Here is a 144,179-nt window from a genome sequence, read left to right on the forward strand (position 1 = left end):
CTATTTTGGCGTTAGTTTTGATTTACCTAGGTCACGCAGCTTCTGTTCTCTTTTTGTTATATTGTCCTGCCAACCCTGAGAATAATCACTGACCCACTGAAATCTCAGACTTGGCTCAGTATGTGATTGGTGGTACTGCACATCAGAGATACAGCTCATCTCAGACACTGTTGCTTTTCAGTGATTCGTTCAGGTGCCAGAAACCAGTGAAATAGAGATTCAGTGCCTGCAGGGCCTGAAGAGGGAGGCTTTTGTTGCTTTGTTTTGTTGTTCTAAGCATTGCTGGTTTAGTGCATGGAAAGGGGTGAACTGCCAGCCACCATGCTAGTATGCAGCTCGATGGGAAGTATAGTATGTGCTCTAACTAAGCTTTCCTTTGTCATTCAATATATCATGATGTTCTTTTCAACAGAAGAAATAATACACTGTTGTTTTCAGAGTTTTTCTGTTTTTCATTCAAAAACTTTTTACACAATGATATATAACATATTAAAGTACATATTATATATACACAGATGTTACTACCCTACCTCACAATTAGTCTGATGTCTCCGTGACTTGGTTGATTTCTGCTTTCATCTATAGGCCTGGAACCACTACTGCCACCATTTGTGAAGCAGTGGTGGTTCTTCTGATTCATTTTATTGGTTAGCATATTTTAGGTTCTGACATCCCTCATGAGCACTGAAATCTTACTGCTCTTAAGCAAATTGGCAACACACCTGCATTTCATTAGACCATACCACGATAGAGCAGGTCAAACCAAACAACAAAATCTAAACAGAGATAAAGGAATAACATTATTAATCTAATGTACAAACTCTTTTACATAGCTAAATGGCCTGCAAAATGAAACGTGTAATGCAAGGCAACTAAAAAGGTTAATTTAAAAAACAAACAATGCAATACAAAAAAGAAACCCTTCTTTTGGTAGAGCCCAGTGATGCAATCAGTGACACACTGCCATTTAAGCAGGAAATGCTCGGCCGGCCCCTTCCATGCACCTGCTCTGGTTGTAACATCTGAAATGGACATACAATGGTGAGTAAAAAAGACAAATAATTTACCATGAATGTACCTTGAAACAAAATAAACATTAATAATGGTCCAGACGCGTACATAAACATTGATGTAAACTGCAGCAATAATGCTACCACACATTGTGAGCACATTGTTTTCCATCAGTTATCTAAAATGTCTCGTCTTTGTCTTGTCCCTTTTGTCCCATATTTTCTCTAATCTTTGATGACCACTTTTACAATAGCAACACATGTAAGTAATTCTGTGGCACTTATAACTAATACCCTTTGTAGTGACATTGTGTGAGTTCTCTACCAACTGTAGCTTCAAGGTCTTAAATGAACATATATCAGGAAAATCCTAATAGAACATCTGAACTTTAGTCTAATCAAGAAAGCTTCTCATTTATAATTGATGGTGGATATGAAATTTAAAAAATACCTGAATACTAACATCAAATTAAAGGTGTTTGTGTGGTCATACAGATGAAAACAAGTTATTGGATCTTTGATTAATTTTTTTTAAATTCTTCCAATACATTTGCTTATTTTTCACTGCACAGAATACATCTCACATTACATTTGCACAAAGTTCTGAAGTGGTTTTAAATTGGGCATATATGTTTTTATTTTTTTTACCTGGCATTTTTACAGGGGTGTGTATACTTTGTTGTTTTTAAAGCATATTTGCAGTGTTCACAGTGCCATAAATTGCCGACCGTTGGATGTTTCCTTATTCTTCCTAGCTTGTGTATTTCTGTTTCTGCAAAAACGTTATCAATAAATAATGTTGGCGGCATCTAAAAGTGTGACTGAAATGCTAATTAGATTTGGTTTCTGTCTCCCATGTCCCACTGTTGGTTTCTGGTCTTCCAGGGAGTTATTTTTGAGCCAAATGTGGGTCACGACTCACAAGGTGTTATTTTTAAGCATCGGTCCCTTTAGCCAGCTTCTGAGCCACAATAAATTCAACAAGGCTTGATTTGCATTTTTAAAAAGGACAGCTTGGAGGGCTGCTGTACTTCCCTGGTACTATTTCTGTCTTTTTTCTCTATAATTTCTTCTCTGATGCCAGTTATTTCAGGAACACATACACTGAGGAGATGCTATGTCTGGCTTTGGTAACATCTATTGTGATGTGATTAAGACACCTACTGCCTGAAGATGCTGTATCCTCACCGTAAAACTGTTCAAATACACAAGAGAAAGTACAGAAAGTGCTGGCGCAGCACTGTGTATAACACAGATGGACTTTAATTAGTTTCCAGGATCTATGTTACAGTCCTCAGCATCTATATTTAAGCGTTGAGAAGCTCTCCTCATATTTGTTCCGCAGTTTAACTTTGTCATTAGTGTTTGGCTCTGGTGACTGACCACATTTTGGCATGGGACTAAATTACGATACGGCTGCTGTAAGCGTGGGTGTCGCTGATGGCTTTTCTACTTGACCCCTTTTCCATTACAGAGTTTGACTGAGCTAGTATTTAATATTCTGCTACTATTTTGGGTCTTTTCTCAAATCCAATTAGGTTCCCGAATTTACTGGATTACGACACCGCCATTGGGATTTTAAAAGCCTCAGTTAAGTCTTTGCAGACTTATCATAGACATTTTAAAGTGAAAATATTCCAAACACCGACTCATTTGGGTGTAGAAAGTTGCATGTACAGTAGCTTTGCACTAAGTTGTCAGTTTGCTTACTGCTGTGATCAGATGTTAGGCAAATGTGTTTTTTATTTAAGTATTAGACTTAATAAAGTGGACTTAATATCAAACTGGGTCTGCTGCAGACATAATTATTCACATTTTGAATCAATTAATCTGTAACACTTCTTCATATTGCATCAGGTTTGGACATTCAGAACATCTATCGTAATCTTAATTTAGCTTAAAAATGTACTTGGTTCTAAAAAATCTAAAAAACATAAATGAATCAACAAATGAAAACCAAAAGAGTGCAGGATGAAGCTGAAGCATGTGGCGCCTACCCTGTAACAATTTAAGCTTGAAAATCACACCTGACTGTTCCCATTCAAGGAAAGTAAAATATTAGATACACTCCTTGTCAACATTTTGGCCTTTTGTTGATAAAATATTGTTGGAGCTAAAGTAAAACACATTATGTTTTTAGAACAAGAGCTCCAGAGCTGAACATCTGTAACAGATCCACAATCAAGTTTTGAATTTGTCTGAAGCAGGGGTATATTAAAACCTCAACTAAAATCACATTTATTTTCTCTCTCTTTGAAGTGCTCCTAGACATGTTTTGGGATCTGATTATTCTTTGCTTAGTATATGATTAGAAGTATTTTAAGGTCTACTTAATCTCGACATTGCAGTTGTATAAGTAATGGATTTGCCAATTCACAGTAAGGTTTAACACATATGGTTTTGTTTGGTGATAAAATAAATATTGACTTTGTGGTATTTACAGTTTAACATATTGAGCCTTGACATCAAAACTTAAGATTTCACTTTTACCCCAAAAAATCAGATACACTCAGTCACCTCTGGGTCGCACAAAGTTTAAGCAGACAAAACAGATGGTGTGGAAAATGGAGTGAAGGGAACAATAGGTAAAACCAACTCTTAGGTGATACCTGAGGCAGCCCTTTCTACTAACACCCTTTGTGAAGCCTCGACTATCATGGGGCACTTCAATAACCATTCACACCTTCAAACGTGTCTAAAACATCCCACATTCTAGTCAGGAAAGCAAACGACTTATAGATGACAAAAAACATCAAAATCATTCATAAGATGGGAGAGTGGGTCCCAGTTTAACTTTTTTTTTTTTTCCTGTGGTTACAAATATATTGCATTGTTCTTTTGTTTTCATTCTGAATACATAATTTGTTCTTGTTAAGCCATTGTTTAATTAACTCCAGGCAATTTTCCATTGTTTCCAAATGTTAAATCATTAACAAACAAAATATACTTTAGCAGATTTGAGAGACAACAATATCCTTTTATGTCTCAAACATCTTTTTTTGAGGGAAAAAAAATGTTTCTACCATGAATATGTCAAGTAGATGTCTAGCTGCCAATGGGCAACACTTATAGGTTTGAGTTTGAGCACTCTTGCTTTATAACCCAACTGTTTGCTCTGTCATTGTAAAATAATTAAAATGTTTTAAGGGAAAGAATAATTCAAGACTGAGGGACAATGACACACAGTTAATGGCAATGGAAAAACAAATTCATTGCAATAAGTCAGCAGCAAGAGCATCAAGGCAATTGAAGGCTGTCTGTGGGGAAGAAGATTCATCAGGTTAAAAAAATGTATATATATATATATATTGATATTTAGTTGTGTCCTTTATCATTAGAAAACATTTTACAGATGTTCATTGAAAGTAATCACTCTCTCCAATAAGCCCCCTGGATGTTTACATACACAGCAGTTATCTGCAGCAATAACTCATTATTGTTATCATCTGAACCAAATCCTTACTTTCAGTATTGTGGTAATGTTAAACTACGTGAGTTCACAGATGTGTGTGGTAGAGTGAGACTTTTAACTGCTTCCTTTCACTGTAGCTATGTTTTACACAATCACTACGGCCTGGTAATTTAAAGTACCCCGAAGACGCCAATCTTGGGAGGAAATTTAGTCCAACACATCCAAATAGCAATGTTGGTCAGAACTGGAGTAGAAATGACTAAATTTACATGGACAGCCAGAATTTTAGGTGCATCCACAACACCCTTTGTGACGCCTCAACTGTTCTCCTGGGGCACTTCGATAACCATTCACACCTCCAAACATCTGACTAAAATATCCCACTTTCTGGCCAGGAAGGTAAACATCTCACAGATGACAAAAAGACACACAAAATGATTCACAAGATGGGAGCATGGGCCCTGAGTTCCTCTGGGAGAATTCACCCTCTAGCTTATAAGGCTAAATCTTATCTTTGGTGGTAAGAACTCAAATAACCTTCCTAGTGAGAACCAGAAAGAGAACCATTTTGGATCAGTAAAACCATTGCTGGCCTCAACAGTTCTGTCTTTGAGACTGACTGTCCTATGTGGGACACCCATCATGAAAATTTCCCCCTCTGGCATTAAGTTTTTTTTTCATTATACATTTGCCATGTCACTTCCTTTTTCTGTCTGCGTTATAACAATATGCCCTCAGAATGATCTCTAATTTACACTGTGAGATCATTCATTATGTAGCACGTTTAACTATGAGGTTTGTTCACACCTGCTTGGGGTGGCAGGTTAATGCCATTTTGTATGTAAATGGTTCCTGCTTCAGGGGTTTGCAGAGGCACTCATGGAGAAAACTCTTACCACTGGGTCGTTAACATCAACATCCCTACTACATTGTGATTCAAATTTAGACTGTCAAATCTTTTAATTTCAAACATCATTGCTTTTGTACTTATAAAATCAAATTTAACTGGCTGCTTATTTTCCCTTTAATGAGTTTCAGGAGCTGTTTGACGTCACTTCTCAGGAAGTGAAAGAGGATTTATGTCACCTTTTGACACATTGTTGAGCCACACGGTGAGTAGGTGGTTATCACTTATTGCTTCACAGCAAACCTTTTGGTCGCAAATGTTGACCGAGTCCATTCCATGTGAAATTTGTGAGCTTTGGTTTTCTGTGTTTTCCATCCATAAGTCCTAGAAAGGGGCATTAATTTTCATTTTAATCTTAATCAAGTTTCAATGTGTGGATGAATAGTTGCTCGTCTTGTGCCAGTCGATTATTGGCACCTGGAATTTAGAATAGATAAAATAATCCAATCCAATCTCCATCTTTTCTGCACACTAACTAGTTTCTTGACTTCTTGATTTCATCCAAAAATAATAATGAACACATTTTTTCTGTAAAATTATTAGTAACTTAAGCATTTTGAAGAAAACCTCACCCATTTGTTGGCCTATATAATTTCAGTTTTCTACACATAATCCTACTTCTGCTACTGAAGAGACATTTTGATGAGGTCGGAATAGTCATTGCTTTTGGTAATTACACATCAATGATCTGATTGATTAATTTTCAAATGTTTAATCTCCTCCATAATTTGGCTAGGCTGACAGTGAATTCTTCCTGAAGGTGTGTTTAGTGGCACAGCTGAAAGTGATGATTATTTGTTCCAGACAAAACGGAGATGCATCACCTTGACGTCTGTGCCTTCAGATTTCTTTCCATGTACTTTGTTTTTGTCTGTTTGAGCTCATTAAACGTGGCTAGGAGACTGAGTAGTATGTCCCGAGGAGGAAGCTCGTCTTCCAAAAGCATTACTGTAACACAGTGCGTCTATCCTCTGGGTATGCTTCTCTGCCCGTCCCCACTCTTTTGTGGCCCCAAGCCAAACCATGTGTGTATATTTGATATTATTAGTAGGAAAACTGCTGTAAGATATAGAAAATGTCAGGGAAGAGAGCTATTTTTAACAGCTGGCCTTGATTCTTTTATTCCCTCCGTTTTTTTCTTTTTTTTTTTTTCTTTTTATATCTATGCATGCAGCATGCTCTTTTTCACCACTGGGAATTATACCGAGTGCTGGCTGGGTATCAGCGCCCCCTCTTTCACCTCCATGCCCTGCCCACTTCCATACTTTGAAGGCTGATAAATCACAAGGTGTCAGGCTCTTCCACCTTACATGAAAACAGAAAAGTTGGCCATTCTGAGACACACAGCGGAGCTATCATAGCTTTGCTATTTTTAGATAACTTCGTTTTTAATTTGATTCAGCCAGTGACAAATTAATCAAGTGCCTAGCCAAGTGTTTAAATAGATTCTTCCAAGCGCTATGCAAAAAATCCAATCCTGCAGTTATTGATACATACTAGTCCTCACTGACATTGTAGTGCTTATGCAGGCAGGAGAACTCCTCCTCCGTTGTGTCAGCTGAGATTTGTCAGACAAAAAAAAATGCAGATATCATTTTATGTGTGCTCTTAAGAAGTACACTCAAATGCAAATGTTTGAGTGGAAACTACATAGAGTGGAAACATCTGACCTATACCTTTTATAATTAATCACTGAGAATGAACTGGTTAATTGCAGAGAAAAAGTTTACATTTTCTCCCTCCTCTGGCTTTTCTCTTTAGATGTTTGGAAAGCATTGTTATCTACCACTTTAGAACCCATGGAGATGATAATCTCTCAGTTGCCTTGATCACATTGTTTCAGGGACATATTTTGAAAAGAGACAGACAGGAGAATAGTATGACTCTGTGATTAAATCTTTGTCTAAAAATACCAAATTTGTGAGCTGTCATTCTAGAACAAAAGAGGAATATTTTCCCTTTTCAAATGGGAATAAAAATGCAATGTTGTTCCTTTGTCCGACTGTTATTTTTGGTGCTCAATGTGGAAAGTGTAATTACAAAGTAATTGCACTGCAGACTGGGCGAGACTTGAGCGAGGCAGCAGCTCGGTTGTAACGATACATCTATTCCTTCTGATGATTTTCGGCACGGCCATTTTGGTTCATCGTGTTTTTGTACCACACAAATGGTCATGGTTAATGCCCAGTATACAAAAGGGTTGTATACAAAGAACTAAACCTACTGTCTGTAATATTCAACCATCGCTAATGCCATGGGAACCATTATTGTTACGACTGCAACCAAGCACCAGTACCGTGTCAGAAGGAGGAAGAAGGAATGTTTTATGAAGGATATACATGTGGTTTTGGAAAACCTACTGCAATTAGGAAAAACTTAGATGTGATGTGTGTCTTAAAATCAATCTGATGTAATTTGCATGCATAAAAGAATGGTGTGTGTAGCAAATGTAGTGTTGATGTTGTAGTTCAAGTCATATTTGTTAGAACTCTTGGTAAAGATGTGTAAAAAAACAACAAATAAACTGTCAATTTGATGCAAGCACAGAATTCCTCATCCTTTTCTTCTTTATTTCCAGATCTAAATCCTGCAGAAAAGGAACTGAACTAAAGCAAAATTTTGAAAAGACCAAGGGATGGCATAGACAGATGGTACAAACAGTGATGCGCCAAATTAGTGAAATGTTTTTAAGAAAGCCTAAGTACTGTTGCAATGCCGTTCTTTTTTTTTTTTTGTTTTTGTTTTTTTTTCTTTTAAAAAAGATCAAGAGGAATTGTGTCCCTGATTCTGCTTGGTAAATATTATAGCTTAAAAATGGTAATAAATGGGAATATTTACACCCAAATTAAAAGCAATTTTGCCCCTGGAAATTTCCAGTGATAGACTGTGCAACAGTAGCTAAAGATGAACTCATGCCAAGACTGCTTCTTGCAGAATGTACGAGTGTTGCAGAAAACATTACTACCATGTTACATTTGATGTCAGCGAAAGCATTAATTAAGGCTATGTTTGTATTTTGGCAGGCCTACATCAGGTTATAAAAAAACTGTACTTTGGACAGTTTTTTTTTTTTTTTTTTTTTTTTTTTGCAAGAAATGGACATTATATATGACAGTGTTTCCCAGCCCTGGTCCTGAAGGCACTCTTCCCTGCTTGTTTTCAATCTGTCCCCGCTTTGATACGCCTGATTCAGCTGATTGCTGTTCAGCAAACACCTTCAAATCAGCCATCAATTGAAAACAGCTGGGAAGGAAACTCCTAAAACACGCAGGGCAGTGTTCCTTGAGGACCAGGGTTGGGAAATACTGACATGGTGTAAAATCCAAGGTCTGTAAAATCACCCTGGGCTTTAAACGGCAGTAAATGTACTCGCTTACAGAGGCAGAGGAGAGAAAAGAGCAAACACCGGTTATGAAAGAGTGTATATGGAAAATGAGAGAGGTAGTGACAGAATGAGAAGACGTAGAGGCTGTGCGGCTGGCACTGGCCTAGCACATTCATTTTGAAAGGCCACAAATCAGTCAGCGCTATGTGAGTCATTGTGCACAACTTGAAACAGCAGCCAGTGTTCACAGTGTTGGAGAGTGATCAAATAGGACTGAGGTGCAAATGAACACACTGAAGTGAAGATGAAATGCATTTTGCTTTTAATTTACTAGTTCCTTTTTTAAAGCTTGTTTACTGCGCATTTGTGTTGCAAGTAATACATGCAGTCATGTTTATCCACCTTGAGAGTAGCTACTGACCCTGTGTGGTCCAGTCATGCATAAATGGCAACTATTCCCCAGGGACTTGTAGTGTTCAGAAAATACCTAGTTTAACTGTATGTAGAGTTGTGTACAACGAGTTTAACTGACTGACACAATTTTGTCCAGAGACAGCAGCATTAGGCCTGACGCCTCCTTTACTGATTATGGGATTCATTGAACATCGTGTAACCTACAACAAAACCCAGTATGCTCTGTTGGATCAAAATGCACATCCTGAAATGCAGGTTGAATACATTATGGGGTATTTCTTTTGTTCCCACTGTGTGTCCTTGTTAGAAATAAATTCAGAATAGATTTTTTTATTTTTTTTGTCATGTTCAGCAGCCCTGACATGCGGTACAGCACAATAATGAGGTAGGTGATATTTAGTGGGTGGCCTTCCAGACTAAAGCAAAGTGAAAGCTGCATGCTAGGTTGTAATTTGTTTCTTATAAAACCCCAGTTCAGTGTCTGACTTCATTACATCTGAGAAAGTGTCACAAGCTGTATTTCACCAGTAAAGTAACCAGCAGCTTTAAGCTCATAAAACCTCTAATCTCAAGGGTTGATGCAAGATACTGTACCGCCTCATCTCTGCTGAGCTTTGTTGCACAGGACTGCAATTTCATGGCTTTCATGCAAAGAAGCCTGCATGTTGAGCTGAAAAGTAATGCTACAAATGGATACTTGTGATGAATTGAAAGTTGACGATATATTTCCAGATTTTCTTTTTCTTTTGGTTAAGTTTTTGTAGACAACATAAAGCCTATATGTTTTATATTCCTATTTATTCGTTGGTACCGATGAGCTTTTCATTTCAGATTTTTACCCTTGTCAAAAACAATTGGATGGAACAATTTTCTATTAATGCTTTGGGAAACGCTGGCATGGAGGGTAACTAGTTTTATAACTTACAACTGTTCTTACAGAGTTAGATTTCTGAAGCTGGTATGTCTGGGGTTTCTAAGAAATCAAACACTTCAAGATGCAGTATGTTTTCATGGCTCAAAAACCCAGTGAAAGTTGAAGCTCTCAGCTGTAGCACTACTGGCAATTTATTTCTCCTAAAACTAGTGGCACTTGGATCTGGACAACCTCTGTTTGTGAACATGTTCCTTTAGTGTTTAGACAGAAAATTGGCGTTGGCTTGTAAGCTTACAAGTAGCCAGTAATTTACTTTTGCAACATAAACATCCTTAACTGAAATGTAGCATTTCAATATCCAAACTGCCATTTCTGAGATGCACTGAACCTTAATGTTATGGTAGTTTTTTGAAAACTAGGAGAAAATTGCATTGAAACAACTGTTTTTTCTATTTTGGTGGGCCACTTCTTTCTTATTTTATTTGGTTTCACAGTCTAAACATAGCTGGATCTGTTTTTTTTTTCTTTCTGCTTCTCTGCTGTCATATTTTTGACCTTGTGTGCTTCTTTTTTTTTTCAGATAATCGCTGTAATTTTCTGTCTTGAATTAACCTGGAAGTACTGTGATAGGCCTGTGCATTGTCAGACCATCTTGCTGAAAGAGGTCTTTCTTTAGCACAAGCTACAAGTTTCCCCAGAGGACTCTGGGACCTGAAGCAGCATTCGATTGTGTCTGTGTCTCCAGAGCCTTTTCATTAACTGAAGCGTGATAGTTTCCACAGCTTGTTCCACTTTGCCTGAATCAAATATTCCTCACATGCGAGGCCAGCCAAACCTCCATTATCATATTCATTACCTACTGCAAACCACACATGCAAGACTGAACTCCCCCTCTGACCGAATGTAAGCGAGCAAGACTTCCCGTTAGAAAAATAACCTCTCCTCCTTGGTTAATATTCTAACTAACTTCTTTCATCATTGTCTTGTTCAATCTGAGATGTGACTTGTGCACAGAGGGACTACCATCAGCACAGAAATAGTAGGACTTATTATTAAACTCTTCAGTTAAGAAGAAAAGAATTAAAATCAACATAGCAGTACCTCAAACGTGTAGAGAATGTATTTAATTTACTCAAAATTATTGCTCAACAGCTGTTTTTAGTGGATTGTTTCTAAAAAAAGAAAAAAATATATATATATATATGTGTGTGTGTGTATATATATATACTGCTCAAAAAAATAAAGGGAACATTTCACTTTAATTTTGTGTGTGGCTCCAAATCCAGGCCTCCATTGGTTAATAAATTTGATTTCCATTGATGATTTTTATGTGATTTTGTTGTCAGCACATTCAACTTTGTACAGAACAAAGTATTCAATGAGAATATTTTATTCATTCAGATCTAGGATGTTATTTGAGTGTTCCCTTTATTTTTTTGAGCAGTGTGTGTATATATATATATATATATATATATATATATATATATATATATATATATGTGTGTGTGTGTATATTCTTCGCACATATAACACCTAAAGAAACAAAAGTGAAAGAAAGATAAAATATATAAAATACATAAGCCGCCTCTCATATTGTGTTAAACAAAGATCTTACAAATGTACTTCTGCGCTGAAGGATCCTCCAGTTGGATTCACTCAGCACCAAAATCCAGTTTGGACAGCTAATTGAACAAAGAGATTGAATGATTGATTTGTGTGTAAATCCTTTCCCACTGATGGTCATAAAACAACCTTTCTGCATAATCGGTAGTTTTGTACTCTGAATGTTGAAAAGCCCATAGTCTACAGTGGGCAATAGAAGTGCCACAACTTTGTGGCGTTTTCTGTTTTATTCCATTTCTTAGTAGTCCTTGTCACATAAATAATTGTGCATCACTGGTCTATGTCAGTCAGTCCTCAGCCCACAGTTGCTCTGGAAAATTGCCTTTTACTTCATATTAGTCTTCAGCTAGGAGCATGGAAAAGCCAAATGCTTTTGATTTGTATTTTTCTTCATGACTTGAAGAAGTGTTCTATTTGCTCTTGAGGTTCCCTGGGATGATCTAGGGAACCTTATGAGCAAATTGAACACTGCTTTATTTTTGTTTAATGCCATGTTTATGACGGATTAAGAAAGTATGACGACTCATTCCTTTCTCATGCTGTCTAGGCTATTTATTTAAGCAAGACTGGCTTTTGAACTATTTTCTATATTCTATCCATACGTAAAAGTAGTTTTTTTTTCTTATATTCCACCTATTTACAAAGGCAGTAAAATTACACACATTTATTTTTCTGTGACAATGTTGGCAACAGTGGTAGGAGTTCGCCCTGCAATTGATAGGTTACTGGTTCAACCTGCCTCTGTTGTTGTGTCCTTGTGCACAATGACAAGACACTTCACCTGCCTCGGCTGCTGCTGCTGCTGCTGGTCAGAGGGCCCGGTGGCATTGGTGCATGGCAGCCTTGCCCCGGGGCAGTCTGACAGAACAAAAAGAATGAATACATGAAGCTACACAAAGTACTTGGAGAGAAAATAGGTGTGTCTGATTCAGTAAATGGTGTGGCTGAGCATTAATTGAGGAGGATCGGTCAGAAAAAGCTAAGCACAAGGTGAACATGGAATTCAGCTACATATGACTAACATGACTAAAGATGACAAGTGAAAAGCATCTTGGCAACATGTTGCATTGAAAACAGGAAGTACATAGAACAGTGGACAAAAGACGGACTAAGTAAATAAAAGAACAAAACAAATGCATGAAATACCCTCCATCCATTATCTTACATGATCTTCAGTGTTCAGCTGGCCAGAGGTGGGGTAGGTCACAGAGACAAACGGAACAAGCAGCCTCACATTCACAACTAAGGAGGATTTAGAGAGACCAATTAACCTGACAGTCATGTTTGTGGACTGTGGGAGGAAGCCGGAGTTCCCAGAGGGAACCCACGCATGCACAGGGGGAACATGCAAACTCCATGCAGAAAGACCTCAGGCCGAGAAATGAGCCCTGACTTTTTTTAGCAGCGAGGTAACAGTGCTACCAACTGCGCTACTGTGCAGCCCACTTGAAATACCTATATAAACCCAAAACAATTAAATTAACTCAGCCTTTCATCTCATCCGTTCAAGAACTAAAACGTGCCCATGCCAAGATGCAGTTAGCTATGAAAGATTAATCACAAAAACTGAAAATGATAAATCTATTTATTAAAGACCAATCAATAAAGCAAACTTACAAGTCTAGCTTTAATATTGAGCAACTAACCCTATAACCCAGTGTGTGTTTGAGAGTTGAAGAACATTTCAAACAGCATAATTTAATCACGATCAATTTTCATGTATTTCATGTATTTTGTGATCCAATCTCAGATTTGAGTAACAAAAGCGAGAAAACAATGACTCTATTAACATGAGCATAAATGCTGTTCTGCAGCTTCTTTTGGGTGTAAGGTCTTTCGGTGGTGAAGAAGCAGCTTTCTCTGTTTAAACCAAACAATTCTTTCTTTCATCACCAAAGAAAACATTACCTTTTAACGCACACATCTGTGGTGCCTGCATTCCTTGTTGTCCTTCACTACAAGGTGCTGTGCTGTCTTTTTGTGCTTCGGTTTCTGTTGAGTGCAGCTTTATTGCAGATAGCACCACTTAAGTAATTTGTTCCACTGTGGTCGGAATATACTCGGTTAGACACGGGGTGATTGGTAAACGTTCTCCTTGCTGTTACTCTGAAAGTGTTCATCAACAGCTCGGTCATTCCCTCCAGTGATGAATGGAGACACACTGAGGATGGATGCCTCCAGCTACACTACTGCCTGACATACAGTTTGATGCAAAGAGTCTACTGATTTACACTGGCTTTTTACCACCATACGGCTCACATTACTCATTCCCTGCGACCAAGATGGCAACCACGTTATCGAACACCACGAACAGGGGACAGTTACCGTGGTTGCTTACACTGGACAAGGAACGCGGGAGCTTCTAAATTAGGCAAATCAAGCAATCTGCACTATCCTGGCACCCCTCCTCCACTCACTTATTCTCCAATCAAGCCTTGTTTATTTGCCAAACCAAAATAGGCTCGCAAGCTTTCGGTCCTGTGTTTGCAAAGCTGAAGAGGCAAAGCGATCAATGACAAACAGGGCTTTCAATTTAGGTTTAAATTACAGGCTAATCAGATAATTAGCTTTGCTGGAAGTGGGATCCGACCCTTCCTACAAAGGGTCCTCAAATGCCCCAATAATGATTAAGGCTGTAGTTTTTATCTTGCATATGTGGCCACAGAAGTTAAGTTGCTGATGGAACAGTTGAGATCCAAAGGTGAGACCAGTAACATGCCAATCTACATTTTTACTGTAGTTGTGGTAAAAATCAGCACCACAAGCACTGAAAAACTATATAATAAACTACATTACAATCTAAATAATTAGGTGATTTCTCCTCCCTTCCTCCCCGCGCCCCAGGAGGAAAACGCCTGATGAGAGGAACGAGTTTACTAATGCCTCTTTGTTACTTTGAATAAGAATGACAAAAAATTTCATTTTCTAGATGTACAAAGCTGAAACATGTATCGGCCAAAAGACTTTCAGCTGTAAAATCACCAATAGGTATTATTACGAGCCATTATCTTGGTAAGGGAGAACCCTGACCTTAATACAAATTAAATCCCACTTAGAAATTTAAAAAAGCAAGATTTGCTCTACTTTTTGCAGATTCACAAAGAAGTACACATAAAATATGTTGGAAATTACAAAATTTAAAAAACTGTATGTGGTAAACATATACGTTTTCCAAGGCAGCGTAGATAACCGATTGACCTGCCACACTCTGAGGTTGCAAATGACACCTTGATCGTAGCAGGCTGCTGTGCATCCATGCCCTTACTGTTGTAAATGAGCTCTCATAGCTTTCTCTTACTAAAAAGATGTCGCTGATTTTTCTTTTTGGAACATTTACAGGGACAGGCGAGATGCAGCATTTTAATATATCTCCTGGTGTGGAAAATGTCAGTGTTGAGGAAGATAAATTATAATGCTAAATGCAACGATGTGGAAATTATTTTGCAATGTGATTGATCTCTTTTCCCTTGACTCGAGCACTAAAACGCTTCTCTTTTCTTTTAAAAAAAAAATGGAATTATGTGATTTGAATTAAACATCCACGAATCTTAACTGTTTCAAACAAACCACAACAAGGAAAGTGTTTGGTTTAATCAGTCATTAATTCACATGCTGCTTGATGAATTCTTGCATTAAATTAGCCTTCTTGAACTTTTATATATACCTGTTAATTGAAGTGAAGGAAAACTCTGCTTCCTGATGCTTTTCATTTGCATGCCTTGCCTTTAATTGGAGCATGGAAAATGTTTTTTTTTTATATCCTTTCCCCATCTTCTTTGTGTTCCCAAATAACCACAAATTGAGGCAGAATATCACATTTTGAACTGGTTGGGCTCTGGCAAAGGATAAAAAGTGGTATGAAATATGCTTTTCCACCATTATAGCGAGTAAACTGTGTTTTTTTTAAAGACAAACCATAAGTTAAGAATTCATGCAATCATTTCTTTTTAAAAGGTTTGTCATGAAGAAATATCATGGACAAAAGTATGAGTTTCTGCAGGCTACAGGATGACTTGAATACTTTGTGATACACAAAGCTTTGAGAGACACATAGTGCCTATCATTTCTAGAGCCTTTGGCATCTTGAGACAAATATAATCCACTCCTGAAACCAGGCTACTCGGAGGCTTTTTCCATATGTCTGTGATTTCTGCCATGGTTGTAGATTTGCCGTCCCCAGAATCCTTAGACTTTGTCTTCTCCATTGAGGGAATTGCGACCACATTAGATTGCTTAGATCCTCAAAATGTTGCTTTGACAACCAAATAATACCCACAGTCCTGATCTGCAGTTCATCAAAAAACAAAAAAAACAGAACAAACAATATATATATATATATATATATATATATATATATATATATATATATATATATATAGATCAGAGTGGGCACTACTTCCTCAGATTTGTCCATTAGCCTCCTTAGATCTAGATCCAGGCTTGAATGAGAAAGCCCCAAGCATCATAACGGTACTCCAAGCAGGATGTCTGGTAGAAGTTTCTTAAAGTTTTTTAATGAATTAGAAATACCAATTCAAAGAAATATCCATAGAACTCAGCTGTAGCTAAAATGTTATGTTACACTAAGCCACCAAGGACAGACATGCGTAAGAACACCTTAACCTGATGCACCACCTTTCCCAGCAGAACAGTAGCACATGCACATTCAAAGCATTATTGGGAGTGTTACGTTTTCATTATTCAAGCAAGAGAATCCATTTGGCTAATGGAGCCTTTTTATGTGTGTGCAGCAGATACATGCAGATGGAGAGGAGGGAGGAGACAGAGATGTGAGGAAGTTTTTACGTTTTTCTTTTTCTTATGCTTTCATTGGTTGGTTTCTAGACACCCATTGCCTTGGAGCACCAGAATAGAAATGTATTGAACACAGCAAAATGAAAAGAAAAAAAACAGCAAAGAAACTGTAGGCAAATGGCTGTCTCTCTGCACACAAATATACTAGCAAACTGCTGGAGAATAATTATTCTTATCTTTACTTTGTCTTCTCTGACCAGAGAGTTCTTTGAAAAGAGAATAAAAGAATATAGAACAAGTAATTTATTTTACTGACTTAAAAAAAGGGTGACAATTTGTTGTTGCGGCAGAGTCAGAGAGCATAGAGGGGATACGCCCTTACTGACCCACACAGGGATCAATAAGCTGACCAGCGCCGCCTTGAGATGTTCGCCATACATCTCAGCAGGCTGTCATCTCCCTCATTAAATTATAAAGGATCTGCGAGGCGTGAAACACTAACGGAACAGCATCACATTGGTTGCTAAAAATAGAGATGCCTAAACAAGAGATTTTTTTTCCTTCTCATCCACATTGTTACCAAGAATCCTTTTAACTACCCGCCTCTTTTATTCCCTCAAGTCGAGACATCTCAGCGCACTTGTGTGTTTGCAGGGTGTTGTCTGTGCTTCGACAAAAACCTTAACACATCTCTGTGATGCCATGATAAGGGAGTTACAAATGCTCAGGATAGAACAAACCGTCTCTGTGAAGTAGTTTGTCTCTGTCCAAAGGTCTGAGGTGCAACTAGTTTCTCTAATTTAGATTTCAAATCCACCTACAGTAGACAGGTCAGATATGTCATCAGCTAAAATGCAAGCGGCGTCGCGGCAGATTCTTTTTTTTTTCTTTTAAATCGTACGCAACTGCACTTTGGAGGATTACATTTTCATGCACAAAAGAGGTGGCAGAGCTCTGATACATTATTACTGTTTTCAAGTCTAGAAGAAGCAAAGGATATTTTCTTCAAACACAATGATGTACTTTCAGTTTGGCCTTAGTAATGATTTTCATTGCTTAAAACAGGCTTTTCAGTCCACTGCAAAGTAACTGTGCTGATATTGCTTTGCTCTCAGTGATGTGAAACTAATCGGTGGGGGGAAAGAGCAGTTTCCACACTGGTGACTTTTCAAGGCCCTGTGGTATAAATATCAACCATCTGTGAGGCCATCTGCATTAGGGTGCTATATCATGCACCAAGGCCAAACCACCAAATGCAGACAGGTTGCCTCCTGTGGCCCCATCTACAATGTCTGCAAGACAAGTGAACAATAATGCAGTCATTACAATCAAAAATGCATCTGGGCTTAAAGTCCTGTTATCCACTAAATAGGTAATAGAGCAAGTCTAAAAACCTCAGTGCTGTGAAGTGTTTAATCTAACTTCGGATTTGTGTAGAAAAGTGGGCTTGCACCATTCTCTGTCGACCTCGGAGATGGTTGTACTTGAAAAGTCACAAGTTTCTGTGATACTTATTGGAAAAAAGACTTGCTCAATTTTCACGGTCATGGTTAAATCCTCTCTTTCTCTCCGTTCTGATGCTTAGTTTGAACCTTAGCTAGACGTCCAAATGCAATAAGTTGCTGCCATGTAATTGGGCGAGTTGTACCTAATAAAGTGGCCAGTAGTTGGTAATGTACTGTGGCATTGCTACGTCTCGAATTACAATGCAACTGTCATGACAGGAAGAGGGAAGCATGTCTTTGAAACTCAGCCATTCGTGGTTCTTTCACAGCTGCTTTTCCCTTGTGCACTTCACTCCTCTGTTCTACAGCTCACTTCTGCGAATACCAACCTCCATGGAGGAGAGTTGCAATGAGACGGTGACCTTTTACATTCTGCAGAAAAAATACAAAGACAGTCAGGATGAAGAAAGTAAAAAGGAACAGAATGGAATTACAAACAAAATACCAAGCCACACAAGACCAATAGTATGTCACTCACTGAGCATTGCTGCTTCTTGCAACATCCAGAATTACATTATTTGTTGCACTCTCTGCCTATCATCGGCTGTTTGTGTCAATATGCATGAGTCCGTTTACTACTGTGCTACAGCCGATCAAGAGAGGAGCGACTATGCATGCATGTCAGCTTGTGAGTGATTTTTTTTTTTTTTCCCAAGCTGTCTAGTTATTGAATGAAAAGGGGAAGAGCAAGGCTGGTGTTGGAGAGTGGGCCACTTGAGGGCTGAAAGAGAGTGCGAGAAAGCAGACTAGCCACAGGCGAGTTAAAATCCTTTTGTTATTTCTGTTGATTGTTGAGACAGAGAAGAGCAGAGGATTAATTTGTCTCCGGGCCCCGAGAGCAGCCGTCGGAGCACAGCCGTACTTCTCATTTCGCTTTTTGTTTACCCAACTTGGACCACGCTGCTCTTGTAAAACATCCCACCAAAAATCCTCTCAAGAGATAAATGCAGTGTGGCAGGTTTGAAAAGATTGATTGAATAATCCCAAGATTGAGAAGCTTGTGGACAAATTTAAAAAAAGATATTAAGCAAATACGCACATGCCTTCTGGATCTAAACAGATTTTGAACCGGCTTTGATCACAGTCATGAATCATTGTAGCTTACAAAATATAAATAGAACAGGAACATGACGTTTTGAACTCGACATGTGATTCAGTTCATGTAGATTTTTACCAGCACAAAAAATATTTTTGAGAATAACGAAACACCTCGGTCACACTGTCCACATTTACTGAAAATTAATTATTCAACTTTTAGAAGCATTGTCTCGCACGCACACATGCAAACACAAATACTATGCCAATAAAACGATTATTGGTACCCCGATCAACACTTCTAAAATACATGCAACTGAAATGCCTTGTTTTCTCTTTAATCTTTATTCATTAATTAGAACTTTGAAAACAGATAATTAAAATGCATGGCTCTTCTCTCTTTTCCTGTTTTCTCCAGCTGACTTCATAGGCCTTTAATAGGATTATGATCTGGCGACTCAGATGGCCTGGGAAGGAGGCTGATTGTTTAGGTTTGGACCAAGGAATGACCTATTTACTGTTAGTATTTCCCTGATTTGTATTAAAAAAAATTCTGGAAATTCAAAGACTTCATGATGCCATGCAGTGGTGTGAAAAAGTGTCACTCCCCACCCCCTTCCTAATTTCCTATTATTTTGCATGTTTGTCATGCTGAAATGTTCTAGAACATTATTGCTATTTAAACATTAGGCAAAGACAACGCAAACAAATTCAAAATGCAGTGGTTAATTGAAGGTTTTTATTACAAAGGGAGTAAAAAATCCAAATCTACATGCCTTTTTTTTATGAAGACAGAATGACCCTGAATTTTTAACTGCAGTAAAACTTCATTTAGATTAACTCAATAAAAAAAATAGTATAAATGAAATAAAAGGTACTAACAGTAGTGGCACTGGTGATTTTGCCAAAAACAATTACATTTTCATGAATTATCACTAATAAAATGCTGATTTTTTTTTCCTGAATTATTCAGTATAAAATTATACTATTTCAATGAGAAAATCTGGAACAATACAAGGAGAGCTGTGTGCCCACTGTAGCAAAGAACCAAGTCGACTCACTGAGATTGTTTCAGCGCAGCCACCATACAGTGCTGTTGAAAACGTCATGCTGACTGGCTGCAATTCTGTGAAACCAGGTTCCAATTTTGATGAGTAGCAAAGAAAAAAAAACAAAACACTGGAAAGGTTATTTAGTTTGCACAAAGCCATATCCTCGCCCCTGGAATTTGTTTTCACCTCCATTGTTTGTTCTGAAAATTCTATTATGTTGAAAGAAAAGATGTAGATCCGAAATTAATCTATCATTGCATACTATTAATTTAGAAAATGAACTCACTGCTGGATCAAGCACACAGATTGTATGTCTGTCAATTTAAGATCTAGTAATGCCAACATGGGTTAGCCTTAACATTACATCAACATAGCTGAGATGTTCGCAAAAGACAAAGCAGATGTTTTTTTCAAAGAAGCCACTTCGTGCGACAGTCTATCGCATCACAAGAGCAAATCCTTAAAAAAATTGAATTATTTCTCATTTATCTGACTTGCTGGCATGTTGATGATTCTCAGACACGTGAAAATGACTTCTCAGTGTAGACTTTCAGTTTACTACAGTTCTATCACTAAAGTGTTTTGGTGCACAGATATTGTGGGACTAGCAGAGGCTATCGTTTGATGTTAGCTTATGCTAAATGACACATTGTCATTTAACAAGCCTAACAACAATACAGATCGCACCAGTTATGTACTTGCATTGCCGTCATCTGTAAATTTTTGAAAAAACAGTAGGGACGGAACCTCCCTTTTGTTGAAATATGTTGGCAAATCCTGTCATGTCAGTAATTTTCAAAGGACTCCTTCCTAAACTGATTTGCACAAACTACAACTTTCTTTGGCAATACCGCAGAGACATTGCAAGCAAAAGTAAAATGAAGCTCTGGTTTCTGTGACTGGGACACATGCTCTGTACTGTAGCCAACAGCAAAAGATTGTCCTTTTCCAAGAGCCAGCATAAATCCAGCAGAAAAAAAACCTTAACGTCTTGAAGTAGGTGGCCTTGAGTTGCCACGTGACAGGCTGGGCTTGGCTTGAGGTTGCTAACTAAAACATAAACATAGAGGTTTTTGAAAAAAAGATGTTCTGCGAACACCAACAGAACATTTACTTTTTACCAAGAAATATTGGGTGTTTTTTGGGGGTGGGATTTTTTTGTTTTGTTTTTGTTTTTTGCTCCTGGACTGTTTCTCGAAGCAGGAGATGCCCAAATGGAAGAACAAAAACATGCAAAAAATAAATGTTGCATAATAGCAAACCTTTAATGAATAGATTTTATGAAAACACGTTTTTTTATTTTATCATGGAGAGGTGTTTTGTTGCATCATCATGTGTCTATCCATTGCACAAATACCTGATTATAAAATAATTGTTGCCCTACCTCAATCCTGGCCAAACGGATCAGAGGCAAGGAAACCTTTGGCACATGCGTCATGCTTTGTTTGTTCTATTTCTTATTTTCTTATTTTTTTAATGATTGAGTTACAATGTGGTATGCAGGCCATTCAGTGTTATTTTGTGGTAAATGACACATCATTTAGCAAGCCAAAGCATCATTCGGCTTGCTAAATGACACATGTAATTTAACAATGGCGTGTTTGTAAAGAAGCTTTTCAGAAAGAACAAATAAGACTGTTCCAGAAGAACTCTTCTTCAAATCTCCCCCGGAATAAACACCCTTCTAAAAGTGGTTTTGGATTCTGTAATTGCAGGCTAACTTAAGCTTCTGCTGTGGTTTCTGCAATGGCTTTCCCAAAGCCCTTCGAACCTATTAAAAATGTATGAACTATGTTTAAAAGCTGGGTCTGTGCCAGAAAACTAACCAGTTTAAATTAATTCTGCCAAGATTAAACAGAGTTATGCCTAAAGATGTCTCAAGTGTGTTGATGGCTACAATATATATATATATATATATATATATATATATATATATATATAATCTCTGGTTGAGGTGTATTGTAGCTGGGGGAAATTTAAAATATAAGTGGAGTGTATACATTTAGAAAATAGCTAATCATGCCTTTATGTGTGATTTTGATCCAATCTAAAATTGTGTTCGCCAAATTCTTGTTTTTGAAATGACTGTTTGTTATATAAATAATCTAGAGTGGAGAAAAAAAAGAAGGGTCCAAATAACTACCTGAAAACCACACAATTCATAAGACATTCATGCACATGATGCTTGAATATCTGCTGAATCCAGAAAACAAAATCTATAATAAATGTCATCAAGTTGCAATCTTCTATGACATGAAATGGATGGTTTTGATCCCATGAAAATACACACATATTTACCCATATCCAGATCATATTTGGAAGGATTAATTATTTACCACAACAGTGGCCACATAAATCAACGTGTCAGTTGTAGTGGTAATTTCTCACACAGGTAAACAAATCATTCTTGCTGCGTGACTACGGCATAATTTTGTACTTGTAAATCAAACCTCGAATAGAATCAAATTATATTTATTTTCCAAGCATTTTTAATTCTTCTTTTTATTTTGCATTTTATTTACAGCGTGCATAAAACAACTACTCACACCCTCCCACAAAGCCTTTCAGTGTGTGTTGCAAGATGCTCTGGCTGCGTAAGAGAACTTCAGACTCTAGAGGTCTCCATCCTTCAGCATCCCCTCAGCAGCCACCTATTCGCCCTCTCCTCCTCTTTGGGAGCTTTGTGTAGCGCAGGAGGAGATGAGGAGAGGCTGCCCGAGGAGGAGACAGAGGGGAGCCCGAGACAAACACGTCCCACGCCAGAACCACGCAGCCGGTGGGCAACTTTGATTTCTTTTTTTGGACGCCGCGGATAGCCTGCGAATGCACATGACAATGAAGAGAAAGAGCCACGTTTCCTCTTCTTTCTCTACCCCTTCCTCTCCTTGGGAGGCTTAGGTGCGTCAGGCGTGTGCAACATACTACTACGTCCTTGGACTGAGACGCTCAATGAAGATTTATTTCTCTGAGATTTCGCTGCTCAGCTCGCTGATGGTGCCGCCTCGCCGTGCCTGCGCTTAGGTCAGCCGAATGAATCCGAAGGCGGTCTGAGCGCATTGTTTCCTGCTCCGTTGCATTTGGGATTTCCAGCCGTGATGTCTGCAATCTTGCGCTCTTTGTTTCTCGGTAAGTCACTTTGTGTTTCTTTAAGAGATCAGACATTAAGCTAATTAGACAGGAGCGCCTTCCTGTCACAATTCTCTCTAATGCAGTCTACGTGGATTGACTGAGTGCATCTTTTATTCCAATCTTTTATTGTCTAAGGCGTCATAACAGCACATCTGACTGCTTCATTTCGGAATGATGTCAGAATATATTGCCTTATAGTAGGCAATGGCACGTTACGTTTCAAAGAAGCTGCCTGTCATATTTGTTGGAAAACATGGAAAAAAAAAAAAAAGCAGAGGTCAGCTTTAATTTTCAGCGCATGTTTGTTGCTCTTTTAAGAGGATTTATTTAGATGAGGCAAATAAAAAATAAAGGGATAAAAGTTTGCTGGACCCCTCCTTTTAAGTCCTGCTCCCCAGTATTATACACCCTGCATGTACTGACACATGTTCTTCAGAGGAAGGCCTGTTGTGAGTAATAAAAACCCCATAAGGGATATTCTGAACTAATGTAAACAGATATACTTCCTACCTATTTTGCATAGTCATAGCTGTCAGGGTTGTAACTCTGCAAATGGCCAAATTATCAAATATTTAATTAAGACTTCAATTTTTTTTTATGGTAATAAACCAACCAGCTGTTATTTACATCGCATGTCAAGAAATGAAAGGAAGTGTAATGTTTCTTGTGCTGATACCAAGTTCTGCTGCGGAATGGTCCAGAGGCATTTTCAGGTTTCCAACTAAACGAGGACTTTTCGATTCCACTGTGACTCCACTGACTGGAAGTTTCTGTTGCAGTGCGAGCCAGAGTTTTAAAATGACTTCCAGTAAGTGGCGTCATACAGCACTCCTCACTGTTGCTCTAATACCTGCAGTGAAACCGAGAGGAAAAAATCCCAATTCCCCCACGCTGGGTGGAATAGTCTTTGAATAAGAGTGGCCGGCATATAAAAAAAAAGTTTAGAGCTCCTTGTGTCGTGGCTGAGGGTGAAGGGGTTCACAGCGGCAGCTTTTCACCTATTGGCTCATCCTTTGGGGTTTGACTTTAAGGTTTTGTTCTATTTGCTAAAAAAAAAAAAAATAGAGTGGAGAGGCCGTTATTGGCTTGAGCCCAACATGATTTTAGCTAAGAACTATGAAAGTTTGTTCTCTTTAGTTGCTGTTTCTGGTTGTGCCTGTGTGTTTTAGCCTTTCTCACCTTGCAAGGGCCATTTTTCCCTTCCCAGCTGCTTTGTGAGGGCCCACCTCTCCTTATGGGGCCCAAAGTCCAGGCTCCATAAGAACAAGTGTTGTTTTAGGGGTAGGGGTTAGGCTTAGGACTAAGGTATGGGTTGAGGTTAGATTTATGGCGATGGTCAGGGTACAGCTATAGAAATGAATGAAAACAAATGGAAGTCAAACTAAAGTCCCTGTGATGATAAATAGATGTATTGTTTGTTTGTGTGTGTGTTTGTGTGTACAATACCAATATATACAGCAAAGCTTTACATCCATTGTATGACCCAGGGCCAGAGTTATAAAACACTGAACAATACACATATTATGCAGACATAGATGAATGCTGACCTGGAAAAGGTTTAGATGCTCACCTGTTCTGACTCTATTTTGCACGTTGTCTGCTTTTTGTCTTTCGTAATCTAATAATAGTAAATACATAGATGTACTTTTTGTAGCAATGGCATACATATAATTAAGCCAGCTGTAGTACAGCAAAGTATTTTGCCACAAGATTTCACAGAATTATAACACCAGGATTTTTGTCGTCAGAGTAGTTTGTGTTCAGTTGCTGCCAGAAGGCCAACTGACTGCCTTGCCTGGGCTTGGGAAAAAAAAAAATCATTTCAGATGGGCCCCCACCCACAAAATTCTGTATTAGCAGAAGCTGATGTTATATTCACCATTCGATGACATGATATAGCCTGTGTTTTATTTTCTCTTTTCTCCTCCCACTTTCTCCCTGTTTTTCACTTCCCCTTGCTGCCTGATCCTTAATGTTAAATTAAATTTTTACAGAGTTCATAATTGGGAAATTTAAAAAAAATAAAATAAAAAATCAAATACAGCCATATTCAGTAGATTTGAATATTGTTGACAAGTTCATTTATTTAAGCAACTCACTTGACTAAGTGAAGGTCTTTAAGCAATATGAGTTGCTTAAAGACTGATGTTTTTAAGCCTTTCAGTTAATTACTATGATTAGAATAAAATGCAGAAATGTGGGCTAAATAAAAAAAAAATGTTTAAAACCTGCTCTAAAGGCACGTTTAATGTTAAAACAAGCATCATCAGAACGTATATTCATGTATAGTTGTTTACGGTATGAAAAATGCAGTTTCTTTTTTTTATTACTATTTTTGCTTCCTGTGCAAAACTACATCATGGAACTATTTAAAGACGAATATTATTTATCATTGAATGTCCTGTGGCAGTCAGTTGGAGGTTGCTCATACAAAGTGCCGCCTATTTCTACAAACCTTCCCCCTTGGAGCTGTAGTCCCCAGCCCAGAGCTCCCCTCCCCCATGACTCCTTCCACCAGTATAGCAATTGGCACACCTGGTGGAATTGCATGTCTGTTGAGCTGATTATACAAACTACTACACAGATCATGCTCCTATAAACAGTTGTAAATGGCATGGTCAATTGTGAATGATTCATCTTCATGAAGAGACAGGTGCCAGTTTCAAGACATCAAATGGCAAAGGCAAATTTCTTTTAGGTTATGTTTTATATTTAGCATTTTTATGATAACTAATTGTAACAGGGTTATTTGATTGTCTTTTGGGTCTATATGCCTGTAATTTACATTACATCACCTATTTAAGCTATTGCTGTGTCTGATTAAATGCATTTTAACCCATGCTTATGTAAATTTTGATTAGTAAGGCTGAGAGAAAAAAAAAATCATGACGTGCTGCAGGAAATGACTTATTATTTATAAATTTATTTTATGCATGCAACCTTAATTTTACAAAAAAATGTCCCATATATCAATAACTTTTGGACTTCTTGATTTATTAATTTGTGTCACTTTTGGCTTTCCACATAGGCTACCTGGTCCAATCATTTGAATTATGGGCTACTTCTTGTGTGACATGTTTAGATATGAGCTTTAAATTCCAAATCTTCCTTTGAGCATTTGAGGTTCTCTGTAAGTGTGCAGGTGTGGTAGTAAGGGTGTGGCACGTAATAAACATCCATCTAGAGCTAGTTACAAAACAGCCTGGGCAGTAACGTTTACCAGCCTCCAAACATTACCTGTTGGACCTATTCTAATTATAATTTCTGCCGGCAAAGGTGCAGAATACGTCTCTGACAGAAACTGCTGAGTTTGTTGGCGACATTAGAGCAGAGGACACAGAGATAAGAGAGGTACAGTTCTAGTGATGGAGTAGCTGCCTGACCCAGAGCAAAGGAACAAGGATGTGTATTTTCCCGTTTCTGCCTGTGGTATATGGAGAATTTTATACTTTAATAGATTAACTTAATAAACTCATAGTCAGAAATCTTGTCGGTGGCAAAGTCTTTTTTTCCCCCTTTGGAATGAAGAAAAAAAAAACTACTTCAAGGATAAGTAGGAAGGAAAAATAGAGTTTTATGTAATTAAAATATCAGACCTTCATTTTTCTTTACATCATGTTTATTTTGAACATTTTTTCAATTTTCCAACCATTTGAATGACAGTATTTTTGTTGTTCTGTGTAAAAAGAAAACATGACTGAGGAACAGACAGGATGATATTGATTTTTAAACACTAGCTACCTCAAGGCTAAATCATTTTTCTATTTAGTCTGTTTGGTTGTCTAGTCATTAAAACTACATAACAGAGACTATAATCCAGACTTATTACAAATGATTAGAAACTACATTTCTAATCTTTTGAACATTTACTCTGCTTGAGGAAACGAACAAGAGAACATGGGGTTATTTAAGAATATGACTCAAGTCTGCCTCTATTTTTCATAAACCCAAAATCATGTGTTGACTTGTATCAAAGTAACCTGAGTTAAAAGCCAGTATTTTCAAGTAAAGTCCCAACATTACTTATTAAATTATACCGGAGTTGCATTTTTGTAGCTAATAATAGAATTCCTGCTTTCTTAAAATAACCACACGCATGTGCCTCGAGTATTAATAGAGCTGTTGTTGCCACGGTGATGCTTTTTTCCTCCCTGTATACTTTTCAGATTGAATGTCGTCAATTTTATTTAGCTAATTACTATAATTTGCCTGATTGTTCTCCCCAACAAAATCACAAAAAGGAAATGTGTCTTCCAAAAGCTTTGCCAAATGAGAACAATGACTAAGTAAAAACAAAAACAAAAAAAAGACAAAAACGTGGTTATCACATTACAAAAAAATCAATATTGTTTAATGCTGCCTTTTCTTTATATTTAGCTTTGGCTTTGCCCATCCTGAGACATCCTTAAATTAATATCTGCTGGAGATGTAATATCCAGTGTTCACATTACAGATAAGTAGCACAATTAATTGCCACAGAGAGTTCTTCTGCTCCCTTCGGTAACTCTGCCCAGACGAAGTAAGAAGCAGAACAAGGTCAAATAAAGTAACTCCTTCTTTCTCACACAGAGCTGTGCATTTGGAGATTTGGCCAGGTAAAGACGAGTGATTGATTGCTCCGCTGGGCAGAATGAAGGAATTTTAAAGTGACTATCCGGGGCACAATAACATAGTCCGAGGTCCCAGACAGAAATGTAATTGGAAAGCGTGAGCACCTCTTATAAGAGATCGAAACCTTTACACTTGGAGTGCAATAAGGGTCTTAGCACCACTTGATGCTGATCCGTGTATGTTTGGATGCATAATTGAGTAACAGTGGGAAGATGGCCGTGCGCATAAACACGTAAGCTAGCGTTACATGTAGATAAAGAGAGCAGTGGCTCCGAACAGAAATTCTGTCCCCATTCTATATTTAGCATGTCTGGCGGGGCAGGCAGAGGATCTCTGAAATGTGAAGATGACAGGAGCCTCCTGAGCCAGAGGTTATGAAGTGACATCTTGATGTGCTTGTGCCTGAATCACACTCCCACACACACACACACACACACAGTCAGCCAAAGACTTTTGACATTCCAACGCAGAGAGTTTTCTGATATTTGACGTTTAGTTACGATGCATTCAGGCTTGCTTTTGATCTCGGTTTTGACTTACATTATTCTTCCGCATTGTCAGTTGGCATCCCCTATGTATATTCCCAGCTTTGAAAGTATTGTGCGTGGAGTATACGGCAGGAGTTTGACAGCTGTGTTGATGGTATTTGTCTTGTGCATTCACATTGTAAGAACAGACTTTCAATGTCACCTCCAAACCTCTGTAATGTTCATCTTATCAATATGGTGCACTACAATAAAGTTGTGTTCAAAATAATAGCAGTGTGTTTAAAAATGTGAGATACAGCAACATTCATTTTCATACACCAAAATGCTTTGGTGACATTTACCATTCACAACCAAATCAAAATGTTAAGAAAAAGTGAGGGGGGGAATTGAATATTGCTAAAAAAAAACATGGCTATCTGCATTTTCTTTACAAAGTCATACATTTAGTGTACAGATAAAAATGTGATTAAAGATTTTGAAGTTACATGAAGTCAACCAATAGTTCTTTCAGCCAAGTCCCATTTGACATTTCATATTTCCTCCGCAATTCTTGACTGTGATGTTGTATCTTGATGTTCCCTCATAAGTTATCGATTGCATTAAGATTTAGGGATCAGCCTGGCTGCTCCATATTATTTATGTTGTTGCTCTGGAACCACAATGCGACTGACTAAGTAATGTTTTTGGAGTCATTGTCTTGGTCAATAAGCCATTTTGCAGAGCATCTTTTAAACATCATAAGGCCACGTCCTTTTCAAGTATTTTACTGGATTCAAATTGATCCTTGATTCCTGGTATGTGATGAACAGTGCATCCCCATAACATGGTGCTTTCTCCACCAGGCTTGACATTATACCATGACTTCAGGTCAGTGTTTTGGGTTCGTCCTACGAATATCTTCAGTTCATAAATGTTATGTCTACTTAAACAGATCAGTGTGATCTTTACCACTTAAAAAACAGACAAAAAAAACCCCCGACTAGACTTTTTAGGATCTTCTTGGCAATAGCTTGTGCTTACATAACATTCTTCTAATTGTTACATTGGTAGACCTTATTTGATCTCACCCTGTAGCTGACTATTGACTGACTGCTGGCTATTCTTTGAACCATTCCAATAGTTTTTAGTTTTCTTCAAAATCTTCCTGGTTTTAGAGAGAAAGGGAAGATGTACATTAAATGGCCCAACACCGAGTATCAAACCCAGAACAACCATGCTGAGGACTATAGCCTCCTCACATTGACCCCATGCTCTTCCAATTTAGCCACCCAGCACCCCAGCCACCTTCTTTTTTTAATACACCTCTCTCATTTAATGATTCGGCAACACAGAATCAACTGCAAGCACGTTATTATTGTTGGGTTCGTTGTTTTTCTATTACTCTACAACAGCTCTGGCAAATTATTTGCCATATAAAAATCTAATTTCAAGCACATTATAGATTCACTATGCATTTAAACGTAGGATATGTTAACATCCTGACTCATATCCCGGTCTGTCTTGCATTTACACTTTAGGACATAGATTAAAACAAGAAAAGCACATATTTATCGTGCATTTCTCCACATAGTAATGTGACTTTCCTTCCACCTTTCAATGTCAATTGTTACTCATGCGGCGTATAGTGTAAACAGATTTCCATGCAGAAACGATTGTATAAGTCAAAGCAAGAAAAGTGCTCATTCCGAACGGCTCTGCAAAGGCAGAGCAACATGGAATATGAAACGTCAAACACTTGGTGACGGAGCACGCCTCTCAGATGAGTGCCAATGATTGAGCCAATGTTAAAACAAATGGCAAATTTCATTAGTAAACACCATTTTACCTGCCAAGCACTTTTCCTACTGATGCATATGGATTTTGAATTACAGCTTGTTTGCCTAAATAAGGAGCTATCCTCTTTTTTTTTTTCCCCCATTCCTGGGAGATGCGTCATCGAATGTCACGCTTTAAGACACAGGGGCTTTCTACAAATGATTGTTGCATTTTAAATTGAAAATGTTTGCAGGTACAAAAAGATATTTGTGCAGCAAGAGCTTTTATTCCTTGAAGCAGTTATCAGTGTTTTTTGTTTTACACTAAGATATTGGTTCTGCAGAAGGGATTATTGTTGATCTGTTGATTAAAAATGGCCAATCACGGAGTTCCTTCATTACAGCCAGACATTTCTCTGCATAGGCCTTTTGTCTTTTGCGTCTTGTAAAACTCAAGACACATGCCTTAACAGAGCTGCGTTTGTATGGTGCCTCTGACCTGTGGACCCCTCCCCCCTCCATCCTTCTCGAAGGAAAATCATTGCCAGATTTTTTTTTTGGAATGTATTAACAGGAACTGCTTTTTTCACTTTACTGCTAATCTTTGACAGATGTTCTGCGGAGGCTCACGTTCACATTAACTGGAGCCACATGCGCAGCCTGCTGATGACATAGCTCCACGCAAGTATGCTGCATTGTCCAACAGTGTTGGAAACAATAAAAGGCAGTTCTTGTACAATAATTATTCTTCACAATAATTTGAACATGTGATAATCAAGATTCGCATCGATTTAAAGAAGACAAGAACAGCATCTAATTCAGCAGCCTTTTTGCTGACCAACAGTTGTTGCAATGTTTTCAGAATACATTTTTATTCATAAACATCCATAGTTTAATAACTCGTTTGGTTAGATGCTCCTCTCTAACAACTTAGAAAATCCTCCAACTCTGCACTTCTCTCAAAGCAATATTTCTTTCTGTGAACTGAACCATGATGAGGCTTTTTTACGGGCCGCTATCTTTTTGATACTTCAGAAGTGCTTTAGCTGCATTTTCTGACACACAAGGTAGTAGTGATCTACTGCTCCTTCATGCATGGTGCAGAGTTTTAACCTCCAAAATGATCCACATGGAAAAATATGTTCAGGGCCTTTCATCTGGAGGCTTGATTTCAAGTGACTAAACCTAAAAATGCCTGCTGTTGCTATATTTTGGTTTCACTGTAGTTTAAATCTTTTTTCTTCTAATCCCTCTATTCACAGCGATAAAGATAAATATTTGACATTGCCGCATGCTGTCCACAATATGTGCTTCACATGATTTGAGCCGTTTACACGAGGGAAGAGTAAGGATTTACCGTTTTTTCTTTGTGCTCACTGCCTGTGTTTATTTTTAGCAGTTGTTTAGAGCTTTAATTGGACATAGACTGCAAATGCAAGAGTTTGCTGTGGAATATAATTAGATCTAAAGATGTGCTGCCAGAACAATGAAAGCAGGGAATGACCATTTTCCAGGTTTGCCACATTTATTTTTACCATCTTTTGCTTTTAATGTAGGTCAGACAAAGTAGTCAACAGTAATAGATACATCAGTTTAGTCAGAGAAAATTGATGCTTTACTTAAGAAATGATTTGGAAGCCTTAACATTTATTCTTGTCATTTTGATGAGTTTGATTATGATTTACTATATTATAAGAGAGCCACAAGAGATCAACCACAATATGATTCTAATTTATAATTGCAATTTATAACTGTTTTATAACTCATTTGACTGCACTCCATTTGAACCAGACAGACACTGAAAGTTAATCATGGTCACATTTGTATGCTTTTGTAATGAATCAGTGGATGGGAAATGTTTGTGCCCACTCTTGTATAACCATTCTAAAAGAGGGAATTAACAGCAAGCACCAATCCTGATTTTTACTTCTGGATTTAGGTCCGTCTTGATGAATTTAACTTGCAGCAACCCATCCAGCTAGTCACACTGTTCAGCTGACGTCATAAAAATATATATTTTTTCTTTTTGGATTTGGTGATCTTGTGATACTAAAACATTCTAAGAAACATCTTGGTGTTTCTTACTGTTTCTCACAAACCAAACATCCAAGTACAAGCAACGCAGTTAATAATTGCTAAATGTATAGAAGTCTTGATCCACTTTGAAATGATGGTTGCATTTTGGGAAGTCCAAAATCCATTGTGGTTTGCTCCTCACACTTCTAGTCATCAGTAGTTTAGTTAACTGTTATGAGGACACTGGTGTCCTCATGGGCCCATTGGATGACATGTAATTGTTTTATGGGTGACAGTGAAGGAGTTAATATATAAAATATTAATTAAACTTGAATTTATTTTCCACTGCTCAAAAATACTTTACACAATATGTACAATTTGGCAAACTGTTATTCTGAAAACCCTAAAAAAGGGAATCGAGGCTAAATGCTAGTGTGTGATTCCCAGCTTCATTAAAGAGTGAGAGTGTAATATGAGAAATCTTGATAATAAAATGCCATCAAAGTGAAGTGCTATCCAGTTACTGTCAGCATGCAACTTTAATTAGTAGAATGAATGCAAGCTATTACTGTGAGACCTGGATATGAACAAATGTTTCTGTTCATCTACTTAACTATCTTTGAGGGAGAAAAAAAAACAATGCACAGTGGAACCTCTGATATAAATTCAATTTGTTCTTTCTGAAGCTTCTCAAATTTATCAGTCGATCTACAATCCAACGCTCGTCTCCGGTCACAAGCTCAGAGTAGTGACTGAAAGAACAAGCTTGTGGATACAAATGACTGAAATAAGTTGAACTTGGAACAATTAGATGATAATTAGAGAATTCAAATATGCAAAGAAGTCTCTAATTGCTACAGACTCTTTAAAACATATTTGATGTGTGAAACGTTGCACAAACAAAAAAAGTCTGGGTTATTGTTAAAATCTGGCTTTGTCTCGTTCTCATTAACTTAATAGCATGTGCCATCTCATCGCATGAGCTGAATGTTTCATTAAGCCTCTGGTCATGTTGTATTACGTAAAAATAGCTTCAGTCATTGTTCCAAAACTATACATGCCAAACTTATTTTTTTCCAAAAGTAACTGTAACAAATAATAGTGCTGGCACAATTACAATTTTCCCTTTTCTAAGAAAATATTAAATGATTTGCTCCTTGTAAGCATTAGTCCTGGATTTTAATCAAGTGCTAGGATCGCTTTATGCAATTAGTGAGTAAATCAGGAAGCGAACAAAACGGAGATAAATGCTGGTGTCTGCGGCGGAGAAAGAAATAGTCTTGCGTGGACTCATCCCACTCAATGTCCATCTTAATTCTCCTCAGATATTGGCAGGACACAAAACAGAACTTAATGGTGAGCGCAAACATGATTAAAATTCAGACACCTTGCAAAAACACCATTTAAAAATGATTTGTTTATCAGGGGAGAGGTTGAGATACTATCGTCTTTGAGCCCCCAGCCCTGCTTTGGTGCTTTCAAGTGCTTTCTGCCTCAGTGAAAACCGGCAGCGCAGAGTAAAGCTGCCGTGTTTTTCTCTTCTAAGCAGAACATGCTTTTGATCAATGTTCTCTGTCTCTGAAACCAGGGATATCTCCTGTTTTCTATGCAGCTGTGCAATCCGACTGTGTCTGAAAATAAACGGCTACAATAGCAAAATTCCCGTTACTGAGACGCAGGCTGGGATAGTGCATGCATGACAGAGAGACCAAAAAAAAAAAAAAACTGCTATTATTGATTAACAATTTATAGCTAATTAGAGGCATAGTCATGACCCCATTGCGTTAAGGAAGAGGTCAAGCCTCCCACTCAGCTGCAAGCGGGTTAACATGGCTGGTTGCTTTAAACTCTAATTGAACATAAAAGATGTCTTTATTGGTAGAGAAAACATATTTTTGCCTGCTTTTTAGTGTCAAATCCTACAAGCTGCCTGTTAATAATTGATCCTTTCTTAGCCGTTGCTTAGCACTTTAATTGGTCGTTTTAGTGTACCTGTCAGACCCCTGCTTCTGCAATGCCTCATCTCACACAGTGATTATTGACTATTATGTTCAGAATTCAGCTTGGACAATCTGTTTTCTTCCTCCGAGACTGGTATCAGCGAGAAAATAAAGCTCACAGCTTGACTAGCATTGACAAAGCATGAAAAAATAATTGAAAACACAAGACATTTTTCTTCTCCTCCAACCGTTTGTTGAACAAAAAAAAAAGTACTTTTTTTCACTCCATAATTCCATCCGGAGGATTGACTAAACATGAATAAAAGCAGCCGGTGCTGCAGCAAAGCAATAGCTGGCTTGGTATTGTTGTCCTCTCCCATTTCTTCCCCATTGTTTCCCTTGCAGGAGCTGTTGGAATGAACAGGAGGAAATGTTCCTCATCGTTCTATTTAGTCGCCTGCTGCTCCTTTCAATTTGAAGCAGTCTATTAGCTCAGCAAGCAGACCACTCCATTAGGTGTTTTGAACCCTCACACTCCTTTGTCTCACTCCATTTCCTCGTTTGCTCACCAGGCTTTCCTAAACCAGTTGAGGCTTTAATCAACATAGGCTCCTCTCGTCCCTCGAACAATCATCCTTTGTCATTCTTGGTTATCGCAGAGCAGTCAGGAAAGACCTCCAAATGGATGGTGTGTACAATGAAGGGAATTTGGTATTCACTTATTACACTCTTGGTTGACAAAAATGGTTATCTAAGACTATCTGAAGGAAGATCTGTTCCGTTCTTAAAGGATAATGAATACCTGCACTAAATGATCCTCTTGGGGGTCTTCATATAGTACAGACCTAGAGTAGCAGAATATGACGGTGGAGACCAACAACTAGTGGGCCAAGTCTGAAGTGAACTTGGAACATTTAAAAACAATTTCTCTCTCAAAACCATCATAGGACTCCATTTTGTTTGCAACACGTTTGCAGTCGAGACTGATTTACAGAGAAGGTGAAGACTTTTTACATGCAGCTACATGGTGGCAGGTCACCGATGACCTTCCAGTGCGAATTTTAAAAAAAATGTAGTGGGAATGGTACATATTAAGTTTTTTTCAATGACTGTCACTATCTGACTTAAATATGAAGAGGTGTCAAAAGATAAGTCGTAGTCGTTTAAGTGAACACTATTTAAATTACTTGACTGCCTTTCTCTTCTACCAGGCAGTTACTTTGAAACTGTAAATCTTCCAAACGGCAGACCCCCAGATTAAAAAAATCTGGACTTAGATCTTTTGAATTGACTTTAACCATGAACTTTTACCACATTTACAGTCATTTTAACATGTAGCATGGCAGAAGCTGCAGTCTTCTTGCTGTTGCAGAGAAGTTGACCGGAGGATAATTTGTGATGGTTAAGCCTGAAAACAATATTCTTCAAGCATACTGAGGAAAATCTGCATGTTTTTCTCTAAATACAGAGAAATTGAGATGGGACAAATATTTTTATCCACACTGAACTGATTCCTTGCAGGTTCTATGGAGAGATTCAAACCTGCTTGTGCAATATTTTCAGAGAAGACAAACAGGAAACAGAATATTCAACTATATACAAAACATGTAAGCTACACAGATCTAAAACAATATTATCCCAAAACAGAAAGTTATCCAAAAACAAAACCTTTTCCTTTTTACTTTTGAATTCTAATCTGAATCTGAATTTAGATTAAATGCAAATATCATTATAGTTATCTAATGCAGCTAAGATGTTAGGTCCTGAGAACTTTTTAACATTTAACAAATTCTGACTGAATGATCTTGTTACTACAATGGTGCCATTTCCCTCTAAGCCCTATTCCCATAACAACAAGACATAAATCTTATTGTATTCCAGTAAAAGCATAAAATGCTTTATGCTGCAACAGTAAAGAGTGGGCTTTATCTGTTTACATTCTGTAACAAACCATTGAGGTTGACCTTTAAGTATCTACTACAGCCACAATTTCTACTGATCATTCCTTTACAGACCCAAAGTCCTTTGTCATCAGAATTGCACCTTGCATAATTACTATTTAGCAGAAACTGTAAAATGCTATGATTTCAGTCTGGTCTTGAGGTACCCGTCTTGTCATGTTTCGTTGCGGATGTTGTGTGATGGATGATTTAATTATCCAAACACACTGCAAGCCCCTTGGCTTTAGATAGCACAGCAAAAAAAAAAAAAAAAAAAAGGCAAAGTAAAAAAAAAAAAAAAAAGAAATCCACATAGTAAATATCTCTAATCAGATTCAAGGTTCCCACATATTAAATACCTAGCGTCAGAAGTTGCACTTCAGTCGTCCCTCCAGTATTAACATGAAGGAACACAGTGTCTTTATTAGGCCTGGAAGGTTGAGGACATATGTTATCACAGGAGATAAGGACTTTTTTTTCTTTTTCTTTTTTTTTTTCCCAGCACTCGGCCTGTGGCTGGAAGTCTCAATGCTGAGAAAGCTTTTCTCCCCCTCGCTTGTCCTCTTACTTTGTTTTCCCTATCCAAGCAAAGTGGTTCGGAACAGATGGCACCACCACCTTTTTTCTTCCAACTCGTTAGACTTGACTTGTTGATGAAATGGAGCCTTTACGCTATATTGCCCATGCAGATGTGTAGCTGCACATTTTTTATTGTAGCCTCTGCTGTAAACTGCCCCTGCAGTGACGACAAGCAGAGAGCGCAGCCTGAACTACCTGCAGTACGAACGGCGCGCTTATATCTTGCACTGTTTCTATACGGTGTTCTCCAAAATGGGACCCATTTCCGCCGAGACCGGGAAGGCTGCACAGGATTTTTATAGTCCTAAAGTAAACGTTGGACGTGTTTGTGTTCCTGCACAGTTGCTGCATTCATTACAGGACTGGAAGGTCTTTGTAAGAGAAGGACAACACATTTCGCTCTTTGTTTGAGTCATACTCTGCCTGTTTAGCCTGGCCCGTCATGGATTTTGTCAGACCGAACTTACACAGCAGCACATCTCTTGTCAAGAGGCAGACAGGGGCTTAGGACAACATTCAAGATGCCTTTCATGGTTTGGCAGTGTTGTCCAAACTGTCATGTTCAGTACAAAATAATTTCACTGTGATTTCTAGATGGTAGATAGTGATCTGCTTCGGTCTGTGAATGCTGCAGCTGCAAGAGGAAAACTGTGGCGCTCTCTGAATTTAATGCCTCTCTCAAAGTTATTAACCGTTAGGCTTTTTTTAGATCGCATTTTCTCTCAGCGGCAGACATCATTTTTGTTTTGTGTGTCTTTCTTTAGAGGCAAATAAAGAGTGTTTGCCTTTTGGCTTGATTTGCTGTCTGGGACTCAAAGCAGCTGCGGATGTGAAAATAGCAGAGTTTGCAAATTAAAGCTCTTAAAATAATTAAAGTTGGCATGATGACTCTGCTTCCTAGACGGGTCCAAGCTTAAAAGGGGAAGCTTTGGGAGTTGCAACTCAGCAGCAGCAGCAGCAGGCTGCATTTTACTCTGAAATGAGAAATAATAGAAGTTAGAATATGCAGCGGGCTGATAAGACGAAATCAAATGCATAATTTTGGTAGAGTGGAATGAAATTAGGCTTTTTTTTTTAGCACTCACCCATCATAGTGGAAAATAAACATTTTTGCATTTAGAAGATGGAAACACTGTTTACTCTATTAACCTTTCCTCTCAGTTGCACTCCTGACATTGAACAATGTGGAGGAGACCGAATCCTCTTCGGCCCTTTTCCTAATGAGGCAATTAAGTCTCTCCTGCCCTGAATGAGCAAGGGGCCGAGAGAGAGAGAGAGAGAGGCAAGTCATCTGCTGTCTCAGCAAACACCAAGCACCTCAGCTGAGCAGCAGTTATAATATATAGCCACCCTCCCCCCTTTGATGTCGTGGCGTCCCAGTCCTTGTGGTTCTCCCTTGTCAATGTGACGCGTGACGCAGGCAGCAAAAGTCACACTTTGTAGTTACCACATTCAGGTGATTTTATTTTGGGGATTTTTTTTTTTTTTTTTTTTTTTTTTGTGTGCAGAGACTGAAGCTAACAGCTAATCGAAGAAAGCCAATACCAAACAAATTGTGTTGTCCCAACACAACTCTAGTATCAAAAATATCCTAGGGGTTCATCACTTTATGAACTTTTAACCTGTTTAAATGTTTACAGTGGACGGTTACCTAAAAGCTGACTGATGCATTTCTCAAAAAAAATAAAATAAAATTGAGTGTAGTGTACTGCCAATGTCATTCCTGTGAAACAAGTACTGAGAATGGAATATTAAAAGCCATTCTGAATGCTATTTTACAGATTTTTAAATTGCCTTTTTTTTTTTTTTTTTCAGTTTTGTTTGACAGAAATATTACTGGGTATGCACTACTTCATAAATCAGTTTCTTGCTGAAATAATCATCAGCTTTTTTGTAAATAATCACTCAATGCAAATGTGACGTTGACACCAAAGTTGTTTCAAGACGAAGCTGGTTTTGCCCCCTCTCGGACTAACTGTCAGCTTCACCATTCGCAACCAACTAATCTGGATTAATATTATATAAAGACACCAAAAGCATTATCAGCTGCAGGTAAGATATTAAATCCTTATGATATTTTAACAGAACTTCAAACACCCTGAGCTGTCCCTTCAAGTATTTAAAAAGTGTCCATAAGCCACCATGGCTTATATTTACATGTAAGTATTTCACATGAGACTGTTGGACTTTTAGCAATTCTGCAGCTTGTTTAATTTTCGAGTGTTTGTGTGGATTAAATAACAATGTTTGACTGCTTGGCGCAGCTAGTTTCCGCTGTGGAATCAGCTTGAGGTCAACCCAGAAAACATGAGTGACAGTGTTATGATTATTCTAATATACAAGACTTTTGAGATAAAGTTTGAGCCTTTTCACCTGATTATCAGATGAGTATGAATATATGACTCAAAGAGTAATTATATAACCATATGAACACTTGCATTTTAGGCTAAATTTATGTGTTCAGGATTAATTTGTTCATCAAGTCTCTTCCCAGACACATGTTTAAAGGCTACTACATTTGCATTAGGTGCTGTCCAGAATGAGGCAGATGGCTTTAAAATATGCTGATGAATAAAAAAAACCCCTCAAAAACTCTGTTACTTATTCAAACAAGCTTGACAGCAATTAGCGTGCTTCGTCCTTCTTAGCTTAGTGGTTGTCTGCTTTGAACAGATGCTGTGTCATACAAAAAAGGCCAGCATTTGGACCTTGGTTAATGTCTTTAAAGGATGCACAATTCTAACGAGTGATAACCGAGGGCTTACTGCTGCTCAGAAGGGATTACTATACGTAGCTGTCTGTCTCAAAGCTCAGGCTTACCACTACACTCTTTATTTATTTCCCCTCTTCTATTTCAGCTCCCTGGCAATGAATCGCCAGTGAATTCTGACACAAGGCATGAAATAAGACATCTTACCCTGTAGGGAATAAAGATGGCTGCTCATTAGCTGTGGAAAGGTGTACCGAACCAGAAACGGAAGATGTCTAGGCAGATTTGTTTGAAATCAATGCGTGTCTTCTGAAGCTTCCTCTACCAGTATTCGGCTGCCACAAGTCATCAGATAAGATTCAGAGAAACTCAGGTAGCCTCGCATGTAGTGACAGCAGAGAAACAGAGAACAAAGGACAAGCACCATGACACCTTTTAGCATCAGATGTCGGCTTTTTTTGTGCGGGTTTCACTGTCCACTTTTACTTATTTGCCTTTGCAATGTGACCAGATCGATACAAAGTGATTATCTATGCTTTGTGTGCATCACAGATTCCTCTGAAGTAGCAAGAACGGTGACAGAGGTTATAGTTTTCAGTTACAGGACACTAAAAGGTGCATGGGGCAAAGGCACCAGATTAACTGCCCAGTTAGTAATTGTTTCCTCTGAGAACTATCACATGTTAGTTGTTGATTTAAAATCTGGCATTGAGCTCACTCTGTCAGTTCCCTTTTTTGTACCTTATAAAAAAAATGAAAATATTAGGACCCTCCATAAACATGTAGTATCCTACTAAGCATGGCAACTATCACATTATGGCATGATGGTATTAAAGCATAGCTATTATTTATAAAGTCAGCAACTATTTTTACAGGTCTGCCAATATGTTCTGACCCTCATGTTTGGTCTCGAGCTTTGGTTAGAGACCAAAAGAATGAGACTTTGGCTTTACAAGCAGCTGAAATGAGTTTCCTCCTCTGGGTGTCTGGGCTCTTCGTTAGAGATCGGATGACAAGTTCAGTCATCTGACAGTGCCTCAGAGTAAAGCCACAGCTCCTCCACATTGAAAGGTGCCAGTTGAGGTGGCTGGGGCATTTGGTTAGGCTGCCTCCTGGACACCTGCTCTTCTTGAAGGTCCCACTGGGAGGAGACCCAGAGAAACACCCAGGACATGCTGGAGGAACTATGTTTCTTGACTGGCTTGGGAACGTTTTGGAATTCCCTTGGAGGAACTTGATCAAGTGGATGGAGAGAGGGGAAGTATTGGCCTCTCTGCTTAGGCTGCTGCCCCTGCGACTTGATCCCGGATTAAGTGGAAGATCATGGATGGATGGTTGGCTACACTTTTGTGTTTTCATGCAGAGTCACTTTCTTCATTGTCTTTCATTTTTTAATAATGGTTAAGAAGGGAGAAACGATCTTTCCGACACGTTCATTTTTACGTGTTCAGTCTAAAAGCATTTGCATGGCTTGTGGAATACAGAATCAGAAAGCCTCTACTATTTTCCATATTGATTTTTACAAAACGTCACCTGTACTTGAGTTGAAGTAATTCCACTTATTGCTTATTGATCATCTCTGTGGTAGTGTATTTCATTATATGTGACTGGAGAGCTGTTCTTCAAGTTGCCACAGTTTGCCTGCCTGGGTATGAAATGCAATAGAGGAATGAAAGATGTTCCAAGCGACTGATCAGTATGGTCATTAATCCTAATATCAAAGTGGACCCGCCATCCACTCCTTGCCATGGCTGGACTACAAGTAATCATAGTCGTACACCTTTGTGTACTGGGCTGCAGGAAAAACACTACAATCGAATATACTTTCTCCATCAATCAAGAGGCCATGATTTTTATTTTTTTTTCTGACCTCCTTGTTGGATGATTTTACACAGCTTCCTCTTGCATCTTGATGGACTAATATTATAAATCCTTTCTTTTACTGTCCTATCCTTTCTCCACCCACTCCTCCCATTCTTTAAGATCTGAGTTAGGGGTGCTCAAGTCAACAGCACCAGTATAGCTTTTTGCTGGAGGGTTGTGATAGATGGTCACTCAGCTCTGCGAACCTTGCTCACCAGAGGCTGACCGTATTTCTCCTCCGCTGCAACGACAGTCAGGAATTCTGCTTTCTGTCAGCTCAGCAGCGCTGAAGATGAGTATTTGATTAGATATAATGGAATTAGAGAAATCTGATTCCAAAAAGATGACATCTGTAATCTGTTGAAGTCACTGTAAATATGCAATGATAAGATTACAGATTCTTGTGATGTTCCAGTTATTGCTTTTCTCAGCTTAGATGTCCCGACTGTGACATCCAAATTGTGAAAATTCTATATGTAGTGTAGATTCGCAGATAGTAAAAAAAGAGCCAGATTTAATTGAATGATGCTGCATGAGTGTGGCATAAATTAACTATTCAAGTGGCATTAGTGGTTGTGATTTTCAGCAGGTAATCAGCACTTTGGGTAATTGCTTTTTAAATGTAATCGTTTAGAAGTGTATATCTTGGGCTGCGGTGAATGATTGTCTCCTTGTGGTAGGTTGAATTGAAAGGGATGCATACACGTACATGTACACTGAAGTGCAGAATTTGCAAGTAGCTAATTTTATAGCAACTCTCTCCTCAGGCAGTGATGGGTGGGGGTTAGATTCCACTCTTGGAATTGCTCCTAGTGTGGATAAAATATCCTTCTTAGAAATTGAACAGTGTTTCAAGAAGCTGATTCATCAGTTGTCGCCGTTTCCTGGTATATTCTGGTAAACACATGACACAATGCGTGGTTATTAATTGTGGTGTTGGCAATTTTTTGTGCTTATTATGCATCGAGTCATTACTTCTATCAAGAAGTCCCAATATTTTGATGCAAGTTACAGTTCTCATTAAGCAATTCCTGTATTTTTAATTTTTTAAAGGTGCCAGACAGACCTTCGGTTTCCACAGCTGTATGGGCTTGAATGACAGCTGCTATAACCTTGCTTACTAAAAATGAAATTATTTTTGGCTGTTTGAAAGTATTTCCAGTAACAAAAAGCACATGTGACGGAAATCCCAGCCATCACTCTCATTTAGCGCAACGCTGATATGAAAGTGCAATTGCATATTAATCTCCATTCTATAACTATAGATATCAGTGGATTTTTATGCTGTATTTTTGCCAAAGTCTATGGAAGAAAATGCTAGAAAATTGTTGCATTTGTCAAAGTAATTTCCCATCTTATTCATCTTTTAAAATTGTTATTAGCACTTTATACCTTAGCCTGGTAAAAACTCTATACTGCTGGCAAAAACTCTTATAAAAATGCCACTTTCTCCGTCGTCTCATTAAAAGCTATCAAACTATTCCTACTTTAAGTAGTAAGAACAATGTGACAGAAAACCTTAGCGTCTTTTTGATATCCTAACTTTTTTAAAATCTTGGTGTACTTTGATACTGACAACTGGTTGATGCCTGTCCATTTTTATTTCCAAATGTGCCTCTAAAAAATCCTTCTGTTTTTTAGGGCTAAAGAGCCATTGCTATTTAGCCCTCCTACTGCTGGTCAGAATAAATCTGCCTCTTACAAACGCAGGCCTTGAGGATTCAGTTAAATTCAATTCATGTTATTTATACAACACAAATTCTCAACAAATATTGTCTCGACAGTGTAAAGGGCAAGAAATGGAATGAGACTCAACCTAAATTCTGTAGGTTGCTTTGCATGGCCGTTCGCTGCTGCTTTTGGGCCAAACACATGAAGGGAGGAAAAGAACTGAAGCAGATAAGCCTCTGCCATTGATCTGGTGGCATTAATCTTAGCTGCAGTCATAGAGATGCCAGTGTTGTGTTGGCTCGAGGTGCGAGTCTGGATGTGTTTTCGCCGCTAAGAACTCCAGTAAACGCCTGTTTTGGAGTGTTTCTAAGCTGGTGATTAATTATAACCTGTATTGACACAAAAAACATCACTCAGAGCAGGCGCCATGTGTAACATATGTTGGTGTTTACATCCCCACATAGTGTTGGGTTAGCTTAATTTTGTTTGTCTGTGTTTGTCCAGGTCTTTGTGTGAGAAAGTATTCAATATGTGCAGATCGGATGAGTGTGTGTGAACACACTGCATCGTCGGAGACTGACTGAACGCATGTTTTATGTTTGTGTGATACTCTCGCGTGTATGTACACAGTGATGAGGCACGAGAGACTTCTTGGCGACTCATCCATCATTTTCCCCTCTGGCCCACGCTGCCCTCAGAGGAGCGCTACTCTGTCACTGTGACATTGGGCTCATTTTAGAATAGAAAAATGGCGCATCCAACCCCAACATTGCCAGCACACAACGTTAACCTTCCCCTTCAGCCATCCAGCTTAGATAGTTTGGTAACAATCCCTCTTTAACAGTCCCAGACTTCACTTGCTGTTGGGTGTACGCTGTGTCCGCGGGGAGAGATTAGCAATCTGAGCCTTATTTTGAAGGGCCTTCATATGTCTACAGCAGCTTCATAAAGTAGCTTGAGGTGGGATTTCACCTTCTCTCACCCACCTCACCCATATCATTACCATGTTTCTTTCCCTTCCTCTCTGATGGATAACCTTGGACTGTTTGGATGGAAAGCAAATGAGGGAGAGAAGGTGACAGACAAAACTACTTCATGAGCATCCCACGTCCTCAGTGCCCTGCATCTTTCCCTCACTGATAATGTAAGAGGTGAGTCAGCATGAACAACTGCAGTAAAGCCTCCCAATCAATCTGTTTACACTTGCCTCTGAAGAGACAATGTCAGTGCCACACTGCCAAGCCACTGCTGCAGTGTGCATGTCTTCCACCTCTCCTCACAGATCCCCTTCCCTCCCTACCCATACCAACAAACATAGGACAGGCTTTCCGTCTGGATTGATAGGCGACATTCTGTAGAGAGGGAGAACATTGCTGGCATGAGACGAAAAAATGAAGAAGGGGGGTTAAAAAGCATGGGAGGGTTAGGGTACGATTTTTCTTTTGCAGGAAAGTGTGTCGCTGCACTATGGCAAGACTTATGCAACATGCAGTGCCACTTTGTCTCTCATCAGGAGTCAGACAGAGTGGGTGGTGCCAGCAGTCCTATGTAAGAGTCTGGACTCAACTTGTTGAATTTTTAAATACTGGTTTGGGAAAAGATGGACCACGGTTAAAAAGATATGAAACCCCACAGATGCACCAATCATTTGGCCAGAGATGCAAGTCTGAAAATTTCCCCTTGCTTGGCTCTGTACAGTAACTGAAATCTGAAAAATCAGATTTTTATTGAATTTATTAAATACCTCTAAGCTAAAAACTCCCTCTATTTTTGAAACACATCAACTCACAGCATGTACTTTGTTGTACTTGTTTCAATTTAGTACAAAATAAATAAATAAAAGTTTGTGTTTGAAACATGCTTTAATGCATAAATGGAGATAACCTAATTCATTCATTTTCAGTTTGATTTAAATCTACTACCTTCATCAAGACGTGTGGTATATTTTTCTTTCTGGTGCTGGATTGAGCAGGAGGTGGTTTACTTTACCTGTCTTAAGTTCACAGGACCCATGCATTGTTAGCTCTGCATACTTCTTTTTTAACTTGTTTTAGATGCAGGAAAACAAGTTTTTTTCTGTTTCTTTTGTTACTCCAGTCCCTTTTCTGGCTTGATTCCCAAATTCCGCTTATGTTATTAAACTGAGTCCGTCATTTGTCTTCTGAAGTTTAAGCGTAATGAAATCATATTTACTTTCCAACACCACTCTTTTAAAAATTAATAACACTGTAAAACAACTTTTTTTTTAATATTCATCTGAATTTTTAAAAAACTGTTTCCTCTTTTTAGTTTTGTAGCTGAGCATCAGCTACTTGCTGCTATCAGGGTGCACAAATGTTTTTCTGTGTTGAATATTTTAAAAGTTTTAACATTTTCTGTCATATTATGGCAATGGTTTAAAGTCCTTTTCACGAGAATGTAGTGAAGCATAATGGAGTCACCAAGATTTTATCAGACTGTGAAGCTCAGAAAATAACTCCACCCCTGCCCACCTGCTGCTGTTCGCAGATGGTCTGCTTGTTTCAAGAAGGTTGCTACACTTTCCCATGCGTGAGAATTGCAATTCATAATGTCTAAGATTTACAGGTTAGTAGATGCAGCAACTAAATACAGTGTTTGCAAAAATGTTGGAACTGTGTCTGCCAAACTGGGAGACAAGGGAGTGTCTCTAGCAAAACACCTAGGACAATTTTCAAAACACATAGGAAAATGTACTCGCATGCTGCAGAATTGTATCTATTTAGTTGTGGGTATTGTAGTGAACTCTAACATTTGCATATTTTACACTGTACATTAACATTTTCTACCATGAGGTTTGGATAGTCATTCTTCTTGGAAAACTATAAAAAATCACCTCAGACTAATTCAGTCCCCAAATAAAAGTAGAGACCTGTTGAAGAAAGCTGTTACCATGGAAACAGATTTAAATCCCAATTGATATTTTTTCCCATTTCTCACGTAAAGTTCCCGCTCTAAGACTGACGCAAATACTGTAGACTTTGGTCACAAGTTTGTTGGCATAGCAACATTTGTCTGTGCAACATTTTTTTTTATCACAATTGTGACATTGGTCACACTGTACAGTCTTTTTCGAGATTTTTTTAAGCAGTAATATATTTGCAAGTTTAGTGAAAAATTATGTCGGTCAATTTGCTGAAATGTTGTCATCAAACAATATTAAATTACATCGGTAATGTCTGAATGTCCAATATGAATTCACAAACAATGACTAAATAACCATCTTGTTTTACTTTTACTGTGTAAAGAGCAGAAAACAATGTGTAATCTTCTGTGCAGCTGGCAATATTTTTGTTTTTTATTAAAATTTATACATAAAAATCAATGTAATAAATATAGATAGAACTATATCAACAATAATAATCCCAACGCTATTGTAACAGCAGCATCAAGTTCTTTTTGTAACAAATAAATGTAATTGGATTATTTTACCATGGCACCATGAGTAGGTGATATACTTAGGCAAGGTTTTTGTACTTTGTACCCGAACCTCATACTGGCCATTTAGCAAAGAGCTTTTTTATTTATTCTTTCATTTATTTATCCTCTTGAGATTGCACTTACTGTGATGTGTCAACTTTACACTTGGATATGCTGACATTACTACTACGCAAAAACAAACTGATGAACATAAAAATACATCAAGATATAGTTCAGTCACCTTTTCCTATTCCATAACATCATTCAGCACATTTTACTGTCACTACTTGCAAATGACACCGTGCAGTCAGACAAGAGGCCATTACGAAGAGAGGGGAAAAAACAAAAAGAAATGCAGCATACATAAAGGGCACAGACAGTGAGAGGTTTGGAGATGGAAAAAAAAGGAAGTACAATAGCACTAATATAACATGTTATCTTCAGTGTCATCCTTCTACTTTACATCTACACTCAGAAAACTCCTTGAGATGTGCACTGATCTTCTGATACATTGGCTGAGACGCATATCTTTTTCTCAGCAACCTTCCCTTCATCGATAATATCTGAAAATTGCTACAATCACATAAACCTGGATCCAAGCGGGCAGCAGTATCCCTACTTGAACTAATATCAAGTTTCAGAGCTCCTATCTTTTTATAGTAAGAAGGGATTGGTTTTGCTAACCATAAGCGTTCTGAGGGGTTGTTAGTTGCTAAACAGCATGTTGTCTCAATGTTATCTGCCATCGTAGTCATCCGTCACAACCTCTCATAGTGCGCTGAGTAACTTTACATCCACACCTGATCTCACTGTAATGGTAAGTCAGGCCAAAGGTCAACAGCTGTTATCAATTTGAGCGACCTTGCTGACTGTAATGTCCTATTGAGCCACCGCACAATGACATGAGTGTATTGTCTTTCGTACAGTCCTGAAAATAACTTCCTTCCTGTGCACAAATCAATATTGTGGCATGGTCTGTAAGAAATATTATTCAGTTTCCCTTGAAATAACATCTTAGAGGATGTATGTTTGCTTGGCTGGACTTGATATCTGTAATGTAAATGTAAGCTTTGGTCTACCTCATTTAGTGTGTTTATTCAAATATTATATATATAATAAATGCAGACTTGTGTCTGAGAAAGCTTCCCTGAAGGTTGTGTGTAAATATATATATATATATATATATATATATATATATATATATATATATATATATATATATATATATATATATATATATATATATATATATATATATATATATATTAGTGACATGCAGTGAGTTTCATAGCTGGTGAGGCACTGACTTAATCAGATTTACAAATGTAGACATCCTGCATGCAATTGTTTACGTACAGAAATTTTGCGCATGCGTACAACGCTGGAGGGCAAAAAGATTATTCTTTTACATTTCATCCAGAACTGCGTTAACGCAATGAAACTTGGAAATACAGGTATTATTAAATTCAAGCTATGCTCCACAGCAAAGAGAAAACCCAAAGTACAACTCAAACCACTTCTTTCTCGCCCTTTGTGTCGGCCAAGCTACACACAGACTCGTTGCCATGGCAACTGACAGCAATGCCACTTTATGTTTAAGATTTAACACCAAAACAACAATAAAATATTTTGCACAATTTACAGAACATTCAGTAAGTTGCAGTAGTATGCTTTTAGGCTTAGTGTTTAATTAATAAGTGATTGCCGTGTTAGATTAGTAGGTTGTGGGTTGCTTCTTTACTGAATTCTTTACACATACAAGCTGCAGCCCACAACATGCACATATCATAAAAAAAACTAAACAATGCAATGTTATTGCAATCTTACCATTACTTGTAAATGAAGTCCACGGGCCGCTCATTCTGCACAAAAATATCCGTTCATTCAAAGCCCAGTCTATCCTCGACATGTTTTTTCTTGTATCCCACTCTGCTTGAGAATCATCAAACTGTCTCGAAGAAAACCTTTCAGCTCCGGTGTTGGTCTTCCTTCAGTTATTATTTTGTGCTTCAATTGAAAATCCTCTCTAGAAAACTGCTTAAGTGTAGAAATGTAGTCATCCATGTTGACGTCAAAAGAGAGTAGAAAACAATAAATATATTGCTGCACTTTTCTTATTCACTGTATGGCTAGCTCGCTGTCACTTACGCTGCAGTTATGGAGTCACAAAACCAATGTCTGGGATCATGCGCCTCCTGCCATGAGACAAGAAAACTGCCTGTCTCACCTTGAGTCTGTTCTCTGCAGTTTATGATCTGCACACGAAACATGTTACACACACAGTGACAAAAATCAGTGTACATTATATAAATAAGCTAAATTATGGAAAATCAGTTAATATATTAAATAGAAATGGTTTTCTAACTATTTCATTGGCGACGTACAGACAGGAGGAACACGTTCTCATCGAATGGCAGCCAGCACAATTAGTGAGAGGTTGCACAATGAAAAATTGTGAAAATTCAGTGATTTTGAAGAAAAAATAATCTAAATTGGTTAATCTAAATGGAAATTAAATACATTATAGTACAAACCACAGGGTGAATATAGCAATACAAATTATTTTATACATTATTTTTTCCCCCTGCCTCCCCTGACCTCACGTCACGTGTGTGTGTATATAAATATATATATATATATATATATATATATATATATATATATATATATATATATATATATATATATATATATATATATATATATATATATATATATATATATATATATATATATATGCTTGCATTACAATTTTCCTTTGTAACCATATCCCAGCAATATGACGCAGTGCTCGATAGCCTCTTATCACAGCCTCTCACCATGAAGCAATAGCATGTTTCAATCATGCTGTCACGGGAGAACTGTAATCTCTTTTTTCTTCTGCATGGCATATGTCCTTCTACTCCTAACTAATCCTTATTATGCCTCAGAAGCGAAGGTCATTGTCAAAGCCGAGGGGTGATTAAGTTAATCCACTTGTTTTGTGAATCCGATTTACCTCATTTTCCAAACTAGGGAATAATGTTCCAGCGCAACGACATCAAGATGATAGTGTTGTGTGCATTAAGGAGGAGAACCCCTACACCGGAGAGCCTTCTACTATCTACCCACATCATCTGCATCACATTCTGCTTCCCAGTTCTCTATCAGTGGTTTCCTAATAACTCCATCCAAAGCTCTCTGTGCTAATTTTTTTTTTTTTTGCCAGAATGAAAGAAAAAGGAGAGCACACGCAAGTTAAAAGCGACATGATCGCTTCTTTTCTGAAATCAATATGTCACTGCAGCATAAGCCAGTAGCCAAGTAAAAGCACATTGCCACGGGGAGTGGGAGTCCATGCTGCGGCCAGCGAGGCTCGGTGAGTTACGCAGTGCAGTGGCATACAGTTGACTTCATTAGCAGGTCCCTCCCTTCAAGGGAATGGGCTATTTACTTCTGCACAGTGCAAAGACAGATGCTCCACAGATGATATACAATAGAGATTTATACATGTACAAATAGCATGAGTAAGTGTGTGTTTCAGGGGAAAGGCTGTTTGTGTTCCTTCTGCCAACAAATCAGGATGAATCCATGATAAATCCTGAGATAGCCATGTTTAAATGCAATACATGAATGAAGAGATGAAATTATAGAATTGTGTTATTGTGTGAACATGTCTGTGCAATCAAGATAAATTATTTTGAACGTTAACTCGCGCTGTAAGTGCCTTACACATGGTTGGTGTGTCTTCTGCTGCATGTTGCTTTACATTTTTGAATATTTCATTATGAATATTATAATATTAATAAAATATCAAATTTAACTTTTTTGTTATTTGTAATTTGACTTAAATAAAATTCAGATTATGTGAGCACTAAAACATTGTATTTGCCGTCTTGTACTTTTGCAGTTTAGCTCACACTGTACCTTACTTTGGGGCAGTGGTTCCCAAAAAGTTTGGGAACCACTGCTGATCTGTTGATCGAAACATCACTGCTGTTGATGTTTCGTACTGACCTCAAGCTGGTCTGTGTGTGCTGACTTCTGATTTAAGCTAATTTTCTGTAAGCTACCCACATTCTGCTGAAAGAAAATGGTTTGTGAGATAAGCATCTCCAAAAAAATAATATCAATCAGTGGTTGCAATACTGGTTTGTTTAACTATTTGTCATTTTGGTGCTTATTGTAGTGGTGAAATCTTCCACAAAAAGAGCTGCCTAGTATGGGGCATTTTATATTAACTGTTCATGGACTGAAATTAGGGGAAGACCTGGTTTAAGGCAGTTCTTGTTGGTGAAAGTTCATATCTGAGTTATTTGTGTTAACTAAGTTGCAAAGATGGTTACGGTCTTCAAATGTCATATAAAAGATTTTGAGAGGCAGGTGATAAAGAGTTAAAGATGAAACAGGGACTGAATATGGGATGGAAAGAAATAACAGAGAAATAAAAACTGAGAAAAACAGTAGCCTGGTTAAAAATAGCCCCTCGTTCTATGCTTTGCTTCATACAGAGGGCCTGGGCTCTTGACTATCAATTGCTTGCTGGACTCGGTTGAAGTTTTAAACTTTACCCAATCACTAATGTTTGGCCGGTGCATATGTGATGCGCCATTTAAATGCTATAAAGTTTAAACAACTATCGCCCACTGCTAAGAGAGAAGACCTGAGCCAAACTAGACGGCTGTTAATGTTAATTCAATATTTGAAAGCCATATCTAGCCAACATGGACTGAATGACTTTGTGCACTTCCTCCGCTGCCATTGCCAGACTACAACCCTACATGCACAGTTCAAACACGGTGCAGAAAATCAACATCATCATTCACAACTCCTCCTTCTGTTTGCTGATTGGCTCGGTTGAATTCAACTGCAGAAATCAAGCTCAGTGGGAGAAATCCTAGGCAGAGCACTTAAAGGAGATGAGAATCGAGCGGAATTGCGTAGGAATCGATGATCAGGCCCCCAAAAAACAGGAGTTTTAATTGAAAAATTGTGATCCCGTTTATCCTCTTAGTGAGTAATAATAAATAGATATTATGCATAGATGATGGAAACACCTGGAGCCCCTCCATAACCAACTGAGTTAAGATTACAATCTGTGCTTCTTTTCTCCCTGTGCTTTTCTCCAACTTCTATGTCTGAGCTCCACATGTTTGCAAATAAAAAGTGTGACCTTAACAGAATAAGATTTCTCTCCAGTCAGAACAAACACAACAGTAGGCATTTCTCACAAAGACCATATTAAACAGTATAATAGTTGTTTTCATGACCACGGTTTTGTAGTAATATTTAAAATTATGACTATTGATTTTCTTAGAATCTTCCCTACAGAGAACCGCATATCCCAGCTTGACAGTGTTCAGCATCCTTGAGTCATCTAATACATGTCTGACTCCTACGCTGAACAATTATGGTTACTTAGCAAAGAAAACACTTGATTGCTAATTGGCAATGGAATTTATAAGTGACACATTTAATTTCGTTGCTACTTTTACTGGCAAATTACAGCAAATTAGTGTTTGAGCATTTCAAACACTCACTCAGTGTACTCAAATTCAATGCACATCAGGCAAAGTTAATGCACTGGCAAAATTAGTATTCTTTCTAAGTAGCTATTACAATTAAAATTAGATTTTTCTTGTTTGTGAAAATGAAAATTTATGTCATCTGGTGCTTTGCTTTTAGATATTTTAGAAACCAGCAGTTAATGGTCTGGATTTGGTTAAACAGCAAACTACAATTTTCAGTTTTTTGAAATTCCTCTCCTGGTTTGCACTCTATGCTTTAAGCAGCCTTCTGCATGAAACAACTTTAACTTGGACTTGCTGTTGGGAAGATTTTCTGCGAAAGCCACAAAAGTTCTTGTGTAGAATATTTTTCTGTGTCTCCTGCTACTCTAGCTCATATGCAGGGCTGTTTGTGTGTGGAGTACAGTTTCAGAACATTAGCATTCTGTTGCTGACCCCTGAAAGTAAACCAAACTAAGAACAACAAAACTCTACAGCGTTCCATGCTTCTGTTATTTGAACGATTTCTTCTCTGTAAAACAGAACCACCCAGGGTTTCTCTTTAGGTTTTTTGGTCAAGCAAGCCAACATAACAAACCTTTGGAAATAATGCTCATTTGGGCCAAAGAGGAGAGGAAATAATCAATCCTAAAATGTAAAAATTGCACAGATCTGAACTTTCTGTGGACTGTCTGTTTAAAACAAAGGAAGAGGATTCTTCAGCTTGCAAATTTCAGAAAATTTTCCAAAATTGAATTCAGTATAAAGACTTTTAGGAGGCGGTGTATTTTGCTGAATACAAAATTGACCAATTTTGTATTCAGCAAAATTGGTATTTTTGTGCTTTATATCATTGTTATATTGTGATTCCCTCATCAAATATGTGTTGCTTTGACTCACATGCACCTATTTCCCCAAAGCTTCAGTTCACAACTGAACTCCTGCCACACAGAGCACCCCAGCCTCTTGCCTCCGCCACACAGCTCCACCAGACTGGCGGCAGCAGCAATTAACAAACACCTGGTAGAACTGTATGTGTGTGTGCGTGTGTGTGTGCTGAACCAACATGCGAACTACAACGCTCCTGAGAACTGTGGTAAACGGCATAAATGGACAGCATGGTGAAGTATTGCTGTGATGAAGGGGGAATGTAGGAAAGGTTGTGAGGTTCTTAATAGATGGAGGCAAATTTTAGTTTGTCACATATGACTTTATGACGTTAAATTTCTTTTACACTGTTTTTGACATATATAGATTTTTTATAACAACTGAAGGCAACATAGTTGCTTAATTGTGGTATAAAATGTCACCATGTGCCTGGAATATACACAATATCCCACTTTAATTAAGCAATGCATTTTATTTCAAAGACTGATTAAAAAAAAAAAAAAAAAACATTTGTGGAGCGGCTCAGTCCCACCCCACTCTTTCTTTATTGCTTTCTGGGTGACTTCTTTCAATGATGAATCAACATTGGTAGTGGCCAGTATGGGAGCAGATCCTTATCTCTTGAGCTCCCATTGTGCTTGCCAGATGGAGCTCATGGTGTCAGTTTCTCTGCCAGAGTACATTGGAGAAGAAACTTCTGCTTTCAATGATGACTCTAATAGTTCAGAGTGACGAACTTTATCCCTCCACACATCTTCATGGACTATTGGAAATTTATGCCAATTGTGCCTAACACCTGATCTCCTACTTGCAAACGAAAGTTCTTTTTGTTTTGTTTTTTCTTAATAGATTTGCAGAATTTTTTTAGAAGCACTTTCAGTTGTTCCAGTAGTTTTTAACGGACTGTTTCCTATTCAAGAGGCTATGGTGGATTTTTTTAACTATTTCCCATCATGCAGTTTAAAGTGCATCTGTCCAGGTTTGCAGCTACCCAGCTAAATCATTGTCTACTTTGAGACTCTGCCTGTCCCTACAAATTATCTCTTGGCTCACCCTGGGAGCTGGAGTGCAATGATCCATTTGAGCAAGAGAGACACCTCCCCCATTACTCTGAAATTGAGCTCAACACCTTTTACAATGCCATTTTAGTCCAAAACAGAAGCGCTTTGGATTTGTTTATGTGAAAGAGATGTCTGAGTGCATTATTCAGCTCTGCATTGATAAATCATCTATTTTCCATGACATTGTATTATTAAAAATGTAGAATCAATTTACAAAAGTTAACAAGCAGATTTGAAAAGCTGCCTAGGCCGGAAAAGAAATAGGTTTTTAAATAGACAGTGTAAAGGCATAAGAAACTCATGTTGTTTATAAGACTATCTTTGAGGATGAGTGGAGAGATGGTCTGTAAAGCTCTGTAAAAGAGGCACCATGTCCAATCTTTTCATGCATGTTTCACGTAGCATCCATCCATTTTCTTTACACCCTTGTCCCTTAGTGGGGTCGGGAGGGTTGCTGGTGCCCATCTCCAGCTATCGTTCCGGGCGAGAGGCGGGGTACACCCTGGACAGGTCGCCAGTCTGTCGCAGGGCAACACAGAGACACACAACCATGCATACACACACTCTCACCTAGGGGCAATTTGGAGAAGCCAATTAACCTGACAGTCATGTTTTTGGACTGTGGGAGGAAACCGGAGTACCCGGAGAAAACCCATGCATGCACAGGGAGAACATGCAAACTCCATGCAGAAAGACTGAGGCCAGGAATCGAACCCAGGACCTTCTTGCTGCAAGACAACAGCTCTACCAAGTGTGCCACTGTGCAGCCTTTTACATAGCAGTTTGGACAAAAACATTTCTACCTTTTTTGAGAAGGCAGTTTTACTATATTTTCAGTCTCAAACACAATAGAGAAATGATTAAGAAAAATAGCTGTAATTATTAGTTAGCCCTCCTGTTTGCAATAATTTTCTTGCACTACCTTCACTTAATTTATACAAACAGCATACACTTTGGAGATGCAATTTGTTACCTAATTTTAAACTTTTGTTTGGCGCTGAAGTTTATTTTGCATTTTTGCTTATGTTATGATTTTTTTTTTTTTTTTGCATGTACTGTAACGCATCAAATTCTGCAGCACATTTACATGCTGACATTGTCAAAGTTAACCTAGCATAAGTGGCCTGTTTTCCAGGCCCTGACAATTTCTTTCTAAGTTTTTCCTCACCTTGTTATGTAGTTTTCATGGTGTTGACAATCACATGGTATCTAATCAGGGATGCAAGCAGACGCTTTTCCACAGCCTGATAAATTAGCATCCTGTAAGCCTTTTCAATCTTCCCAGCTGAGTTTCTGCCATAATGCTAATTGTTTATTTCTCTTCAATCAGTTTTACTGGTGGAAGGTAATAGCAGGCAGGTTTATTTTCAGTAACTGATCCAAAAATAGGCAAAGCCTGTCTAAGTTGTTTGTATCACTCTTCATCATTGCTATGCCTATGTTACAGATTAGAATTTTTGCTAATTGCCCCCCAACGGTTGAAGTACGGCTTGCTAAGATAATGGGGATTTCCCTTGTGTCGCAGAAGTTGATTAAATCACAGGCAAATGGGCGTTATTTACAGCATAACCCCTCTGTGTGTGTCTTGTGTGGCCTGTTTACATGTGCACACTTCTCAAGGACTTTGGATTCTGGCACCCTCACCTTTTCCCGTCACCCACAGTTGCAATGTATCATGCTAATGGGGTGAGAAAGAGGCCAGTGCACTTAGCTATATATATTATATATATATATATATATATTTATTTTTTTTTTTTTTCTGGCAGATGTGTCACCTCTTTAGCCTTGGTGAAATGCTAGTATAGGGTTGAAGCCTACTGACATGCACTTGGAGCGTGGTTTGAATGTACATGGGTATATTTTTGCACATTTCTGTCTGACTGGATGCTCATGACGGTTTGTTCAGCCTACTAGTGTGTCCTGTATATTTTCATGGGTGCATTTGGGCAGGATGGTGCTTGTGAACGTGCACCTAAGACGACACTGCAGCTGATGTCTTGTCACTGATAGTGGTCATGATGTGAAACGAAGGTCACAGTACTCTTCTCTGGGTTTCATCTGGCCCTCTCTCAGGAGTACTTCTGTAGCTGTCAGCTAATGAGACAGCAGAGGGGGCCAAGTGAAGCAGAGGGCGGATGGAAAAAAGTGACAGAGAAAAAAAGAGAGGAGATGGTGTTAGGACAGGAGAAAGGCGAAAAACAGGTAAGTATGTGAGGATTAAAAAAAGAGCCGGGGTATCTGCAGGAAAAGAAAAATTGCTGCACAAAAACTAGACAGTGGTGTTAAAAGAAAAGAGAATTGAACTTATAGGAATACAACAAAAGGCAAATGAGAGGCTCCAAGAAAGTTAAATGCAACACTCAGTTAGCTCTAGCTCAAAAAAGCTGCAAAGCGAAGAGAGAGAAACAGCATGGGAGTGGCCTCCTGCAGTCTGCCATGCACCACACCCTCCACATCCAGCCCTGTCTTCTTCAGCTCCTCACTGCCTGCAAGTTTCTCTCTGTGGAAACTGTTTTTTTTTTCTTTTTGCACTTTTTTTTGATCTGCCCGCTTTTCCCTATTTTTCCTTTGGAGATTGCTCTTGGACATTGTCTGTAGGTCACCATGCTGTAGAATGATAGATTGGGTGGAAGGGTCATGGAAGCAGAGAGGGACTTGTGGTGCACTGCAGTGTAGCATGACTGATGGGAACATGCACTATTTTCCTACAGGGCTCAACCATCAAGGGCCAGAGTGCAGCCTAGCAGTACTGCACAAAAGAAACAGGCCTGCAGCATCCACATGAGGCCTCATTTGAATTGGTTATTCTGTTATCCTGAATCTTGCACCTCTGGTTATCACTTTGGAATAGGTGTTGGCAGCAACAGCAGAAGGAAATTGCTGGTGTGAGTTCATTTTAACATTTACTTCTTAATGGTTTATTGAACAACCATTGTTCTGCTCCACTTCAGTGCAGTTTGTTTCCTGCAAATGCTACACTTTTGCTGCATCTCGACCCTCCGAGTCACTATTACCATAGGACATCATCTCCCAACCACTACCTCACTGTCATACATCATAAATAAGCATTACTTTGGGCCACCTCCATTTTGAACTCTCCCTTTTTTGTTTATCAGTCACCAGGGTGAGCACTTTAGGAGAAGTCATTTAAAACAAACTATCATAGGCATGGGGGTGATGCAACTTATGGAGGTCTCAGTCCTCGACATTGCCGTCCCAGGTTCATGTACCAACCTGATGACCTTTCCTGCATGTGATCCCCCTCTCACAACCCTATTTCCTATCTGAAAACCATCAAATAAAGGTTACTCGAACCAACAAAACCTTAAAAAATTATCATCAGTGTATCCAAATTATCCAGTTGGCCGTTCCTGCCGAATCTTCAAGTGATGTCATTGGTTTCTCACTTAAGATCGATATTCTAGCCCCATGAATTTCCAGTGACTCAGAAAGGGAAAAAAATGTCTGTAAATGTCGCTTCCATTACATTGTGCCTGTCAAGCCACGCATATGTACCAAAGTCTCAGCCCAGCTCATTCATTTGTAATGACTGAGTTATGACTCCCCTGAGTCACACTGTGGACTGAGGTCTTAATGTTCATTCAACCAGAACCAACTGTTGGAGATGGAAAAACAGGGATGTTCGGCTAGACATTCTTTTAAACACAGTAGCAAAGAAGTGATGATGCAATGTTAATATCCAAGTGGAAAAAAAGTTGGGGCAAATGCAAGAGCACAAGTCTAATGTTTTGGATTTTATTTATTTAATTGAAATTTAGCACGTGCCCATCATAACCTGGTTTGGCCCTTGGGACCCCGCAAGCAGCTGATTGGGTACTGGCAGTCAGAATGTGCCCCAAGTGGTCAACGTAGAGAACAACTTCTGTATGGCTTCAAGATGATTAAGGTCCGCCTTCAGGTGTCCTAGGGGGGCAAGGAGTGCACCACCAAAATGGTGGGGGTGGTGCAGTGCTGCTGACTTTAACTTAGGACATTGTGGGTCAGTCGGCAGGACTTAACAATTGATTCTGACCGAGCTTTTTGCTGAAAAGGAACAGGGAAAGAGTTGTGTTGTAAAATTGGTAGAGAAATGCTCGACAAGCGCCAAGACTATTGATTCTCATGGGGTGTTTTGTAAGGTTGTTCAACAAAGTATTGGTTCATCTGGGCTAAATTGATGTGCACATTACACTATTTCAATTTCTATTTGACATTCATTTTGAAATTCACGTATCATTTTCCTTTCTCTTCACTGTTGTGTCCTATTGAATCGTTTTGCAAAACTGTATTAAAAAAAATAGGCAAAAGTGTTTTTTGCTCCATTTTATCATCCAGTAATAAGGACCATTTCTATGCAATTTTCTTTTTTCGTTTTCTTTGATTGCATCAAACATTTGAATAAAGGTCTGTTCATCTCATGCTGTCTAAGCAAAGCTTCATGATATTAGAAAAAATGTGGTTGAAATATTTGTTTTTGTTATTATGATGAAGTTATAAGATTCACAACCATTTTACACTGTTCTTACCATCTTTGCCTCTAAAACCTGTAGCAGGTCTTGGCCCCAGGTGCAGGAAAAGCCTCTGTAACTAGCCTGCAAAAATTGAATCTGTATTACTTGTAATATAATAGCCTACAGAATATTGCATGCAGTCTTTTGCATTGAAGATATTGCACACACTGATGTTGTGATAATGATCGGATTTTAATATATAGTGGAGCTTTGTGTTTCAGGTTAGACATCAGAAGTGTAAGTCACAGTCAGATATCATCTTTATGTCTGTGTTTTTGGCTTTTGGTTTAGTTATAGTTCATAAACATCATGGCTGTTACTGCTCTCTTCTATGACCACGAGTGCCTTAAGCAGCAGCAAAAGAGCGCACACCGTGTGAAACTCAGGGGTTTTTAGAAAACATCTCAAACCCGTGAAGTCTTTGAACCGCGCTGTGGCTGCTTTTCTTTTAACTACTTTCAGCTGCACATTTGAGATGTCGCAGAGCTGGACCCCTCCCCCAGCATGCCCTTACCGATTCATAATCTGTACCTCTTGTGGTGCTGGTAAACATGGATACTTCAGGTCCGTCTTGCAGTCTGGTCTGTATAATTGCAATGGCTTGGAAATGTCAAGATTATAGAACAAATTATTTTTTATGAACCATCAGATCTGTTTTTTGTCAGTTTGCCTGAAAGTCGGTATTGGAGAGATCCCGAGCTTACTTTTGATTCCAGTTTTTGCATGTCAGCACAACTTGTATAATTTCCCACTTTTTCCCCATTTTGCTCGAAAGCATTTGTAAAGTGATCTCATTGTCTGTATTATATCTAACATGCAAAAACTCATGTGTTATTACAGCATGCCATTGTCAGCTCTTTGATTTAACTGTCAAACTCAAACATGATAAATGTCGCATAAAAGTTTTTCTGTACGAGAACGATGGTCCATTATTAATCAAGACGACTGTGTGGATTTAATTCTGTTAAAATGTTTTCACCTACGTGTGTAAGTGGTCAGAGAAAACTTCAGTTCAGCTCTGATATTGTCTCTAGGGGTGTTTTTTGAGCCCACGACCAGAGGCTCTGTGAAGGGAAAACTCTCTTTCCAAAGGACTAAAGCATAAACATTGAAAGAGCACACTTCATCCCATCTGTCTCATGCCACGGGTTTGTTTTCTCATCTCTCTCTCTCTTTCTCTCTCTCTCTCTCCCTGGCCTGCTAGCTGTTGCATTACTGCTCTCACTCCTTTCCTTGGACCATTCTCTTACTCTTACTTTCCTCTAGCCTTTCCATTATCAGTCTTCTTGGCTTTTTATCTAAACTAGCCCACTGTCTCTCTCTTCACTCCATTCTCCTATCGTTCCTCCTCTCCTGCTGTGAACTGGTAGAGCTCCAGAGAGCTTGAGGACATGATGTTAAGAAGCCAGCTCCCATGAAAGGCAATGGGTAGCCACTATGCCTGTATAAGGCCAGATGACTGGTCAGTGTTGCATTCATGTGAGCTTTGTGTGTGTGCATACATGAGAGTGAGTGTGTCGTCTGTGTTGGTTTTAGAAAGTACCTACTGCTGCGTGTTCGAGAGTTTTTAGATTCGACTATACATTAGGGAGAGTGCGCTTAGGCTTAGCATGTCAGCGTGTGTGGGTGTGCGTTTTTGTGCAAGTTCAGCCCAGCAGCAGGCTGACGTGTGCCGAGCAGCCACAGGGACCAAGAGGGTTTTGCTCCCTCTCAGCTAATCCAAACAAAGCTCAGATGGAGCCAGAATGAGGAATGTCTGGGCTGTTGGTCATAGATGCAAAGAGGTCAACTAGTGCGTGTGCGAGTCTGCAAAAGAGGCAAGGAGGCCAGCTTTGTGACTTTTTTTTCACTTTTTTTTATTTGTTTGCGTAAGAGTGCTGTGGTAGCTCTCCCCTTCCCAAACTTACTTAACTTTGTGTAATCACAGAGAAGGAATGAATTAACCTTCGACTGAAATTAGGCAGAATGCAGCTGTAGTCCTAACATGACAAACTTTCCAGAGTAAACAAATTTGCAAACATAAACAGAAAAGTAGTCACAGTTCACGTTTTTCCTTCTTTCATTCTGTTTACATGATCTACATTATTCTGTATACAAGAGCATGTTTTTCTGAACTGAGGCCTTCGTAGAACAGATATATTTATACTGAAATGCCTTGAACTGTTTTGAATGTAATTTGGGGATGTCGTATTTAAAGGGACTAAATGTGTAGGTACCTGTGCATCGTTTGCTTGTATTTCACAGTGATGCTTTAGAAATACTTTTGCAAAGCAACTTATTTTCTCTTCTCCGATCCAGTCACATTTGCACAACACATTCCTGTTTGGCTCTCTTCTCACATTCCTATTGCATTTCAAAACTAACCGCTGACGCCGAGTTTTTCCTTTGGGGAAAACTGGTGAAATACCATTAAGGTTTTTGAAAACTTGAGTCTTGTGCAATGTGTTCTGTCAAGCACATTAAGAAAAGAGAGAAATGACAGCACTGACCTCATCAAATCAAACGTTAAGTTAGGAATTTATCCCTTTTCTAAGTGAAGGAAGACATTTTAACAAATATTAGTGTCAGAAGTGAAGTCGGGCGAGTAGTCCTTGGAAGCTGTGATGTGACAGGGGATGTTGTAGTTTTGATTAGTTCTCACTTATGCCAGGGTGTGTTTGTGTGTGTACAAAGAGAAAGCAAAACATTGCGATTTATCTCTCTGTGTCCTCAGACCCTGTCGGCTACGGACTTTAGAGCAGCTGTGACTAGTTCACCTCTGACCTCTGAATATTTTACTCTCAGGGTGAATCCCAGGGTGCTGCATTTGCTTCCACATGCTGACATTTGTGCATTTATTTGGCTGCATGACAATCAAATATTTACTTAATGTTCAGTAAAATCTATTTTAATTGTATCACAACATTAAGCGCTGTGAGGCAGTATAAAACTGGTAGAGTACTCTGCAGTGGCTCTGCAGATTACTATATGCACAGATATTTGACTACTGTTTGGCACTAATTAACTTTACCTTCTCTGCTCTTTCTTCTGCATTGCATCACTATGAAGTCCAGGCAGTAGTGGAAAAAAGACGCACCAAAGCAGGTCACTATGTATTTGAGCACGGTCAAAGTCTTCGGGTATTTGGCCCATCGTCTATTGCTCTAGACCGTTTAAAACAAACTTTGTGTCTTTCCGTCGCTCCCAGACACAAGCTGCATTGCAGTCATACAAGCAGACCAATTACAAGCCAGTGACATTCGGGTGTGCAAGACAGAGTGACATTAGAGCTAATTCTTTTAAAGCCCAGTGACATTACATCCACAGTTAGACAACTGGAGACTGTTCTTTTTAATCTACTGCATTACACAGTGAAGAATGTGGCACTGTAAAAGAAAACTGCCAGTGGGAACTTTATGAGCTGCCTTTCAAATGTCATTAGACTTTTTTTCCAGCGCTTTTAGCAGCGAAGATGACCTACGTATACTGTACAGGGTAGCGTGGGGACTGATGGGCAGGGACACTGCCTGCTTGGAGCTGTGATAAGGATCTAAAGCACATTGTTTCACTGAAGAAATTAAATGCATTTTTAATGCACGTGTTTAACATTTCATGCAGATACAATGCAGTGCAGTGCATGATTGTGTTTCTTTCCACATAGGAGATTCATCATCACAGAGACAAGCATGCATTGAGTACTTAAAGGATGAAAAGATAGGGAGTTCCCTTCCAATCCTGTTTTCTTTTTATATCCTCACTTTCAGCCTCAGATGGATGTTCATTCTACCCTTCCTGCTTTGCATTAGTGAAGGATAGTGGGGCCAGGCTTTAATAAGGTAGACCTTAGGGATGAAGGACACCGGGGCTGGAAAGGTTACACCATGTAGTCGGTAACACATTGCTGAGGGAAGCATTTACTCTCCTTACTCCAGTGTGCATCCACCCATGTGCTTGTGAACAGCCATGAAGATGCAGCCTAAGAAATGTCTATGCGAGTCAAATGGCTAATTAGGTATGTATTCTCTATAGATTGTTTATAGGAAGAGAGCAAGATGTGTATTTGCTTCTTAAAACGTCGCCCTATGCTGGTTGAAATGTAAACATCACAACAAAAGAGTCCCATGTTCTCCAAGTAGAACAGTGGGATTTCCACACTCTTGATCCCAATACACACGCACTAGTTAAAAAGGCACCTGATCAAAGTGAAGCGCTTACTTCAAAGACAGGGGAGGACTTGATGTTTCGCTAAATTAGTTTGTTTTCCTCATATTTAGACCTGCTTAATATGCCTGTTTAATATGTGAAAGAATTAAAAACAATGTGACAGAAGAGTTAGATTTTGGACTAGAGGTAAACCAACTTTTAAAAAATCCATGAAACAGATCTTTTGCACCCATTGGAAGCAATACTAGTTTTAACATTGTTACCATCTGACAGTTTGACAATCACGTTGAGAAGTTTCTAGTTGGTTCTTTCAATGCAACATAGCAACCACGAAAGAGCCTACATCCTTTCTTCAGATGGTCACACACTAACAGCAACTAGTGCTTAACCAGGTCTTGTGGCAAGAGATTCTGTTACACCATTACTTTATACAAGTTATATTTGATTTATTTATGCAGAAACTGCTCATCAAAAGGTGTATGTCACTACCTATTAAAATTGCGTGAATGTTCATTCGTACCGCCTCTGCACACATGCAATCTTTCATGCAGGAACAGCATTAATCTGTCTTTTTCTCTCTGTGTTTCTGACCTCTTATTCTCTTCCTCCTATTAGCATGGCTTCTCATGCAGAGCCACAAGTGTCACATTGCATCATTGGGAGGCACCACTAATAGAAACATTAATGCGGGGGAGATGATAGAGAAAAGCTTTTTTTTTTTTTTTCCACTCCCGCTCTTCCTTTTTCCCCTCAGCGAACAGATTAGTGCCTAATCCACCAAGAATAGGAAAGATAAAGTGGTCCTGATTGGCTACATTGGGATAAATAAACACATGTCTGCTGTAAGTGGATTTATACCACACCAGCCAATTTTTATCAAGTCATGTCTGAAAGTTTAGTGATAAAATGTTACTCTCCTTTAGATAATTGAATCCTGGACCATTATAATCTGTAGTTGAGTGGGATGTGTATGCGTGTGTGTGTGTGAGTATATATATATATACACACACTTACACGCTGCAAGAAAAGGTCTGCAATTTTCTTTGATCTTACCCTGACACAGGGCAGCACGCCCTCCATGAGGGTGTAGTACAGGGGTCCCCAAGCTGTGGCCTGCGGGCTGGATCTGGCCCGCCTCCTCATTTGGTCTGGCCCCCTGAGCAATACCAGAGAGCGTTCAGTGTTTTTTTTTCATATATATGTGGATTTTTCTTCAACCACCAGGGGGGCTCTTGAGCAGGTATGAAACTTAGTTTCCCTCAATGGAATATATACTAGTCAGTACCAGTCACCGTTTCGCTCACGGTTTTTTTCCATTTGCATTCTGGGTAAAAATCTATCTACAAACGCGAATATGTCGTCGGCAGTAATCCAGCCCCCCCGTCCACAGTTTCACCCCCCCCCCCTCAACAAAAGGGGTTGTTGAGGGGGGGGTTTCTTTCTCGAAAAACTAAGACCGGCCCCCGACCAGAAAAGGGAACAGTTATGTGGCCCTCGCAGGAAAAAGTTTGGGGACCCCTGGTGTAGTATGTAACCTTTATTTAAAAAAAAACTTTTTTTTTGCATATTTTGTTACAACCGTCACCATGTTGTGACAATTTGCTTTGAGACACATAATATGTGAAAAGATCGATATCTTCCACCTCCTCCATGAGCTTCTACTGCTGTCTGAGGAACTGCACTGTTCCGAGTCGTCCCAATTAAAAACCTATCAGAGCCAGGAGAAGCGTCTTAGCACTGACAATTAACCTCATATACTTGCTTCTAAATGTGCTAATGGTGGAGATACAACTTACTGGTTACAGGTAAACTGTTTATCCACCAGTGGAAAAGCTAACTAGCTTGAGCGATTATGACAGGCTGTGCTTGCTGTAGTGTAACAAAGAGCACCACCACACAGTGCGGTGATTGACGGCACAAGGACTAGCCTCCTGGCTCTTATTGGTTGTTTCTAGATAGCACTGGGAACATTGGGAGAAGGAAGAGGAGCCCCATTCTGTCTCACCCCAAACTGTCACGGCATGTGCCAGTTTCAACAAATGTGTGAAAAAATATATTTTTATGAACATTGCATACTACAGTTTTAACTTATGTCATAAACCATAGCCCTGATTTAGTCTTCTTCCAAAATGTTTTAAACTCTGAAAATACTAGAGCAAACCCAACAACCTAATTTGTTTTTCAATAATTAGCAACGATACTCCTCCTGGTGCCTCACTGATGTCCTTGACCTTATCTCAAGGACATCAGTGAGTTTCTACCGCTGTGATAATACTAATGTTTGGTGCCTCAGATGTAATGTTGTTCATAGAGTTTTTTTTATTTTTTATGTGTTTTGAAGCTATCTAAAACATACTGTCTTATGAACCCAAGAAGGAAGATATTTTTAGACCATAACGTGACAGACGGGATTATGGATTCTCTGTTCTGACCAGTCGTTAGAACAGACGACTGGTCAGAACAGTCGTCAGTAATTATGGCAATTACTGTGTGTGTGTGTGTGTGTGTGTGTTCTTTATGGGGTCTGACGTACATCAAGGTCGAGAGATAAGAGAGAAAGGAGATAGATGGTGATGGGGGTGAGGGGAAGTTGAGTTCCTGCTGGTGATGGTGGTGGTAACCTCTCGCTTTAGGCTGCCAGACTCCTCTATTTCCCCAAAGAGCAGAGACTGAGAACAGGATTTTTGAGGTGCCTGTGTAACGTAATGCAGCATCCTTTCTCCTCAGCAGAGGAGAAAGGATGCAATACAGGGTATTATTTGTTTCCTCCAGAGCAAGCAGGAAGTTTGACAGGACTGACATTTTTTTTTTTTTTTTTCCTTTTTGTACCGCTATTTGTGCTTTGATTTTATTTAATCTCGTATTAAGATTCTTACTAATCTTGAGCTTGTGTAAAGATTAGTTCTGATGTCCACACCACAAATTTAAAGAGTTTATCTCAAGGACATCAGCGATATAACCTTTCTGGCTACAAAAGATAAGGAGAAGTGTTGAAGCTTTTAAGAGCTTAACCAACCAGACACTTCTAGCCAGCTCTGAATTTAAAAAAAAAATGTGGCTCTGAGTTTTCTCCCCTATAATACAAACATCGGGGACTTAAGAATACATCAGAATGTTTATAAGGTACCTCATGTGTACCAGACAGATGTGACCTGTAATTTCCATCTGGCTGTCTGAATTAAGAAAACAATAGCTTTCCTAACACCTGGTTCTTGTAGAGCAAGATCCAGCTGCTGTTGGTGCTTTCTTCTGTCATCGGAAAACTGCATACTAACCAGCTTATTGTCAGCATGTTTGAATAACTGACATGTTGGAAAATTATTCATTCTCTTGAGCTTTTATACTTTTTTGTCTTCAAAGTATCTTATTGGGATTTTATGTGAAATACTGACACCAAATAGCACACAACTGAAGTGGGTAGGAAAAGAATACATAATTTATATTTTCATGCAACAAACCTAGAATGTGTTCTGGTCAAATGAGACCAAAAGTGAACTTTTAGGTCAACATGCCAAACACCATGTGTGGAGAGAAAGTAGCACTTCACACATAAACACACTATCTCCACTGTGAGATACGGTGATGGCAGTATCAGTATTAGTAAAATAAACAAACCAGCAAAGGAGTTCTCGGTAAGATATTCTTTATTTATATTAGTAAAAACTCTGTTGACATTTTAAGGATGTGACTTCCATGTGCTTGTAGAAGTACAGAAGACAAGGCAATTTGACTTAACACATTTCAGCAATAGGGCAATTCAAAGTAATTGATATGATTAAAAAACCCCAGAAAACTTGAACCAGAAGACCTGAGTGTTTTGTAAAGTTGATACAATGACAAATGATTCTTAGTGTAATTTGGCTCCCAGCCACTCAGGAATCTATTATTGCAACATGACAAAATGTGAAATATTTCATTTGGTACAAATACTTTTGTACCATACTTTTGTATATTGGTTTGTAATTTTCATAGAACCGAGCTCCACTTTTTGATGTTGGCGAAAGTTAGGAATAGGCTAAAATAATTGCTTCCCTGGATGAAGAATGTGTTTTATGGGCGTGCCACATAAACTTCTTGCTGGTCAGAGGCCATTTATAACCTTTGTGTGGGATCTAAAATGCCAGAGTACGAAACGTCTCTCATTAATCTCAAGACAAAAGCTCAGCGCATCAGCAGAAGCAGCAGTGTCGGCAAATCATATCCCAAACCTCCAGAGAAAAATATATCACCAATTTTCGTTGCAGCAAACTTCGGGTGAAGCCTGGAACATTCTCCTTCTTAATTAGGGAGTAAACAGTCCTTGAGGGCTTCAAAATACTTCACGTGTCTCATCCTAACTCAAATCCTCCTTTCAGGTTCCAAAAATATACCAGTTTTATTGGTTCCCACTGGGTTTTCTTTGCATGATGTTGATTGTAACGCTGTAGACTGCCCAAGCTTTAGCAGTGGGGCCAAATTTAAGTGAAAGCACTGTGGGAAATGAATTTGCATTATACTCGCATGTAAGAAGAATGGGAGTGGGTTGGGGCTTACGGCTGGCGAAGGGAAAGGTTCAAGGTAGAGCTTGAAACGAAGTGACTGCTGCGTCAACAAACCAAATATTAAATATAGAGCTTTGCTCCATCCTCCAACACCCCTAAAAATATCCATACTTGCATCCTTATTCTAGCATTTGACAAATTAGTGCCTCATCTCGATGACGTACCCTCAGATACACCTCATTCACATTCAACCTAATGTTTAATTCACTTAAAACTTGAGCAGAGGGCATGTTTTCCTTTACCCAACGCTCCCTTTTCGCTGTCTCCCCATGGCGATGTCACAGGGGATTAAGTCACGGAGGCCGAGGGACTTGTTTATGATTCATCTGGAGGGAGGCTGCAGCCGCCCGGAGTACCCACAGGGCATGCAGCTAACAGGCTATTTCCCCCGTGAAGCATCCTCACTTGGCTGCATGCTAACAGAGCGCCGAACACTAAGAAGTTCCTAATGATCGTTCTATCTGTGGAAGGGCAAAGCTGAAGTGAATTGTTCTTTGCTGATTCATTGCCTGATATACAGTGCAGTGCAAAAATAACCTTTTTCTTTTTTTTTTTCTTTTTTTTTTTTACATCACCGCCACACAATTCTCTTATTGTGATTTTATGTGATAGACCAACACAAACTACAGTCGTACTGTGTAAAATGCATAAACTCTCTTGATGCATGAATTTTTTGAAAACAAAAAAGACAAAGCATGAAGTGCACATCACAGCAAGCTAACGTTATGTATTTCTGGTGTTTCTCACTGGCCAGTTGATTTGCTCCTTGTAGAACTTCTAAATCACGGTCATTCCGCTCCAAAAGTAACGCATTTGCTCCAGGCGCTGCTCATGATTAAACACATGATTCCTCCACACTGACCAGCTCTCTGATGGCAGACGTCATGTCCACCTGTCCACTCATGGCGGTTGAGATATTGTTTGGAGTTTGCAAGGGCCGCCCTTCACTCGTGCAATGACGTAAATAATTGATCAGTCAATGAATGCAGTCTGCTGTCAATCAAATGATTTTGCATGCAATGTAATGACATAACATGACTTGTACTACCCTTGAAATGGTTACCGAAAATAGCAACGATCTAATGGAGACAAATTTGCCTGGGGCAGAACCGGTTAGAAGCGACTTCAGTAGTAAAGAGGATCCACCTGTGTGTAATTTAATCTCAGTATAAATTAAGCTGTTCTGTGAAGGCCTCAGGCTTTTTTAGAGAACATTCTTGAACACACCGTATTGTGAAGACCAAGGAACATGTAAGACAAAAAAAAACAAAAAAAAACATTGTTGACACAAAATTCCAGAAGTTCAGTATTAGATTGCCACATGGAAGGACACTAAATTAGTAAAAAATAAAAAATAAAATGAGAGTAAAACTCAATATTTCAACTTGCATACAAAGCATTTATGGGTAAAATAAGAATCTGTTCTAAGCTTTTTTTTTTTTTTTTTAATCCGAGTCCAGCAGATCTTACTTTGCAGGTTCATTGTTTTGTTCTTTTGGGGTTTTTTTTTTAAATGTGTGCGCCTCATCATTTCTGACAGAAGAGGATGCATGGCATGGCACCACTAGGAAATTTACCTCTAATGCTGGCAAGCTTTGTCCAATTCCGTCTGAATGAATTGCATGTCAGGTTTTTACCAACCTGTTGGAGTTAATTAACATTTTTTAATAGGAGCATGTGTGTAGTGGCGAAGATTACTTTTAACAAGCTGACTTCCAGTGCGTAAACCACAGTGACTTCTGAGGGTTAGTTTGAAACACATGTTCGGCCACAAAACAAGCGGATCTCGAGCAAGATGCGTCAGCTCGACTATTACTGCTCTCCTTTGTTCTTTATGAAAGGTGGTTTGTTAGTTGTGACACACTGCAGGAGAATGGAGTTATTCAACATCAATGCATTGGTGTCAAGGGAGCTTACATATTACCACTGTTGGTGGGACTTGATGTCTTCTTTTAATTGCTCTTTTAATTAACTCATGTCTAGCCTTCTCTTTGTCAGAGGATGCCCGAGCTTGCCATTTAGCACAAGGTAATGAGATTAACCTCTCATTGACCAAGCAAATGTAGATTAAACATTATAGCCAAATGAAATGAGTGGGCTTTGTTTACTAGTGTGCACAGGCAAGGCGGCAAGCAGTCGAGCTGCAACCCTCTTGGTGGTAACATAACTGAAATATCAAAGGGATAGAGGGGAGTGTGCTTGGCTTCAACTTGCGAGTGTGGCTGACCAGCTGCAGTGGGGAGGAAAGAGAAGGCAACCGGCGCTGGAAAATAGTACCAAATTCTCCCACTCCGCCTGGCTATCTCTAGAGAGCCGGCTGCAGGCAGTCGGTGAAAACGGGCCTCTAATCATTCAGTCACGCTCACACCTTGTGCGCTAGGTGCTACAGTCAGAAACAAACGGAGACCTACACTATCTAGATTCCATACTTTATAATGTTTTGTTGCTGCTCACCGCTAAAGATTTGTACAGAAAAACAGACAGAAAAAATTTAATACTCAAGAAGACATAGCTTGACATAATAGTCAAGTTCCCCCTTCCTTAGAGGGAAGAAGTTCCCCCTAAGGAACTTCTTCCCCCTTCAGCCCATTATTTGCAAATAATGGGCTGAAATTTCAGTCTCTAGAAATTAAAACCCCTAAAGCACCAAAGAAATATGAATCAGGAATGGTGAATGAAAATGTAAGCAACTCTTTCTTAAGTATGCTTTTCCTTCCACTTTAGAGTGATCAGTACTAAAAAGCAGTAACGCAAATAAAGAAACGAAATACTCTAAAGTCTGTAGTGGTGAAATGAGGGAAATGTGGAAAGATTCAAAAGGTGTGAATACCTCTACAAACATACAACTAACAACGCAATTACGTATTTCATCTCATGCATGCCACTTACACACAAGTGATAGTCCTTGCTCCAAAATTCTTACACTTTGCTCTCATTTCATATGATGTGTTACTTTAAACATCCTCCTTGACAACCACTACATCCTTCATAAAGCACTTTGTGTGTCAAGGCTGGATCCTGTCCTATCAATCTCTAGAAAATATCATGGATTAAATAAAAAGAGAAAATTTTGCAAACTTAACTGCGTTTGTCAGAAAGATTTTCTACCTCAAATACACAAGACCCTTTCAGGCTCCTTATTACTAACCTTCCCCTGTTTTATTTTTTGCCTAGAATGTGAGTGCAAGCAAATTCCCTCCTCAGAGCCAGACTTGCCTGCCTTGGCCTCAGTTAGTGCCACACCTCGTTTTAATCAGGCTCTGAGAGTGAAATATAGCCTTGGCAAGAATTCTGTACCAAGCTCCATTCATCTGGTTTCAATCTTCTCTCCGCCTTCGGATGTGGCCATGTGGGCATTCCTTTTCTAGACGTGGGGGTGGGAAGACGTGGTGCTGAGAAGCACAAAGGGCAGGCTTATTTGTTTGTGCGTGTGTGTGTGTTTGTGTCGCTGTTGGAGGCTTGTGACTTATAAAAGAAGGATGGCTCTTTATAACTTGCAAAAATTGAAGTAGTTGTAATTAGGCTAGTAGGTCAACAGAAGTGTGATAACAGTAAAGACTTCATGAGATGTCTTCAGACTATAACCACAAATTTACGTCTACTTTGTTGAAAATTTTGTAGCAGACCAACACACAGTAGCGTTTTTCTGGTTTCTACCAGGCTAAGTTTAAATAAAACCCACAACTTTCCAGTAACAAGATTACTATCCTTCTCTTTCGATCACATGTGCCCTTTACATGGCAAACACAATGCAGGTTTGCCTTCTAGGTAGACAATGATCATAAACATGCATCCAGAGCTACAATATAATGGTTTGGATTGAAGCATATTGATGTTAGAATGACACATAGAGTTAAATTAGAATTCATTTTATTTGACTAGGTGTGAGTTATTCTGGAGAATGTTTTTTTTTTTCTTTCTTGTCCAACTCTGGACAACAATACAAAACATGTCACACTTTTTAGAATTTTATGTGTGAAAAATGTTGAAACCAGGTTCAATGTTTTTACACTATGGGTTCTTCTGTTATAAAAGTCCAAATCTAGTCAAATACACTGAAGATTTGTAGCTGTAACATGAAACAAGTGAGATCTAATACCACTTTAGACTCTTCATCCTGAAATAAAAAAAATGTCAAGTTTCAAATGGCTTACCTTTGAAAGTTGAAATCCTACTTTACTTTTGAAAGTAAAACAAATGCACTTGTCTGACCTGTGCTTTAGTCTATCTTAGATTAGGTAAGTCGCAGTGGGACAACACACTTTGCATATTTATATTTTGTTGCACTACATGTAGAAATGCACTGTAATGTGGCTGCTGTTTATCTGAAGCAAGCAAAAAAAAAGCTTTTGGTCTTGCATGAATGGACTTCCCTAATCATAAGGACAGATGGTAGCTTAGTCTATTAGCCCCCATAAATGAGTCTAAGTGAGGCCTTTCCTGGAAGCTTTGCAGCCCACGCTGACCTCCTCGGTCATCATACAGACAGCACTTTTGACTCTGACAGCTATTCTAAAAAGTCTACACCTTTCAGTTTATAGATCCTAAAGCAGACACGACGTGCTCATCTAAGAGAGGGATGGCCATCAGTGTGTCCTTGGCAATCAAGAGTTTTGGATGGCTGGGTTACAACTTTGTGCTTTAGAGCTGCAGTAATAGAAGCAGCGACAATGTCATCCACTCTAGTATTTTCTACCTTACTGATCAAGTAAAAGGATGTGATCAGATACATGCCATAGGACTGACGGCAGCACTAATATGTCAGTGACGTAGCACACCAGGCCCGGATGGATGGAGACAGGGAGTCAGAGCCCCGTGTGTTTTCAATTAGCCAATGAAATGTATAACATTGGAGCTGCTCTGTTGCGTTCCGCTTCCATTCTCCCTTGAATCCAGAGGAGTAAATTAGTGTCACCGCCGATACAGACCTTACCATCAAACCCCAGGTGAACTCGAACTTTAGACAGTGACAAATAATCGCAGTGACCTAAATAATGGAAGTAAATCTATGTGTGCAGAGAGGCGAGATTGCGGAGGAGAAAAGGAAGGGAAGCATGCACAATCCGCACTGAGCTCACAAAATGAAATGCTTACATGTCCAGACTGGAACTATCTCCCACTGCCTCTGAAGCTCAACTTTAATGTGGCTTCAAATATAGTTCTAGCTCTAGGCTTGTTTTCTTGCTGTCCACCTTGTTTTTCAAGTCTCTTTATACTTAACCATAAACCCCAATGTAGCCTTTATTGTCTTTCCACGAGTTGTTAAAGCCTGTTTTGAAACTCCATTGGGATATTGAGTTGTGTTTAATGAAAGCAAAAGGTGTGGTGTTTTGTAGTGCAAAGAGGTATGTAGCGTTTTAAGTTTCCATCAGTTTCACACCATTGTAAAGCATCCATCATCAGGATGACCACGATGTATTCCACTTCCTGTGCCCATACACCTAGTCAGCTCTATTTTCAACCTAATGGGCATAAAAAATTGCATATTGCAGCAAAATGGACTTGGCAGCACAAAAGCTTAAGTATTGATCCGCTGATGTCAGTGCCCATGTCCAGGCACTCCAACAATGCGAGAGAAGTTCATTCACATGCTTGCCAGCCACAAATTGAGATTAGACCACATAAATAACTGGGGAAATTGAGGTACATTTTGTGAACAGAAAAGGACGCTCACATTTATCTGAGGTTGTAGGAGGGAGAGGTTGTACATATATACGCAGTGTGGGCTTTAAGGCTGTTTTTTACCATTGCTTGCCCATCTGTCCGCACCCCAGTGGTGCTTAGCTAGTTTGATATACACCAGTAGCAGTGCCCAACTGGAAAGATTTAACCCAATCAGCAGCAGGCAAACCCGTCTTCTGCAGTGTTTTTTAATGAACATGGCTCATCTTGTTTCTCACCATGCCATCCGTCAGGTATGCAGGATCAGGCAGAGCTTGATCTCAGCAAAATACAATGTTCCACTGAGTTGTTAATGGAGATTTTTGAGAGAGTCTGCTTAAAATATCTCATATTACTCTACACATGTTCGCTAAAGTATCAAAGATACGCAGCAAATAGTTGCAACGTTAGACACCTTAAAGTTTTCAGCAATTTGTGTGATTATAGCAGCACACCTCAGTGTTTTATCCTGGGATTTTACCTGATAGCCCTTAAGAGATATGAATGGGAAAAGATGGTCTTCAAAATATGTTTTAAAAATTCTAATAAGGGTGGCCAGCATATGTTTTGCCCCTTTTAGTCTGACCACCCTAAACGAAAACCAATGCCTTCACAAGTCATGTAATTTAATCTCAAGGTCATAGTCTGTGAAGGCATCAGAGGTTGGTAAAGAATGTTTTTTGAACAAACAAATGTTCTGGAGATGTTCTATGCAGATTTGAGCATCACTCAACGCAACATTTAATTCACCATCTAAAAATTCTGATACATTTTTTGACCCACATGCAAAAATCAGTGTGTCACAGAAAACTAATTCTGCAGATTACTCTTAAAGCATAATTCCTACGCTGATGGATGGTGGTGGCAGCATCATGCTGTAGGGAATTCTTTTTCTTGAGCTTTTCTTGTCACCCTTTCTATTTGGTTTAGGGCTGAAACGATTCCTCGAATGATTCGAGTACCTCAATTACTAAAATTCCTCGAGGAAAATTTACCTGCCTCGAAGCTTCGTTAATTTATGTTTTATTAGTTAGCGCACCGTGTTCCGGCCGGGACTTCATTTGCGTTGCGCGGAGCTCTCACTTCCGCCTCTGAGTTGTTGACAAAAGCTAAGTCTCAGCGGCATAAAGTCCAATCTTCAAGATTGGCCCGTGGGGATTTTATTGATTGATGATAATGCCCGACTTTTTATCGTTTTTGGGGAACCAATAAGCATCCTTAAAATGACTGGGGGATGCCTGGAGTACGGCAGCATTTCTCCTCCGGGGCTGCTGGTTGAAAGTGAACGGCGGGAAGAGCGCTGAGGTGAGCGGATAGCCTGAACAGGGCGGGCGGCTGAGTAGCTGATGCTTACCGTGTAAATGTAGCTTTACCGACGAACCGCACAATAAATTTCATATCCCGGTCTGAAGAAACGGGTGGCGGAGCGCATCGTACATGGCTGGTAGATGAGTTTCTGAGTGTGACCAGTGAAGGTGTCGTAAATATCCCGTATTGCTTCCCCCGTGTTCGTCCCCCGGTCTAACGGTTCGTCAGTCCGCTGGTCTATTTCCTCCCCTCCACCCCATCTTACGTTCGTTCATTCGCCCTCTCCTCCCACTCCAGGCGGCATTTCCCGTATTTTCAAACCCAAAGCGTGACAGGTTAGGTGGCAAGGTGAGTTTAATTAATCCATTAAACTCACTGAAGATGAATACATAAACTAAAAGCTGGATTGTAGACATTTTTATAAGCATATTTGTGAGCCTGCCTCTTTGTTATTAAATTCAATATAATTTCAGATTTTTCTATAACTTTTCTTCTGGTTAACTTAGAAAGTGAGCTATTATTGTTACAGGTTAGTTTTCTAAACTACAATAAAGCAACTGTTAGGGATGCTCAAATATGAACAATTGGACTGATATTGATATCTGATAGTAACACCGGTATTATGCCAGATTTACCAATATTTCATTTTAGAATTTTTTTTTTTATCCGATTACTCGATTAATCGTAAGAATAATCGATAGATTACTCGATTACTAAAATATTCGTTTACAACAGCCCTAATTTGGTTATTTGGTCAGTTGTAATTGTTTTAACCAAGGGCTGGACAATAAAGTTGGTTGGAGTTACAGAAAATGCTCAACAAAAACAGGCTCTGAAGACTTGCAGCTGTCAGTGCAGCATGGATTATTCAAAAATATTGACTCTAGAAGACTGAGAGTTCTTTTCATATTTTAATTTGTAAAGAAACAAACATGTTTTTCCTTTCCATAATATGTTATTGTAAGAAAATATGGAAACAAATGTCAGGAGTTTCCATATTTTCCATAAGTTGCTGAACTTATAGCAAGGTACTGCAAGTTATTTCTACAAAAGAAATCTTGATTTAGACCAAAATTGCCTATATCATGAAAAATATTGGGAAAAAAATTGTAGGAAAAAAGAAGAAAGCTTTATTTGTGAACCAAATGAGATTTTGTCCAAGCAAATACAATCTCCCACACTGGATTTGGAGTTGTTTTCTTTTGATAACCCGTATTTGCTTACTTTGAAATGAAGCAATTGTTTTTTGTTCCTCAGCTTTAGGTCTGTACGCTGACAAAGATGAGATTCAGCAAAAACGTAATCGGCAGCAGTGTAACAAAATAGTTTTATTCAGATTTACTTATATTTTTTTAAGTATAAGTGAAAGAACATTCTCTCTTGTCCTCATTTACTGCATGTTCTCAGTGGGAAACAGCAGATTTAGTCAAGGCTGTGTGCATGTGCTGCAGGGATGATTTGCCCTTTACACACACGCACATTGCATACAAACACATGCATCCACACACACATGCGTCTTTTGTCACCTTCGCAAGAAGTTTCATAAAGATGTTAGCTTTCCTTCTTCTTTGTTGCTTGTCTCACAGCTACCGGGACGCTCAAGCAGAACAAACTGACTCTCCATACATGCTGGTCTGTTTAGGCTTTGCCACATGTTGGGACGATTTGTTGTTTCGAAGAGAGGTCACTGTCCAAGCCCCATTTAACTAAGGCGTATTATCTGCTACAAAGCAGACCACTTGACATTTGGACTTTTTGTTCACTGGAAAGACATTAAAGGGAGGAAAATTTTGTTTTCTATTGTGCATGTAAGCCTGGGAATGGTCTAGGCACCATACACTTCCGGACATTAATCCGCAGAAGCTCATTAATTCAAGTTTGTAGAAGTTCATACGCTGCTGTAATTGACATTTAAAATAAGCACCATCCTTTTCAAATGAAAGATTTTTTTTTTTAATCTAGAGATATGCTTTTTTTAGGCAGCGACAGTGAAATCTGTCATTTCAAAACTGTGAAGTATATAGGTTTTTGGTATTCTATCACCCTTTCTATTTGGTCAGCTGTAGTTGTTTTGACCTAGGGCCGGACAATAAATTAATAACAATGTAAATTACCTAGTAACAACATGCACAGTGGCAGGGTTTCACCACCATGCCTCACAACTACTTAAAAAAAAAAAAAAAAACAATAGCATGGAATGAAAACTAAGGCTAAAACAGGAAAGGTCACATCACTAATTTTGGTAGTATTTCAGATGTTTAAAATAAGAAAGCGAATGAACAATTATAGATTTTGAGTGATATGAAATGCTTATAAGTTTTTTAGCCATATTATTTAGCCCTATTTTGACAAATGCAAAGAAGGCTAAAGGAGTGATGCAATCTGCACATTCGTGATCAGCCATCAAAGGTGGTGAATATGTTGCATTTGTGCCCGTAGCTTTTTGGCCAAAAACTGTTGTTCTTGTTAAGATGCTTGTGTTCTTTGGACAGTTTCAGGCTAAAACGGGGAGATTTATGGAGCAGCCAAAACGCCTCGGACAGCTACACCCATGAGTGTAGGAGATGCCACTAGATGCAGCATTGATAAGATATGTATAGCTATGTAAGCAGGTTGCATTGCCGACTTCACTCCCATGGGAGTGTAATTAGCTTTTTTTCTCCCCCCCATTGTCCCTGCATCCCTATTTAGCACAGGGAAATAGAGAATACTTTGGGGGAATTAAAAGTGCTTGTTGCAAAACTAATTTTGGATCTATTTTGGGGATGTGTCAGCGGAATGATATTGCTATCGCTCAACATGACGGCAATGACAAGGCCATGAAAGGGATGCTAATGAAGGCAATAAAAGCAGCACAAGGTGAACATTTACCACAGGGGCTTACATTATTCAGACCTCCATGGTATTCATCTTTTTTTCCTATTCCCATTGGGCCTTCTCTTTTTCCAATTTGCTTTCCTTCCAGGTTCAAAGGATTAGTGTGAAAATGATACTTGCTCTGTTTTTCCATCTTCAGTTCCAAGCATCTCTCCTCTGGCCCCACACACCTTCTCATCAAAAGATGAACATTAAAGAATATGAGCAAATTAATTAATATTTTGACTCTAATACTTCAAGTAACTATAGAAGTTCAAAAACTGAATGCCCTAATTCTGTAGTACAAAAGTAGGACTTTGTTTTTTAAGTGTTTTATACTAATGGCTCATATTTTAATCAGTTATTTTTCTCAGATAATTTAGAATGCAAAGAGACGTCATAGTGGAGTTATAGCTTCTGGTCAGTAAACATTGTCCTGATCCTTCAAACTGAAGTTAATGGTAAAATAATCAGGACATCTCACTCATTGCAAAAGTTATGAGGTAAATTTGTCAGGAAAGCTGGGCATCACAACCCAACACTCTGGTGTCATTTAGTTTCAATATGCAGGTTTTATTATGTGAAATCCCTTATTTTGGCCTAGTCCGTAATCACTGTTCTACCCAAAAGGTAGAGTTAGTTAAAACCCAACCCTTTCAGGTGCCGGACTTTAAGGGAAACAAAGGAATTAAAAACAAAACTACCTTGGCACTGAAAGCTATGCCAAACTCAAGTCATCTGGCTCAGATATTATGAACTTAAATCATGAAGCTGATGGGCTACTTTGTTGACCCTGTATCCAAATTAATCAAACTGCTATAGCACATACAAAAGCAGATTCTGTAGATCAATTCCACCGAGAAATCTATCAAAAAATAGCAGGTAGTGGTCATCCAGTGACAACTATCTGCAGGAAGATCAAGGAATAGTTTCTTTTTTTTTTTTTTCCAAAGACGTAGCCTAGATTCAAAATAAAGGCAATGAATAGAATTTGAAACTAAAGACGAGGGTAGTAACCCATATACTGAACATGCATTTTAATGGAGCAGTGATGACATTAAGGAGTTGAACCCCTAAGAAGTCGCTTGACTGTATGAGTGAAAACAAATTTCCTGAACATGAAAGTAGGCTGAGTATTGGTTAATATTTTCCAGTTACTCTTTGGTTGAAACATCTGAAGAACTGGATGTGTGTGTGTTCTTCCAGAGAGGCAAAAACTCCTATCTGAAAACCTCTGACTTTGTGTGTATTTATAGCATGGTTGCTGTACAGTTGAATAGCCATCTGGGCCTCACAACAGTAGATAGATAAAGTAAAACAAAGGCTGTGAAACAACACACTGAGCTCTGAGTTATTTCACTGCTGCTTCATGCCCTATGCTCCTCTCAGCATGTCCCCAAGTCAGCTAAAAAAAAAAATTGTGCTTGTTGTCAGCAGTAAGAATTGGATGGATTGCATTTGCATGTGCCATGTGAATTCTTTCTGGTTGCATGCATCCAGCTCAAACTCTGTCCCCTTGCTTCTTTGTGTTAGGATCCATTCCCTGAGAAGCCTGGTAATTACAGAAAATGAGCCGTTCTGGCAGAAATTGGAGATAATTGTTTTGCACGTTGCAGTGAGACTCCGAGTGTCACTCAAGCATTACTATGTTGGCCTGAAACTACTGTAGGTATGTGTACTGAGACACCAGTTGTTGCAGAAAATTATTTGTATCTGAGCATTTCCTGGACAGTTCTTGATTTTTCCTTGCAATGTAGAGCATGTTCCCTTTATTCATGCGTCATGCATGGCAGGATGTATACTTTTTCCTATTATGTAGGCGTCCATAGAGAAAATTCTGATCTAGGATATCTCGAACCTTTTTTTTATTATTATTATTTTATTTTTGTGTTTTCGGCTTCCTGTGTCTAAAACCACCTTTGTGATTCTATAATCCTTCCTCCACACCAGTGACTTAGCCTGGCGTAAGAGCTCAAAATAAGGCAATGCACCATTCCTCCCTCCTCTCCGTTAGCCCATTTTTCTCTGTCCTTTCATTCTCCCTTTCTGATCTGCTGTGTTTGAGTACCAGAGGTCATAAAGCTTTGGACAAGGCAAAGGCCCCAGCCAGGCTGATGTGCTGACTGGGGGGATATGAGGCTTGACTTTGGGGCAGTGTGAAAGATCCAGGCCTGTCTTGTTTGTCTGTCTGTCCGTCTCGCTGGCTACACTATAATGAGATTGCAGGGTTCTGTAAGGCGGATTTACTGGAGCACAACTCCCCCTAGGGCCTTTTCATAGAAATTGGTTCCTCCATATTTCACCCAAGCTTCTCACTCTCTCTCTCCCGCTTTGTCAAATGTGTCTATCTTTCCCCCTCACACCCTCTCTCTTTCTAAAACCTCTGATGTTCGCTCCCACTTTTGTTAATTATGATACGCTGCTTTCCTTTCTTTCTGAGGGGAAAGATTGAAACTTTCCATAAAGCACAAAGCTTATCGAAAAGCGGGGAGAAAGAATGACACAATGAGAGAGAAAGTGGGATGTAGGATTTGGGCTGGGATGTGGCACCAATACCCTATCGCGAGGCCTCTCCACATTATCTCCCCTTCAAGATGGCCACATTCATTTTGATGGCCTCTCTCAACTCCATGTGGAATCCCATAAGCATGCATGAATGCATACATGCAACTGTGACGAGGATATTTTCCTAGCGGCTGTTAAAACAGTTCCAGTTTTTTATTGTCTCCCAGTTACTTTGCTGCAAATTGAAAGCCAAGGTCATAAAGCCCATGCACGTTTTTTACAGCATGTATGCAAAGCATTTCGCAGAAATGTTTTCTGTTGGTTTACACTACTGATGTTTACACACATGGTGGGGTCTCGCAGTCCAGCCAGCCCAGCTGTGCACATTGAGAATGGGGCCAATTCAAATTCAAACTTACATCAAGCCAGCCTTTTTTTCGAGAGGTGCTACGTTATCCTCTTCATCATACCAAAGCACTTCTACCTAAAAACAAATAGTTTTTTTTCATATTATTCCCAATATCGGCACAATACCATTCATTTTACGCTACCCATGGATGTGCAGCCATTATTCACCCGTAAGGCTCCTGATCAAATTGTGAAGGAACACTGGATGAATATTTTCAACTTTCCTGGGTCATGTAAACACTTGCGTGCACATAATCAACAGCTTAGGCAGCAGAACATGAGAAATACGGTAAGATGAGCCCACCTACTCAGCAGTGAGCTAAGCCCCAGGCTGCTAATTGGTATGGGGGCACTGATTGCAGAGGCTTGCATAAAGCGCTGCAGGGAGATTGTGGGTAAAGGTTTCCCAGCAGACCCCTGTGCCACCACCAAACATTAACTTGCACCATTAGGTCCAACCAGCTGCGCTTACACACATGGTCTGGGTATTCTCACTCCCCAGAGTTCTTATCACTGAAAAGCTTTCTCTCCCTTTTTCTGACATCCAAACCAATGTCGGCGGGAAGCCCACAAGATGAATGACCCTGCAAATGCGACATTAAAAAGTCATAAACGGGAATACCTTCAGGCTCAGGAGTTCCTCAGTGAGGGGGTGGCCCATATATATATATATATATATATATATATATATATATATATATATATATATATATATATATATATATAATTTTTTTTTTTTCTTTTTTGCTTACTAATGCTTGAACTGCTAAGACCAGGTGGATCAAGGCAAAAGAAGTACCACAGTCATTTATTATGTCACTCTTGTGTTACAAAATAGACTGAGAAGCATTTTCAACATGTGTTCAAACTTTGAGGTCCTAGATCTTTAACCTGGAGATTCCCAAAAATGTTGCCAACATTTCTAAATCTAGCATGTGCTTTAACAGTCAAAGTGAAGAATCAAACCGATAAAACAAATCAGATTTTTTTGTACATTCACCTTTCTTGATATTGACTAAAGTCCTCTTACAGTCAATTCTCTTCTTCACTAATTAAATGAAATGTCCCAGTACTAATTGCATTACTAATTGCAGTTTTGTGACAGAAGTCTGTCCATGATAGCAGCCTTAATGAAAATACCGTTTCATTTTCATGAAGTTCTTTCAGGTTTTGCACTTATTCTCACTCACTCTACTAAAACTGAAAATAGCTTTTATTTTTATCCCCATTGCAGCAACAACACTGAAAAGAATTGTCACCAGTATGACATGATGTAGTTTGGGTATGGGAATCTGAAAAACTATTAGCTTTTTTTGTTTGTTTGTTTTTTGTTTTAGTTTATGTCTGGTCAGCCATAAGCCAGGACAAGTCAAACTGGAAATAGGCCAAATCAGGTTCAGGTCAGGATTAATCAAATTATTTTTTGTTTGTTTGTTTTTTGTTTCATGCAAAGCAAAGAAACATTATTTTTAATTTTGGTTTGTCGCGAGAGGACCCAAATTTGGGTCCTCTGCGCTTGCCGCAACAAGATCGATTGAAAAAACATGCTATACATTTATCAATATAGGCATATTGCATATCCACAGATCGGGAAAAAGCTCTTCTAAATGATACAAACAATATTTTCTACATCAACAACACCCAGCCTGAACACGAAGTAGCTTGATAAAACGAAACGTAATTAGATGCTAACGAGGCTAACGAGGCATACGCGGTAAAAAATGTAACAGTGAAAGAGCGACTATTCCCAAAGCCCACAAACTATCAATCAGAGTAAAGCCGAAGCTCTGCCGTTTCCAACAATACCAGAATCACCACGCTACGTGCAAAACTCACTGAACCAGCAGCTGAAGAAGAAAAAAAGAAATCGCTAATTTCACGAAGCGAAAAACATAAATTCAGTCCTACCTTTGCTGTTTCGTGGTCATAATCCTTATTAGACTAAATATTTCCACTTGGTTCGATAATCCATTTTCCCTAAGTCCATCTCATACTGTTTTCGGCTCTGCCCAGAGCCTCTTCCGCCTCCTGGGCTTCCATATAAAAATGTAGAGGCGAACTCCGTCAATGCACGTCACATGCGTTTCCCGTCCTCTAATTGGTGAATGGCTTTAGTTTCCGTATTAATGTCAACGCCCTCGGATTCTATTGGCTCTGACGGTTCGAAAGACGTGTCAATCATCAAAATTGGCCAATGGGATCCCGAGAAACCGCCCCGCGTAAGTTTGAATATCTGTATTGAGAACTGCATGGTTTTACGCGCAGAGCGCAGAGCGCAGACTAGAGACTCCAGGAGGAAATTTTTTTTTCAAAGGAACCCCCAAAAACAATTATTAGATGTAATTACTTATCTATGACAAGTAATCATTTATTCTATAAGAATAAATAATTGAAACAGAACCTACAGAAAAAAAACTGAGAAAGTTCAAATGGCACAAATTGTGCCAAATTGTGCCAAAATGGCTAATTTGGAAGGTCCGCCTAGATTTTTATCAAGTAGTACCTCTCTAAAACTCATGTGATTCACTTTCTTTCCATGAAACTTGGCACAGTAAAAGGTCAGATTGTGTACTGTTGTTTACTACATCCAAAACATGTAGTAAACATGCTTTGAAAGGAATCTTCATATATTGAACTGGGTTTTTTTAGGCGGAAATAGATATTTTGCTTAATTTCTGCTGTGTATCATATTAATTCACTTTCCTCAGTAACAGGCAGGGTGGGTTTTAGAGCTGTAACATATTCTCTAGAGTCTTGCCTTTATTTTGATACCAAAACAATTAAAATAAACTCTGTAGTTCTTGAGATACATTCAATTCATTTTGGGCATGTATTTTCAACCATATTTCTCAAAAAGAGGCCTAGAGATGAAGAGGTTCTTTCAAAGTTAAGACAGAATTTGAACAAAACTTTAGAAACTGTTGACAACTGTGCAGACAAGAGAAGATGGTCTCTTTTCGGCTGTTCTTTTCCACTTGTCCTTCATCAGCACTGACTCATTGGTTTCAAAGTGCAGTGCTGACATTTTCATTGGCCCAGAGATCACTTATGGGGCAGGGTATTGGCTCCTGTGAGGTTGGACCAGTAAACAAGTGGACAGGGGCCCAATGAGGGCTGGCCTTCTGAGGAACATTTGACAGCCCATAATTATGTCTACTGCATACAAAGGCATTTTCACTGTCAGTATGTCCAGACTGAGTCGAACAGTAGATGCAGAGATCTCAAAAAAACATCTTATGAATCCCATGTATGATGTTTACCCATTATCTGCTTCACGTTTCAATCCCAGAGAAGACGATGATGTGAAATTTTGATATATTTTATTTTCAGAACTACCTAAGCTGATAGGTGATTTGGTATTTAACTAAAAGATAGGCTGGTAAGTGTAATGTCATGTATCCAAAAATAGACATCACAATTGTGCGTTTAAGAATAGCTGGGCTCTGCAGTATTGTGCACTCTATTTTACACATTGGAGAGAGGCAAATACCTCACAAATGCACTACCCCTTCTGGATGTTGAGTATCGCACAGTAACACACACACACAATCCATAATTTCAGGTTCCAGCTAACCCCAGTGACGCCTTTGATTAATTCTACTGAAGCCCACGAGGCTGTCCAGTATCCGCCAGTAAATTAGCCTTGGATATCCTCCATAAGTCCTCTCTCTCTGGTCAGTGCCTGAAGTCACCATCATGTGCACGCACTCTTCAAATTCACTGTAACGGAGACTTTAACTTTGAATAATGTGGAGGGTTTGTGCATATGTGTGTGAGGTGTTGTGCTTGTTTCTTACCTGTGTAAATGCTTCCTAAAATCGTGGCCAGATTTGGTTGAATCTTCCAACTGGCTCCACCTTGATATTAGTTCTTAGTAGGAATATGTGTATGCGATGGCAGAATGCCAGACCACATGCTACTCAGAACTTCAGCTAATGATGAAATGTTTCTATTACATTTGTTGAACCACTTACACTGATACTAATCTCCTGTAAATAAATTTTTTGGGCCTTTTATTGTCCTCTATGAAAACGTGAATAGCATATTGCTTCTCATGTAATCTATTTAGGTCCTCTAACAAATCTCTGTTTGCATCTTTGATTGCATTTTTCTATCTCTGTGGTTGCTTTGATGAAACAACCTGCCTCTCTAGGGCTAGGCCACTGTTCTGATCGGACACTGCTTGGTTTTTTTGTTGCTTTTTTTTTTTCACCTCTTCATTTCTTCTCTCTTCCACAGTTCTGTTCGGTCTGCTGTCAGTGGGTGCCCAGACAGAGATGAAGAAGGTTGTTGGGGACAATGCCACTTTACCGTGCCACCACCAGTTTCCAGCTTCCAGCCCTCTTGACATTGAGTGGTTGCTGCAGAAACCTAACTCAAAGCAGAAAGCGGTAAGATTTCTTAGTCTGTATTCTGTATGGCTTTCTCTTGCTACTGCATCTTACAGGATGGTTAAAAATATGGCAACACCTTATTTGAAGGTGCATAAGACTGGCATGACTCAGTCAAAAACATGATATAACACCTGTGATGTACATGAAATGTGCTTGTTTTTTTATTATCAATGTCAACAGCAAGGGGTGCTACTCTGCCAGAGTGACCCCTGGCGTGACTTATTTATCTTATTTGTTTTTATCTATTTTTGAACGTATGTTCTTTCACATGAAACCCTGCTGAAGGTGGTGTGGTGTGCCCTCGGTCTCTGTGTCCATGGCTGGATCCGTGATATCAAAATGAAAAGTCCTGACCACCATGTTTATGAACAGGACAGTCCAATGGCTTTCCCATGTTTTCATTTTGACAGTTCAGTCTGGAAGAATTTTCCAATGCAAAATATTTTATATTGGCAATACTACCTGAAAATGTTATTGAAAGCACTACAGGCTGCATGCACAGCCATTTGAAACTGTGCTACTTACTGAACTCAACAAATACACTAAGTTATACAGAATATGTGTGCTTCAAATTTTACTGTGCACAACTGTAAAACATATCATGTGGAAGCTGAGGTTCACTTGAGTGAAACTGTTCAATTTGGTAAACATTTTGACAATAGACAATAGATAAAGAATTTCTTAAAATTGACAGATTTTGACAACTACAACATTTTTGATAGTAATGACTCAGGCAATGAAATAAGGACTGTTGGTTTTCAAGTTTTGTTTAGTTTAATAGATGTACTTATTAGCTTTTAGCAACTCCACAGTAAATGGAAAAATATATTTTCTAGATGATGAACAACAAAAAAAAAAATCTTCTCAAAGAGGAGTCTTTGATCGTCCTTAAATGAGAACAACTGTAAACATTTTCTGACGTTTTCTGTTGGCACAAAGGTTATTTCATTCTAAAATTATAAACAAATTGTGACGGTACAAAGCAAATTAATCCAGAAATGACTTTTTGCTATTTAGAATGGAACACATGAAATAGAATTGCCATAAAATGAGGTGTTTCACGTGATCAAATTAAATTAAACTGATTTGGTCTTAATATTGTTTATGTTGGCATTGCAGTTTTCTTCCTGCAAAGTGGCAGGGAGATTTTGCTGAATTTATTCACAGCCTTTAACATCAACATTAATGCTATGCTGCAAACTTTTAATAATTTTTCACAATGGAAAAAGTAAATAGGAATTGTGGGAAACAGCAAAAATTAATGGGAAAATATTGATTATTTCAACATTATATATTTAAGTATAAATATATTTAATTAAAAGTATATGTATTCCATTATATAATGAAAGCTTACTTCTCAGATAATCAGACTGAGCTGATTTACTCGTGATCAATCTCTTTCAACTGTATTTGGAAAATTATTGGCTCATTAAATGGTAAATCAAAGAAAAGTTTGTGCTTTTTGTGTATATTCTTTGGCGTTCCTCAGTTTTATGGTTTTTCAGTTTGAAACTTCCCATTTTTTAAATCAAATTAAGTTAATGTATTGCCTTAACAACTTGTTTTTGTTACTTTTTATAACATTTTTACAACTTTTGTGGTATTTGTTTGCGTAACTACAATGAAAAAAGCACACAACGACAACAACAACAACAAACTACAAAACTGCAGAGTGGAAAAACTGGAATCTGGAGCAGAAAAACGAAGCATGTGTTTAAACAAAGAGAAAAACATCAAATGTTACATTTTAATGATCTCAGAAAAAGGCTGCCATATTGCAATGAATATTTAAAAGGATGAAAACAATGAAGGCACCATTAATTAAAATCAAACATCCAAAGATGTGATTATGACACCGCGTGTGCAGCTGAATGAATGAATCATTCTTTTTTTTTTTTTTTTTTCTGCTGAAAGGCAGTATTTAGGAGGAAGGGCTGGGCATTTGTCAACATTTAGACACTATTTTGCAAGAGAAGAGATACATGCATTAATGTCTGTGAACACTGAAGTTGTCAGACCTCTGGAAGATTTGCCTTTATTGTCATTCAAGTTTGTTTCTGATGGGAAAAGAGACAAACTGGAAAAAGCTGATAAATGTTTCATCTGATTTTATTAAAATATGGCATGTCGAAAATTGTTTATACTTTTGTCAGTAATAGTAAAAATATGTATTGCCATTATAACAATCATGATCTTCTTGTAATCTCAAGTAAACAAAATCATATGTAGATTTATTATCCTCCACTGAAAGAAGGACTCTTAAAACAATTGTGAATCTTAGCCAGATTCAAAATAAACTAAACTAGAACTAAAATTCCAGTTTAGTTCTCAGTTGATAGGTGGAAATTCCCCAGCTGTGACTCATGTTGAATAAGCTTGTTTTAGATCTGAGTTATGTAATGTCATCCACAGCCACTGATGCGTGGAATAAAAATATTCAATAAATGAAACACAAAAGGGGGGAACAAAATAGAAAAATGATAGTCTCATTTTTGTTCTTTTGGAGGTGAATGCAAGATTAATGTATGACATTTGTTCATTTCACATTTATTTTAATTAAACCTGAAGAATGCATTAAGGAGTTTGGGGGGGGATATCTCATCATGTATTTAAGTTTGTGCTGAATAAACAAACCACCTCGTTTTAATTGGAAACTTTACCCACAGCCTGTGGTCATTTTGCTCAATTTTCCCACAATTCTTCACACTCATGAGTACTTTCCGTGTCTCTGTCCCATAAGAATGTTTGCAGTATACACCCAGACATAACCAGAGGCCTAAATACACATAGTCATATGGTGCAGCCTGCACCCACATATGTATGAGTAATAAATGCCCAAAGTACATAAAAAAGTGCCCATAGGCAAATATCTGTAAAACATTCTTTTTATGGTGCCAAGGCTGTTCACGTTTGCACCGTAATGTACGTCTTGTTGCATTTATGGAGGGTGTCCTTATAATCTGCTGTGTGTGAAGTCTAGGTATATGCATGTGTAAGTGGCCAGTGGTCACCTGTGGTCCCAGCAGGTGCCCCCATTTCTTTGGGCACTGATGTGCTGTGGCACCGGCATTTAGCAGCCCCCCATCTGCAGGCTCTCACTTGCCCTGAGTAATAGGCCACTGTGACAGCTGCGTTTGTTTGTGCTTGTGCATGTGGAGAGAGCGTAAGAGAAAAAGGAGAGGAACACGTGTATTCTTAAGCTGAGAAAGAAAAAAAAACTTTGAAAATAAATGACCATGCTTACAGTGAAATTATCCATCATATTTGTTTATTTTTAACAACTTTTGACTGTATAGTAAAATAAACTAAAGCTTTAATATTCTTACAAGCCAAGTGCAATGTTTTGTCATCTGAAAATACAGCGTTGCATTATGCAGTGCACTGTGCTTCTGTGTGGCTTAATTCTGTGCCAACACCTAATTTGTGCCACAGTGGGTACTTTCATCTTTTATCAGCAAACCAAATAGATTTTTTTGTCTTTTTGTATGGTCAGTTTGACAGCTTTGCTTGTACAAAGGCCATAAGGATATAGTAGTCCTCATAGATAACCAGCTGAATGCGCTGTAGCATCACAGCAAATGCATTCATCAGTGAAATATTCCATCTATCCCAGGGGTTAATTAGAAAATAATCGTTAGCATTGCTATTCATACTGTAAGTACTGGAACGGTGAATTTTCCAGCATTGTGAGTAGACAGTGAGGCAACACTACGCTTATGTACCAGTCGTTCACGTACGATCTTTGGAGTTATGGAAGTTTTAATGTTCCTGTCTGCAGTTAAATAGATTGAGGATGTTCTTTGTGAGACATAAAAGTTTACTAAGGCAAATTTACTTCTAAGTAGCATGAATTGGAGTAACGGTTCGGAATGATAAAATAACAGATATTTCAAACTGTTTTGTTTTGTTTTTTAATGAGGAACAAGAGTTTTTAGAAAGGAGCAGGGCAGATCTGATTTTAGTCAAAGTCAAAGTCTTCCTTTGTGCCGTTGACTTTACTGCAGTCCCTCATCCATGTGGCAACAGTGGAGAGGAAAAATTGGCTCAGTACAAGCGGCCATCTGCACCGACTAACAGGGGGCTTGAGGAGACAGAGCAGACACACAAAAAGAAACAGAAGAGCTGATGTAGGAATACTTTCTATGTTAATGAAATGTAAAAAGTTAATAGCAGAAGAGGAAGAATGTCTAGTTGTTGACAGCATTATCTCAGCCTATTGCCCCCTCCAGGAAAGTATCGCAGTTGCATGGAACGCCAGACCAGATGTAGCTTCTATGGAGAGAAAAAAACAACAACATAAAGTTAACATACAGTTGAAATAACAGAAAAGTAAATTACATCTTCTTTCCCACATCCAGATCATTACTTTCTTCGGAGGACAGGTCTACACTAACGAGGCCGTTGGCAGTGACGCCAGCCGCTTGTCCTTCGCCGGGGAGTACCTGGGCGGCGACGCCTCCCTGCTGATCAGTGACCTGCTGCTGACCGACTCCGGGGATTACTCCTGTAAAGTCAAGACTGGGGGAAAGTACCACTGGAGCCAGGTCAACCTCATTGTTCTGGGTAAGGGTTTACAGAGATACTCTCATAGTGAGCATACAAGCAAATAAATGCAGATGACAAATTCACTCAGAAGAATTCACACTGAGATCCTCAGACATGCCATCAGGTTATGAGGGAACTCATTTGGACTGAAAATACACAAAGATTATCAAACACATACACATGTAGGCCTAATCAGAAGATCATTAGCCTGGCACATTTCCTCCATCATGCTGACTGATCTAATGATTCAATTTGATGCAGACGGTGTGATTTGATTTTCCTTATGCTGTTTGGGTCCGTTTGGAATGGTTTCTTGATGAGGTGAGACGGAAAAACATTGAAGGACATAGAAATGGGCTCGGGAAGATGAACTCAGGGACCGAGTAACACAGGCAGATATGCTAGTGAATTCAAAAATACTTAACATCCCCTGTTAGACAAATGAAACAACAATCTGAAAAGGCATTTGCTCCCAAAATGATTCTCTGTGTTTTCACTATATTCTTTGTAGCCAAGATGCCAAGTATACAGACAATGCCATTTTCAAATAATGATTGCATTTCTAAGAAAAAAGTTAAGGAAACCGACCTGTGTAAAATATTGACTGTCCCGTAAATCCTGAAGTTGATTTTGACATTCTTTGACAGCAACTATAATAATTGTAATAATTTCTTTTGGAGGTATTTCTCCTCACTCTTTTTGCAGAGCTCATCCTGAATGGAGAGTTTTTGAGCATAAACCAGATTTTTTAAAGTCACATCTTTATCCAATATTAAACATTTATTATCTTATGGATTTAAGTATGACCAAAAAAAGCTGAAGAGGGCAAATGCATTTTCACAGAACTATAACATGGATTTTTCTCAGTTTGCGATACTTAGTGTAAATTAAATATGCCTGGACCACAGATATAGCTCACGGTGTTCAAGAACATCAAAAGAGGAGGAGCTCTGCCACATGAGCCTGACACAAAGTCTGGTGGGAGGAGCAAGATTGTTCTGTGTCAGAAAAGTGTCAGAAAAGCAGGCGAATTAATAAAACATCACGGGAGATTAGTTCAACCAGACGTTATTGGTTTTCTAATGGAGCAATCTGTTAATCCTCTCGCTCTCACTCTCCTCTCACTTCCATGAAGATATTGTGGTGACTTAGAGCCTCAATTTTCACAAACTGCCTTCAGCTCTGCGTCGACACTTTTGCTTCCAAGAGGGACAAACGTCTGAGATCCTGCTCCCGCTCCCCCGCGTTCGGATAATAACTTGCAACTGGCTTGGCATGAAACAGTAAATGTCAGTGGTTGCATTTGTTTGCTTGCCAGTGCATATAGCATCATATGCAAACTTGGTCACTCATGCCAAGGAATTTATTCTCTGCTTGACGGAATGTTGGAATTTTCATGTGCAGATTTTGGACTTTAGAAGCGAAATGGATTGATGGTTCAAGTTTGGTAAACTATTTTTCTTTTAAGGGACTTCTGCTGCGGTTCAGTCTTACTCACCATGACAGAGCTGACAGATGCTCAGTGCTCTGCAATCAGCCGCTCTCGTTATATTGCTCACAGAGCGTGTGAGCCAATGCCATTCTGCTTCTGACATACTCTCGAATTATGTTACCATGTCAGAGTTACTTATTCTCCAACTTTGCTCACAAGCAAGCACATGCAACTTCACATGGCTAATTTGACAGTTGCACAAAACACAAAACAGATATATAAATTTAGTCGACCAATCATCTAAAATTATGTCACTAGAGAGGGAGACAACTGTGCTCCATTTTCTTTTTATAGTGAAGCCGTGCCTCACAGCAAGAATCTAAGCAGAGCAGCTGTACAGATCTCAGCAGGGCTGCAGCTATACTGCTCTGTGCCTCCAGCTGTGGCAGACTATGACCAAAACTATTGACCTGTGGAAAAAATGGTACTACACGCATTCATGGCCTGGTCTGGGGCCCCGTTTGTCCATTCCCTGCAGAAAGCCATTTTTTTATTGTGTCACCAGTTTGCAGAAAGCAAACAGAAAATGGCCAACTAACTTTAAAAAGACTACATCTTATGTTTTAAAATACCTACCATAATAGTACCCACCATAGTGACTGGTGTTGCCTTATTGTAATGTAAAAAAAAAATCTTTAAAAAGTGATGATGAATCTCAGATGTCACAATCGACCTCCTTTATTATCTTGGTCGCTATGCGTGAGGGCATAGTGACCAAAGTCCTCATCCAGCTGCATTTATTAAATATTGCTCTGACTGTAGTTATGGAGACATTTAAGCAAGTTGTTTTCTTGCAGTGATTGTCTGACATTATGCGCTTCACTTAAGGGGTATTCTTTCCTCTTTTTACCGTTTTGAAGAACCGTGAACTCATTTCTGCTTATACATACACAACGACTTACTGGACAGTTATAAAGCTACCCAATGTTGAGATGTATCCAGATGTTGCCATCATATAGACATCTGCAAAAACCCTAATAAGAGGCAGCAGACTGTAAAATCTGTAATTACTTTTCCATTTAGCTAGATCAAACTACTGCCATACTTTGTTGTGGAGAATTAGCTTTCTCTACTGTACATTTTCATGTTTTTCTTATTTGCAATCACAAAAATTCAGTGTGGGGTTGTTCGTGTGTGCGTGTGTGTGTGTGTGTGTGTGGGAGGAGGGGTGAGGGGTGTGTATGCGTGGGGGGGAATTTATAATTTTGTTGTCTTTTAATAGAGGTCCAGCCAAGGACTGGGTTTACAAATTAGCCTGTGGCTAGAAAACCTTTCCCCAAAACAATGGTTGCTTTGTTTCTCACATGTAACATTGTTTAATGAGTTGTCCTTGATGAACTCAATTTGAATTCAATTCAGTTGAAACGCTATGTCTTAAGCAGATGGAGAAAACAAACTGTGGGTTTCAGCACTTTCTCTACTGCTCCTGGAGCTGTGTCTACCTGCCCTTTGCCGCTGTAGGGTGCTGAGGGTTGCAAGTTTTCCACCATTCTCAACATTCTAACAATTTTGCACTTTCAGGTGACAAATTGTTGAAGGTTATAAAAACACAGGGGCCTGTTTCAGCAATGTGCCCTGTCTGCTTTAATGTTACATGATGTCTTGATCAAATAGTCAATAACACAACTGGGATTCCCTCTTGAGATATCCTGGTTGTGGAGCAAAACTACCCTGGCTCGTGTAAGCAGGCAGCTTCCCCAATTGGTAATAAATGGAAAAAAAAAACATTGTAATTTTCTTATTTTCAACAAAAACCTTAGTATTCTAAGAAGTGTACAATCTTTTGAGAACTGTATCTGCTATTTTTAACATTAAAAGAGAAATAATTTAGTTTTCTCTGTGGCACATTTTTTTTGTTTGTTTTTTGGTTTCCCACAGAAAAGCCCTCCAAACCAAGGTGCCGGATGGATGGAACACTCTTGGAGGGCAAGGATGTCAAGCTGAGCTGTAAATCCAGCGATGGTTCAGACCCCATTAGCTACAAGTGGGAGCGAGTGCTTGACAAAGGGAAGAGTTTGGGCAAGCTTCCAAACTTGGCACTGATAGGTAAGAAAAATAATGCTTTAGAAAGACCTTTAAAAAGAGAGAGAGAAAGATAACACTACACTGACATGATGTGCTGATTCACGATTCAGTTCCCCTTCACAGAAATGGTATGTTAATTAATTTTTATATTGATGACTTTTTTTTTCTTTTTTATTGCTGCATTAGTCCCAGAGAGATTTCTGCAAAGTACACCACTGTAAACCTGCCTCCTCTATTATTTTAAACATCTGTAAAACACTGGCACCTAAATCTACAGAGGCAAATCTCATTCTCCTATTGTAGATTCTTTAGATGCTTGTCAAGAATTATTAAAAGTTGCAACAGTTGGCTCAAGGGAACATGCGTTTATTTTTTTTCAGTTTCATCCACTGATACTTCAATCAGTTAATATGCTTGGATTGTTCTGATTCTCTTCCCACACACAAGCAATAAGCCTAAAACCATGAAAATGAGTTCTATTTATTCTTTTCCAGGAAATCAAACGGCACAACATTGTGATTTGTGGTTTTATTCTGTCAGAATTACATGCATCATTACGAGAATTTGTGCTGAAACCGGGTTTAGTGAATTTGAAATGTCAAGCCGCCTCAAGTCAGTCACAGTTGCGAGCATTAAAGCAGTGTGTGCATTTTCTGTGTGTGCATTTTCTGGGAGTGAAGCTGAAGTGGAAAAAAAAAACAATCAAATCCAATACACTGAAAGGTTTTTCAGCTTTTTTGTTTCTATATCCCAATCGACAAACCAAACAATGGATAAATAAAATACCACTTTACAGGTTTTTTGTTTTTTTTTCTTTTTTACTGTAATAGTGGTACATGTCCAGCCAAAACCTCTCCAGTTAGTGGCATCAACCAAGCACCACCTGTTCAGTATAATTACTTTTCATGGGACAATAACACACAGCATCAGCAGCCATTATTTATGGGTCTAGTGAAAGCTAATACCACATGGTTGTCAGTGGTGCAGATGACTAAATATCCCATAGGGCTCTGGGGCTCCGTCACCCTGTCAGACACACTCCTGCTTCTCTCCTCAGATCCTCCTGACTGTGATGGACCTCCACTGGAAAATTTCCCCACCGCCCCCCCGCTATTCCACTCCTATTTGCTCTCTCTTGTTGAATATATTTCAGGCCTCTTTTTTTCATAAATGACATCTTATGTTTTTGGGGACAGATCTGAAGAACCCAGAGATTGTCACCCTGAGGAATCTTACCATGGACAGCACAGGTGTCTACAGGTGTACAGCGAGCAACGACGTGGGAGAGGAAAACTGCACCATTGAGGTCACGATGCAGCGTGAGTTGTGGAGGGGAACTCGACCTCGCAGTCTTCACCTCACACCAAACTGCCACACTGATTGATGGTTATTGTTTTAAACTACAGCTGCAAATACATTTATTCTTCACCCTGCCTCTACTCCCCTTTACCCTCCTATCGAATGCAGTAAACCCGTGGCGATGGCCCCTCTGTTTTAAATGCCATGTTTCACTGTCAAAATGATGCTTTCCTCGAGAGTCTCCTGACAGGGTCATGTATGGGGGAATAGTAAAAAAAAACAAACAAAAAAAAAAAAACGACAGATCCAGCAGCTCAGCATAAATGTTTTTTAGTTTTTGGTGTTAAATTAATGTCCTTAAATTAAATATGGATGGAGGGACTCAAAAGAGAGAAGTGAGTCTTTTTCTGGTGAACGTGCATGTAAAATGATTATTAATAAATTGAAGACTAACAGGGAAAATGGAATAGTATTTTACGAGAGAGAAAAGCAGAATATATCTCTAATCACTTTCTTCCTCTTCTTTCATCCACAGATGTGAGGGATGTTGGGACGGTAGCGGGAATAGTGGCGGGAATATCCCTCGGTGTCCTCATTGTCATAATAATCATCTGGCTCGTCTTCTGGAAGAAGGAAAAAAAGAAGTACGAAGAGGAGGAGACCCCAAATGAGATCAGGTTCAATCATATTCTTGTCGTTTGTCTCTCTTTTATTTTTCAATCGTTTTTACTATTAAAACTATAACTCAGTAAAATTCGGGACACAAAATGTTTGAAAATAAATACTGTCATACTGTGAAGCAGCTGTTCATGCTCAGGATCACATGCCACTGCATTGCCTAGCTTGTAGGTCTTATGCTCCTCTCAACATCAGCTGAAAATTGTGCTCTGCTAATGCAGAAATCTTTACACCGATTTATGAAAGAATCAAGCTTTCAAGCTTGACTTTGCCACTTACTTTCATTTTTGCTTGGAAAAAAAACACTTTTTTAGTTTTCTGGAACTGTTTTCACTGTGCACGTGAACCTTGTTCTCTGCATGGAGTTGCGTGGATATTTTTGTATGAATTTGTAATGGATAAATCTTCAAACGTTATCCATTCCATTTTCTTGTTAATAATAATAATAATAATAATAATAATAATAATAATAATTTTGGCTGCATTAGAATATATCTCAACCTAAAATGTGCATTTCTGACTCTGTATGTTCATAAGCATCATCGGACTTTGTGTATAGACCAAGAACTTGTTCACAAACTTCCTATATGTTTAACACCCTTTCTAATAATAGGTTACTTTTGAAATTGAAACCAAAACAAGGATTATTGCTTTGAGTCAGTCATCCTTAATAACATCAGGGCAGCCAGGTACCATTTTTCTGAGACTTTTATCATGTCATATTAGAACTCAAGTAGAAGTTGATTTATTTGGGATGGTTTTCATTGTATTTTCAGCGCCTTTTTTTTCTTCAACAGTTGCATCTGGGGAACCAGTGATTCTAGCAGAATTCATTATTCCATGCAAATTTGCTTCAGAAAACTCTAAGGCTAGGGGGTATCTCATGAATTACATGAAGCTCTGGCAAACTACAAGTCCCCAGTGCTTTAGACCTTGGAATAGTGTAATGCAGGGACACTCTGCTGTGTTATTGTGTTAGGATTCTCTTCTCTGTTTCAAGAGTTGCTTTTTTATATCAAATAAATATTGTTGTCCTTATGTTGTCCTTGCTGTGTTTCCCAACATGTAGGGAAGACGCTGAGGCTCCCAAGGCCAAACTGGTGAAGCCAAACTCGCTATCCTCGTCCCGCTCTGGCAGTTCACGCTCCGGCGCCTCCTCCACCCAATCAATGGTGCACAACAGCACCCAACGTGGCCACCGCCCACGTCCACCTGCAGTGGCAGCTCTCAAGGAAAATGGACAGCCTCCAGGCTTCCCCCAGTCCCCTCCAGCTTACACCACAGTGGTGCCCCCCAAAACCCCTGAGCCCCCTGTCACTCCAAAATTCAACACCAGGAACATGTCTGGACCCACACCCCCGACTCTCATGGTCCCAGCCCAGACCAAGGCCTTTCAGACTGTGTAGGACTGAAAGCCACGCCCTTTCCTGCAGCCATGTAAGACTCCGACCCCTCCCTGAGGCCCCATAACCCTCTCTCCCAAAGACTGAGACTCTTCCATAAACAAAGAAATGCAACTAGTTTAAAGGATGTAATAAAAAAAAAAAAATCAATACTATAATTCCAAAAGTACTTTTAATGAATGCATAACTTAAAGGGTAAAATATAAGACATGCTTGCCCCTACTGATTTAAAAAAAAAAACAACAAAAAAAAAAAACAAACAAAAAAGCTGAAACCTGAGATGCAAAACGATCCCATGGCTGAAAGTAGAACTTTTTTGCTGCATTTCTTCTTTTTGCTTCAGATGGCACAGAGAAGCACCATGTGCATTGAGGTGGAAGGCGCCCCCTTGAAGAGCTTTATTTATTTATCAAATCAAAGGCTTAGGCATGCAGTCGGAGTGAGAAAAGGAAACTAAAAACATACTTACATTCACCATCAGTTAAACAAGATGAATATAAGTAGGGCGGAAAAGAGGGGAAAAGTGGGAGACTGTCTGGGAAGCTGGGTGTTTTTTTTTGTTTTTGTAAAGTTGGAGACCAGGGAGGAGGGGGTGATTCTCTGATTCATATCACTCTTCACCTCTGTCTGGCTGCTTCCAACTACTTGCTCTAAAACCACAAACCGCTTTGCCTCCCCCCATGGGCCTGGCCGATTTTGCCCATCCATGTGGACAGACGCGGTGCGCAGCGTGTGCATCATCCGCCTCGTTGCTTTCGGTCTTTTGTGCTCTCGCAGAGGAACCTGTGAGAAACCACAGACTGACTCAGCTGGCTCGTGAACGCCTCATCTGCTTCACTGTTCGACTGGCATACGGGGCAGGAGGGACTTCAGGAGCAAGGATGTAGCATTGACAGTCAAATCAATGGACTTATCGTTCCTCCCACATCTACATTGTTAAACTCCTGTACTGCTACCAAATATTCTCCTAAGTACTTTAGTAGCATTTATTAGGCCTATAGCGATTCTTTAAACATAGAGGTAAGCATCTATTAGAACAGCTAGGATCTTTGTTTGGTTTCGTCTCTGTTTCCTTTTGTCTCGTTTTCCTGTGCGGGTTACAAAATATCAAAGGCAGCCATGTGTCCAGTCCCTCATTTTAAGAAGTGCCACCAATGCCCCAGGATGGGTTATGATTGGTATTTTTTTTATTATTATTATTATTTTCTTTTTGTTTACCAGCTACATTTCTGAACTGAAGCCAAAATTCGTTGAGATGAATGTGTGATTTACAAAGATGGTGGAGTCCATTATTTTCAGCCTCCTTCAGGGTACAATATCAAACTAAGGCACATGACTTTCAAATTTTACTTTAGCTTGTCTAAAGATGGGGAACAAGGAGTGTGACTTAGATAAATCCAACACTCTCCTTGGATCCGTAACAGCAGTGTGGCACTTGATTGTTGTTTCGCCCAATCACTTGCTTGGTTAATGCTTATTGTCAGCAAGAAACCTATTTGTTGTATCCTCTGAGAGACAAAGTGCAGTTTGACTGAAAGTAGCTGAAAAAGGGGCAAGTAGCCTATCTAGTGTGCCTTTGCAATCCCTCTCCCTTTAGATGTTTTCTTTTCTCTTTTCTAAGCCCCTCACCACCCCTCTCCCTTGGTCCTTATCTTCAGTGTACCAGCAGTTAAGTCTCTGTTCACATGAAACTTTGAGGGTCACCAGCGGGAAGCACTCGATGTCACAAGAACTGCCCCAGAAACGGATGCAGCCGAAGAAGCACCAAGCAGAGTGAGTGGTGAGAAAGCAATCCCATGCCACAAGACTATTTACTGTACATTCTGTAATCAGTCTTGTTTTATATTGTACATACAGATAGCTTATACGCACATGATGTCAGTTCAACTTAAAAATAAGGGTATGTCAGGAAAATGTTTCCTCACAAAATAATGCCAAGTGAGAAATCCAAAGTGAAGTCAAACTGTCTTTTTTTTTCTTTTTTTCTGAAGTTACAAATGACAATGATATTGTCAGTGACCCTTAAAAAATGTATGTGTGGATGTGTACAAGACAAGATCCACTATGACCACTTCCAACTTACTATATATTTTCTGTTTCTGAAAAAACAAACTATATATCTATAGACACTTGGACAAGTTTTCAAGACCACCATTGTGTAACTCATGTCACTAACACTTGACATGAGTTAGTGACAGTTAAACTTTGCTTTGAAAGTAAAATTTAATTATTGAGATAAAATGTCATCTTGTTATAAAAAAGGAACATTGACCTTAACATATCAATAACGTGTTTTATTATGTATAAATATATAATTTTTTTTTACTAATTTCTTGTGCATTTATTCTCAATAACCTTAGCAAGTACATGTAGAAGGTGTTCACAAAGGAGATTATTTTCATTGCTGCACAAATCCAAATATAATTTTAACATAATTTATTTTGCTACATTTGAAAAATTATTTCCATCCAGACATAATCTTTCAGCCCTTTCAACATACAATTAAACTTTAATTCTGAAAGGTGAGCTTTCAGTATACAAAGTGTGCAACCTTTTACTGATTACACACAAATACCATTGTGGTTTCTCAACCTTTGGAAAATGTCTAGTCTTATCTTGCTCACATTTGTAGTCAGAGAAATAATTCAAACATTTCAAATGACCAGGATTGTAAAAAAACAAAAACAAAACAAAGCTAAAGGAAGACCTACGTTTATCTTTGTCCTGTATTTCTACATTTGTCTTTTTTTCTTTTTACCAGGGTAGCTATTAGAGCCACTGTGTCCTATTTTGCTATTTGACAGTCTAGAACTCCCATCATCCGTGGCTCTGCATCATTAGAGCAAATTTGGTCATATTTCAAGTCTAAATCTGCAACATCTGCCAGGAAAGGATGTGTTGTTTGATTTCACACATTGGATTTCACACATGACTTAACCACAGAGGTAATTGGGATTTTTATTATTATTTTTTTTCTTGTATTGTTTCACTAAAAGCAGCGTGTCGTGTTCGACCAAGGAGGCTAACTCTATGTTTGTAATAGAGCAGTTTTGAGCGTGCTTACTGGCATGTCTGCGAATACACTTGTAATTGTGTGTGAACGTGTATGCGTGGGTGTATGCATGTAAATTCAGTATTTGCCCTTGGGCCACACCCACACACTCTGATGTTACCCATTCAATGAGGGCGAAGGATGCAGTCAAGCAAGGGAACCTCTGTTTAAATGTACATGACTGAAGACTGGCAGTGTTGATTTTAGCTTTTGCTTAGTTTCATATGCCTACTGAACTTTGCTTCACAGGCAGCAGTCATGTTTTTGCTTGTGGGGGTGGCGTCTAGAGACAAAGAGCGTTCATAATTCATAACTTTCCTCAGCTCTGGAGGGGACTGGTACGCTCCTGCTGTCTCTGTGCAGAATGCACTTTGCCCAGGTTGTCTCGGTGGCATCTCACCAAACAGACACACATAGTTACAAGTTGTATATACGTACACATCAACAGGTGCACATATCGTATGCGAGATGCATATGACAATGCAGTTGTGTGCACACGCAAGCACACCTCACAGAAACTGACACCCTTTGCACAAACAAAAGCCCAAACAAGCATTCCCTGTTATTTCTGCTCCTTCAGAATCAATTTGACGGATCGAATGTCTGGAGGTATTACGGTTGACTGATGGAGCCCGGATACTAAATGCGGCACAGAATGGGACGTGGCATCACTCAGAGGACATGTGCACACACTTACATAAAAAAAAAAAGATACAGTAAGAAAACACACACACACACACACACACACGCACTTGGAAGCACTCGCTAAAACAGACACTGCTATGCATCTTAAAGATCTCGATGGCATATGCTGAAAGATTTTTTCCCCCCAGCTTGGGAATTTACAAGAGTGGTACCGGGAAACAAGAGAGTTATAACAGGATTGGTTCTGAGCCAGGGCTGTGGGCTCTTGTCATTGAAATTCCCTCCTCCACAGATGAAAGTAGCAGCAGTGGTGGTGGAGGATGGGAATCAAGTCTTCCAGCTTTAAATTCCTCCAAGCTTTTCTGATTTGCTTTCCAGCGTCGGCAAGTCTCAGGTGGCAGATTCCCCAGTTTATGAGCCCTCGCGCTGCACACTTCTTTGTGACCCAACAAACTCGCTCTTTTTCCAACAAATGAATTTTAAGTCGCTTTTTGTCAGTTCAGTGTGCGCAGGAGGGAAAAAGTCTTAACACGCCCCACAGCTCAGCGCGTCGGCTCCACGTGCAATATTATCAGTCAGCAGCACCACACATTGTCTTGTTACCAACACTCAAAGGTGCAGTTTAATGGTTAATGGTTATCCTGCGGTATGTGATGAGAGAATGAATCTCATGTAGCTAGAGTGTTTTATGTTCTATTAGCCGCGTTTTATTTCTGATTAAAGCTATTGAGCAGGGCAATCTGTGGTTTGGCCTTGTCTGTCAGTATAAGAGAATGTGATGTATTATTGCATTTTAAGAGTGGAGATGAACAACGCTCGGTTCAACCTCCAGGAAGTCAAAGAGAGATTGTAAGAGGTACCTGCATGTCATAAGATTGAGCAGATGAACGGGAATGCTTTGCTTTGATGTAACATAACTGTAATCAACTAAAAGTAATCCAAAAAAAAAAAATCAAAAATTGTAAATATATCAACACCAATTGATTTTTGAAGCTTTACTTTTGTCTTCTTTTGTTTGTTTGTTTTTTTTTTGTTTTTTTTTTTCAAATGTTCATCCATGTACTTTGCACTTTTCAGTGTGCTATGCTCATCACCGGTGTGTGTTGATTCTGTGTGGTCGGCTGTTTCCTCTTGACTGCGTTGTTTCAATGTCAGGGGCAGACAGGCTCAGCATGGCTCGACTAAAGGGAAATGTAAAACACTTTTGTTTACTTTACTCTCATCTGTTTTCTGATGTGCATTTTCATTTTAGTTTTCTAAAATAATAAGGGATTTTTTTTTTTTGCTTTGTTCATTTGATGAAAACAATCCTTGTAAATATCACGAGTAAAAAAAAATGTATATTTTTACGACTTCTGAGTTATTACTCTTTCATTTGCAAATAAAATATTCAATGACAACCTAACTGGTCTTGTGACATCTTCCTTTTGAATTAGAATGAGGTAGACTCCTAGAGTTATAAAATCGTGAATAATTGATTAGTGCTCCGAAGTCTCTCATCCTTTGCTGGTGTGTGGGAAGTGTTAAGGTCAGAGCTTTTATGCTTAGTAGAAGCTTGCACGCTTTATGTATGTGCTTATGAAACGGTCAGTCTGGTCTGCTTAGCTGACTGTACCAGAATTTGACAGCTGTCAAAAAGAATTACTTTTATTGTCTGCTTATCAGGGGAATCTAACCTGCAGAGCCTAAGAAACCATGAATATTAGCAGTGCATAATTTCAGTGTGACACATATTTAGCCATTATACAGTTTCAACCCAGACTAATAAATTCAACAAGTTCTTTTCTTTTTTTTTTTAAGCTGAGTATTTAAGATGTGCTCTATAAAATATCGGCTTTTGACAGTGACAATACATAACAGTTGTTGCCACTTATAAAGATGTGTAAAATACCTGAGAATAAGTTAATCTTTCATTGCCTCAGCATAATCTGAACCCATTGGCTTTTGTGCAGCCCCTTTTTGTTTTTTGTTTTTTACATTAGATTAGCACATAGTCACAAGATTGGAGAATACAGAGAGCAGGATCTTTAACTGTTCCTCTGAACAATCGACCACAGACATGGGTCCTCTATTGCCTTCAGCTTATCTACAGGTTTCCCATTGAAATGGAATGAGAGAAGGTTAATTTGGTGTCTGTATTGGGTTTTTTTTTTTCATGATGTTCCTGATAAAGACCCAGAGGTGACTCATTTTCAAGATTCTGGTAGAGTCCACTATTTGTATTTTAAATGTCTTAGTATTTCAAATGTTCCCTGGGAATTTGTAAAAAAGGACCCACAACATCACATGTTTCATTCACCTCAGCGGGCAGGAGGTGCTTTTCCACATGATTTCATTCCTTGTTTAATTTCAACTAGTGTTGGTCTAAATTATATTGTGATTGATTAGCTATATTCCAGTGTAGCTGGCTTCAGGTTAGCTTTTAAGTGTATATGCTAGCTATTTCAAAATTGGCGTGTGTCAGCTAACTTAGGAAAGATAAGACTACAAAACATTTTTTTTTTTTTTTTTTTTAGACATATGCCAATTTCTCACACCTATAATATTTTGAAGCCAATTCACTTTTTTTTTTCTGCTCAGTTGCTGGGACCCAATGCTTCTCAAAATGTGAGGATAAATCATAGGGCAGAGAGATTTTTCTTATTCTTGCACAGTCAGCCGCATATTGTCTGCCATTCATCTGTTTCCTCTGAAAAATCTTCTTCATATTGGCAAGCTACCAAACTGCCAAGACACACAGTATGTATAAACCCTTGCAAAGGGCAAAATGGTGGCTTTGTCTGTTTCAAGGACGTGCGGAGAAGGTTGCAGGAATTCACAAAAGCATGCACAATGCACTTTGCCAAGTGATCCATCCATGGAGGCTAATACATTTAAGAGCTGCCTACAGGCTGCGTGATGTGTGCGTTGTTTTTAAACAAACAAAAAAATGCATCCAAAGCAATATCAGATTTTCAAGGCCAGAACACACTTCTCCACCCTCTTTTTCATGCCTCTGTTCTCATTGTTCTACATGATTAGCCATGTGTGATGAGACTGTCATAAACTCTCTGGCATGCCTAGACACTATGCACACTCAGATGCCTGCACTACCTCAATGGCATTTTAGTAACAGATTGGGACATTCTGTAACCTCATATCTGTATCCTTCATGTCTCCATTAGATATTATTCATTATTTCCTGCTTTGTCATTTCCACAAATGCATTGATCTCATAGCATGAAGTTCCAAGTGTGTGCTGTGAGCAAGTTAATGTTTAAGTTGTATTTTTCAAAAACAGCTTTATTTCATGTAGATATGTCAAACATAGATATACAGTTGAGAAAAAAAATTCAAAGGTTTAGTGTGGTTGTTTCTAAATATGCGTGTGTCTTTTTCACATACATAAAACAGATCTGTAGCAAAACAACTAGAAATTGTATTCATGGTGATGCTCTCAGAACTTTGTTTGACTTGATTTCCAATTTGCAATCTCTGTTTTAGTGATGGTTCTGATTTTATAAAATTCTCTTTAAAAACATTGATTAAGAAGTTATATTAGCAGCATGTAAGGTATATTTTTTCAGCCCTTCTGTGTTAGAGAATAGTTGCTGTAAAACTTGCTTTCTGTCTGTGTTTTGATTTTCCTCTGTGTTTGAATTTTGATTATTTTCTTGTTCATTTATATCAGTTTATCAGTATATTCTGTTCAGTTTTTTCTTTGTTCTTGCACTTTGTAGTTATACATTTGAATTTTCATTTGTTAGATTTATGTTATTCTTTTACCCCTGATTTGTAGTTTGCTTTAGTCTCTGTTCTCCAGTGTTTATTATTCACCTTCCCTCTTGCCAATTTGCTCCCTTGTACAGCTGTTTTCTGTCCCTTGATTTTCCTCTGCCTGCATTCTGTCTCTGCTTTGTTCTTGTGGTTTACTTTGTCAATTCTGCCTCTCTTCAGTATTCCGGCTCTTGGGTTTTTGTTTGATACTGGATCTTTCTGTTACCTTGTTTCATGCTTCAGTGTTCCATGTCCTGCCGTCTATGTTTCTGTAAGTTCTTTATTTTATTTATGCAGTTTCCTTTTCACCTGGGTCGTGTCCAACTACAATCATCCATCCATTCATTCATTGTCTCCCACTTAACCTGTCATCAGGTCACTGCAGTCAAAGCAGAGAGATTCAGATCTCCCTCTCTCCAGCCACTTGGATCAGCTCCTCCACGGGAATCCCAAGGCTTTTCCATGCTGGCCAAGAAGTATAGTCCCTCCAACGTGTCCTGGGTCTTCCTATGGATCTCCTCCCGGTGGGGCGGGCCCAGAACACCATGGGAGGTGTAGAGGAAGCATCTCAGCACCTCAACTGGCTCTTGACAAGGAGGAGCAGCAGCTCTTCTCTGAGCCCCTCTCAGATGCCTGAATTTCTCGTCCTATCTCTAGGGGTGAGTCCTGAGGAGGAAACTAATTTTGGCTGGCTGTATCGGTGATCTTTCAACCTTCTGCTTATCACATTGACAAATAAGGTATTCATATCCCTTTAATCTTTTTAAATTGTGTTTCATTACCACCACAAATGTTCTTGTATTCTTCAGGAATTCATGTTGACAAATCAGCACAAAGTAGCTCAATAAAATTCTGTTGTGATACTCTTAAAAAAAAATACAGTATTAAATAGTCTTCTTAGATCACCCATTTAGTAGACTCTACTTGTGTTTGGCTACAAAAATCATTCAACGGTTTAATACTAAGTCAGAAATAAGGGCATTCACTCTAACTGGGCCAAATACAGGAGAGATAAAGAATCTCTTGGTTCTGAGGTGGCCTTTCAACTCAGTTTTACCAATTTCCATCTCTCTTTAGGCGTCCCTCTGTAATCTGCAAAATAAATGACAGTAGATTGCTTGACAAAGGTTTTTGTGAAAGAAGTCGCCAAAATAATTGCACCCCCCTGGTGCTGCTTGGCGATAGCTCTCGCATAATCTGTGATGCAGATAGGATCTAAATGACACTGGCTAAATCCTGAATCGCATATCAAACACCATCACTTGAGACTAGTTGTCTGAAATCTCTCATGAATCCTTTGTTAACCCAGATTCTGTGGACAAGCTACAATTAATTATTATTACGTAAAACCTTAAATATGCATAAAAAAATATATATACATCTATATATTCAAAGGAATTAAACTAAGTTGTACAGAACCGCAACACAAACTAGACAAAGGTGGAAACTTGTTCTTGGATGCAGCTCTAGTGAAGCTTTGCTTAAAGCGCCCCCTGGTGGAACTTCACATTTGGAGGAAAAACATTAAATAAGAGCAAGTTGTATCCTGTTTTAGATGTGTGTTTATGTGATATCAGGTAATTGTTTTCTATAACTGCTAGTCTATCCAATAATGCTCCATCTAGAAAGTATAATTCACTCACTCACTCACTCACTCACTCACTCACTCACTCACTCACTCACTCACTCACTCACTCATTGTCTCAGTATAAACTAAGAAAAAAGGAATATAAAACTAGTATCCAGAATGTGAAAGCTATTAGTTTTGCTTGTTGAATAATTTAAGTGATTGTAATATTAATCATATTAATATATATTAAGATATTGTGTATATATGTGTGTGAGCATTTCTGTGACTGTGTTCCTCCAGATCCCAGCTTGAAAATTTGTTTGCAACACCTAATCCTCATCAGTCTCATCACAGAGTAATCTTGCTGCTTTGTTTTTCCCTCTCTCCTCCTCCTCCTCCTCCTCCTCCTCATCATCATCATCATTTGTACAGTTCTGCTGCTGTCAGGTAACAGCCAGGCAAAAACTAGTCTGAATGAAATTCTGTATAAGATTACATCATCTTTTTCAACAAAAGCACTAAATATGGTAAAAAGTAGTGTAAGTTGATGTATTTTAGGTGTTTCTTAAATTGAGAAAATAACTGTTTTATAAGTAGAAATGTATTTTCACTAAAAACAAAAATAGATATGTCTGAGGTCCAAAATGTTCATGATCATTTTTCATTCCTTTGTCACTTGACAAAGAAAACTCAGCCACTCTAATCAAAAACCTAACCTTACCCCAAAGCATGTCCTGCTTTGTCTCATAGCGTATGGATTTTACTTGAAGCAGAACCACTGTTCACTGAAAGAATGTCAAGCTGTAGTTTTCCAAAAGAGCAAGCAAAACAGAGCCATTGTAATTTTTCCTCCAATTGTTTGGAGTGAAAGACTACAATATCTTGCAACAGCATTCCAATCTGTTGAACAATTAATAAGGTTACAAGAGCAAACGTTGTTGTGACAGACCAAAATATTAATCACATAACAACAGTTAAAGAGAAATGTTTTTTGTTGTTGTTGTTGTTTTTTATTGAACAAACAATCAGTATAAGTTTACCACATTTGAACATTTGAAGGAATTGGACAGTGTTTTGTGAGATGCGTAAAGCTTGAGATTTTGTTTAATAACCCAATCCTTGTCTAAAGTTCTTCACAGCTTTATGTGTATGTTCATAATGCTGTTTGATCTCTGATAGTCATTAGCAAAATGCATTTACAGAACAACTGCTAATTACAAACAGATGGGCTTTATTTATTGACAACTAACTGCATTAAATTAAGGCAGTTAATTGGTTGTATTTGATTTCATTTATGGGCATCAGAGTACAGAGAGCACAACTACCACACCTTCTCAATATTTACTAAAAAAAAAAAAAATGAACGTCTTATATTGTTCCTTTCACTTTATGATTAAGAGGTACTTTGTGAAAGTCTTAAATGTGTAATTGTAAGTACAGCTAGTAGTCCAAAAGCCCAGAGGTTTTGTGCATGTTGGTTCTTATAAAACCTATGTATACCACACATTAGTTTGACTCTGAACAAACTTGTGCAGCCATCGCATGTGTAAAACAGCAGAAAGAACCAGTTTACGTGAATTTTTTAACATTTTGCATACGGGATCTGAGGACAGGACTAACTTTTATATTTTAAAATGGAAAATGAATAAATCCACAGAAAGTCTCTACTAAACCTGTTAATATATTTCAAAGTTTTAATGAAAGTGATTCTGAACTACTTCCAAAATTCATTGAATTCTAAGTTTCTTCATTCCAAGTGTCGGAAAACTCATCCCTGCTCCTAATGTTTCCAGATCTTATGACACAAGCTTTGTGTGAACTATTGCTGTGATAAAGTAGACATCCCTGCCTGTTGCTATGGAAGCCTTCACCTGGGACAATTAGTCTCTAATTGTGGCTTTGTAGAATATGAAACCTGGTTATTGGCTGCCACAGCAGTATGGTGATTAGGCCTCCATGTCTTCCTCTGTTGAACAGTAATCAGCCCCTCCAATGTCATGAATCTGTCTTTCTCTGGGTACAAGCAATGAGAGCCAACTGTGTCAGAGCCAAATTACACAGCTCAGTGAAAGTGTTTCGAGAACCAGGGGCATCTGTCTAATGATGTGGTATGATCTAAAGACGGCAGTCTCTGAAAAAGAAAAAAAAAAATCCTTATTCTTTACTGAAATGAGATTGACCTGAAGAGTGAAATGTGCCAGATTTCTTATGTCATACCCTCAGTGTGGGATGAAATTCACAGGATTACTGTGTGCCCTGAGGGGCTGGTGGAAGGTTTGGGTTTCTATCGCGCTGCAGCTGTGTTAACAGGGACAGAAATCAATGCTGTGTCTTCTGTGTTTGAATGACTGCTCCCACATCAACCAGCAGCTTATTCTAATCAAACCAGTCACACACCAGCCTCTTCTTTCTCCATTCACATCACAGAGACAACCTTAATGCACCGAGTGAATTATCAGGTCATTTTCTAAGTTATAGTGGTGTGATTCAGTGTTGCAAACGTCAGAAAAAAAAAACTGAGAAGGTTGTCATTACCAGGACATATAATCCCTCTTTAATAGGGAATGTGGATGACAGCCATTAGCTGTAAAACTGTGAGCTGAAGGACACTGGGAGCTCCGCTGAATGGGCTCACTTGTCAGGTGCCCGAGCTAGTCTCAAGAGGGCATAATTTTAGGTTGTATATAATTGTGGTGCCAGCCCTGTTGGCAGTGTCTGTGGCAGCAGAGCGCAATAAAAATGTCACTGCAGTTCAGAACGTCACAATGCTGCTGTATCTCGCTAAGGGCAAGTTGGATATCCGTGACATCTATTGGCCACAAATGCAGGTGCTATCATTGACCAAATAATGATGCGGCAACATGCAATCTTACAAAGGGGATGAAACCTAAAGCCATAAAGTTACTTTTGAGATGGATGTCTTGCTGTTTAAGATTCCAAATTATTTCAGTAGATCTGGTATGGAAAAACAGTGTGCATGTAGGTGTTTTTTAATAAGATGGGTTGTCACAAAAGGGAAGGGGCAGAGTTAGGGTGAAGCAGTGAAGTTTTCTTTTTTTTTTCCCAGCTTGAAATGATGCATATATCCAGTAACTTTCAGAACAAGAAATGGCTGCACACGTTTGGATTTACTGAGGAGTTTCTCTAATCTAAATAGGGTCTAAGTATACATCCACTTTCCAGTAAATAAATACAATTCCCTTAGTATTTGCTTAACTGTTTCTTATCAAATTGCAAAGAAACAATATACCATTTGTAGCCAGAAACATAATACTGGCATAATTCAGGCCAATATTTTGTAAAGTTAATTTAAGCTGGTTTGTTTCCTGGCACAGACAGAGCTTTTAGGCATTATACACTGATTTTTAATAGGGTTGAATCCAAAAACCAGCTTTGAACAGCACTTAGAATCACTGACCTGATGTAACACAACACTGTCCTGTTTCAGTCAGCAGTTGATATGAAATAGTGTTGAATTTGGAGGTAGTCTTCTTTGTTAATTTCTCAAACCACCTTATGCAGTGATAAACAGACCCTCAGTATTATGCTGCCACCACCATGCTTGACTGACATGCAGTTTTTCCCAAATAGCCAATTATTCATGTCATCTGACATTAAAGATGTTTTTCCAAAAGGCATTTTCTCATGTGGAAGGCAGCAAATTTCACTCATGCTTAAAGGTGCCGGTCTTACACCATTGGCTCTTCATTGCTGGCTCCCTTTTTGTAAGCATGTTGATGTTAAACTCACTTCACTCCGGTATGGGCTCCGGTGTACCAGCTGATTGGCTTGAGCCTTGCTGGTTCATGGAAAAATTCAGAATATGGAACCAGCCAAACATTAACGATCAGAACCAACTCTGATCTCAGCCTGTTGTTTGCCCAGAAAAACAACGGTTTAAGCGAATCAGTGCAACGGCCAAACTTTTGTATTTATTCGTGCCCATCATGCCTGAAAGTAAACTTTAGAACAAGCACTGTTGCCAGCATAATGCCTACATGTTGCGATGCATGTATTCCGTTTGATCTGTGCAAATAACTTCTATGCTTTAGTTTAGACTTCTCAGAGTTAAAACAATCCTGTTGTCAATGGTTGGGGGGATAAGTGTACAAAGTAAAACACGCAAGCATAAATAATGTAGTTCATGCTTTCATGCACACTCTGCACTGCAATTACAAACCTGTCTGCTGTTTGTGTGTTTGTGTGAAATGGGGACAGAGTGATTTAAATTATTAAATTATGGCAGTTTGTGTGCTGTGGCTAATTCTAACCTTCTTCCCCACTGCAGTGCCTTAAATGGATGCCAGCTTATGTATGAGGATGCTAATGAGGACACAGTCCAAAAGCTGTGACTGTAAAATGAGCCACAGCCAAGTTTAAGTCCCACAAATGTATCCGTTTCATTATTCCAGCTGAATCCAGTCCTCCGTAATAATTCACAAACAGCTGAGATCTGAGCAGTGAAGCTCTGGTTTCTGAGATTGTTTGGCTACAGTGAGAAGCTGTCCATTGTGAGGTTGCAAACAGTGACTTCACAATGAAGGAAAACGTGTATGGAGTTTCTCAATCTCAACAAACACAAAGATGCGTTTGTTTTCTTCGAATGAAATTACATTACATCACACTTAAAGGGTGATTTTCAGGACACTCGAAGACACTTTATATGAAATCAGTCATTATCATTCACTCACCTGTTCACATTCCATGATTATGGCAAGCTACTGGACTGTAGCCATAGCTGCCCGGAGGCAGCCTGACAAACACGAGGCTGCTATATAGCCCCGTCAGGCCTTCTGACCACCACCAACAAGTAAGGTGGGTAAGGTGGGTAAAGAGATGGACGGAGCCAGGCTCGAACCGACGACCCACCTATTCCAGGGAGACGTTTAATTTCCTGCATGAATGCTCTGTGAAACTTTTGTGGAACCTATGAACCTTTTTTTTTTTTTTTTTACTCTTTAAACTTCTTTTCTGTTAATTGGTGTGTTTCTAGTAAAAAGGAGGAAACAGATGGAGAGTTAATGGCTGAAGCGGTACGGTAAGTTGAATCCTTTTACTAATTAAGTACTAAGAAGGAAGGAACACAAAGCAATTTTTTCAGTTCTTTAGACTTAAAGATGACCAAAAACAGAATGACAATAATCAGACTTCCTCTGGCTCACTGTACATATGATTAAATCAAGCTCTTAATTTGCTGTTTGACTATCCCTGAGTTTGACAGACATGACAGGCTGTACAGTAAGAGAAAATTTACAACCTAACAAAAGTAATAATGTGCAGGTATTAAAAATTCCACCCCAGGACTAAAAGTAATGTGACACTGAGCAAGATAATTTAGGTAGGAGAAATGTACAAAATGTGCATTAATATATATTTGCAAAAGATAATAATAATAATCTGACTATTCACATGAAATGAAAAAGCTGGTGCAAGAAACTGAGATACCCAAATAACAGAAGGAATGTTATCTGAGATAACATCCCAAAGAAAACTGCTTTTTAGACTTGGGAGTTGTTGGGAATACTGGTGGTTTTAACGTCCAACCACTGGTGGGAGGAAGCACCTGCTGTAGCGCTCCAATCTGTCACTGAACAAGCTTTCCAATTTAGCAACAACTTCATATATGTGGTGGGAGACATTGTCCAAAAGTGATGAATTCTTCTATCTCCCACCACCTGTACTGGGTTGAGGATCCAGGGGGGCATCCTAGTACTGAGCTGATCTTCCTGGTTAGCTTATCTTCAGCTGTAGATAAGCTGCTGCTCCAACAGACAGCACATTAGAAGATGTATAATGCCACCACCGAGTCAAAAAGGTATTCAGGAGCGCCCCCTGCAGTCCAGAAGACCTCAGACTCCTCAGCCAGTAGAATCGGTTGAAGCAGGAGGATCAGTTGAAAATGTATTTGAGTGATAATGTTTCTTTGACATCTTAACAGAGAGATGGTGATGTTGTTTTCTGCATGGGTTTGCATGCTATAGCGTGTTGATGTAGGGCTAACTCAGGAACGTTTCTTGTTTAATGTCTGTTTAGATAAACAGAGTGTAGCAGTGCTATTCACTTAAAACTCTGTAAATCTTTGCCAGGAACAAGTTGATGAATTAAGGACTGTCAGAATCATATATAGTAATGAGAATCAATAAAAGAGTTTAATTAATACATATTTAAATTTCCTCTGGTCAGCTTAGTCTATAAATGTTTCCGTAGCAAACAAGCAAGGCAGAAAACCAAGAAGGCGATGAGCCAGAGACTCCATTAAGCTCTCCTCCACGATAATAAGATTCAGATAATCCAAGCAACAAAACAACATAATCCTGCTCAAATTCACAGCACTCTGTTGCTGTTTAACTGGCAGACCTGTTAACAAACCGCAAGCCCCGAGGTTAGAAAACTAAGCTGTTTATTGGATCACAGGGAACAAGTTTACCCTCACTTATGTTATGCCATATGTCTGAGTAAGAACTCAATGCTGGACTTTGCTGTCTGAAATGTTATTCATCAAACTAGTTTATGGGTTTTGTAACAGTTGTTTGCATCAAATCTAAACAGAAATGTCAAATATTATGAGAAATATAATTAAAATTTTAGAAGAAAAGAATTGATTTCCACATTTAGTTGTAATGAGACTTTTTTCAGATCATTCTGTCATAGCTGTAAAAAGATGGATTACAGACATGATGAAGTAAAATTACGACAATTTTCTCTGTTATTGTAATCCTTTTTTTTTTTTTTTTACATTCTCTACTCTTCTATAACCAAATAAGATTGTTGAGTCTTCTTCTGGCTTCACCCACCTTCGGGCTTTTGACCCGGCAGGACACAACTGAGAAAGAGGCACAAGACACCATAGCTAATTAAACATCCACAGCAGGGTGACACATACACTAAGGGACTGCAGCCTTCAGAGGCAGAAGAGCAGACATTTGACCTTGCTGAAGTGCCACAGAGATTTCTTGTACTCTGTAGTTTTCTGTCCTGAGCTTCAGGTTCATGTACACTCTAGAAAAAAAAGGAGAAACTGAAGTCCTTGTTCTTTTCAAAAAAACTCAAATAAGCTCTGTTTTTTGTTTTTTTTTTTCTTCTCCAGACATTAGGCACATGATGAATCAGATAGGAGTTCTTTCATTATCTGTCAATGCTTTGGCCTCTTATGTAGCCAGATTTTCCAGCATCCTAACTCCATTAATAATACCTTATACTGACAAATTGTGTACAGGAGCAAAATTATAAATTTCAAGGAGTTATAATACATGCATAATTTCAAGAATGGTGTTTGTATTGACAGTGGATTGCAGATTTATGGATTTAATTGTAAATCTCATTCATGTGAGATTTAATATCATTTGTAAATCTTACAAAGGTTAGCAATACTTAACTATCTTACTATCCCTTGTAAGATAGCTAAATCTTGCAAAAGACTTGACTATTTTGAAATTCAAAATAGGCAAATCTTTTAATTATTGTCTATGGTTTTAGCGTATCTATTGAAATCTCTCTACAGATTAACGAGCACACAAAAACAATCTCATGGATTACATGTCAGAATAATCAGAAAATAACAAATAGCAATAATTGTTTATCTCAGTACTTGTAGGCTTTTTATAATAAATTTTTAGCCCATCAGTTTTATGAACATAATTATGTTTCCACAATACTAACAGGCCTCAAAGGCATAACGTATTCTCCTACAGAAAGTGCTAAAGGTTAATCAGTGATTGCACAATAAGTCTGTGTTCAGCTTTTTTAGGATATTTATTTTATTAATAAGCCTTAAATTATTAATTTGAGTTAATAACCCGAAGAAGTATATTCATCATCTATCTTTTATCACAGAATTGTAAGATGTACTGCAGTAGCCTTCTTAGGTGGGGCTGAAGGTTTAAAGATCAATTTAAAAGCAAGACTCTTCAATGACGACGCTAACAATCTACAATAAATATTAAGCGGTTATATTAAGTGATGACATTCTGCTTTAAACTAAGCTAAAGATAGGGACTTTTAACACCTGTAATTACATTTCTAGCCTCCTGCCTCGCTTCTCCTGTAAGTGACCCCACATTGTTCCTTCAAGGGCATCACCATGGAGCCCGGCTCACCCAAGGGCCCTAGTTAATGAGACGATGCAGCTAAAATTGATTTAGTCTCCACCTCGCTTTCTGCATCTGGTGCAGTTCAAAGATAAAACACAAAAATTCTCCCGGGTTGCGCCTTGGTCAAACTCTCTCGGGATATTTCCTCTCCACTGAGGAAAGTGGAAACCAATGAAAAATGTATTAGTTTTAAACAGGAAGTATTTAAAATTAACACAATTTTGTATTCATAAAAGTTCTTATTTATTCCTCACTTTTTCCCCATCTTTGTATCTGTGGTGTGGTGCATTTTGATGTCCACATGGTGGCACAATGGATCTATGCATTGTTCCTATAAATTATTGTGAGGTTGTTTGTTGTAAGATCTCAGGTTTTGATGAAAAGGGTTGTTTCATCGCAGAGGTAGGAAGTTGGGTCATCGTCAGGACAGGGTCTAACTTTAGCTAAACCAAACAACTCAGCACATACTCACACACAGAAGGGTGTATGGACCGAAGGATAAATAGAAAATAGCAAAAAGGAAATTAAAACTGTTTTTTATTTAACTGTATTCACAAGGGTGTGTGTGTGCATGGTTGTTTGTCCTGTGTGTCTCTGTGTTGCCCTGCGACAGACTGGCGACCTGTCCAGGGTGTACCCCGCCTCTCGCCCGGAACGTGAGCTGGAGATCGGCACCAGCACCCCTCCCGACCCCACTGAGGGACAAGGGTGAAGGAAAATGGATGGATGGATGGATGTATTCACAAGGGACAGACATGCCACAGACTACAGATGAGAAGATGCTTTGACTGTTCTGCCTTGTTGCCATGAATAATCAATCGAAATAAAATGAAGCAAGCTTATTTAAAGTAGTTTTACATGCCTGCCAAAATAAATAAATAAATACAGCAGAACATTTTAACCACAAATCACATCCGGATTATTAATTCTCTGAATCCGGGCAACAGCATGGCAGAATCATATAAAATATTTAACTGTTCTGTCTTGTGCTTGGAAGTGTTTGGCCATTATACAACCAAAGTAAAGCTAAAAACTCTTTCTGCAGTGGTTCAGAATATGCTTTGTCCATTTAGTGCACTCACCCAAAAAAAAAAAAAAAATAGAAGACTTTGCCATAGTTTTCATACACAGAACGTTTTTTCACATTACAGCCTCAAATTTAAAAGTATTTTATTGGGATTTTACGTAGTAAACTAACACAAAGGTGCAAGCAATTGAGAAGTTGAATAAAAGTGACACATGCATTACAATTTGTTTCACAATTAAAAATGACAAAAATGTTACAGGAGTTTATATTTAACTCCTTTTTATTCAGACACCATCCATTTGTTTATGTGTTTTTCTTCTGCTTATCTAAAGTCGAGTAGCTTGGGGGCAATAAGCTAAGGAGGTAGAGCCAGACATTTTTCTCCCATCATATATAATATATGGTTTACTCCCAGGAAGATGTGGCCTGAAAAGCACCCTGGAGGCATCCTGATCAGATGTTTGAACCACTTTAAAACGTTCTTTTCAATGTCAGGCTCTACTCTTTGCTCTCCAGATGTCAAAGCTGACATTTTGCCTTACCATCATGCCAAACATACAACCAAGCATCACATCTCTTCACCAAAGCATACAATAGGTATTGCAACATAAAATCAATGACCGATGTTTGGGCCAAGGTCTCCTGGTGCAAACTTCACTATTTGTTATGAACATTCAACGCCTTGCACAGAAATCCAGTAACAAAACACAGCTGAGATTAAGACTGGGGTGATCATTCCAGGCAGTTTTCAGTTATCACTCTAATTAACAAACATAAGTCAATAGTTTGAAGTGTAGCATGAAGGTCTGTATTGGTTCTTATTTGTGTTTCCATTTGTGGTCAAAGAATAATTACATATGCAAATCAAATGTGTTTCTCTTGGTATTATTATTGTCTTTAGCTAACAATTTTTTTAAGGCAGGTTTTAACTCACTCATATTTAAAACACAAAAGCTGTGTAGCTTTACATGCTGCAACTACAGCCTGTTTATATTTACTTTTTTTATTTTAAATAAGTTTTTTATCTTGACTGAATTGATTACCACTTTATCTACCAAAGTTGGATCTAATGTAGTTAGTTTTTGTTGCATTACTGTTGCTAGATTTACTAAAAACACTGAAATAACCCTTCAAATTAGCACACAGAAAAAAGTCAAGCTGACACTGACTTTTGTGTTATGAACCAATATTTTCTTACATTAGTTAAAGTTTGCACACCAAACAGAATCGGTTGCAGGGATATGTATTTGACACCAGTTCCTAACAAACTCCACATTCAAATAGGCAGTAAGAAGTTGGGGAGAAGCTGACATTGTGAGGATTTGTTTTTTTCCCCTTATGTTAATTTAGGTTTCCGTGTTCTGTTGAGTTTCCGTGTTGTCCAGGCTACCCTTGATCCCAGCTGTGTCTTGTTCCCTGGATTACCCTCTATGTATTTAAATCCACCTGTGTGTCCTGTTTCCTCGTCTAGTCTGTCGTTAGTTGTGTTCATACCGGTTGCTGCCAGTTCAGAGCTCCTAACCTTCTGCTCACCTGTGATTCCTGGATTATTTGTGTGCATTCCTCATTAAATCATCACTTCTCTCATCTCAACCTGGGTCCACAGCGTCTACCTCACCACCTACAACCACTAATTCATGCCAGACAGGATTTTCTTGCAGGATGCCACATTTTCTGAAATCCAAATTGCCCTTTTCAAATACAGTCACTGTACTCTCATGCTTTTTACCATGTGAAGTGAAAAATCTGAATTACAGCTGTCCAAGTCAGAAAAATCAACTAGTATTGTTCAAAAACATAATACTCAGATGATACACTGTATTCTAAATAGCAGTTTTACATCCCTGTGATCCAATTCAGGGATTAGCAATGGCCATTTCTGCAACATTTTTGGTTACTAGATTTTCACAGACTTTGTGGTTGTTTTTCTTAATGTTTCTGTTTTTATCAATAGCATAAAGAAACTCTGACCTTTAAAACGCCAAGATGTTTTGAGTGAAACAGTAATTCTGCCTACATTACATATAGACAGATTCAACCAGCAAAGTTTCAAGGAGCTTTTAAATTCCTGGATGGATTTTTGTTACAGGTCTTGGGGGCAGACCCGCTGCAGAAGAATTATCCTGAATAAGCAGGGGAAGTCTGACAAGAAGCCGTGAGTTTTGGTTTGATGCAGCCGTGCTTCAGAGTATATTCAATTTCAAAATTATATAAACAATACATTTTCATTTGCATTTCTTTGCAGTCTTTATTTTATCTTCATTTAAAATAAAAAACAAATATCTGTCCGCAATCACATCCACCATAAAATCAACCACACATAATAAATGCTTCTTTCCCTTTTAAATATAATGCTACTGCAAGCTCATATATAAACTACCAAAGAGGCGAACATACCTTCGATCTGTTTGTAAATGGTACTGAAATAATTTAAGGTCACTATTTTTTAGATATTGGCCCCTTTTTGACATTTTATTTCAAATCTCTATTTTGTAGATTAGACATTAGAAACAAAAAGACTTCCATTAGTCTATAAGTCACTGAACGGCTTAGCACCAAAATACATTAAAAAGCTTTCTTTTCAGAGTTGCTTTTGAACCATAATAAATGGAACCTTATCAACATAGTTGAAGTGTATTGACTATTTTAACAATTTACTGGTTGGTAGCATTATCAATGCTTTTTTGCCCTCAATGACAGATGGCTACAAAGAGAATAACTGAATGGATTCCTTACATAACTTTTTAACAACATGCAATACAAGTTTAAGTGAAATCGACCGTATCATCATTTGGACAGACGTGGACTGCGCATAATTGGATCTGAATCTGACTATATGACAGGAATTTGTGTAAATCAACTGGACTGACTTTAAGTGAATTTCCTCTCATTTGATTCTTCATAATTGGGTGTGAACCAGACCTCTAGGTTTCCATTAGCTTTGAAATTTCACCAAATAAATAAAATCAACTGAAATAAATCCAGAGTGTGTAGAAAGTGTTGTTGTTTGCGCTTCATAGTACATTTGTAAGCATGAGGTTATTGTGCCTGCCTGATAATCAGAATAATAAGAAGCAAGATAATTTGTTGATGAAATGGAGCAAGAAATTAACCTGAAATCAAACACAATAGAAACTAATTTATTTTTAAACATATTCACAAAGCGCCAAGACGATTTTTTATTTTTTTTTTCAAAGTAGTGTGGGAAATAAAACATAGATTGGTAATTGTCTAATTATGCACATCATCTGCATTAAGTCTCTCATGGAGCTGGGTTCATAATGATATTTATTTCATGGTCACATGATCAAGTTGGCATGGCATTATAGCAAGGTTTTCCCTCATGAGCCAGTAATCAGGCTCTCGAGTCCTCCTGGAAAAAATGTGTCAGAGTGTTAAAAGCTTGAGAGAAAAAGTTGGAAACTACCCATCAGTCACACCTCAAGAAACATATTCCTTTAATACAATTTTGCATAAAGAAATTGAATTTCTTACACCTCTTTTCAATGAAAAACTAGATTGGGAGACCGTGTATTTATTAAGTTTCAATGTGCAAAAAAATGGACTTGTTCAACTTAATTTGCTGTCAGAAACCTCCAATGTTTCATTCCGTAGGTTATGTCATCAGTTCTTTTAGTCAGCAAAAAGCATATTTTACTGTATTTCATTTGTTCTATATTCCAAAGCAGTAATTTTTTTTTTATATAGTCATTGTTATTCATGATGAACAAGGACAAGGAGAGAAAATCAAAATAAGTTTTGGATTTGTTATTTTGTAAACTATGTTAGTCTCTGGATTTTTATTATCAGTTTAATTGTGGCTCAAAATGCCAGTGTGTTGCACAGTTTTATCTGCACTAAAATGGTTGGTTTATATGATAAAGGTCACATTATTAGCTTGGTCCAAATCCATTTTTAATGAAACTGAAAAAGTGAACCTGTTCATGAAGGTTCCACAAGTTATTGGATTATGCCCCCCCACCACCACCACTCCCCTCCATCCCTGACTCCAAACTAATCCCAGCATATCACTTAAAGTTTACTTTCTACCTGTCATTAGCTGCTTAAAGCATCAATGGATCAGGTCACTTGCAGACTATTTATATCTCTTTGACAACGGCATCCCCCCCCTGCTGTTCTCTTGTAAGTGTGGAGGCTTTCAGCATGGAGGGAGAGAGATAAGAAGGTGGAGGCAGCGCTGGTGTCAGGAGGAGGGGGCAGATTTAGGGGAGATTCTCATAATAGCGCCTTGCTGTCCTCTTTCTTCTGTTGTGCGTTACGACAGGAGGCTGAAAATAGAACATCTTTAGAGAGCGTGCAGTTACGCTTAGTGTTGCTTTATTCTGTACTCTTAAAGACACACAAAGACACACACACACGCCCACAATGTGGCTTGTCTTATGCAATCATGACAAAATAGGATTTTCTCTAGAAATCAACGCAATCTTTCAAGTCTGTCATGATATCGGTTGTTACATCACAGCAGTAGTTTCTTCACTTCCTTTGAGATGCATTCACACACACACACACAACTCTCCTGGTTGAATGTGTGAGAATCGTTTAGCAACCGAAGCAGCAACCATGTGTTTCTCTTAGCTGTAGAGGCTTTTCAGTTTTCATTTCCAGATCATGTTGTTGACAGGAACACATATAAAGCTACGATATGATATTTTTTGCTTTATGTGACTACAACAGGGAGGCGGAAGCAAACCTCGCAGACCACAAAACCCTGCCTGTAGAGGCTGAATGTGTGCGTTTGTGTGAGTGTGTTTATTTATCTGTGATATTTGCATATGTTTATCTGCACAGGACGGGGCTTGTGAGTCGGTGCGAGCCTCAGTGGGTACAGTGTGCTTTGCCAGAGTGAGCGAGAGAGCGGAATGTGTGAGTGGAGCGGGATCAGAAAGGGGAGAGGGGAGGGAAAAAAGCAGAGGAGACGGGAGAAACACACGGACAGAGGGTTTTGTGCGGTGGCAGATAGAACAGGAGCAAGTCGGGAAGGGAGGAGCATTTTTCTTTCTTTTCTTTGGGGGATTTAAGCTGCTTCAGTTTGGCTTCAAGGCTGGGGGAGGATTCCCCTGCTTGTGGAGCATGGCTTTCTGCTCTGATCTAAGACAGTAGTTTGTTTTGAAACTGAGGGGGTAAAGAGGAGGGAGGGAGAGGGACACTTCCCTCTACAGCCTTTGTAGCCAGCCCACTTGACAGATGGCACCGGCAGGATGATCTTTGACTCTCTCCCGGGAACCGTGCCTCACTTCGCTCACTGAGGTAGCGTATGTCAACTTCTTCTTCCTTTTGGTTTGCAGAAAAACCGCATGCTTACACATGAGTGTTACTGCATTATTTGCACTGGATGTGCGTGATTGAGCGTGAATAAAATGACAGCTCAGAGTGTATGCACGTATGACTGAAATGTTTGTGTGTGAGCTCAGTCACCACCACATCAGCATTAGTTGGAGTCAAATTTCCAAACATAGTTTAGTTTTTCAGTTGTCTTCCTCACTGGAGCTATGCCTTTATTTTTCGATCTGACTGACTGACTGTCGGCCTAGGGTCCAGGGTTGGTGATGGAAGTCAGGCAGTAACTTGCAGCCAGCAATTTTTTTTTTTCTCCCTTACGTCTGCAACCACCTGCACTTCTGTTTATTTCCTCACACTCAGCTTCCCTTCCCAGATAAAACCGATGTTTCTCCTCTTTTTGCTTCAACCAGCTCTGGCAGACTTAACAAATCACAGAGCCACAAACAGCAACAGAAGCAGGTGTTGTGTTCGAAATAACACAAATAGCACACTGTGATAAATATGTGTTTTTTTTTTTTTTTTTTTTTTTTTTAAATGCATTTGTGCTGTGACACTTGGAGAGGTTGAATATTTAGAATCTATAAAAAAAATCCTGCCTGTTGCCTTGTTAGATTCTGTATGATTTTTGGTGATGAATACATTCATACATTCAGTTTAATAGTAAAAATTATAGGGTAAAAACCCAAATTGAATGAAAGAACTTCAAAATTATTTTGTTTCAGTTTACATTCATTCGTCACTTGAAGTGTCTGTACCGTAGTATGTATCTTATTGTTCTGGTTATTGGCCATTTCTTGTTCTGGACAGGCCCTTTTTATCAAGACTAATACTCTAAACAGAATGTTCTACCTTCTCTGAAGAAGCCACCACTGTTGGGATTGTATTGTTTAAATTTCCTTTGAAAAATAGATGAGAGACTGTAATACTCAGTGAAAACCTGAGATTGAATGTAGGGAAGTTTGTCAGGGGAACAATGGCCACGTAACCAAGTGTGGTCTTTGTAATAAATCGCTCAGCTGTTCTCTCTGACACGTATACATAAACATGCAGTTTCTCGACTCGACAGCCCCCCTGACATCAGCGTGAGTCTGATGATGAGAAAAAGTGAAGATGTTCAGACCAGGTTGTTCATTAAAAACAATTTACAGTTTGTTCTTTTTGCTGCAGAGGAGCTAATCCCTTATTTGCAGTCATTAGAATAGTTTCATAGGGAAATCATCCAAACAGCCACTTAAATCAAGCCTCAGTTTTGAAGGAATTCCCATCATCTGTAACAACCCAAGCTTTAAACAGGCTGAACAAAGGCTGTTCAAAATATTTTTACATAACTTTAGCGCAAGGCAGTTGTTTACGTTGTCCCTTATTTTCTCAACCAAAAGTGATTCTGTGCTTTCTATACTTTATCATCCACTCACAAGATAAGTTCCGCTGCCACAGATGTCTTGGGCATATTGAGAAGTTCTGCGCCATGAGTGCTGCTGCTTGCATTATGTATAAGACAGATGTTTACCACTGCTGCAGAATGGATGCAACTGTGTCTGAGACGTCACAGCAAAGGCCCAATGATAACATTATTTAATCCAAAATGTACTTAATATTTTCTGTGCAGAAAACCTGCGGGTGAGTGAGGTTTTTTTTGTGAACCTCACTCACCTGAGCATGCAGAATGCTTGAAGCGTAACATGACGCTTTCTGATTATTTTTTGCCCAGTTGTCTTACCTCTAGGGGGCAGTCAAAGAGAATCATGTGACACTGGAAACAAGAAATGTACAAGGCTGTGACAGCACGATAAAAATTACATATTAAGGAAGATTAAAAACTTTTAATTTTGTACTTTACAGCGAGTACTTCTAAAGTTCACACATTAAAGATGTAGCAAGACTCGTACCTTAAAACTACCTAATTTTCTTCTTTAATCCCTTTTACCCACGATTTCTTAAAGGTCTGATGTGTTAAGAGAGGTTTAAGTCAACCAGCTGCTATAACCGTCTCTGAATTTGCAATCCAGGTTGCAACAGCACTGGTACAATAGATTTATGAGAGGATTTTCTGATTTAGAGCTCTGATGCTTAATGTATGAATGACAGACGATTAGTCAGACGAGCCAGCAAAAGGCTGAACATATGCTTATTGGATTTTGCACATATATAAGGCATTGTTTTTTGTTTTTTTCTTGCACATTTTTATTATGTCTTCATGATTCAAATAATTAATTATAATTCTGAATTATTTTTCTTAACTCTTGTAGAAACAAACAAACTAATGTTTGTTTTATCTGTGTTGTGTGGTTTAATATTAGATTTAACAAATGTTTTGACCTAGTAAGTTTGGCATTAAGAGGGCAGGCGTTTTTGTCTTTTTGAACCGATTTTACATCTCATCTCATGTAAGACATACCAAGTGTAAAATGTTAAAATAAAAATAATAGATTTTATGAAGGCAAAAAGTTTCCATAACTTTCTGTAAAATCGATGCACTAAAAATAGTCCTTGTCACTATAGAGTAAAGATAGTTGAGTGAATAAATAAAATATGTTCAAGATTTTCTTGCAGGTTAATTCTCAGAGTGTTGCAGGGAGAGGCATTTTCCTGACTGGAAGTTGAAATACTGAAAAAAACCAAAGAACGAACCTTACACGGACTCATGTCACATTTGATTCAGTCATTTGAATAAATTAGAGTCAAATTAACATCAATGTAAGTAGTCAAATTATAGATTCATGTGAGTAATTCCAGGTCCAGTTTTTAAAATGGACAACACTGACTGTACCAACAGTCAGCAAATATATAAAAAATATTGAAATGCCAAAGTGTTAAAATTAATAACAATTTAATGAATGCTAAAGGCATTAAGCTATTACCTCCTGATTAGGATTAGTAATAAAATGAATCACCAACTAGATTTCCTGGTCAGAGACTTATGTAAATAACTGCTGTTAGTAAATAGGAGGATGTTGAATCATACTGCAACCTTCCACACCTTCCAATTCAGTTTTAGTCATGTCTGATTATATAAAGTAAAGTCCAGTGAAGCATTATGAATCTTAGCCAGTGCATTAAGGAGTTTGACAAAAACAGTATTTTAGCTTATCAAATATTTAGTTAAAACTGCAAACAGGATGACAGATCCTATTCAGTCACATTACCTCGAAGACTGCACAGAACCTGTTTAGGACGGCACATGTAAGAGACAAAGCTCTTTAGAAACAAACTTTCATAACAGGATAGAGATTCGTAAAATTACAATCTGTTACTATGAGTTTAATCTTTGTGTTTGTGCTTGCTTGGTTTGTTCACAAAGACGTCTCAGCAAATATGAATTGGTTATCAGTGACTGCTTTCAAGCGCAGCCTATTAAAACTTGGCACCTTCTTTCAGAATCCACCAAATCTGTATTGGTGGTTGGAATAATTATGTGTGAAGGAGATGCATCCCCCCTCACATATGAAAGCACTGTTTCTTTTGTTGACGGGAGAATGCTCTTATTGTTAAAACACGACTGGGTTTTCCTGGTTACCTCCAACAACTCACTACACCACATGCTCCACGTATAAATAACAAAGTGAATCCCTGAAAACTGGACCAGTTACCATCAGCCCCACTGACATCATAAGGTGACAGAACTGTCTGAGTCAACTGTGCTTAAACTTTCTTAAACTTTCTCTGGAAAGAATTCAGAGGCAAAAGTTGACTTTTTTTTTTTCAAAGCACATTATTTTTCAAAGTAAAATACTCCACAATCTTCAGTTAAAATAAGAACCACGACAGACCAGTCAAGTTGCCATAAGTCGTACAGGAGAGTGATAAAAGCCCCCCGCGGCTCGTGAACAGCCTCTCCTGTCCTACTCAGTCTGTCCCTACCCCCAAGCTTCTGACGCCTCTGGTTGAAGTTAGTCATGTTCTTAACAGGAAGAAGGGCCCCAGATTTGAAGTGGTTAGTTGACTGATTAGTTCTTTCTTAGTTTTTTTTTTTTTTTAAGGAATGTAGCATACAGTTTAAATGCAGTTTTGTCCCTGTCAGTTCAGTTATTCCTTCATTATGAGTTGTGTTAAAACAGTTTTCAAAACCAAGTTCTTGCTCCCTTCTTAATAAACCTCATGCACTCAGGGGGTTTGCATTTTTGGCATGTTTCGCTGGTATTAGAAGGTATTACTGCAAGCCAGATTTTCTTTTTGTTAAGAAGAATGCAGACTTTTACAAAGTGCTTTACTTGTGCAGTTAATGACATATTAATTTCACTTATAAAACCAATACCTACATTATTTTGTGTATATATCTTAGAATAGGGTAAAGAACAGTAATATGTACTGTTAACAGTATATTTGCTTTATCCATGGCACAGCAGGTTCAGCAGGTTTTTGTTTTAATTTAGGTGCATTTCCTGTATCTCTTTTCAAATCAGGGACTTTGTTTGGTTTGTTGATCACAGATCTGTGTCTTGTTCTTTGTTCTCTATTCAATCTTGTCTTTAACATACTAGAGAAGAAGTTATGACACATAATGACTCTTTAGGTAATGCAATGAAATCACTTTTTTCCCTACATTACCCAAGGGAAATTAAATAACTGCCAGCAAGCAAAAGTCACTTCCTGCTTGTCACTCCAGAGAAAGAGGGCGGCAAAAACAAGAAGCAGGGGGTTTGGGCAGCACATGCAGTAATTAGAAACTGTCAACATGATGCCTGCATGGCAGAAGAAATGTAGAGATTTTTCTTTCCTCTAAGCTACCTTTTTTTCCTGTTGACATATTAACAACAATAATACATTTTTGTAGTTTTGTAGTGAGGCTTCCACCACAGAGCACCGCTCCCTCCCTCATGCCTTCCCCACTCAGCTCTTCCAGACTAGTGGCAGCAGCAATTAGAGAACACCTTTCGTAACATGTTCCAGCATAACCTTTTGTTTTAATGCTATCATTTATTTAAACCTGTACATATCTGTGCGAATGAAGGTTGATATGCAACAAGCTAATAGAGGTACTACTTTGTAAATTGGCCATTCACATCATTAGTAAGATCTAGCCATCAATATAGTTTTAAAAATACACTAGCAAAACTTTTCTCTAATCAAGAAATGAAAATTATTTCAAAATAACCTACGAATCCCTTTCCAATATGATTAATTAATATTTTGTAATTAAAAATATTAAAACATCCTCAAGTCATCTTTGCTATAATGTCTGGAGTGCTAGCTCTAAATTTTCCCTTTTCCACTTGATTTTTACTTTTTATGTTGCATAAGGTATCACATATGAGCTAGATTGTTTTTTTTTTCTTTCTTTTTGTTTTTGTTTTTTGTCAAATGCTGATTCGAGTCACTGAAGAATAGGTACTATAGATGCCTACAAAATGATATCAAGTTTAATTTAGCCACAAGCGTTGCTTCAACAGTCAGTGGTTTTACAATGCAGTGAAGACAGAACTGTTATTCATCAGAATCACAATTCACACACCTATGAATGAGAATATTGTTTAAGAAAATTGTTGGACTGGACTCTGACAGTCTAATACGTCTCATGTAAAAGCCAATACATAAGATCATCTGACATGGACATCCCTAATGACTCTTTATGCATTACCAGGGAGTACTTGTTAGGATTTTTAATATTTAAATAAAAGTAATATTTGCCTACTTGAATAAATGATAAATGATGCATTGCCATTGGGACTAATGTTATCTACAAGGGAAATAGATTTTTCATTTTAATTAGGATCAGTTTCTGGTCTGGTTTGTTGCTCTTTGATGTGCGGTGATTGCAACTCTCAAAGCAGACCGAGATGGATCAGAATTTCAACAGAACAGAATATATCCGTGGAACGATGAATGACTTATTTTTGTAGTTAATACATTGATACGAGAACGCAGTTTTCATAATTTTGTCATCACAATTTCCAAATATAGTTTGAATACGTAATGTACATCTGTGTTTTTGTGCTACTGTTTGCTCCAAATTATTGCCACTACTGGTAAAAATGTGCAAAACACTTAAACGTTAAATTGTTCTAACCTGGACTGAGTGCAAGGAGCCACTCCTTACTGTGTGTGACTTCTTGTCCTGACCTGTTTGTCAAAGTTCCAGTTGTTTTTTAATAATAATAATAATAATAATAATAATAATAATAATAATAATAATTATTATTATTATTATTATTATTATTATTATTATTATTATTATTATTATAATTATTATAATTATTATTATTATTATTATTATAATAATAATAATAATAATAATAATAATAATAATAATAATAATAATAATAATAATTATTATTATTATTATTATTATTATTATTATTATTATTATTATTATTGTGAAGTGCAGATAAAATCAAGCTTAGTGCATGAATAAAGTGTCATACCTCACTAAAATATTTTCAGATTTTTTGATGAATACACATCTGCCGTATTTGAATTACATGTTCTATTATCTTTATGATTTTGAAGAAAGAATCAGAGAGATTAATATTGGTTAAATTTCCTAGATAGTCTGGTTAACATGAACAAACTAAAATGCTTCATTCACATTTATTTTGTAAAAGAAAAAAACAATTAATTTCAAACCCTAGATTTGCTTTCCTAACTAAATAAAGGAAAATCATCGAGTTAACTTCTCCAAAATTACTCATTATGAGATCTTTCTCCCACAATGAAAGATTCATTTTAACTTTCCCTTCAGATTTTTAGTGCTGTGTGCTCACAAAATTGTGAAGCAAATGCAAATAGAATTTATTTTTTGGAAAATATCAACACTACAGATCTTTGACTTTTGTATTTGTTTTTCGATAAAGTTTGACACCACATGAAAGTATCACAGCAAAACTACAGGATGTCTCTGGCTGTAGGGCGAAAACTCTGCTTGGCTGTGCAGTTCAGATGCATTCATAGGCTTTTGAGATCAAAGGGAAGCAATCATCATGTTTTCACTTTGTCTCAGAGGGCATTTATTTTGCTGACAGATCTGTACCAGCAAATTAAGTTTGTGCAGTGGGCTGTAATTGGAGTTTACAATTTATGAAACTCTCATTATGTGAAACATGAAGAATTTCCTAATTTCTTTCTCCCAAGAAAAGCTAAGGAAAATTGTTCAACTCGTTCAGGGAAAGAAAAGCTTTTCTTTGTAATAATTAAAGACTAACCTCTTAAAAATGAGATATCACAGACCATCATGTTTGTTAAAGAGCCTGTGGCTAATCCCAGTGATCTTCCTTTAAAAATCTTACACCATCATATATTATTCTCTTTGACCATGGCTGGCCAAAAACAATGTTATTACATAACAGGAAGCAGCATGGCTTTGTAGTGTAAAAACAGAATGTTTTAATGTTTTAGCATTTTGCTACCTCAAGTGCAGGGGCAGGCGTGTGAATATAAAATGTTTTTGCTTTATTTGAAACCCGTGGAACCTAAAGGCCACCCTAGACTTAGCATCCATCACTACACACATTTTAACAAGAGTTTTTGCATCTTCCACGTTTGAACATTTGTGACTAGAACATCAGAGTCATTACTATAGTTTTCAACTAGAAACAAATAATAGAATAAGCGTAATGTTGAATGACTTTAAATCATTTGTGTTGCTTGAGTCTTTTCTGGTTTTGATTTTTTATCAGGATGCAAATACAAACGTCCTCAGTTTTCTCTGAGAAGTACACACACTAATGAATAATTGTGAAAAAGAAGTAAAGGTTTAGATGCTTTTTAAACTTTAGGTTTTACATAATGTCTTAGAGTACTTCAGTACTGCAAAGTGCTGAATGTTATTGATTTCTTAAATTACGTTGCTGACACCTTTTACGTTTGTGGGAAATGTAGTTTTTTCTTGCCTTTTAAATCACATTAGTGCTGTATTATTCAAAAAGGTTTTTTAATTGTTGCTTAATTTTGTCTTTTCTCTTTACTATTCTCTGTATGTCTAAGCCCCTAGCTATTTTGAAAGGTGTTATGTATCGTTTCTACTTACTTAGTAAAGTTTTAAGAAAGATTCATCATGATGCTCCATAGTGTCAAAAAAGAAAAACATTTTATTAATTACCAAAACAGTCTTTGCGCTCCGAGCCTTAAATAAGCTGAATTCTACTTTTTTTTTCTCATCAGCTGGAAATATCTGTTATTTTTGCACTAATTAGTTAGTTGTTGCTGTTTCCAGATGGCTATTTACATCTGATTGCTTCTTAATGAAATGCCATAGCTCTGTTTCTCTTCACGCTGAACCATAAAGGGGTTACTTCAAACAACCTGATAATGAAAATAAAACTACATTGAGATTAACTCAACAACTGCATTTACCGTGTTTGTATTAGAAAATCTAAAGTTATAGCATTGGATGAAGAAGTGAAGTATAAAAACTTCACTTCCATTATTATTGTAATTGTGCTGCTAGTTCACGTTTCATATATAAAATGACTAACTTAGATAATAACGTTTGCTCGGAAGACATTAAAAACTGTTTTCTCTGAAAAAAAAAAAAGTCCAGGAAATATGTTCTTAAACCTATGCCATTTGAACTTACTCATTAACAGCAGTGTTAACGAGTAAGTCAGAACCTTTAAGAAACTGTGATTGGCAAGTAATACCATGATAAAAACGTATTACTCCCCATGCACCGCACCTCGCAAAGGGATTCATGCAATATCTGTTTACAAACACAAACTTCAATAATTTAAACCCAAAAAGTTTGAAGTACAAGGAAAAGAATACATGGTTTTCTAAATTTCTGGCAAAATCAGTCAGAAAAGTAGCATGCGTTTGTATTTATATTTGTTTTGTTTACTCTAATAGTCCCAAATAAAATCAAGTGCAACCAACTGCCATTAGAAATAACCTAATTTGAGTCTTCTCAGTAAACTCAGATCACTGTGTACTTTTACATATTTAATCTTGGCATAAATTCAGCTGTTCTGTGAAGGTCTCAAAGTTTGTAAAGTAAAAAAATAAAAACACCAGCAAGGTGGGGATATAGTCATGAATAAATTTGGAGCAGGAAAATTACAAACAACTCAAAATTTGTGATATCTCATAGAACTCTGTCCAATACGTTGTCTTAAGATGGACGAATATGTCTACCAAGACAAGGTCGTCTCCCTTAGCTAACTGGGAACGGGGAGCATTAATCAAGGAAGCAATCAAAAGGCAGCTATTAAGGAGCTGCAGAGAACTAAAGTTCAGATGGTAAAATCTGCGGACAGCTGTCTGATTTGTGGCACTTCACAAATCAAAACTTAAGGCAAGAGGGACAGAAAGCCACTGTTGAAAAAAGACATGAATTGTACAGTTTGACTTACGCCTTGTAGGCCACAAAGCTAACATGCTAAAAATGTTACACTAGTCATAGAAGATGGAAGACCAAAATGACAGTCGATGGTTTATAGGTAAAATTAATGAGATGTGATCCTGACATGGCAAATCAACCATGCACAGCATTTTCACTGTGGAAAATCGTAGCAAGAATGCATCATGTTTTAGCAGCAGCTACAGCAGTTTAGTCAAAGTTGTAAGAACAATCCAAACCATGAATCCAATTGTGTTGCAAGACTTAAAAATAAGGTTCACAGACCCTGACCATCAAACTGAGACTTACACACATACAAAGCCTGTCCCATGGACTGACCAATTATAAGACAGCTTCTTTAAATAACTCACTCAGAATAGATATGAGTGAAAACGTGTGCACTGCCACTGCCAGTGTTGTACACTGGATGAATTCATGGAAGTATTAGCTCCTCAGTGCAGAGACATTTAGTCCCAGAGCCATTTAATCACAGAGATTAAAAAAAGTAATGTGAAAATGATTTTCAGCAAAGAATGTGGTATACTTTAACAAGTCATTTGTAAAATGACTGTATAACATCTCTACTCACAAGTTGTGGGCTTTGATGCTGTAAGTCACACATGCACATATTGTACACTGTGGGTTTAAAGTCTGCCAACTTTCTGCTGTTCTAAAGACATGTCACTGTGTTTTGGTCTTGTGAAGTCAAGTTTCATCTAAGACACTGACTCATTGGCAAACCGCTGTGAGAACATATTGGCTTTGTCACTGAACAGAAGCAGTGATGGATTTTCTTTTGCTAGCAAGTGACACACAGCTTGTTCATTTATAACCATGGCAGGGCATAACATCAGAATGCCATTTTACTGTAATGTCAAGGATTTATGATCTACAATGCACTGTGCTGTGCAAAGGGAAGAAAAATATGGAACGACACATGAATCAGTCATTCATGCTACCTCTCCCTTATACCTTTAGACATGCTCTTTTTGCCCGTGACACCTGAGCATAAAGAGATAAAGTCATTTGTTCCTCCTGTTCGGGGGAAAATACAGTTGGATTTGTCTGAGAGCTATTTGCACTTTGCATCTGCAACTGATTCAGTACATGTTGTTTTGCACTGTTACAAAATGCTGATGAGATGATGACGTGCTAAGAATATCAATTTTCATCTTCTGTTCATGAGCAACAACATAATTCGACCTCGATGTAAAAGAGGTCAAAGTTTTGGAGGGCACATTTAATACTTCTGCTTTATGCGCTTTATGTACCGGTATCTAAGTGCTGCAGTAAATAGGTTTGCTATCTCTGTAAATATTTTTCCCCTCAGAGGAGGATTAACAGTATGTCGAATAGATGAACAGACGAATAATAGAACCATCTGCATTAAAGTTTGCTCACTTTGAGAAGCAAGAGAAATTGTTGTTTTTGTTTTTTGTTTTTTACTGTCAAGGTTTCAGCTGTGTTGATAAATGAATTGCATTTTGAAAACTTACAGCACAAATTAATTACATGTTTCCTTTCAGCCCACTCATCTCCACTTGTTGCCACTTTGGAAAAGTGGCAACAAGTGGAGCTAAGATTTAGCAGATAAAGACATTTGGCAAGTTGATCCAGAAAATCTGTGGGTGAAATACCATTACCATCTGATTTTTTTTTAACCCACGCTCACAGAACTGCTTGTGAGTTTCACGCTTTAATATCATATTAGTCACAATCAGATTTCAGAAACATATTTCCATTCATTTGCATGTCTTGTGTGTGTAAACATGTTTGTGCAGTCACAGTACATGAGTATTTATTAGAGACAAAATGATGGCAAATTTAATTTAAATCATCATTATGAATTGTGTTATATTATTTTAGCAAAGTTCAAATCTTGTTTTCAATAAGATGACACAAACGTATTCATGCCTCTTGACCGTTTTTTAAAAGAATATTATCATGTTGGAAGTACAAGTTTTGATATATTTTTTATGGGATCCTGTGTGAAGGACCAACACAAATTAATGCATGTTTTGAAATGGAAGAAAAATATATAAAGTTTTTTTTTTTTTTTTTACATTTTTGTAAAACAGCTCAAGCTCAGATGAGGAACTACGGAAGCGCATTGCTATCATGCAGTAAAAAAAATTTTTCGATCGCTATCTCGTTATAACGAGTTACGTATCTCGTTTTAACGAGTTACGTATCTCGTTTTAACGACTTACGTATCTCGTTATAACGAGTTACGTATCTCGTTTTAACGACTTACGTATCTCGTTATAACGAGTTACGTATCTCGTTTTAACGAGTTACGTATCTCGTTTTAACTACTTACGTATCTCGTTATAACGACTTACGTATCTCGTTTTAACGAGTTACGTATCTCGTTTTAACGACTTACGTATCTCGTTATAACGACTTACGTATCTCGTTTTAACGAGTTACGTATCTCGTTATAACGAGATACGTAACTCGTTAAAACGAGATAATTTTAGGTCCAGGAAGTGGCGGTATTATGCTAGGCTAGTACAGTGACTAACATGAATTGGTCAGGTTTCCCTTCATGTTTGGTCTACAACATGTAGAGATACGGATGCTGCTTTGCACTGTGGTTAAAACCATTAACAGCATGCCTACTCTGACAAGATCCTAAACAGAACGGGACTGCACAGAAGGAGACGTCAGTCCGGTCCTCTAGCTGTGGCGGCGTTCCTGACTGGATCGAAGCTGAAGTTGGCTTTCGATTGTAGCTTCTGATTCGGGAAATGGCTAAAGGGAGATTATAACGGAGGCTCAGATGTATTTGATGAACATTTTCTGGTCAGATTTTTTATTAGAACAGTACACTTGCTGAACAACGGCAACGGCTGTTCGTAACCAAGCAACCGAAATCAACAGAAGGCTAGGTAGTGGCAAAAGACAAAACTAGATCCTGTTAAGCATTCTTCAAAATAAAAGACTTCCTCTCTCCAAAATAAATCATACACAAAGCTTTGAATTTAATTATTTTTCACGTCACCTTTTGGAATTGTGTACAATCAAGTTAAATTCGGTGAATAATAATTATCATGTAAATTATACTTAACATATGACTTGACATATGACTGTAAATAAGTAACTGGAAATTATATTTAACATATAAATGTTAAGAAATCATTTGTTATGCTTTAAAAACGAACATACATCGACACTTCAAATCTGGAGTAGATTATTCTAATCTACGCTAATGGCAGAATATTTCAAACCTAGTTTGTGATTTGTGAAATCTTTATCTGAATTGAAACCTCAGTAATGAGAGATTTAAAAATATTTTTGCATCTGGAGTGCATTAGAAATAAACTCCTATCACATTTACAATATTTGTTATTATTTTAACCTTCTGTTTTCTTTCACTTTTTTGTCCTAGAGCACCTGCCTTTTTGTGTGGCTTACAAGAATCCATCAGCTGGGATAATAATGCCAACAACTTTTTAGATTCCGATTTATAGTGATGCAACATAGCATCAGAGATGAATAATCTATTCCAGGTCGGAAGTGTCTAAGTATGTTAGCTTTAAAAGTTTAATAGTTAAAGATGCTACCCATCTCCTTAATTGGTCACATCAATATTATAAAAATTACAATATTGCCAAAATTCTTATATGTTTTCCAATCAGTTTCAATTTCCTCACTCCCCTTCTTCTTTAAGGAGCTAAATATAACTTTTTCCAACTTCACTTAAATGGTAAACGCCCAATAATGAAACTGTTTCTCTTATATCTCCCATATGACAGAGGGTGTTAACAATTATCAAACCTATTATGTTATTTCAACCCAGATCAGGGCAGCAATGTTTTACTTTACTACCAGACAGCCCCCAGCATGGGTTACTATTGTGTCCCACTGGATCTCTATTGCTATAGACTTGTACATGTACTCATCAGGCAGGAAAAGGTTAATTAAGCAAACAAAATACCCATTTCTGAAAAATACAATGATGATCTGGCTAAAAACACTTGATTATTTGGGAGAAATGCAACAACTATCCGATATAATGTTCATCCATGTAGAGCAGGATTTAAACTGCTAAGAATATAACTAAAGTGTCTGATCTTTTTTCAGGGAAGGTATTTATGTAACTTGAAGAAATTAAAAACAAACATGATATTCCTACAAAATATTTCTATAACTATCTTCAAGTTCAGAGTTTTATTTTATCAAAGCAACACAATAATCTTTATCTACCCTCTTTGTCTTCATTAGAAGACATTATTGTAAGTCACCTATATGGTAAAGGAGAGGTGTCTCTTCTTTGCTCCTTGTTTGTCGACAAATATTAAAAATCTTTGACCAATATTTGACAAATATTATAATTTATTTTTTATTTTATTTTTTTTATTTTATCAGGTAAACCCCGTTGAGATACACATCTTATCTTATTTTCAAGAGGGACCAGGGTAGAAGTCTGCAACACACAGCAACCTGGTTACAAAATAAAATTAATTATATGCAGAAGTGTAAAACAGTAGAAAAGAATTTAAAAACAGTGACACCGTTTAAGAGAATCTCGTCTGTTTTTAAGAATTGCTCGAAATAAGTCCAGTGGAACCAGTTTTGACATCTTTATTTCAGACTGGAGCTGATTCCAGGCTGTAGGAGCCATCACACTAAAGCTTGCTTCCCTTTTTCAGTTTGGAAACGTGGAACATGCAAAAGAAAAATATTGTAAAAACGTAAAGAATGGGAATTAACAGATCTATGTTAAAGAAAGTTTAAGTATGCTGGAGCCAAGCCGAGTAGAGATTTATGAATCAGGATCATTAGGTGATTGTTTCTCAAGACGCTTAAAGGAGGCCATTCAGCTTTTGCTGATTTATGATTTATTTTGGAGAGAGGAAGTCTTTTATTTTGAAGAATGCTTAACAGGATCTAGTTTTGTCTTTTGCCACTACCTAGCCTTCTGTTGATTTCGGTTGCTTGGTTACGAACAGCCGTTGCCGTTGTTCAGCAAGTGTACTGTTCTAATAAAAAATCTGACCAGAAAATGTTCATCAAATACATCTGAGCCTCCGTTATAATCTCCCTTTAGCCATTTCCCGAATCAGAAGCTACAATCGAAAGCCAACTTCAGCTTCGATCCAGTCAGGAACGCCGCCACAGCTAGAGGACCGGACTAACGTCTCCTTCTGTGCAGTCCCGTTCTGTTTAGGATCTTGTCAGAGTAGGCATGCTGTTAATGGTTTTAACCACAGTGCAAAGCAGCATCCGTATCTCTACATGTTGTAGACCAAACATGAAGGGAAACCTGACCAATTCATGTTAGTCACTGTACTAGCCTAGCATAATACCGCCACTTCCTGGACCTAAAATTATCTCGTTTTAACGAGTTACGTATCTCGTTATAACGAGATACGTAACTCGTTAAAACGACATACGTAAGTCGTTAAAACGAGATACGTAAGTCGTTATAACGAGATACGTAACTGTTAAAACGAGATACGTAACTCGTTAAAACGAGATACGTAACTCGTTATAACGAGATACGTAAGTCGTTAAAACGAGATAAGTAACTCGTTAAAACGAGATACGTAACTCGTTATAACGAGATAGCGATCGAAAATTTTTTTTTACTGCATGATAGCAATGCGCTTCCGTAGGAACATCTGTGATAGGTGATTTTTTTTTTTTTTTTTTTTTGCAAAGTCTTGCCACAGATTCTCAATTGTATTCAGGTCAAAACGTATTTCGACATGAATACGTTTTGATCTAAATCATCCCTTTGTAGCTGTTTATATGTTTAGGGTCAAAGTGGATAAAGTCCTGGGTGAGATTGTGTCTCATTCTCAAGTCTGTTCAGCTTTTGTCAGTTTCATCTTCTCATCTACTCTTCTCAGCAGCCCCACATAATGTTTCCACCACAGCATTTTACCATGTGGTAAACGCGGTTTGTGGGGGTTTTCTGCTGTATATAATGCGCTTTGCATATATTGTCATTCAAAAAAATATTTCCCCCTTTCTTCAACACCTGTACTTTGTCCTTTTCATGATTTATGCTTCAAACTGGATGTTCAAATTCCTTCCTTCCTTTTTGCTACCCTCTTGTAAAGCTACATTTGTGGCACTATGACAAATAATTGTCCTATTTTACATCTTGATATTCCCACCTCAGCTATGAATTTCAGCGTCTCTGTAATGTAGGTGACGGCCTATATATTTTCCAAATCTGTATAAGACTTCTTCTAAAAGAGGCAGAAGGACTAGAAACAGAAAATAATGAACAGCTGCAGATTCTGTCCATTTGCCTAGAACTGCCATATGTGCAGCTGAAGATGGATGTGAAGTTGGAGCATGCTGTAATTACCTCACCCAGTCTGCTACAAACCCTGTGGATTCTCCCCCGTTGTGTTCCTCTTTTTCTACCAACATTTCAATAATTTAATTTTCCTTCTTTCAGTTCAACACCCCTTTTATTCCTTCACTTCCATTCTTACGCTTACATTGCATTAAATCATACAGTAGTAAAGCTGTGTGCAGCAGTTAAATGAATTACATGCACTCTAGATGGCCTGGTATATTATACTGTTCAAATGTACAGCACTACCATTCAAACCTTCCAGCTGCAGTGTATCTTGTGTGATGGGAGCATAACTGTGGAGTATTAACAGCACCAAATCTACTGCAGAGAAATCAGGTGATAAACCTGAGACCAGGTCGTGTAAACAGGTATATTGGAATTTCATGCTCCTAGTGTCTCCCTGGAACAAATCAAAATCAAATCAAATCAAATTTTATTTGTATAGCACATTTCAGCAGCAGGGCATTTCAAGGTGCTTTACATAATTAAAGAAAAAAAAAGAACAGCATGTGACATTGAATTAACAGTAAGAAAGAGAAAGATCACATATTAACAGATTGACAATGTCTCTGTCCTCAGGAAACTGTGGACATGTGTGCATGTTCGAGTTGGGGTTTTTCTTCTTGTCATGGTATATCATTGCTTCGGATTAACATTGTGGTGAGTTGTTTGAAGAAAGGACAAGTTAGAAATATACAAAAAGTAACAGAAGAATGACATTTAAAAGGGTAACATTTTGTTCTTTCCAGGCACACAGTGGCAATTTATAGCAAAATCAAGCAATAATGTTACCTTCAGTTGTTATAAAAATGCTGTATATCTCAAACGTAACTTTAAAATAAAATTGACTTTGGATTTTCACCTTGAAATTGGCCTGTATTTTTGAGAAGCTCCTGCTCTTTCCAACACTCTGTCTTCAGCTAATGAGCCGAAGGCAGACAAGCCGATGAGGGAATAATAGTATAGCATGATATAAAGCATGATATAAGGCTAAAAATATTCAATTTTACTTAATTCTCCTGCTTCATGATACCAAATAGGTTTGGCAAGTTTAGTTTGAAACTTTGCAGTTTTCTCTTTTCTATACCCCTACAGAACAAGGACACCATTAAAAAAGGAAAAAAATAATGCCTCCAATTTTGAATATCAAAACTCTGAAAGCTGTAGGCCAGTTGAGGGTGAAAGAACAGTTGAAGTGGCATAATAGAGAACAATAAGCTCTTTCAGAGAAGATGAGGGCTAGGCTATTAGGGCTTTGTAATGAGATAGACATTATATTCTACTCTGAAATTCACAAAGACAATATACGGCAATAGATGATAATAGTGTTTAACATCAGTAGAAATCATGGAATCCTTAAGAGTTATGCTCATTTCAAGAAACTGAAAAATCACTGGCTTGTCTACGTTAAAAAGTGTTTTAAAGGTGAATTGCATTTGTTTTGTTTTCTGAGAGAAAACTTCAGTCTAATCTTTCCCTATCAATAACAAGTGTGTTTCTAAAGAATAATTTTATTTTAAAATCTTTTTTTTTTCTTCCTTTTACCTATCTTATGGATTTCCTTACAATCTAAAAAGACCAACAAATGGGAGCGGAATAATGTTAGTACTCTAGTCATTTGTTTGAGTCAAGGCCAGACATTTTCCTTTTTGGCTACTGATAAGCAAAAACACTGAGAGACAGGGAAAGGGTCAATGGATAACCAAGACAATCCTTTACGCATTACAGGCCACCAATTTGGCACACTTTGCAGTGTGTATGAATGGTAGAGCCGTCACTGAGTGTGGCTGATGGATTGCATTCAATGACTGCACACTGCAATGGGAGATTCTACAGAGATTTCCTGTTCCTCCAACCAGAAAGATACTGGAACACTGCACTCTCACAGCGTAATTGGATTCTTATCAAACAGCAGCTACGTCATTCTAGAACACAAGAAAAAGGGCTATGGACCTTTCTATCAAAAATACGCTCACTCAGACCCTGGCATTCAGGTCTGCTTCGCTGTGCATCTGATTCTAAATCCAAGTAGTGAGTGTAACAAAATATTTTTTGTTACAATTTTGTAATTTTTTTTTCTGTAAAACTCATTCATTCAGTTTGAGTTTGCCTTTACTGTGAACTTGAGCCATAGTTTTTAGACTACTAGTATAAAGGTTTACACATGCAGTAATCGCATTGCTGTTTCTTGGTTTTGTTGCAGGGTTGCAAGTACTAAATGTACATCTGCTGTGTGTCACTGACTGAACTGAACTCAAACATTTGATTCATTTAATAATCTTGTTCTCATTGCCCACATAGATAACAGTTGTGAAAATCCATTAACAGTTACAATTGTATGCCTGGCAATAAATAAATAAAAATATCTTTAAAAATGATTGTAAGTTAGTAAGAATCAATGTTTGACATAAGATAATAGGAGTTGGGAGACTTCAAGTACAAAAAGGAAAAGAATAAAAAAAAACATTCGGCTGATTTGTGCACAGAATTGCTGTACAGAAATTGCATGTCATTTGTTGCTTGGCTCAAAAAATGATGGTGTTTTGTCTTTAGTCAGACTTCCAGAAGATATTTTTCTCGTAAAAAAAAACATTTTTGATAGAATGCAACAGGGATTTGATGGAAATGGCAGACATGTTTGTCTCATCTGTTAAACTGTCTGCCTCTTTTTCTTTGTCAGCTTCAATGAATAGAGACGCTGTTCCTTTTCAAAGCAGACACCAAGAAGCACGTTGTTCCTGCCAAACAGCTGTCTTTAGCATGGTCAGCGAACAAACTCTCCAGAAAATGTTGCACTTATTGACTGACATAAATACAGAAGTACACAATTGCTCCTTGAAAATTTGCCCAGAGGTTTTCTCTATAACCTTTAATATTGTGTTCCTGATGGGACAGGAATCAGAACTAATGTTCTGTGACAAAAAAGTTGCTGAGCACTGATATATTTGCTCTTCGTCGTTCCTCATTAACTTGGTCAGTTTACAGTCCTGAACGAGTAACATACATCTCATGTAGAACATCAAAATGTGTACAAATAGTGTTGATCCAACACAGTCTGCAATCATGATCAAATGACTAAAGAGAAGGATGTAATATTTCTGTTATGATATAAAAGAGCAACACTTCCTATTACATGTAAAGATTACATTTGGGTTTACTCTACTGATGAATCGAACTAGTTGTGTTAATTTTTTTCATCGGAATTTCAGCAGATTCTCATAAATTGATGGAGCAACTAAGTTTTAAATGTGTTAGCAGAACTGTAACAAATTACTAACATTGGACAAATTGAAACAATTACAAAACCTATAAACTGGTACCTCTTGAAAATTGCAGCAGCACTTCTGCTCTTAATGGGGTAAAAAACAAACAGGAGCAATCCACTCTTATACCTTCTGGGGCCGCGAGGGCTAAAGGCGGCTATCTGTCTCCAGCACTCAATGGGAGGCAGTTAGGACAGACAGTCATGCACACACACAGTCACACCAACGGAAAATTTAGAGAGACCAGTCAACCTAACAGTCATGTTATTTGGACTGTGGGATGAAGCCTTTCAGAGAACCTGCACTATTTTGGCTTACAGTGACCAAAGGCACAAAATTATTTTTCTGAAAGGAAATATAAAATATTAGTTGGTATCAAAAAAAAACAAAAAAACTGTTGGCCTACTGAAAAGCATATTAATATACTGCAAAGTATATATGCTACATATTTGAGTTTTGTATCGCATTAATTACTGAATCAGTATGACAGAATTAAGTGAGCTTCTGGTGACTCTGGGTTCTGTAGCTTTCTACCCCTCCTTCACAATCTGGGACCTTTATTTCCAAAAAAATTGCAGGCTTTACTTTCCCTTAAAAGAATACTTTAGACCACTGAGCAACAGTGCTATCCTTTTTATCTTCAGCGCAGGCAATATGCTTCCAACAATGTCTCTGATTCAGGAGTAGCTTAACATTAGGAATGCAACAGTTGTGGCCCATTTGCTGAATTCATCTGTGTGCAGCGGCTCCTGAACCACTGACTCCAGCTGCAGTACATTCATGAGTGGGTTCTTTTGCTAGCTGAACCTGGTTAAAAGAGTTAATACAAACACAACAATTTCAAAACTAGAATAAATACCAGCTGTCAGTTGTAGAAGTTACAATGTTTTTTTTGTTTTTTTTTAATATCAACCAATACTCTGCCCAGGCCTGTTAACCTATGGGCACTAACAAAACAACAATCAGGAGGGACAAGTTCAGAGAAGGCTCACCCACATTCAGTCAAGTTACAAAGAAATAATTTAGGATAAAAGTCTTGTTTGAGAAAGATATAGCATTATCAGAGCCACTCTTGTCAATACTTTACTTCTCTTCAGCTGAGATGTGACTTAGCAGGAGTTGATTTTTTTATGACTTCTCCACCGCTGTAAAGACAAGACAACCAATACAAAAGCAGCTGTTTGGGCAGATGTGGTAGCTGTTGAATCCATGGGTAGGCAGGGTCCAAGGAGTGCTAAGAAATATATCATTTGCAGCTTTGGCCAAGTTGAGAGACTAATCAATGAAAGACAGCTTCCATATGTGCAGCAAGGTTTTTGAACTTTATCAATACATGGCTCCATAATGTCCGCAGATCCTGTTCCACTCCTTCAGGGAATAATCTGATGTCACCCATGTCACAGACATCAGGACCAATCTGAGGTGCTCTTTAGCAATTAACTGGATCACAGACCAAGAGAATAGCAACTACAAGCAACACACACTAGGGCTATCTTCTGCATAGTCTATCAATCGTACCAGAACATGACTCTTACTCTTACTCTTACTTAAGTTCAGAACACTACTTCTGAATATCAATGTTTAATATCTCCATTGATGAATATGATTAGCTACTGCCCTACTGAATAGCCAGCATATGTAGTAATGCTGTTCTGTGGTTTGTCCTCTGGGTGTGAATGACTGAACAACTCTCCATCATGGTCGTAACCAATACTGGATTCAAAATACTTTTTCTCTAGGCCATATTTAGAATTTCCTAACAAAATAAGTTTTGTTTCATTCATTATCTGTGTAATAAACATGCCAAGACTGTTTGTACTTGAATTGCTGAACGTTTCTCTCATGTTATTTATTGAAATCTATCTGTACTCGATATTAAAACACCACTGAAGACGAGTTAGGACAAATAGGTAAATAAGTAGACCATAAATAAATAAAGTTCGACCATGAGGCACAACTGAGGGCAGTAAGAGGTTAAAAGCGGGGAGTCGACTGGTGGTGTTTGTCCAGACACTGATAGGTCACCGCTCAGTGGTCTGCTGTGTGCGCCTCTCATCCGTGAAGTAACGTCTCCCGCCTCCTCTAAGATGCACTGATTTCACTTTGGTGTTTTTCGCTCGGTCAAACGAAGCTACAGACCTCAACGGATCTATTTTTCATCTGCCATCATGGATGGAAGCAGTTCTTGAACTTATTCCCTGGATCTGCCCATTTTTGATCCGTGTGGACGACTAAGTTTGTGGAAGTTTGTGGCGACGACAGGCAAAACAAAACACCATTAAAGGTAAAATGATCCTGTTTCTAAGCTGTGATAGTGGTTTTCTGATGTTGGCCGCTCAGTTGAGAAATGAAACGCCGCTTATTTCGCGTTTGTAAAACAAATCTCAGATTTGCGCGGATCGATTTGAGTTGCTGTCGATACATAAAAAAAAAACACACACACAAAAAAAAAACAGATTAAACTTTGTCTCACTGTCATTTACGATGCTGAAGATGTTCTAAAGCTCCAATGAACTTTTCTAAATATTCCAACTCGCAGACTTGCCACGATTCGCAGTGAGTTGCGGGCTGTAATTTCCTGCATCGCTGAGCGGCTGTGTTGCACTTGTCCAGTTCCTCCTGCTGTCTGCTGCTTCAGACGTATGGAAGGCCACTGTGTGTCAGCCTTTGTCTTAATGTAGTGCAAACACGTCTGTTAATGATTGAGTAGCACCTACGTTGGATCAGCAGCTCTTAGATAAGCATGATCACCATCATTTATGAGTAATTTCTTCTAATTTGTGCTCACATTCTGATCATTTAGCAACTTCTTCATGGGAGAACCTTTCTGCTTTTCTTGATACGATGTGTTTGGTTGTTTTCTTTTTTGCTACATAAGTTGTGTTACACATGGAGACATTTCTTGCAACTTTGCTGGGGTCTTTCAATGGTCTCTTCTGTTCCTCTGCTGTCTTTTTGCTACTTGTGTCTCTCTTCTGTCTTTGAGCCACTGTTCCATGCACCTTTTCAGTAAATTTTTTTTTTGTAATTCACATGCATCCTTGATGTCTAGACATTTGATTTTTGCGTTTGTTCAAGTGCTAAAGGGAAATTTTGATTGTGATTGAGATTCAGTTTTCTGAAGGGAAATTATTAGAAGCTGCTGATGGGAATGGGAACCTTGGTATGTTCAATGCCTCACTAGGTTAGATAGAAACACTGTCTGCAGTGAGCAAAGACCTGGTGTGTCTTGATTGTTTTTGCAATGCTGGATGGAAATGATGTGTCTACACCAAATTCTACTCAGTCTTGGACTTCTAGAATAGTGGTTCTTAAACTATTTCATAACAAGTGCCACCTCAACATATATCCAGTTTTCCATCACCAACGAGTTGCAGTTGGACTCAGACTGTTTTTTAGTTTTGTTCATTTATTTGTCTTTCAAAGGAGTGAGATAATGGGATCATCTGTTCTATTCTATATATTCCAGTTTTATGCTGATGCTGAGAAACATCAGTTTTGTTTTCCTCCTTTTCCTTCACCTTAATAAACAGATTTTTTTATGTATCACAATTAAAATCGTTAATGGTTTCATTGATCACTCTAGTACTTTTTGAGACAGAGTATATAACTCTTAATCTAGTTATCAAATGTCAATTATGCTGCCTGACAGAATTTGGCAAAATTGTGCAAACTCTGATACATTTAGAAATGGACCTTGGCCACCTGTCCCATTACTTGTTTTTCTTTAAGAATTCTGCTTTTGCGGAGGAAAATCGTAATAGAAATGTCATTGTGATTTTATTGTAAAAAAGATATTGTGGGATGTTTTAACCCACTCATTGTTTTAACCCACTGGTTTTTCTGTGGTCGCCATACTCTCTTGTTGTGGTGTTGCTAACATGCACAGTTTTACAAGGTATGCGGCTGGATGGATGTACGTTTGCATACTTTTGTTTTTCGCATACAGTAAACTTTCCGCTTTGGTAAAGTCTTAAGATAGAACTGTGTAACTTTGGTACAAATGCGTATGGACCAACATACTGTACACAGCGCTGAAAAATTGCTGCGCGATAGTGAGAATGGGGACAAAAATAGATTTGGATACATAAACATGTTGTGGACAGTGGAAGTGTTGTGTAAACAACACTGAAGGGAACAATCCTTGGTTGGTTGGACGTAGAATGTGGTGCTGCATCTTCTTGAGAGGACACATCTGCTGTGCAGTGCACATGCAGGACAGCATGTGAGAAAGGAAATCTTCAGGGCGCTTGCAGCTGAATATGCAGTTTATTCCCATGTGGTTCAGCGAGCTCAGTTCAGTGTCTGTGAGTTTGAGCGTGTATATTTCAGTTTCCATACATCGAACAATGGACATGTTCAAATTAAAGAGGACTTGTCTCCCCAACCTGAAAGCCTTTTGTTAATAACAAGTTAACAGCCAGGTGAAATGTTATCACTGCTTATATCAGTCATTTTAAAACTTTTCAACAACTCACTTGCTTAATGTGCAAACCATTTTGGGGAAAATAAAACAAAAGAGGTGTTAGTATTTCAGTCATGTTATCATTTATTTTTTTTTACTGTACTCTAACCTTGAAATGTAATATAGTCTTAAAAACGGCATTCTGCTCAATGAGAACAACATGTTCTAGCAGGATCTGTGAATATGCTGAGTTGCTGGCGCCCGGCTCTTTCTGAATGAAGTTGCTTTGAATGCAGCTCACAGTCGCATGTCTCCTACTTTTCCGACAGTCCCTCTTCTCCTAAAGTGGTTTGTCGTTGTTAGGCCTGGGAAAAATGTTTCCTAGCCCCACAGGAAATGAATTTAGTTGAGATGGAGAATTGGCATGTGTTTATCTTTTTTCTGGTGATTTTACATAACATATGGATAACTGGCAAGAACACGCAATGATGATTTATTATTATATGTGCATATGTGTGTATTGCTTTGGGTTATTTCAAATGTAAAGGAGACAGACAAAAAAGACAGAGAGAAAGGAAAGAACAGGGAGAAAGGTGGGGCTTTTGACTTTAAAAGGAGAAGAGGAAGATGAAAATAGAAGAGAAGAGAAAGTACGGTTGTATGTTAGGGTTTCTGATGAGTGTTTAGGTCAGCAGAGAAGGCCTTGCAGGCCATGATGGCCCACCTCTGCCTTCTAGACTAGATTAATGTGTGTGTCTCCTAAAGAGACTGTCTGTCTTTATCAACTGGGGAACCTCATGTGCACATTCGGGCAAATGACATTTCATTTGTCAGCTATGATACTAAAACTGGGTCCAGACTTGGATCCCAAACAGCCATTCCACCCAGACATCCTTGATTGTTAGACAGACAGCTGCTGCCTGTTCACCCGCCTTAGAGATGACCCAGGGCAGTCTTGGAGACAAGAGCTAAAACCCCTTAGGAGAGAGAAAGAAAATATACTGGGCTGCTACCCTCCAAGACTAGTTAAAACCTGCAAGATCAGAGCTGATGTTTTCATGTGTATGAGATGGGAATAGATTATTTGGAACTGGATTAAAGCACATGTGAGGGAGATAGAAATTTAAACCCTTTGTCTCATTTCTTTTGGACAAGATAGCAATCAGAAGTGAAGATATTTTCATTGTATTTTTATATAAAAGTATTGTTTTTTTCAAAAATCATTTGAACATTCTCTCATTATTTAAGACCCATTTGATGCTTGTCAGTAGATTATAGTTTGAATGTTCTGTGTTGATTGAATAGGTTTTTTTAAATTCTGTTTCTAATCAATAACTGTGTGTAGACTTGTATTTGATTAAGTTTAGGCTCTGATTTTGTTGGTAGCTCATTATGATTCTCGGGATGTCTTCTTACCTCTGATTGAAAATAAGTCACAGTGCTTAGAGTCAGACTTGACTCCTGGTCTTTCTTTTCTGCCTTTTTAAAAATTTTTGTGGCATTAGTAACCTTTATTTGCAGTAGTCTAACAAGAAGAGAAAAGTGGGGGAAGACATGCAACCAAAGACCGAAGGTTGGGAACTGAACCCAGGTCAGGTCATTGTTGAACATTATAATTTTTCTCAACCCACTTACTTGGTAAAATAAAAAAAATAAAAAATGAGACGGCTTCATTAAGATCTAATATGCATCTGTGCATCGGGGTTCCCACTCTATGCCCAAAGAGTCCTGGGTTTTTTGAGTGTAAAAATAATTTAGTGGTTGATAGACTAAATGGGAAAGGAAATAATTAATGTCACATTCATAAATGAATGGATAATTTACTTATGAATTACACAGTAGCATTATTTAATAGAATGCTAACATATCCTTCAGTAATTCAACAGGACTGAATTCAAATGTTTTGATTTGCAGCTTGGAAATCCCTACGAACTGTAGCTTTGACTTCTAATGCTTCATTCTGCAGTGGTGTGACTGATTTTTGCCGGCTCACTTGCTATCACTAAATAGCTAACATCATGATTCTTTTTAAACAAACCACACTCTTTGATGTTGGTGGCATGAATTTGTCTACATTTGTCTCTGGACTCTGAACCCTTTTGTGATCGCTTTTTCTTGACACTTTATAGTACGCCGTGGAGCTGTGCCTGTTTCCATCGTGTAACAAAGCTATTTTTAGGACTCAGTGTTTCTGAATAAGAGATGAAAGCCTGGGTTTTGATCAA

The 144,179-nt window shown here is 38.3% G+C and overlaps 1 protein-coding gene across 1 annotated transcript; it reads left to right on the top strand.

The window, feature by feature from the left end:
- The first annotated feature begins 22,438 nt into the window (after nt 1-22,438).
- clmpb (CXADR like membrane protein b) lies at nt 22,439-100,357 on the top strand. The gene is made up of 7 exons (XM_014982505.2): nt 22,439-23,038; nt 83,659-83,810; nt 88,172-88,376; nt 91,729-91,896; nt 93,072-93,194; nt 93,710-93,851; nt 94,922-100,357. Exons 1-7 carry the CDS (start codon nt 23,008-23,010, stop codon nt 95,256-95,258), a joined length of 1,158 nt encoding a protein of 385 aa, XP_014837991.1. The 5' UTR covers nt 22,439-23,007; the 3' UTR covers nt 95,259-100,357.
- Nucleotides 100,358-144,179: the final 43,822 nt, after the last annotated feature.

The sequence above is a fragment of the Poecilia mexicana genome, unplaced genomic scaffold (genome assembly GCF_051168715.1).
Source record: "Poecilia mexicana isolate PSO_F unplaced genomic scaffold, ASM5116871v1 scaffold_13, whole genome shotgun sequence".
NCBI classification, from domain to species: Eukaryota; Metazoa; Chordata; class Actinopteri; order Cyprinodontiformes; family Poeciliidae; genus Poecilia; species Poecilia mexicana.

Coding starts and splice junctions, on each gene's coding strand:
- clmpb (XM_014982505.2), top strand. CDS start 23,008: ATGTCTGCAATCTTGCGCTCTTTGTTTCTCG. Junction 91,897..93,071: donor TCCAAACTTGGCACTGATAG/GTAAGAAAAATA, acceptor TTTTGGGGACAG/ATCTGAAGAACCCAGAGATT. Junction 93,852..94,921: donor GAGACCCCAAATGAGATCAG/GTTCAATCATAT, acceptor CCCAACATGTAG/GGAAGACGCTGAGGCTCCCA.